Consider the following 144,179-nt stretch of genomic DNA (forward strand, 5'->3'; position numbering starts at 1 on the left):
GTAGCAACCCAGCTTCTGGGGTTCTTTGATTTGTATCAGTCACCAGAAACTTAGTGGGAGGGGCATTCCAGCTGCTTCTGGTAGTGTAAAGAAACTTAGATATGAGGACCTGAAAGTGAACCAATTTATTTGTAAAGCTCCAAAAAGTAAATGATTCTCTGCAAGGCCAGTTAACCATGCCCACTCCGCAGATCGTATTTCCAGCATCCAATATAACTCATGAGTTTCAGTGACAGTGAAATAAATTTTACTGGAAATAGAGTTCATGTTTTCAAGCTCATATGTTTCCAAAATATAAAATACGGTACTTGCACTCTCTTTTTGGATGTATGGGAACAGATCTATTTTATCTTGAATATTTGCCTTTAGTTTGTTAAAGTTTTTCTGTAGAGTTTTTCAGAATTAGCAGGCTAATTGACTTTATTTTTATTTCAATGCACATTGTTGTATCTTCACATTGAAGTATTTACATTATAAATTATTATAGAAAAACTTTTAAAAAACTGAGCATTGCTATCAAAACTTAGTAAAAACTGATATATACATTAAAAACAAAAATGTTTGAGTCTCCCTGATTTTAATAGAGAATTCACCAAAGTGTGAATTTTCCGACTTTTTCCTCTTTCTTCAGGTGCTAAATTATTGGTGGATTTTTGTGGGCAGGCTTTCATGTAGTTTTAGTTAAAATATGTGCAGTAGATGGAGTAATGACCCCAAAGATGTTCATGTTCTTATCCCCAGAGCCTGTGAATATGTTACTTTACATGACAAATGAGACTTTGCAGATGTGATTAAATTAAGGATACTGAGATGAAGTGATTATGCTGGATTATCTGGGTAGGACCAATGTAATCACAAGGTCCTTATAAGAGAGATACAAGAGAGTCAAAGAGAGACATGATGTGACAACCAAATCAGAGGTAGAGAGAGAACTGAAGATGCTGTAAGATGCTTTGAAGATGGAAGAAGGAAACATAAGCCAAGTGGCCTCTAGAAGATGGAAAAAACAGGGAAACCAAGTCTACCCTAAAGTCTTCAGAAAGACTGCAGCCCTGTTAAGCCCTTGATTTTAGACCAGTAAGATCCATTTTGGACTTTTGACCTCAGAACTATAAAATACTAAATTTGTGGTGTTCTGAGATACTAAGTTTGTGGTAATTTGTTACAGCAGCAATAGGAAACAAATATAGTATATTATTCGGAAAATAGGACTTTCCATAAGAGCTGTATGATAAAAGAATATTCCTGTAGCTACTGTCTTTATGAGATGGATGGTTTGCCGATCCTCGGTTCTTTAATGTCTCTCCCACAGGCATGCTACTTCTTGTAATTTTGGCTTTAAAAAGAAGAAAAAAAAACCCTATAATTTTCATGTTAACAATTTTCAACTGGGTGGGTGATGATACTACTTAATAAATGGGGAAGATAGAGATAAAAGTTACTGTGGTTTGGTAAATCATGAGTTCCTTTTTGGCTATATTAACTTTGAGGTATGAATTACATCAAAACTGGCCCATGAATTATTTATCAGTTAGTGACAGGATAAGTACAGAAATTAGGAGTAAGAATTTAGAAATGTTTATAGCAACTTGATAGAGCTGTGATATCCAAGCTTGTGGTAAATAAAGTTGTCACATTTAACTGTGTTGACCGGTTTTTCTGCTGTCAAATTCACATGGTGAGTTGCATGGATCACCAGCTACACACTAGTTATACACTGTAAGAACACATACAACACGTGATAATTTAGTTTGTTCATTGTAACCTAGAAATATACAAATTTGAAATCCATTTTTTTCCAGAAGAATTTAAATATTGTTATAACTTTATAGGATAAATTATTATAATTGTCTACTGACTGAAGATGAATTTTGAAACTATATCATCACTAGCATTATTTTTAATAAAAGTTAAAAGTAAATATCCTCTAAGAAGCAAGCTTATTTGTCAAGATAAAAACTTTAAATATTGATATACTTGTTGCTTGTTCAAAGCCTACTAGTAGAAAATTTAATATGGGGAATCACTATTTCACTCTTAATTTTTTATTATGATGATTTCAGAATAAAAAAAATTGTGTTGAAGCAGTTGTCTATTAATAATATATATGCACACATTTGCTAAATACCATATGCAGTTTTTGCAATTCTTTTTTCCTATGCTTTTCTTGTTCTAATTATACTTATTGAAATGTAACTTTAGGTCATTATATCAATGAAAAAAGGGGAGCTTATATATATATATATTTTTTTTTTTTTTTTTTTTTTTGCGGTACGCAGGCCTCTCACTGTTGTGGCCCCTCCCGTTGCGGAGCACAGGCTCCAGATGCGCAGGCTCAGCGGCCATGGCTCACGGGCCCAGCCACTCCACGGCATGTGGGATCTTCCCGGACCAGGGCACGAACCCGTGTCTCCTGCATCGGCAGGCGGACTCTCAACCACTGTGCCACCAGGGAAGCCCCGGAGCTTATATTTTTTAATGTGCTTTTTCTTTATTATTCTAATAATTATTTTTATTGACTTCTACAAAATTATTAGTCTATGATGAACTGGAAATTTTTTTAAATACCTTTTTAAATTTATTTATTTTTGCCACAGAAAGTTGGAGATGCACTGAGTTGGATGACAATTTCAAGATTTTAAGTAGGCAGCTGGATATTTTAATCTGGCATTCTCAGGAAAGATTAGTGTTAGAAATACTATATTGACATTATCAAGAATATAAATTGTATTTAAGGTCATAGGACTTGATAAGCTTTAGAAATAGATTGGCCAAAGAAGAGAAGGGTGTACATCATGGAACCTTGGCCACTTCACAAACCGAAGTCAGACAGAGGGGGTAGAAGCTCCAGCAAAGGACCCTGGGAAGAAGTGATTAGAGAGATTAGAGAAGGAAAAGCAGGAATAAGATGTCACTGAAGCCAGGTATTGAAAGATTCTAAAATAGAAAAAAGAGGGTCAAATCTATAAAATTTTGACAAGAGATTGGTTAAGATGAAGATAGAAATGTGACCATTAGACTTGGCAACATGGAAGTCTTTGGGGATTTTCTCAAGTGTTGGAAGTAGAAACGTTAATGTAGTGAGTTGGGGATATGGTGAGATATAAAACTGGGAGGTGAAGTAAGTTTTGCGGTAACAGTGTATAGAAAAATGGAACAACAATTGGATGAAGCCAAGGGCGTGTGAGTGTCTGTGTGTGTGCGTGCGTGTGTGCGTGCACGTGTGCATGTTTTAATAGAAGAGTAACCAGGAAATATGTGTATGCTCATGGGAACAATCCCCACAGTGAGAGATAAATTGATAACTGAAAAAGATAGAGTTGTTAGAGAAGGGAAAAGAGAATAAAGTCTAGCACACATTTGGTTGTCTTGCCCTTTGATAGGAGACATGGTACTGTAATCCTAGCAATAGAAATGAAGTAGAGAGTATGGCATAGGTACAAATAACTAACGATTACAGATACATATAAACAGTTTGACAGGGAATTTTTTCAGGTGAAAAAATAAGAAAACAAAATAATTCAAGTAGTATTGTAGATAATTCTACCAGAAACAAAAAGTAAAATGCTTTCCATTTCCCTGATGTTAAGCAGGATAATATCCTGTCTCTACCACCCATTCCCAAATATGATATTGTCAACAAAGCATTTTCCATAATAATTCTTTCTGTTTCCATAGTTAATCTATGGGAAAAAATCAATATTCACATGAAATGGAAGAATAGTACTGTTAATATTGTTTTTGCCTGAATCAATTCATTTGAGAGTTTCTACCAGGTCACATTTCCAAGAAAACTAAATTCAAATATGAAAAGAGACTTTGTTCATGTTACCGTTCATGGTATAACTGCTCTAATGTTTCCTTTGACTCGTTTTCCACCCCCAAAAATATAAGATAATGTGCCTCTGTCTCTACCTGTAGCTTCCAATGAGAGGTTTTCTCCTTTCTGAATACAATTTCATAAACCTTTTCCTGACTCTTCCTTCACAAATGAAAAGAGAACACTCTAAAATAAAGTGAAAGAATACTTTTTAGAGGTTTTCTTAGCTTTATTGTTTTATTGTGTTTATTTTACTGCTAGGAAAAAATGCAAAACATACAAACAGTAAAAAGGCCTCCTGTGTGACTCTTAACTCTTCTCTATTTTTCACGTAGATCTCATACCTACAGTACACAAAGAAACAAAGTAAAATTATTCTTCTCAGAGAAAAAAGGTATTTAGACCCTTGGAACGTTTTCATAAAGAAAAGCAAGTCAGAGTGAAGGTGATAAGGAAATGGGATGAAGAAAATGGGTGAGCTTCAAGTGCTGCCTAGAAGTCCTGTGTCTGTGGAGCAAAGTGGTGGAGGGGTGAAGAGATGGAAAGCGGAGGGATACTGGGACATTGACCTCCCTTCCCCTTTCCTTTCCCACTTGCCATCAGATCTCCCTGGGGACACAGCCCAGGGTGATAATAAGATGTGGGCTTCAGGTAAGAGTAGTGCAATTGCAGCCAGTTGTGGAGGAGGTTGGGAGACATCTTGTCCAGGATTTTGGTAGTGGCCGCATTAAAGGAATGCCCTTAGCCAAAAAGCAGTTAAGGCACCCTCAAAAAGTACATTATATTTGGGAAATAAGGAGAGTATAATAAAAGCTGAATACTCTTGAACACTAATTTTTTTTTGGTTTCTTCAAAATTAGGTAAATCAGTTCTTTTGTTGTTGTTCATATATTTGGATTTAAACACTTTCAAGTGAATTTCTCATATTCCCAAATAGTCTCCAGGTTATTGGAAGATACAGGCAAGTATAGGGACAGGCCCCAAACCAATAATATAAATATTTGTTAATAGTTCAGGCATTTGGAATGAAATGAAGCATGCTTTAGTCATAATGTGTAATAAAAAGGGGTATACAGAGATCTGTCACCTTCCATTTTCCATGTGTCATTTATTCTTACATTCCACCATAGGAAAATAATTATTTTGAAAAATGAAATGGTTACATTGGTGTATTCCTTTAGTTTAACAATAATTTTTGAAATATGATAGGGCAAGCTCCCCTCTTTATTTTTTCAGAATTATATTAGCTATTTTTGGACATTTATTCATCAATATGAATTGCAATGGAGTTTGTCATGTTTCATGAAAAATCTAGTTGTGATACTAGTTGTAAGCATATTGACCTTGTAGATTAATTTTGAGAGAATTTCATGTTTTCCCCTTATGAGCTTTTCCATTCACTTGCTCCATTTATTAAGGTCTTTTTTTGACCTTTGGTAATTTACCCCTTTTTCAAAAAATGAGTGCTTTGTGTTTATATCACTAAATAAAATGTTCAGGTACAGCCAGATGATTTTGACTAATACAAACTGATGACAGGTATGTATTGTAATACATTTTCAGTTGTTTTTCATTGTATTTATATTAAAAGTTTTCCTAAAATGTATGCACATTTTCTTTTGTGCTAGAATATCTTTGTTAAATGAGTTCTTTGGGATTAAAATACTTTAATGAGGGAAATATTAATTATCTGACCTAGTCAATTCCTAGATATTTCAGTTAAACACTTATATAAATTGTATTTAAAGAAAAGGTAGAAACAATTACACTGTACATATTCTTTCTGAAACTTACAATTTTCCCTTAGCAATACATTATGAACTTTTTTCATTGCCATTAAATCTTCTATAACATTATTTTAAAGATTGCGTAATATTGCATTATGAGTCTTTTGATACTTGAAAGATTATTGGTCTTTAAAGTTCTACATTCAAATACAAACATCAGTAAGAGTAGAAACATCTTAAATCATTATCAATACACATCTTAGCTAAAATTAAGTTATCCAGTTCTTTCCAACCATGACAGCTAATTCCTGGGGAACGCTCCTCAAGGCTGGTGTCTGGGGGAAGGTAGAGCAGGAATAGAGCACAGACAGAGGAGGTGAGGGGAGGATGTCAAACAACAAAAGGATCCAGTTCAGGATTTCTACAAGGACCATACTTGGATGGAGATCATAGGTGTGAAGCTAATTAGAAGTTAACTAATGGAGCTGAATGATATCTAGGGTAGAGAGAACATGACCATTTCTGTTTCTGAATCTCTATCCTAGGACTTGTGAAAACTTAGACATTATTGAGAATCTGAAGTGTTCTGAAACTCTACCCTGGCTTCTCAGCTAAACAGTATAGACTGGTTTCCGGAGACAGATACACTCCTCTAATTCATTGCCCTCTTCCTTACACTCCTGTCTGTGTGCCCTATATTTCTGGGAGGAAGAAGGGGGTGGGGGTGGAGAGAGTCATAGAAGGCATTGAAAAGGTCATGACTGATGGCTGTTAATGAGCACTAATATGTGCACTTATATGTATTAACTCAATTCTTGTGATGCTCACAACAATGCAATGAGGTAGGTACCGTTATTAGCTCCAGTGTGCAGAAGTGAAGCACAAAGAGGTCAAATAACTTACCTAAAGTCACATGTTGTTAAGTGGCAGAGCCAGACTGAAATTTATGTAGATTGATTAATTTATTCAACAAATATTTGTGGGTCACCTATTACTATGTCCCAGGCAGTATTCTAGACATTGAGCTTAGATTAATGAACAAATTAAATCTTCTGCCTTCATGGATTAAAAATTCTGGTGGGAGAGGTAAACAATAAACAAATAAAACTACACATGTGTCCTAGAATATCACATAGTGGTAAATACCAAGAGGAAAATAAAGTGTGGTGTCCCAAAAGGCAAGAGAAGAAGAGACCAAATGTGTCAAATGCTATGGAGTCTTAAAGAGAGAGTACAGTTTAGCCTCCAAAGGGAGCAATGTGTGAAAGAGCACAGAAGTGTAGGAGAATGCTATGTCTTTCTCTATAAGTTACTATAAGTGTGACAGGAGTATTCCTGAGGGAGGGCCTGGTGAAGGATGAGACTGGATCATAGTCATGGGGCACATCAAGATGGGCTGTAGATGTTGGCTACAAATGTAGGGCTTACCTTGAAGGCCCTTCAAGAAATACTGAGCATTTTTAAGAAAATGAGTGACATGAGAAGATTGCACTTTGGAAACAGCCCTTTAGTGTCTGAGAGGAGACTTGATTGGAGAGTCCTGGGGATGAGACCAGTGATGACAAGTAATGGTAACCAGGGCCAGAAATGATGAAGGTCCAGATCAATTCAGGGGCAGTGCAAACAGAGAGGAGAAGATGAATCTGGGTGCTATTTAAGGGTAAGAATCAATAGGACTTGGTGATTGGGGTGATCCAGGTGATAAGGCAGAGGAACCAGAGATATCTTTCTGGGTCTGTAGCTTGGTAAACTACATAGATAGGAATGCCTTTCACGGAGAGAGAGACCACGGGATCAAGAGGAGATAACATTCAACTTCAAGGCTTTTTAATTTGTAGTCATGTATGGAATATTTATATGAATGTGTTTAGTGTGAGTATGAATTATAGGGATTTTGAACTCAAGAGAGAGCTACAGATATTGGAAATTTCAATGATATAGGAGTAGTTAAAACCCATGGAAGTGAGAGAGATCATCTTACAAAATTGTTTTCAGGCAAAAAGAGATTAGGGCCTAGGAAAGCACATTTAGTAACAATGACAGAAAATGCTGAAGGGTTGCCCATGAAAATAACCAAGTAAGAATGGCCTGACCAGAGGCACAATAATAAAGATTCAGAGACAGGGTCCTGGGTCCCTATTACCCAATCATAATGTGCCTTGCATGATATCATGTTCTCTACATTGTAGCATCATCACAATTAAACATCCAGAAGACGTAGAAAAAATGAAAGTCTGAAATTTGATCAAATGGGAAACATATAGGAAATTAGCTTTGTTAACTGCAAAAAATGGTGTTTAATTTTATCTTTGATACTATAAACATTCCAAGTTTTATATCAGCATAAACTAAAAAAAGAGGTACGTTATAAGTATATTCACTAGGAGACATCTCTAACCTGTCAGATTGTATCCTTAACCCTCATTATTTGTTTTGTTGGATGCCTCTCCAGAGTGGAAAGAAGAAAGTCAGTAGCAAGCTCTATCCTAGAAACTATAGAAAAGAGCATTTCAGAAAGCAAGGAATAATCAGTATTTTCAAGTGCCATAGAGAAGTCTTACATGAATGTATTGAAGGGCAGCCATTAGCTGTGGTACTAAAAGGGCATTAACAGCTTTATAAAGAACTGTTTCACTGTGTGAAAGGTCCTGGGTGCAGGTAAAATGATCCAGGCAACAGTGAAATTATAGTAGAATAAGCAATAAAGGGACTTCCTGGTGGCGCAGTGGCTAAGAATCCACCTGCCAATGCAGGGGACACGGGTTTGATCCCTGGTCCGGGAAGATCCCACATGCCGTGGAGCAACTAAGCCCGTGCGCCACAACTACTGAGCCTGCACGCCTAGAGCCCGTGCTCCACAGCAAGAGAAACCACCGCAACGAGAAGCCCGTGCACCTCAACAAATAGTAGCCTCCGCTCGTCGCAACTAGAGAAAGCCCAGGTGCAGCAACAAAGACCCAACACAGCCAAAAAATAATTAATTAATTAATGTTAAAAGAGAGTAAGCAATAATTTATTTGGGCAGTAATGTAGACATTGAAATGGAGAATGTAGACAAAGGAGGGAGAGAAAACGAACAATAGCTGGAGAGGGGTGAAGAAATAAAGAGGATATGTTTTGTTTTATATTTGTCTTTATATATATGAGAGAAACTTGCATATGTTTATACATAGAAAGGAAATAAAGGAAAAAACTCATAAAGAAGAGGTGGTATATGCTGAAAGATACAACATTTAATTGAGAGATAGCTTAGAGGTAGAGTGTTAGAACTCAGTGAGAAAATGAAGGGATAAAACTTTGGTTGGTTGAGGGCCAGGATATTTTGAATCCTGAAAGAATAATTTATGTATTTTTCTAGGACCAAGTACTGGGCCAGAATTTTGATGGGAGTCTTTTCAGTTATTGCATTCTAATTTCTCTGTACAGAAAAAGGAGAGGTGAAGGGTTAGTTCTGAGAGTAAGGAAGAGCAGTGGTAGAATAGGGGTCTTGAGAAGGTTGGAAGAGCTGTCTGGGAGCGTAGCAGATCGAGCTAACTGGAGCCATGGTGGTAGGCTGAATTCCAAATATGGTCCCTCAAGGCATAGTAAGCGTGCCCTGGTCACTCAGTCCAGCACTAATTTAGGTACTGCTGTCAAGGAATGTTGCAGATGTAATTAAAAGCCTAAGTCAGTTGATTTTAAGATACAGAGATTATCTGGATGGGCCTTAAAAGGTGAGCCTTTTTAAACTGGAGTATTTACTAGTCTGGTGCAGAAGAATCACAAAGATTTGAAATATGAGAAGAATTCAACAAGCCATGGCTGGCTTTGCAGATAGAGGGAGCCATATAATGAGAAATGCAGGTGGCTTCTAATAGCTGCAAGCAACCCTGAGCTAACAGCCCGCAAGTAAATGGGGACCTCAGTCCTACAACTGTGAGGAGTGGGGTTCATCCAACAATCTGAATGAACTTGGAAGAAAATTCTTCCTCCAGAGCCTCCAGATCAGAGCCCATCCTAGTCATCACCTTAATTTCACCTTTATGAGACTTTATGTAGAGAGCTCAACCAAGCCTGCCTGAACTTTTCTTTTTTTTTTTTTTGCGTTACGCGGGCCTCTTACTGTTGTGGCCTCTCCCGTTGCGGAGCGCAGGCTCCGGATGCGCAGGCTCAGCGGCCATGGCTCACGGGCCCAGCTGCTCCGCGGCATGTGGGATCCTCCCGGACCGGGGCACGAATCTGTGTCCCCTGCATCGGCAGGTGGACTCTCAACCACTGCGCCACCAGGGAAGCCCTGAACTTTTCTTACCTTCAGAACTTTGAGATAATAAATGGATATTGTTTTTAGCTGTAGTACCTTATAGTACTTTGTTACACAGCAAGAGAAAACTGAAACAGTGTTAAAGTGTTCCTAGGCTGAAGTTGAGGTCCCGGGATCTTTGCTTATCTCAAACAAATGGATTTTCTCCAGGATCACTAAGGCACAAACCGGAAACAGTGGACAAATGGATTGGTTCGGAGTTTAGGAAGTATGGAGTTTGGGGTAGTTAGAGAAAGAATAGGAGTTAAAAGTGGGATTATAGAGAGGCAAGAAAAAAATGATATTTTGAAGTACTGAAGAATTTCTGAAGTCAGTACATGGGCAGAGTGAGATACGGAAGTGAGGATACTGGGAAAAAGGAAGAGTGCTCTTTAAGGTTTAGAGATGAAACAATTTCAAATGTGACTATAGATATGAAAACCTGGTGCAGGGTAGGGGGAAAGGGGCCTTAGGTTTATGAAGGTAAAGACATCCAGGCTCATAAACTCTGTGACAGGGACCCTAAAGTCTCCTGACTAGTTGAGAGGAAGAAAGTAGTAAAAATGCTGAAGTGGCTAAGGATGTTGTCAACTTCAGGAAAGAAGGTGATGTGACATAGCCTGATGATGTGACTTTAAAACAAAAAATTTTATTGGAAATTGGCGGAGCAGTGGTTTAGATGTGGCAAAGCTCTGTGCTCTACATATGAATCAAAATTATACATATATCCCCAATAACATGATACAGGTAGTAATTAAGCCTTATTAAAATTTATCAATGGAAATGCTTATTTTTATTTGGCAAATATAACTCAATTTCGCCCTAAAAAACCCAAATTGTTTTTCCACTGCTATTAACATTTATATAAATGCCTATGCCTGCATTATAGTATGTTGTGAATGTCTGATACTGCAGAGCACACATTTTAATGGTGATTTTCCTATTCTGTTAACTGTCTATGTTAAGTGAAAAGCAGAAAATGATTTGACATTTAAAAATATTAATTGTTAGTTTGAAGCAATGTTCTGAAGTCAAAATGTTTAGACTATATCTTATATGCTTTCATTTTTGAAAGCTGAAAATCCATTTGAAATTGGCCCTTTTATTCTGTCAGCTTAGTGGTGAAGAGGGCAGGGTCTACAAGTTAAATTTGTCCTTGACACTAGGAAGAAAGTAAAGTAGTGGTGTTTGAGATGCGGCACATGCCTGTTCTATGCTAGCACACAGCTGTCATGAGTCTTTCCCTGCGAAAAAAAAGACCAAGATTATGATCATAACCTTGAATTATCATCACCTGTGGTGTTGGTGTCTTATCTACCTGTAAGAACACTTATGAATTTTAGGTGGAAATAATTCTTGCATTTATCTAGAGTCAGGAGAAAGCATAGTTTTACTTTCTTCTATCAAAGAAGGCTAACATATTCTTTTTTTTTTAACATAATCTTCAAGCATGGGGTACATTTAATCTTCATATCATGATGATATTTCCATTTCACAGGTTTAGCTACAACAGTGTAATTTAATAATCTATGAGTTTATTATTTTATTTTATATAAATTATAGGCTATATGATTAATGTAAAAGAATTTTGTACAATGATTCTGGTTTTAACTGCTATATTTTTTCTTTGTACTCAATTCTTCTTCCTTGTTATTTTTTTTAACCTGTCCTTTTATAGTCTTGAGCCTCATTTTTGTGTTCTAATATTCTTCAAAGTGTTCTACAAATTCTATAATTGTAAAACCACTGTGTGTGTGTTTTTGTATACACATACATATATGTCTCTGTGTGTATAGCACTTTTCATCGCTATGATTTTATTTCTCCTGATATATCCTTTCATTTCACAAATATTTAATGAGTGTCCTCTATTTGCCTATCAATGTACTGGGTGATTGGTTATCCAAAGGTGAGCAATACTTGATTTCATAGAGCTCACCTGATATCATAGAGCTTACCATCTAGAGAGGGAAACAGTCATTAAAAGCTAGTTATGCGAATGTATGTAAATGAGTTGTACAGTGTTCTGATTGCATCTCTAGGAAGGATTTGATTTGATTTAACCAGAGAGATCAGAGAAGAGCTTTCCTAAGGACTATGTGAGCTAAGATATCTGAAGAAAGGGGAAGGGCATTTCAGAAAGCTGGAACAATATGTGCAAAGGCCCTGTGGCAGCACCCAGCAAGGTACTCTGGAGCTGCTGAAAGAAGGACACTCTGACTGGAGTACAGAGAATGGAAATGAGAATCTCAATGTGGGTTAACACTAGAGAGGTCAGCTGGGGCCAGACCAGGCAGGAGACTAGACCATATTAAGAAACTCAGTCTTTATCTTAAGAGCAATAGTGAACTATTTAATAGTTTTAAGAAAGAGAGTGGTATGATCAGGATTCCATTAGAAATAAACTGTTTCTGAGGAGGTCTAGAGAAGGGAACAGATGGAAAGGTGCCATCTCCCTGCTCCAAATCACTGCTCATCTTCTGAAGTAGGCTGTAATCACCTCACAGATGGAAATAAAAATCTTTACTGGGCTCTGTCCTATGTTATCTTCCAGGCATCTCGTAAATGAAAACCTAACTTGTTATCAGGCGCCCAGCTGCTATCTGAGTAATAGGGAACCATCTGGAGTCCACAGGGAGCAGCACATCCCAATGAACTGGAGAATGGTGAGTTTCCCCGCGAGAGTTGTGGATCGCTGACTGGAAGTTAATGTTAAGCTGCCCTCGTGCTTAGGAGCAGCTGCATTAGCAGGACCTCTTTCCTTTCTTTGGCTGTTTCAGACTCTGCTGAACTGATGGAAATGAAGTCCATAATTTCAGCTCCGGTCATTAACCCCCTGCTTTGTGTTTTTACTAATCATTAACTTGTCATTTGTGTTAAAGATAGGCTTTGAGCTCAGGGGGCTGGGACTTCAGTGCAGTGGGGACCAAGTACTGAAAGCAGAAAATGCATGACGAATTGCAGTGACAAAGCTATCCTAGTCACCTTGTACAAAGGAAAATCTCTTTCTAAATAATGCAGATGGTGCTGGGATTTGAAACCCTTTGTGCTGTGGAGAAGAAAAGCAAGAACATGCACTGTTACTAGAAGGAAACTTGGTTGTGATAGCTGAGAATTGTTATATCCTGTAGCCATTGAATAATTTAGCCCCACTAAGAAGGAAAAACATGAAAAATGTTTAGATCTCTAGATCCATTTTCTATTTGTGTACAAAATGCAGGTTTAGGGTGAAATAATCATCAGTTGAGTTCATCAAGCCTTTAGTGATCAGGCATTTAACTAACCCAATCTCATTCCTGCCCAAATGATCTTTTAAACCATATCTCCCTCATTGTTCTCTAATTACTGTCACCAAATGGCTAGAATCAAAGTTCCTTCATATTCCACTAACCAGCTTGTTCCCTTTGAGCTCTCCTACCCTTTCTTTCTACTCCAGGCTTTCCTATCCTGAAGTCTCTGGTTAAGTCTACCATGTCTCCAGACTCCCCAGATGATGAGCTGCCCAAGAGAGTATACTCTCCTATGAACTCAGTAACCTGTATTTAGTACTTGTTGCAACATTTTTATTAGTAGTATTAACTCCTGTATATTATTTAGTAGTAAATTTCAACTACCCAACTCAATGTAATCTCCTTGGTGTCAGAGAGCTAATGGAATATTATATTCAGTGTGGTTTAATGAACAAAATTTAAGCTGTCTGGTTCAAATAGGAATCAAAATAACCTTTGCTTTCATTGGTTTCAGGAGTGAGAAAGTCTTGGAATGTTCATTTTTACCTTTTTTTTCTTGAGTTGTATATTTGGGCACTAAATCTAATTCTCTTTAATTAAGGTCGCTAGTAGCCTAAATCCACCATGCCTGTGTTCTGGCATTTGTGCAATTAAGTATGCTCCTAGTTATATATACCTTCATGTATTATTTCAATTTTATAAGATTTGTTTTATTATAGTAATTACATAGGAAGAATGTGGAAGAATAATCTTTGGTTAATAAAGGATCTCACATATTTATCCTGTTAATTAGGCTTTACTGGGTATAAAATAATATGATTTTTTGAAAATTATATGGGTATTAATTGTATATTATATAAGCCGTCTGAAATGAATAGACATAAATACATATCTACAAGAGGATGAGGAATGAAGTAAAAGAATAAAAAAGAAAGATTATGATGATGCCTCAATATTGTTAATACTAAGAGCTATTTTTATGTTGACCATGTATGTCTTTTTTTCTCATAACACATAAAACAAGCTCTACTATCTCAAAGCCTTTCATGTGAAGAATTTATTATGAATATTATTTAATTTGACTTAAAAAATGTAACAGTGCAACAAATCAAACATCATTCACTGCTGATTTGGCAAAATGAGTTTTCTTTAGGCATAAAGTAAAATCCAGACCATAATGCTTATCCTTCACTACCAAAAAGTTCTTGTGTAAACTTTCATGTCAGAAAATATGCTTGATGGTTGATCACTTTCATTTTTGAAATATATTTCTTTTTCTGCAGTGTGCTAAAAATAGCTTTAAATCTAAACAGCATGACAAATCACATCTATTTCTTATTTGGAAAAAGGCTCTTGTATTATTGCATTTTTACACAATTATCATCATTCAGAACTCCTTTTCCTCCTAGTGAACACTTGTCTTTATCCATGTATTGGCTGCTGGCAGAGCTGACATTTTACTTGTTGGCTGATTTCCCATATGCAGTACCTTTGTGTATTGTTCCTTCTTTGAGTGTTTAATAATCCACTGTATATTTTATTTGTGACCTTACTAAGAGCAGGTCTTTATAGCATGCATCATGATACAGAAAATTCCACTGAAAGTAATATAAAATAATACCCTGGGAAACCTATTTTCATCCATGGAATTTAAGTCACTTGATATAATAACCTTGTTATTTTGAAACAGAAGATGGTAAAATCTGAATTTTGTTTTTATTTTTTGATATTAAGAAATGGGTTGGGCTTTCCTGGTGGCGCAGTGGTTGAGAGTCCGCCTGCCGATGCAGGGGACATGGGTTCGTGCCCCTGTCTGGGAAGATCCCACATGCCGCGGAGCGGCTGAGCCTGTGAGCCATGGCCGCTGAGCCTGTGCGTCCGGAGCCTGTGCTCCACAGTGGGAGAGGCCACAACAGTGAGAGGCCCACGTACCGAAAAAAAAAAAAAAAAAAAAAGAAAAAAAGAAATGGATTGTATACATAAAATAGAAACCTAAATTAGCATAATCCTGAGGATGTGGATTTAAAAACAGTTTGACTAGTTTTCTGAGAAATAGGGTTAAGGTTGAGGAATAAGTGTAATTAAAATGAAAGACTCTGCCTCAGAACATTCACACATCAGATTGTGCTCCATGCCTTCAGATGTTTTATCAGTCCAATAATGCACACTAGAGGAGGGAATATTTAGCAGCCTGTTAACTACTCTTTCTGCAAAGCTGGCATTGGATGTGAGATTGTACTTTGCAGGGAAGCTTGTTTTTTTTTTAATTAGCAACCTGTGATGTAAAAACTGATTTGCATTATATGTTAGTAAATCAGGGTGGTATTCTACCATAATCTCAAACTTCTTTGGTGCAAAATAATATTTCTTGGCCTCAGTTTGTGTTTCTGTAAAATGGAAAACATAGTTTATATTATTCTAAGGTCTTCTTAGGTCTTAGGTCTTTCCTTTCATTATGTGGTTGATTATATTTAGAAACAGTCATGCTTACTATCTGTGATTACAGATTATCAACCAAAATATTCTATCAGTGTTGAGCAGATTTCTTGACTTGTATACGGCTATTTTTGTTGAAGCCTAAGGTGTTTATAGAAAGTACAAAGATCAGGGATATCTCAAACAAATGTAAACTGGGACTTTGGAATTAAGCTGTAAAAATCCATCCAGATAGCAGACACTCCTCTTGCTATAGGAGCAATCACACCAACGTGGAACTTTGACTCAGGCCTTCTAATAACCGTTTTTTGACATGTTTGTTCACAAGTGGGAAAGAAAGAGCAAACAAAGTTTAGAACCGACATACTCATGAATGCATATCTATATGTGATAAACTTTTAAAATAAAAATTATTATCCTTAACGTTCTAATATGAAAAAGGCTTGATAAAGTAACTTCAAATCTCTAGGCCTCAGCATTTTCACATATAAAATATTGAATTAGACAAGTTAAAAATAATACACTAAAATCCCCTCCAGCTTTGATACTTTCATTGACTGGATCACAGACTCTTCTCTTACAAAGATTAGTGGCTACTGGGCCTGGGTTCCCACAGGGTATGGCACCACACAGAATAGAAGAAGGAAGGCAGAGCTTGAGGGAAGAATCAAGATATCATGGTAATAAAGACCACAGCTACAGCAATGTGTATTGTTTCAGACTTATAAGTTTGAAAGTGCTTTCATATCTGATCTTTCATTTGGTCATCCTCTAAACTTTTTGATGTAGTTGCTACAGATAATACTTTCCTTGCAAAACAGGAGATTGAAATTCAGAAAAGTGACTTACTCAGAAAATAATGGCACGTTAGAATCAATCCTCTCACCTGATTTCTGCAGTGGTCCTCACATTGAGCATTCATGAAAAACATCTAAATAGCATGTTAAGTTTGCAGATTTGTGGTCTCCACCTCCAAATAATCTCACTTAATAAGACTGGATAAGGCTCAATATTCGCTACCTTTCCCTAACCTCTCATGATTCTGATGCATGCTATGAGGAATTCTGCCCTACACCTAATCGTGTGTCCCAAATACTATTTTCTTTTTCTTCTCTGTCAGTCTTGAAAATAGGCTACATTTGTTTTGTTTTGTTTTGGTTTTTTTTGTTTTTGCGGTACGCAGCCCTCTCACTGCTGTGGCCTCTCCCATTGCGGAGCACAGGTTCCGGACGCGCAGGCTCAGCGGCCATGGCTCACGGGCGCAGCCACTCCGCGGCATGTGGGATCCTCCCGGACCAGGGCACGAACCCGTGTCCCCTGCATTGGCAGGCGGACTCTCAACCACTGCGCCACCAGGGAAGCCCGAAAATAGGCTACATTTTATGTGTTGGCATTTTATATATGTAAATACTGTTTCTGAAAGACAACTTATCAAAGGTAGGGTAGTTTCACCTCTTATTATAATTCTTTTTCAGTTTTCGTTATTAGAATACCAAATAGTTTTCCCTCTGGTAAGTAATCTCATAGAAATATATTACAACATCTTACTGCATGGCAAAAAATAAATGTCTTGGCTTGGCATTCAAAGCAATTCATCAGTGCTTTTTCTGACTGTTTCTGTATTAGACCCCTGGCATATGGTCATGTCTATTTCAGTGGTCCTCCACTGCATGCTAATGATGGCATGATACCACACTTGCTCAGACTGTGATAACGCACGATAGGATTTTAAGAAAGGGTTAATCAAGTGGATCACAGAGTCAGGTAGGCCTCATTGGGTTGTCCAAAACCATTTAAATTCTCCAGACTGAATCAGAAGACAGTCCATTTCACCTTAACAATAAGTCTCAATTTTTCATGGGAAAGGCTTGGACATTGTAAATGAGCAGTTGGCTCTGTTGTTCATCAGTATCAAAAAAAAGACTGGTTGCAACTCTGGAAGGATTGAAATACCCAAAGAATGAACTGGCCTCCCTTCTGAGCATAGGTTGTAGGGTGGATGATATTCACATGTGACCTAATACAAATCGAACTCTCATGCTCTAGAGGGTAAATGAAAGAAAGAACAACTGAACAAAAACAAAAGGTATTTGTTCGGAGGATACATATGTATGATAACTTAAAATTCTCTACACAAATACTCTTATTTTTACATTACTAATGTTTGCATCATTTACACATAAACATTTTAGTATAGGGTTGAGCATACTGTACTTTATTGGAAATTAAATGGATTTTTCAAGGGTAGTTTTAACCATATTTAATTTCTAATATGTGCATTGTCAGAAATTAACCCAAGCTAAAATATGGAATATAATTGTATGCTGAGTCTCCCTGCTTTACACTCTTTTCCCCATCAGTTTGTGCTAGTGTGTTTACTGAAGACGCAAGAAATGGAGTTTTCACTCCTAAAAAGAATCTGCCCTGTCATTGCCTCAAAAAAGGTTTGTAAAGGAAAGCCGAAACCATTTCAAGGCAACATGTTTCATGGTTTTTCTTCTCTGTGACCCTGAGAGCCTGACCATGTTGTGACATCAGAGGGAAAGGCAAGACCACACCCTAGTGCATGGCACTGGAGTAAAGTTGCTTGATGCCATGGAGGAGTATGTCCATTGTGCACATACGGAGGCTGGAGTCCAGGCCCTGGGGCTTCAAAACACTTCAGAGTGTCTGTACCCCCAGCATAGCAGAGAAGCAAAGCTAGTAGATATTAACAGACTAATTAGGAGACTCAGAACATAAGCTCCTCAGAAGAACCAGGGAAAAGAGAAGGCTAGAGAAATCTCCTCAGCTGAGCTGTGTGTAAAACCTGGGACATAGGTTTTATATCCCATGAGCAGGGAATCCCAGTCATGACCAAGGTAAAATTCCCCCCTGACCCAGCAGGACTGAGTCATCGAATCCATTTAAACTAAGTACACAAACAAAGATGGCGAATATGATGTTTCTTGCATATCGGAGTTCACTTGTCAATTAAGAGTCACTTGTTTTTCAACATAACGTTTCTTGTGCTTTCTCTTTGATTCATGATCCATTTTAAATTTATATTATATGTTTATGACAAAAGCAGTTTTAGGCTTTGTAACAGTCAAAATCATCAGAGTGGCCAGTGTTCAGCTGAAGGATAAGCCATTAAGTGAATGAACTGTAATCATGCTTAGCTGATCTCTAATAATCACTGTACATGCTCATTCAGTATGAACTGGAAGGCTTGTAAATAGATTAATTTTAAAATGAAAACTATATTAATGTTATTTATTTTTCAGATAAATTTTTCAGATAAATTTCAGATAAATTCAGATAAATTTAATTTCAGAGTAGAAATTAAAATTGCAGCCATTTCTGAGAGCTCCTGAACTTTCCACAGTCTCTGCTGAATTCTTAATTTTAGAATTCACGTCATTTAATGTAGCATTGGACCTTGTACTTTAGTTATTGTTTTACACTGTGCCATCATAGGTGTTTCTTTTCTCTACAACAAATGTGCTAGTGCCTTGAGGACAAATATGATATCTTCTACCACTGAATCCTTCACAACACCCCATCCAATAACATTTATTAAATATTTTATAGCTTCATCTTTGAACTATACTTACGTTTGCAATTAAAACCACCAAAATTTAATTAACAGATAATTAACATGTCACTTTATCTCATTGGAAAGTCCATTTTAGGAATGCAGAATGATTTCTCAAATTAAGATAAGGTAATATAAAGGAGAATTTGTTTCTCTGAACCAAAATGTCTTATTTATGTTCCATCTTTCTCAGATATAAGCAGTGTTGAAGTTCCAGGCTACTAAAAATGTGTTGTATCTGTTCATTCTCTGAAAGTTTACCATCCCTTAAAGAAAAAGTGACCTTCATCTTTAAAAACTATGTTGTGTAAATGTCCTAACAACTATGTATTCTCCTTCATTTTCCTTGTGTACTTACCTAAATGTTCATTCTCTTTCTCTTTTTTCTAACTCTCTAGGAAATTTGTTTTCAAATGATAACTCAGAATAAAAAATATGCCTTCCCACGGTATTAAGTGGTAAAAATTGCCAGTGGTGTAGAGGATTAGCCAGATCCTTTTGATGTTTTGACTTCCTTGTGAGGCTATCCACGCTGGTACAGCTTTAAGTGGTAGCAAGTTTTATTTTGTGTTCCTTTCTTATTACCACTAATGGACACCTTGGATGTTTGACCTGACTTCAGTACTTATAGAGAGCTCTGATAGAAAGCTTATTATATGGTGCTACTTTCTTGGCTTTGATGTTCTTTAAACCATGTGTATGATTGCTTTTAGGGGAAAAATTCAAACTCTCTGTACTTTAGACATAAGTGAATTCTCTCTGAGACTCAGACTTGGGTCCTGAATTATGAAGTGCATAAGGGATATATAACAACTAAAGATTATTTCTAGATGCTGAAAATGGAGGCAATGTTTATAACTCATATTTAGCAGTACATTTTGAGAATTGATGCTGTTAGAATTTCTATGAGAGTGTCTCATTCCTCTGTCCTAGGGTTTTTTCCCTTATTCTTTGAATCCCTTTCAATACTTGAAGAGAAAAAGTTTCATTGGTAAATAGCATGATGATATCATCCATTTCAATATCTTCTGTCTTCAGATTATGGCAGAATTTCATTGGGTCATTGAAAGTACAAGTTAACTCTCTTAAAAAGGAATTTTAAGAAATAAAATCATGTCCTTAATAATGCATTTTTAAGTGAGTAGTTTGGAGTGAAGAATGTATTTTTCTTTAAAAATACAACAGACTCCCTTCTTTCTGTTGAAAGAAAGATCCTTGGATATAGAAGAAGCAGGCTGGGTTCCAAACACCCCACTTGTCTCCATTCCTGGGGTACACAGGTCCATGCTATTTTTATTGATTTTTTAATCTAGTTTATAAAAGTTAGCTTCAATAATTATAGTGTATCAAAAAGAAGCTTATGCAACACATTTATCATAAGAAATAGATCTTCCTTTCTGGGGATGGTGAAGAAGAGAAATAATAGGATGTGTACCTTTTTATTGGGTACCAGGCCAACTTTAGGACACATTTTTTTAGGAGACAAATTTTGATTTTTCCTCAGCCATCTCTCACCTAGATGGCAGTACCTAGCATACACGTCACTACTGCCGTCTTGTACAAATGGCAGCCACTGTTAATCAATCCCAGAGCTTTTTCATGATGAACTCATATTTGCCTCCAGAATCCTCAATACAGTGACCCAAGATTTGATAATGCATTCAGTTGGCAGACTATTAAATTGAATCTCACAAAGGGGTAGTATGGCCTAGTAGTAATATTTGTGTTGAAAATACAACACAAGGAATAAGAAGGTGAGAACCTAGTGAAGAATCAATGAAAATCAATGACCGTAGCAGCTAGATAGCTCCAAGGGGGTTAACCCTCTGGGAATGGATCAGTAGTCTCATACTTATATATGAGGGATGATGCTATGCAGTTCACTAATTCTCTTTAAGGCAGATAAATCCATCAGTAACAACATCACTTAGTTATTTTTAAATATCTCTAGAGTGGTGGGCTATATCCAAGAGAAATAGTCTATTTGAATTTCTATGACTAAAAATGTAATGGAACAATAGAATGTCCCTGCCTAAATAGTGGGTTTTTTCTTGCTACAGAGCACATGAGATGCCTAGCATAGTGTCTGACACAGAATAGGTAGGTGATCGATGTATGTTTGTTGCTTTTTGCTTGCCTTTCATTCAAAGAATCTAATTCAAGTTCACTGTGATTTTTTTTCTTAAAAGATTGATTAAGAATATTATGTAGGATGTTTCTGTTCATAAAATTAAAATGCATGGCAGATAAAAGTAATAGTAAAATTATGTGTATTTTTTAAGTATGCACTTATAAAGGAGATGGGTTTCCTGCCCATCTGGCGTCCAGAGCAACAGCCAAACCAATACTGTCTTTATTTAAGAGGGTCATAGAGAGTTCAGGTATTCAGAGAACCAAAGTCCAAGCCATAAGAACAGAGTGGGTTATTCTCAGCAAAGCCTTTCCTAGAAGATCTTAGCTTATAGCCACAGATAAGAAGGAGTTTTATTTTAAGAGGATTAAGCCTAGAATTATTTGTTCGTGATGATTGCCAGGATAGCAAAAACTTTCTTCCGGAGCCTGGTAGATGAATCAGGAAACAGATCAAAAGAGCTGACTGCTAGGGCAACGACCTCAGAGAGATGCTATCACAGACTCAATGCTTGTTGGAAAAAAACAGTTCAAAATATTGGGAGGAGTCATTTAAAAAGGCGGTCAGTGCAGCATTGGTTACTGATAAGCAACTATTAATAAGTGGATCTATTCTGTAAGTAGTTGCACATTTCATTACTATGTTGTGATGAGCCCAAGGTTACATAGGCAATCACCTGGAAATCCTTTTAGGACCCAGGAGTGACCCCCAAACGTCTGGATCAAGAAAACAGAAGGCTCTGGAGACCTGTGTACCCCAGGAATGGAGACAAGTGGGGTGTTTGGAACCCAGCCTGCTTCTTCTATATCCAAGGATCTTTCTTTCAACAGAAAGAAGGGAGTCTGTTTCAACCATTCATTTGTTGATTTATCCATTTTATATGAATGTTTTCAGGGTACTTGCTACATGCCAGGCATGATGGTATGTGCCGTGGATGAATGATAAATAAAATAGACATGCTCTTTGCCCTTATGACTGTTACGAAACAGTGAAATAGAAAGACGTTAATTAAATAATTACAAAATTTGTAATTGCTAACTGTGAAAACTGATGTAAAGGGAAAACAAAATGAATTTTATTTCATCACTGTTAAGAAAGTTTTCAGTTGGAGGAAATTTAAAATATTAAGGGTTCGTGTTATTTACTTTGGAACATAAAATATGGAATATTAGAGCTGAAGAAGGTCTTAGGGCTCATATAACCAAACCTCATTATTTTTTCTTAAATCTGAGGCTAAAGAAAGTAAAATGAGTGGTCAGGGCTTCAGTTTTATTTTATTTTATTTTTTTAATTTTTATTTTATATCAGAATAGAGTTAATGTGGTGTTAGTTTCAGGTGTACAGCAAAGTGATTCAGTTACACATACCTGTATCTATTCTTTTTCAAATTCTTTTTGCATTTAGGTTATTATAGAGTATGGGGCAGAGTTCCCTGTGGTACACAGGATGTCTTTGTTGTTTACCTATTTTAAATATAGCAGTGTGTACATGTCAATCCCAAACTCCCAATCTGTCCCTCCTCCCACCCTTCCCCCTTGGTAACCATAAATTTGTTCTCTAAGCCTGTGAGTCTGTTTCTGTTTTGTAAATAAGTTCGTTTGTATTTTTTTTCTTAGATTTCACATGTAAGAGATATCATATGCTATTTGTCTTTCTCTGTCTGACTTACTTCACTTAGTATGCTAATCCCCAAGTCGAACCATGTTGCTGCAAAAGGCATTATTTCATTCTTTTTAATGACTGAGTAATATTCCATTGTATATATGTGCCACATCTTCTTTATCCATTCCTCTGTCAGTGGACATTTAGGTTGCTTCCATGTCTTGGCTATTGTAAACAGTGCTGCAATGAACATTGAGGTGCATGTTTCAAACCATGTTTTCTCTGGGTATACGCCCAGCAGTGAGATTGCTGGATCATATGGTAGCTCTGTTTTTAGTTTCTTAAGGAACCTCCATACTGTTCTCCATAGTGGCTGCACCAATTTACATCCCACCAACGGTGTAGGAGTGTTCCCTTTTCTCCACACTCTCTCCAGCATTTATTGTTTGTATACTTTTTTTTTTTGTGGTACACGAGCCTCTCACTGCTGTGGCCCCTCCCACCACAGAGCACAGGCTCTGGACGTGCAGGCTCAGCGGCCGTGGCTCACGGGCCCAGCCGCTCCACGGCATGTGGGATCCTCCCGGACCGAGGCACGAACCCGCGTCCCCTGCATCAGCAAGCGGACTCTCAACCACTGAGACCAGGGAAGCCCCTGTTTGTATACTTTTTGATGATGGCCATTCTGACTGGTGTGAGGTGATATCTCATTGTAGTTTTCTCTAATAATTAACAACGTTGAGCATCTTTTCATGTGCCTCTTGGCCAACTGTATGTCTTCTTTGGAGAAATGTCTATTTAGATCATCTGCCCATTTTTTGATTGCGTGGTTTGATTTTTTTTATATTGACCTGCATGAGCTGTTTGTAAATTTTGAAGATTAAGCTCATGTCGGTCACATTGTTTGCAAATATTTTCTCCCATCCTGTGGGTTGTCTTTTCTTTTTGTTTATGGTTTCCTTTGCTGTGCAAAAGCCTTTGAGTTTGAGTAGGTCCCATTTGTTTATTTTTATTTCCCTTACTCTAGGAGACGGATCAAAAAAAGATATTGCTGTGACTTATGTCAAAGAATGTTCTACCTATCTTTTTCTCTAAGAGTTTTATAGTATCTTGTCTTACAGTTAGTTCTCTAATCCATTTTGAGTTTATTTTTCTGTGTGGTGTTAGAGAATGTTCTAATTTCATTTTTTTTACGTGTAGCTGTCCAGTTTTCCCAGCACCATTTATTGAAGAGACTGTCTTTTCTCCATTGTATTTTCTTGCTTCCTTTGTTGTAGATTAATTGACCATAGGTGCATGGGTTTATTTCTGGGCTTTCTATCCTGTTCCATTGATCTATATTTCTGTTTTTGTGCCAGTACCGTACTGTTTTGATGACTGTAGCTTTGTAGTATAATCTGAAGTCAGGGAGCCTGATTCCTCCACCTCCATTTTTCTTTCTCAGGATTGCTTTGGCTATTTGGGGTCTTCTGTGTCTCCATACAGAGTTTAAGATTTTTTTGTTCTAGTTATGTGGAAAGTGCCATAGATAATTTGATGAGGATTGCATTGAATCTGCAGATTGCCTTGGGCAGTATAGTCATTTTGACAATATTGATTGTTCCAATCCAAGAACATGGTATATCTTTCCATCTGTTTGTGTCATTTTCGATTTCTTTCATCGGCGTCTTATAGTTTTTGGAGTACAGGTCTTTTGCCTCCTTAGGTAGGTTTATTCCTATGTATTTTACTCTTTTTGATGCAATGGTAAATGGCATTGTTTCTTTAATTTCTCTTTCTGATCTCTTGTTGTTAGTGTATAGAAATGCAACAGATTTCTGTTTATTAATTTTGTATCCTGCAACTTTAACAACTTCATTGAGCAGCTCTAGTAATTTTCTGGTAGCATCTTTAGAATTTTCTATGTATAGTATCATGTCATCTGCCAACAGTGACAATTTTACTTCTTTCCAATTTGGATTCCCTTTATTTCTTTTTCGTCTCTGATTGCCGTGGCTAGGACTACCGAAACTATGTTGAATAAGAGTGGTGAGAGTGGACATTGTTGTTTTTTCCTGATCTTAAAGGAAATGCTTTCACCTTTTTACCATTGAGTATGATGCTAGCTGTAGGTTTGTCATATATGGCCTTTATTATGTTGAGGTATGTTCCTCTATTCCCACTTTCTGGAGAGTTTTTATCATCAATGTGTGTTGAATTTTGTCAAAAGCTTTTTCTGCATCTTTTGAGATGATCATATGGTTTTTAATTATTCAGTTTGCTGATGTGGTGTATCATACTGATTGATTTGCAGATACTGAAAGATCCTTGCATCCCTGGGATAATTCCCACTTGCTCAGTTTTATAATCCTTTTAATGTATTGTTGGATTCAGTTTGCTAGTATTTTGTTGAGGATGTTTGCATCTATGTTCATCAATGATATCGGCCTGTGATTTTTCTGTGTGTGTGGTATCTTTCTCTGCTTTTGGTATCAGGGTGATGGTAGCCTCATAGAATAAGTTTAGGAGTGTTCCTTCCTCTGATATTTTTTTGGGAATAGTTTCAGAAGTGTAGGTGTTAACTCTTCTCTAAACGTTTGACAGAATTTGCCTGTGAAGCCTTCTGGTGCTGGACTTCTGTTTGTTGGAAGTTTTTTTAATCACATGGAAAAATGTATTTCATGCAAATAGATCAAAAGAAAGCTGAAATAGCAATATTCATATCAGACAAAAGAGAATTTAAAGTAGACTGTTACAGGAGACAGAGAAGGACACTACATAATGATCAATGGATCAATCCAAGAAGAAGATATTGTAAATATATATGCACCCAACATAGGAGTACCTCAATTTATAAGGCAAATACTATCAAGCATAAAAGGAGAAATCAACAGTAACACACTAATAGTGGGGGGACTTTAACACCTCACTTTCATCAATGGACAGATCATCCAGACAGAAAATCAATAAGAAACACAGGCCTTAAATGACACCTTAGATCAGATGGACTTAATTTATATTTATACAGCATTCCATTGAAAAGCAGCAGAATACACATTCTTCTCAAGTGCACGTGGTGCATTCTCCAGGATTGATCACATGCTGGGCCACAACGTGAGCCTCGGTAAATTTAAGAAAACGGAAATCATTTCAAGCATCTTTTCCGACCGTAATGCTATGAGATTAGAAATCAACTACAAGAAAAAAAACTAAAAAACACAAACACATGGAGGCTAAACAATATGCTAGTAAACAACAAATGGATCACTGAAGAAATCAAAGAGGAAATCAAAAAATACATAGAGATAATTGAAAATGAAAGCTTGACGATCTAAAACCTATGGAACACAGCAAAAGCAGTTCTAAGTGGGAAGTTTATAGACTACAATCTTACCTCAGGAAAAATCTCAAATAAACAACCTAATCTTACACATAAAGCAACTAGAGAAAGAAGAATGAACAAAACCCAAAGTTAGTAGAAGGAAGAAATTATAAAGATCAGAGCAGAAATAAATGAAATAGAAATGAAGGAAACAATAGAAAAGATCAATGCAACTAAAAGCTGGTTCTTTGAGAAGATAAACAAAATTGGTAAACCTTTAGCCAGAGTCATCAAGAAAAAGAGGGAGAGTGCTCAAATCAATAAAATTAGAAACAAAAAAGGAGAAGTATAACAGACAACACAGAAATACAAAGGAGTATAGGAGACTACTACAGGCAACTATATGCCAATAAAATGGACAACCTGGAAGAAATGGACAAATTCTTAGAAAGTACAATCTCCCAAGACTGAACCAGGAAGAAATAGAAAATATAAACAGACAAGTCCCAAGTATTGAAATTGAAACTGTGATTTAAAAACTTCCAACAAAAGTCCAGGCTTCATTTTAAATTTTAGTTGGTATTTAATTTTCAATGATGGAATAAGTTTGGCAATTATAATACACAGCTCTGGGAAGCAGATACTTCCAAATGTTGGTGATCAGCTTCTGTACACTGTTTAAACCACATACCGTAGATTTATATAAGTATATGAATAGTTTGTATGTGATATCCAAGTATATTACTACATAGAAAATTTCATCTCACAATCTCTGTAATGTATTGAATATATGAATTAAACTGAACCAACAGAATTGTATGATTATGTATGAATTTTTGTATTTATGGAAACATTTTGAAAAATGTTAAAATCTACTTATATTGCTTAAATATCATACATATCCAGTAGCTCTTATATGAAATATCCTACTAGGATAACTCCTGAATAAAGATGTGTTAGAATAAGTTTGTTCAAGTAGGGCCGGGCTTCCCTGGTGGCGCAGTGGTTGAGAGTCCGCCTGCCGATGCAGGGGACGCGGGTTCGTCTGGGAGGATCCCACATGCCACGGAGCGGCTGCACCCGTGAGCCATGGCCGCTGAGCCTGTGCACCCAGAGCCTGTTGCTCTGCAATGGGAGAGGCCACAGCAGTGAGAGGCCCGTGTACCCAAAAAAACAAACAAAAAAACAACTAGGGCCAAAGAAAAAGAGATAGAGATCAAAGTGTGAGAACATGTTGAAAACATTTTGTCATGCTGTTTATTAATGCATCTATTAGCATTAGCATTAAACTATTGTTGGCAAATATTTTCAAATTAAATGAAACCAATAAATGTGTTTAGAAAATTCTTTTTGGATACTGTACTTTATCCCTAATCTGATAATATTTTAATCTTTGCTTAATGATTCAAAATCTCCAAATTTAAAGAAGATAGATTTTGTCCAAATATTCAGAGTTGGTTTGTCTGAGGGAGAGGGTATATACATATGCAAATGCCTCTGGGTACTGTAGATTGATTGGTGAAAACAAGACAACCTAATAAGCCCAGCATCAGGGGACAGTTCACCTTCTGCCCCAAGCTGCTTAAGGCTCATCTGTTCACTTTCCAAGCAAGGGATATATTCTGTAAATACTAGATGCTTTAAAAAAAAAAAAAAATCCAGACAAAGAATTACCCTAAAGGGCAAAAAACTTGGTCTTTCTCTTAAAGTTTTGGTAGCCTTAGGTTCTATATTTTTGTTTGTATATTTGTTTGTTTTTAGAAATAATTATAAAGAAGATATTAACTCCTTATTGATCATATCATTTGCAAATATTTTCTCCCATTCAGTAGGTTGTCTTTTTCTTTTGTATATGGTCTCCTTTGCTGTGAAAAGCTTTTAAATTTAATTAAGTCCCATTTGTTTCTTTTTGCTTTTGTTTCTTTTGCCTTAGGAGACAGATCCAAAACAATGTTGCTATAATTTATGTCAGAGTGTTCTGTTTATGTTTTCTTCTAGGAGTTTTATGGTTTCTGGTCTTACATTTAGGTCTTTAATGCATTTTGAGTTTATCTCTGTGAATGGTGTGAAATGTGAACTGAAATGTTCTAATTTCATTCTTTTACGTGTAGCTGTCCAGTTTTCCCAACACCACTCATTGAAGAGATTGTCTTTTCTCCATTGTATAGTCTTGCCTCCTTTGCATAGATTAATTGACCATAAGTGTGTGGGATTATTTCTGTGTTCTCTTTTCTGTTCCATTGATCTATGTATCTGTTTTTGTGCCAGTTTTTGACACAAAACTGTTTTTGTGCTTGTTTTGGCACAAAAATCATACTGTTTTGATTACTGTAGCTTTATAGTATAGGCTGAAGTCAGGGCACATGATACTCCTGCTCTGTTCTTTCTCAAGATTGTTTTGACTATTTAGGGTCTTTTGTGTTTCCATACAAATTTAATTTTTTTTTTCTAGTTGTGTGAAAAATGTTCTTGGTATTTTGTAGATACCAGGAATCTGTAGATTGCATTGAATCTGTAGATTGTCTTGGGTAGTATGGTCATTTTAACAATATTAATTCTTCCAATCCAAGAATATAGTATATCTTTTCATCTGTTAGAGTCATCTCCAGTGTCTTTCATCATGTAATAGATTTCTGAGTACAAGTCTTCTACCTCCTTAGTTAGATTTATTCCTAGGTATTTTATTCTTTGTGATGCAATGGTAAATGGGATTATTTCCTTAATTTCTCTTTCCACTATTTTGTTGTTAGTGTATGTAAATGCAACAAATTTCTGTATATTAATTTTGTATCCTGCAACTTTACCAAATTCATTGATGAGCCCTAATAGTTTCTTTGGTGGCATTTTTAGGATATGTAGGATATCATGCCATCTGCAAACAGAGAGTTTTACCTCTTCCTTTCCAGTTTGGTTTCCTTTTATTTACTTTTCTCTGATTGCTGTGGCTAGGACTTCCAATACTATCTTGAGTAAAAGTGGGTAGAGTGGGCATTCTTATCTTGTACCTGGTCTTAGAGGAAATGCTTTCAACTTTTCACTGTTGAATATGATGTTATCTGTGGGCTTATCATATATGGCCTATATTATGTTGAGGTATGTTCCCTCCATACCCACACTCTGGAGAGTTTTTATCATAAATTGGTGTCGAATTTTGTCAAAAGTTTTTTCTGCATCTATTGAGATGAACATATGGCTTTTATTCTTCGCATGTTTCATAGAATTAACCTCTGAAACCAACTGGGCCTGGAATTTTGTTTGTTGGGATTTTTTTTCATTACTGATTTAATTTCATTACTAGTAATTATTCTATTTGTATTTTCTATTCCTTCCTGCTTTTGTCTTGAGAGATTCTACATTTCTAGGAATTTGTCCATTTCTTCTAGGTTGTCCATTTTATTGGTGTATAGCTTTTTGTAGTAATCTCTTATGATCCTTTGTATTTCTGTGGTGTCAGTTATAACTTCTTTTTAATTTCTGATTTTATTGATTTGGGTCTTATTTTTTCTTGATGACTCTGGCTAGAGGTCTATCAATTTTATCTTTTCAATGAACCAGCCCTTAGTTTCATTGATTATTCCTGTTGATTTTTAGTCTCTATTTCATTTATTTCTGCTCTGAACTTTATTATTTCTTTCCTTATACTAAGGGGTTTTGTTTGATCCTTTAGGTGTAAGCTTAGGTTGTTTATTTGAGATTTTTTTTTGTTTTCTATGAACTTCCCTCTTAGAACTGCTTTTGCTGCATCCCATAGATTTTGGATAGGTGTGTTTTTGTTTTCATTTGTCTCCAGGTACTTAAAAAAATTTTTTTTTATTGAAGTATAGTTGATTTACAATTTTGTGTTTGTTTCTGGTATACAGTAAAGTAATTCAGTTGTATTTTCCATATTCTTTTCTATTATGGATTATTATAGGATATTGATATAGTTCCCTGTGCTATATATAGGACCTTGTGGTTTACCTATTTTATATATAGTACCCTGTATCTGCTAATTTCATACTCCTAATTTGTCCCTCACCTAACCCCTTTCCCCTTTTGTAACAATAAATTTGTTTTCTATATGTGTGAGTCTTTTTCTAATTTATAAATAAGTTCATTTGTATCATATTTTATATTCCACATATAAGTGATATCATGTGATATTTATCTTTCTCTTTCCAACTTACTTCACTTAGTATGATAGTATCTAGGTCCATCCATGTTGCTGCAAATGGCATTATTTCATTCTTTTCTATGGGTGAGTAGTACTCCATTGTATATATGTACCACATTTTCTTTATCCATTCATCTGTTGATGGACATGTAGGTTGCTTCCATGTCTTGGCTATTGTTAATAATGTTGCTATGAACATTGGGGTGCATGTATTTTCTCAAATTACATTTTTCTCCAGATATATGCCCAGGAGTGGATTTGCTGGATAATATGGCAAGTCTATTTTTCGTTTTTTAAAAACCTCCATACTGCTTTCCATAGTGGCTGCACCAATTTATATTCTCACCAACAGTGTAGGAGGGTTCCCTTTTTTCCACACCCTCTCCAGCATTTGTTATTTGTAGACTCTTTAATGGTGGCCTTTCCAGGTACTTTTTAAATTCTTCTTTGATTTCTTCAGTGATCCATTGGTTGTTCAGTGACATATTGTTCAGCATCCATGTGTTTGTGTTTTTTGCAGTTTTTTCCTTGTAGTTGATTTCTAGTCTCATAGTGTTGTGGTTGGAAAAAATACTTGATATGATTTCAGTTTTCCTAAATTTACCAAGGCTTCCTTTGTGACATATCATGTAATCTATCCTGGGGAATGTTTCAGGAGCACTTGAAAACAATGTGAATTATGCTTTTAGGTGGAATGTTCTCTATATATCTGTTAAGTCCATCTGCTCTAACATGTCATTTAAAGCCAGTGTTTTTGTATTGATTTTCCGTCTGGATGATCTGTCTGTTGATGTAAGTGGGGTGTTAAAGTCCACCACTAGCATTGTGTTACTGTCAATTTCTCCCTTTATGTCTGCTAATATTTGCTTTATGTATTTAGGTGCTCCTATGTTGGATACATACATATTTACAATTGTTGTATCTTCTTCTTGGAATGATCACTTGATCATTATGTAATGCTCTTGTTTGTCTGTTACAGTCCTTGTTTTCAATTCTATTTTGTCTGATATAAGTATTGCTATCCCAGCTTTCTTTTGATTTTCATTTACATGGAATACATTTTCCCATCCCCTCAATTACATTCTGTGTGTATCTTTAGATTTGAAGTGAGTCTCTTATAGGCAGCATATATATGGGTCTTGCTTTTGTGTCCATTAAGCCACTCTGTGTCTTTTGGTTGGAGCATTTAGTCCATTTACATTTAAAGTAATTATTGATAGGTACATATTCCATTTTGTTAATTATTTGGGGATTGTTTTTGTAGTTCTTTTTTGTTCCTTATTCTTTTATAATCGTCCTTTGTGATTTGATGATTATCTTTAATGTTATGTTTGGATTCGTTTCTCTTTTTTTGTGTGCATATTTATCCAAAATGTATAAACAGCTCATACAATTCACGATCAAAAAACAAACAACCCCATTAAAAATGTGCAGAAGACCTGAATAGACATTCTTCCAAAGAATAGAAGCAGATGGCCAACAAGTACATGGAGACACTCAAAATTGGTAATCATCAGAGAAATGCAAATCAAAACCACAGTGAGATATCATCTCACACCTATCAGAATGCCTATCATCAAAAAGACCACAAATAATAAATATGGGCAAGAATGTGGAGAAAAGGAAACACTTGTACACTGTTGTGGGAATGTAAATTGGTGCAGCCACTGTGAAAAACAGTATGAAAATTCCTCATAAAACTAAAAATAGAACCATCATATCATTGAGCAATTTCACTCCTAAGTATATATCCAAAGAAAACAAAAACACTAATTCGAAAAGATACATGCACCCTAATGTTCATAGCAGCGCTATTTACAATTGCCAAGATATGGAATCAACCTAAGTGTCCATCAACAGATGAATGGATAAAGAAGATTTTGGAGGGGTGTGTGTGTGTGTGTGTGTGTGTGTGTGTGTATTTGAAGTATATATGGAAAACTACTCGGCCATAAAAGAAGAATGAAATTTTGTTATTTGCAACAACATGGATGGACCTGGATGGTATTATGCTTAGTGAAATAAGTCAGACACATGAATACAAATACTGTATGTTATCACTTGTATGTGTAATCTCCAAAATAAAACAAATGAATATAATAAAACAGAAACAGACTCACAGATATTGAGAAAAAACTTGTGGTTACCAGTGAGGAGAGGGAGGAAGGAGGTGCATGATAGGAGTAGGAGATTAAGAGTTACAGACTACTCGTATAAAATTAATAAGCTACAATGATATTGTATAAACCAGGAAATATAGCCAATATTTTATAATAATTATAAATGGAGTATAACCTTTAAAATTGTGAATCACTATGTAGTTCACCTGTAATTTATATAATATTGTAAATCAACTATACCTAAAAAGAAAAGTTAGGAATTGCATAAAAAATACCAAAGCTATTTGAGAGTTTGCCACAGTAGATGGTGAATGTTCCACTATAAGAAACTTTTAAACAAGCTGAATATGCAGTGTTCAAGGACATAGAAAATATTACTTCCTGAGGTGGTGAGCTGGATTACATGCCTTCCAAAGACCTTTGTCTGCAAGGCCTTTACATCCTTCTATCCTTCCTCTGGACATCCCAATGCCAAGAATCAAGAGCATGATGAGAGACACACTGCTAATTTGTTTATTAGGGAGGGAGGGAGAATTACAGAGAAGAGAGGAACTTGCGTTGAGAAACCTGAGAAATACAAATTGAAATTAAGATAACTACACTTTCTTTTTACTAGAATAGTGCACATACACATGAATATATTAGAAATATTAAAAATAGCCCTGGGTCTACTCTAAACTCCTATACAGACTTCCCCAAAACCAATTTTATCAGGTTATCTTGTGGGTGATCCTGCCCTCTAAAATGGTTACCCTACTTCTACCCTCCTCCCAGAGAACATAAACAGTGAGCTTGACATGTTCCTTCCCACTTAGGATGACTTGCAGAGGTGAAGGTTATTGGCCTCCACACCAAGAAATCACCCTTAGTCAGTTGAAGGATTCTTCGAGTGATACCCCAATGTTGGTTCAACAAAGCTCTTCTTGATCTCCCGACCACCCTATGTTAATAGCATTTATGGGAAAATTTTTTCATTCTCTGTTACATACAACAGACTGTGACACACACACTCCCAATTTCTGACTAGGTCTGAACTACTAGACTCTCATATCCTTTGCAATTGCTCCAGTTTTGTCTAAATTTCGTGCCACTGCCTTTAGTGTTGTTTGTATGGTTATGCCCTCACTTTACTCCTCAAGTCTACCTTTATTCTCTTTTCCTCAGGAACTAATTTGGCTAGTTTCTTTTTCTTATTTTTTTCTTTTTGGCTAGTTTCTTGAATGAAGATTTGTGTCTTTCTCTTGGCAACAAGACCGTAGATGGCTTTGAGTAGTGACAGGGTTGACTTCCATATTCTCTACCAGTGTGTTTCTGTTTTTCTACCCCCTCCCTGTCTCCATCCATTTCTACCCCTCTCTGCCTTACTGGTGCCCTTAGCATCTTCCAAGCTCCCTTGATCTCTGGATTCTGATTAGTTGACCAGTAGGATGCACTAGTAAGATATTGGAGTGTTCAAAAGTGAGAGGTAGAGGAATCAAAGGAATCAGCTCTGTGGTTTGAGCAGAGGCTACATCTTTTTAACACAACTCCTTTAGGATGCTGTCCTCCCATGGCTGTGATTCCCACTAGGTCCTGGTAATTTCTTTTCCTCCCTTTCCCCCTGGAGGTGGTTAGTTTCCTTTTGTTTTGCTAGTTCCTGGGTACCTCACATTCCTTTTCTGATTACCTTAATTGTGCCCACATCTCTGTAAGCAGTTGCTTCATTAAATTGTCTTCAAGAGTACCTTCTACTTCTTGTTGGCATCCTAACTGAAACTACTCTTCAGAGCCCCTATTGCCATTATCCTTTTGCTTGTTTCAGAAGAAGAAGCGCCTTAGTTTCTAGTAGTTAGCATATAGGTCAAATACTAAGGTACTGATATATCTTTCTCCTCAAAAATGAAAGAAAAAGATCATCATGTATATCATAGTGATAGGAAAACTCTGATGGAGTTTACGTGAAAGTGGCTGTAAAAGCAGACAGGTATAAAAATGGAAGAGTATAAAGGAAGTGAGCCCAGAACAATCCTTTCTCTATCCTGTAGCTTGCTGAAGGATATCACTTATCTTCCATTTATAGAGATGACAAGTGGTGTTGAAATTTGCCAGCTTTTATTGCCATCCCCACCACTAGACAGTGAATTCCTTCGTGGTGGGAACCATGTCTCATTCATCATTTTATACCTGGGGTCTAACAGAGATTCTAGCACATAATTAGAATCTTAAAAGTATATGATGAGTGAGTAAATGAATGAAAAATGATGATTAAATCTAAGAAATACATGCACATGCCTGTTCACAGCAGCATAGTTCACAATAGTCAAAAGGTGAAAACAGCCCAAATGTCCATCAAAAGATGAAGGGATAAACAAATTGTGGTACTGTATGTACATACAACAAAATAGTATTCAGCCATAAAGAGGAATGAAATACGGCTACAACATTGTTGGATCTAGAAAACATATGCTAAGTGAAAGAAGCCAGACACAAAAGGTCACATATTTCATGATACCATTTATAAGAAATATCCAGAATAGGAAAATCCATAGAGAAATTGGTGGTTGCCAGGTGCTGGGGAAAGGGAGAAGTGGGGAACTGCCTAATGATGTGGGGTTTCTTTTAAGGGTGATAAAAATGTTTTGGAACTAGATAAAGTTGTGGAACCTTATGAATGTACTAAATGCCACTGAATTGTTCACTGTAAAATGGTTAATTTTATGTTATGTGAGTTTTACTTTAATTAAGAGAAAAAAGGAACCTAAGAGAGATAGAACTCTCATTGTGGGAATGTGGAAACTCTTCCTGCCCATTAAAAAAAAAAAAAAGTGGAAGGGAATGCTTGCTTCAATCCTAACTCTCTGAGCACCCATGGACCTTCCCCCATGAATGCAGAGGCCATATCCATCCCATCCTTTAATGCTAACACTGCTGTTAGGCATTTGTCTTCACCCTCCTTTATCCTGTTTACTGTCCTATTTACACTCACCTTTACACTATTTACTTTTGACCTGCACATTCTGAAACAGCTCTACTTAAGTTTATTTTCTAATATATCTTGGTTCTAACTTTGTATTCAATGACTATTCCAGGAGGAAATTAATATGTTCATTTTTTTCTTTGAAAATCCATTGTAATCTAATCCTTCCCCAGCAGTTATTATTGGGTTGGTAAGAGTAGATCCACAACTGCTTGTGGGAAATTTATTACGCAGGTTAGCCTGCCAAAACTAGACCTCTCATCAAAAGCATGCAAATGTATTTAAAAACAAGCCACATCCTTTAGGTTTCTTATTATTTCAGAATAAGAATATTTTGACTTTACAGAAAATGAAGTTGAAAACCTTATAGGCATTATTCCCTGGAGGCATTCTATAATTTGATTCAAACATTAGTAAAAAGTTAATGTCTACAGTTTCCTATTTTTCAGAACTGTTTATTCTTTTTGTTAGATTTTTCTTTCTTTTTTTTTTTTTATTAAGATTTACCAATAGGCATTGTGCTCTTTTTCTCATGTTGGACACTGAACTTTCTTGAATTAAAACCATTGTCTTCTTTGGCATAATCATACAATGGAAGAGATAATTTATTTGACATACTTTTTAAGCACATTCTAAGTGCCAGGCATAGCCCTTCATATTTTTGGTACCAAAATAAATGTCTTGATCTTGCTTTCAGAAAACTCATAGCCTAGTAAAGGAAACAGATGAGTAAAGAAATGTACATTATAGAGGGCTTTATAGAGAGGCTCTAATAGAGGCAAGGACAGGGTGCAATAGAAACGCCTAACTCTATGAAACGAGCAAAGAGGGAGAGAGGAGGTTATGAAATTAATGGATAAAAGAGAGAGAGTACAAAAATGCTTCAAAAAGGTAATAATGTTTAATTGAGCCTTGAATTCTGAATAGTTTTCCAGAAATGTAAGAAGGAGAAAGGCACTCCAAACTTAAGGAACTTCATGCACAGAAATTCAATGGCATGACATAATATGTCATGTTTCAGAGCTGGACATAGTTCACTACTCAAGCATAAAGTAAGTGGAAGAAGCATAAATAATGAAGCAGAAAAATTCTTAATGGTTTGGTTATTAGGAGTTTAGAAGCCATAACAAAGGGTTTGGACCATGTCATTAGGTAAAGGAAAGCCATCAAAAGATCTTGAACCCAAGAGTAAACAGTTTAAATTTGTAAAATATGGACAATAGATGGAAGGAAACAAATGCACGCCATTAAACAAACAAGGAGGCTCTTACAATGGTGCAGGTGAGTAATGATGAAGGCTGGATCTGAGGCACTGGTTGTGGGGACAGATAAGAGAAAGCTAAGTAATGAATGCAAAGGTCATTGACCTTTGCAAGGAATGGTGAGTGATGGGAAATGAGAGACAAGCTCGTAGAAGGAATCATAGAAACTCCCAGATTTCTTACTTGGTTAATGGCATCACTGTCCATGAGGTTGCTCAAGATAATGATGTCAAAGATGAAGCATATTTGTGTCAAAAGCAATGACAAGTTCATTTTTAGAGCTAGAGAGTTTGGTGCAGGGGAATATTTAGGTAAAACAATCCAATAGTTTATTATATATACAGGGCTTTAGTTCAGGACAGAGTTTGGAGTTTGTTTTAGTCGTCTTCTCCACCCCCATTCCAAACATGAGTATGTCTGAGCTCTCAATCCTGGCTGGGGTCTTAGGGATTCAGGATATGTGTGGGGTGAGAGAAACTGGACCACTGATTTGGAGTATGAAGCTCAGGGCTATTAAAAGAATTGTGCCTAGGAATGAAAAAGAGGAATAAAAATATCAAAATATAATGCAGTCCAACCAAGACATTAATCCAAAGGGGTTCAACAGAGAAGCTGAATCTAAGTACAAGTACAGTATGCCAAAGCAGCAGGATTCATATTGGAGGAACAAGTCAGAGAGCTGCCCTGAGCCACTGAAGTATTTCCCCAGGTTATTTTAAAACCAAGTTAGCAGATGGAAACAGAGACAGAGACAGAATTAGCTACCAAGGATCTTAAGCAGTAGGTTTGGGATTCCTTAATATAAAATAATGGTAAAGTACTGAAAGAATAGAGTGAAAAATGTAGAGAACCCATGACAAAATGCTAGAGAATATGAATATATGTGACTATTATTTTGGATCCTCTGAGAAGCAGACACGGATATGGAATTAGACATGCAATAAACGTATTAAGGCAAATGCCTTTGAAGGGTAATGGGTGAAAGCAGGATAGGGTAGGCAGAGTTTCAGACTAGAAACTGAGAAAGTTGGTCCAGATGATGGGAAGTCCCTGAGACAAAGCATCCTGCTAGAATAATGGGTCATGTTTAATAAGGGGGTGGGGGAGGGAATCAGTCAGGGCAGAGATGGAGGTGGGGTGGGTAGAGAGTGTGCAGAGGGAGCAGCTGGGGCCGTCAGCCAAAAGCCTACCCCCCAGCAGGGAATCTGATAAGTGCATTTTTGTGGCTGCCACAATGACAGGCCAGGGAATCAAAGACTGAGAAGAAAAAGTCACAGTTAAAAAGAGACTTGAGAGAAAGTGATGCAGCTGAAAATTTGGGGAGAAAAAGATTTAGGGAGGAAGATGTAGTCATGTAATGCAGGATTTGAAATTCTGAAATGCGTTTGATAAATCTTTTCACCCTTTCACCACATATTATGTCAGAAGGGCTTCCTAATCTGTAATATATATTTTTATTTTGGTGATAAAATCTATTTTTATATAGTTCTGTTATCTGTAAAAATCTGTAAAAATAGTAAAAATCTGACTAGTGACTCTTCTTATATGTTATTCTAAATAGAAATAACACAATTTACTCTTCTCTACACCAGATGCTCAAGTCGCAGAACACTGGTTTTATAAGGGCTATGCTGCCAAACAAAAATTTGGAAAGAGCTTTCTATAAACCTCTTTTAAATTCATAACTTATTCACATATTATTAGCATATGTGGTGGTCACGGAAATGTGGCCACTCAGATCTCCTTTCAAAAGAACCTGCAATAGCAAAGACGATGGACTGACAACCCACAGCTACCACACCTTCAGATCCATTGCAGCATTCACTTGAAGTCAAACCTGGCCCAGGGCTGGGCCCCGCCAATGGTTGGACATGGCAAGAGTACTGGAGATGGGCCGTTGTGACCCAATGTAGGATTCTGTTGATGGACAGTCTTGTTCTAGGACCTCTTTATTGTCTGGCCAAGACTTTCTCTGAACTGTACTACAGTCTGACGCTCTTCCTACCCAATCCTGCTTCCTTCCTTCCCACCTTTCATAGGTGACATGAAGGCTCCTCCCACTTTTATCCTGCTCCATCACTTTTAGCCTTTATAGCTTTTTATTTAATTTTATAACCAAAATTATCTCTTTTGTACATTTGATCCCTTTTTGGTATATACTTCTCAAAAACCTCAGACTAACACAGTGCATTAAAATCTTTCAGTCTGAGAAATCTTTACAGTCAAGAAAATCACTTTAATTTTATTTTAATCAGTTTATTTTAAATTTTCCTAGCCATAGGACTCTTTTCTTACAGGACAAACAATTGTCATATCACAGAACTAGTAAAACATGTTAAGTTTATCATTCTAATTTACTTAACCTTCTCAATTTTCTGGGCTGTAATCAACTTTCTCTTCCTAGCTTTTGTCTTCTTAATCTTGTGATAGGCTCTTCAATTATATTTCAGGTCTATACTCCACACCCTGCTGTTTGTTGAACTTAGTGCTAATAGAATTATTAAGTAGTTTCTACATATCATTAAAAACTCAAATTCAATTTTAGCTGATTGTTGTTGCCATAAAATTGACACTAATTCTACAGTTCAAGCTTTTAGTTAGTGTGTAATCTCCTTAAGCCTCAGGAATTTTTTTCAGATTTTTCTTTGGCCAAATTGAACACTGATCATGTTTCTATACTGAGATACTATTCTCAAGCTATGCACTAATTGCAAGTTATCATTTATGTAGAGGATGTACTGATCTATCTGGGACCAGCACGCTGACTGGGTATAGCCAAAAATTGAATTCCTAAAGCATATATATCAGTTATCCACATATTCAACAGCAAGTCATTGAGAAAATGCAATATACCAGCCATACCATGCAGTACTGTTTGGACTCTACTAATTCTTAGGGAAACTGAAATAGAAGGTATTACAGATCCCTGTTCAAGATCAAAGAATTCATTCCTCCAGTTGCTTAGAATGCAGTCAGCAGAAAGCTCTCAAACATAAGTCTTCTCCGTTGCCTTAGTTAGAGTCACCCAAGGTCGTGTTCTCCTCCGGGAGAAGTCCAGTGATTGGCTAACATAGGGGCATAAGGCCTGGCTTCCTTATGCTAGCTTGTGATACTCACAGTGCTGTTCTAGATTCAAAACTCCTTGTGGGGTTAACTAAGGCCTCTGCGACTGCATGAAGCCTAACTTCTCCCTCAGTCCAAGCCTGCTTCTTTCTCTTTCCTTTTACAGGTGGTGATTCCAAAAGCACTCCCTGATAATGCTCTTGCATGCTCATTTTCAACTCCGCCTGCTTCCAAGGGACCCCCTCCCATAACCTCCACCCCCCCTAACAGTTGGCATTAGACATGGTCTGAGAAAACAGAAATGATGGTGGGATTTTGGAACCAAATCATCTACCACCTTACTGGTAATGAGGATCCCATCCTGCTAAGTGGAGCTCAGATAGCCCTTGACACGGGTGACAACATGATTATTGAATTTTTTATTAAGAGTAAAATGAGATTGTAGACCAGTGGACATTAATTCACTAGCTACATAATATGTCAGGTATTTGAAAATATGGAGAAAATAGAAAATAAGGGATGTCAAATTTAGTGGCTGTTGCTAAGCTCAACCTTTGGGAAAGATAACAAAAGACTGGGAGTTAAGTGTGAAAGCTACAATGCCTCCTATGTGGCATATAAAAAGGTTCACATCTGCTATAACTGATGGGTAGAGGTAGCTAGGATGAGCCCAAGAGCTTAAACATAAAAATACCAGAACTCCAAGGCAAGTCAAACTTGTGACAAGTTTGCAGGCAAGTCTACAATAATGGTTGAAAAAGATGGGAACTTGACACATGGAATGGATACACCTGGGTTGGTGCATCTGAAAATATGGAGACCTCAATTTTCCTTGTAGGACAACAAACACCCTCTCTCCCTTAGAATGTGCCCTCAACCTGTTCCATATAGGCCAACATAACCTGACTAGAGAAGTGTTGGTCTATGTGATGGTTAATCTTACATGTCAGCTTGTCTGGATCACAGGCAAGACATTTGCCCAGATATTTGGCTAAACATTATTTCTGGATAAGATTCACTTCTGAATCAGTAGACTGAGTAAAGCAGACTGCTCTTTCCAATATTAGTGGGCACCAGACAACTGGTTGGGGGCCTGAACAGAACAAAAAGGCAAAGAAAAGGAGAATTCACTCTCTCTTTCTACCTGATTGATTGAGCTATCAGTCTTCTTCTGTCCTCAGACTAGAGCTTACACCATCATTTCTCCTGGTTCTCAGGCCTTCAGACTTGGGTCGCAATACAACACCAGCTTTCCTCGGTCTCCAGCTTGCACATGGCAAATAGTAGGACTTCTCAGATTCCATAATCACATGATCCAATCCCCTATAATAAATCTGTTTATAACATTATATATCTATATCTATCTATATGTGTATTTATCTATAGGAATAATATATATCTATCTATAGATATGATATATATCTGTCTATAGGTGTAATATCTATCTAAAGGTGTTATATAATATATATAATAGTATATAATGCACATATAGAACCAATGCATATTGGTTCTATTTCTCGGGAAAACTCTGACTAATGCAGTCCAATATGAGAGGAAAGGAAGTATAACTCCAAATGATCTACAAGAGCTAGCCCACATGTACCAGCAGGGCCAGAAGAGTATGCAAGGCATTGGATTTTGGCCTCATAGAACTTACATTCCAATGAAGGGTGGCAGATAGGAGAAAATTAAAATGACAATTAGGTAAATTATATAGTTAGATGGTAACAAGTTTTAAGGAGCAGAAAATAAAGGAGGGTAGGTAGATTGAGAATTCATTTGGTACAAGGGATCACAGTTTTTAAAAAGGTAGTTTACCTTCACTGAGATAAGATCTAGACTAAGAGTCCATGGAGTTGAGGGCTTCAGTGCTGTGTGAATATCTGAGGCAAGAGCAATCTGATTAGGTGGGAAGACACTGAAAAAGTCCTAATGTGAGACAGTGCCTGGCATGTTAAAGAAAAGCAAAGAGGACTGAGAAAGAATGTCCAAGGAGGAAGAAAGAGAGACTGAGAAGGTGGTATACTGGAAGCCAAGAGAAAAAAGCATCTGAAAGAAGTGATAAGCTGTGTCAAATCCTACTGCCTGGTCAAGTGAAATAAAGACTGAGAATTGACTAATAAATTTAGCATTACATAAATTCTTGGTGATCTTGCAAGAGCAAAGAGTTATGGAGGCAAAAATTAAATAGGAGTGGATTTAAGAGAGAATGGGAGAAAAGTAATTAAAAACGGCAGAGACAACAAATTCAAGGAATTTTGCTGCAAGTAGGAACTGAGAATTAAATTAACACAGCACTTGGGGGAGGATGGGGGGATGTAAGCACAAGAGAATTTTTAATTTTGTTTTGTTTGTTTGTTTGGTTGGTTTTTTAAGCTGGTTTCTTAACTCAAAGAATAATCCAATGGAGAAGGGAGAAAATTAATAACGTAAGAGAGAAAGGGAGAATTGTTGGAGTAATGTTTTTTAGGTTAGAGGAGAATAGACTTCACCCACAAGTGGAGGGATTGGCTTTAGATAAGAACATGGGATATGATTCAGCTGAATAGGAATAACCTTGTTTATGACAGAATTTTGTAAAGATAATTATTTAACAGTAGTAATTGTAATTAGAATTACTAAATCCACACCACAAGGTAGAAATGTAATAGTGTTTATTAATTTATTAGTTAATAGTATTAATTTCTATGTGGTAAAGTGTGAAACCTTTTCCAAGTAGACCTCCCTAAGAAACCAATGAAGAATTCCTTAAAGAGACATGGTAAGAGAAATTATTTCGTGTGATAGAATTCTTTAGTGTGATAGATCACAGTGTGATATGATCTATAACATCATTGTTCTTGAAATCTCAGATTCATCTGATCCTCTTCTATGTGTTTCATGTTATTATTAATCTTAAACTTTTAGTACAGTGATAGACTTTTTTTTTTCTGAAAGAATCCTTAGTATGGTCACAGAAATTCCTCATTCTGTGCTTATTAATCTCACCTGATTAAAAATTTTACTTTATGTATGAACAGGATCTGTAGAAATGATATTTTAAAAGTTGGCTTTTACCCAGTATTTGTTGGAATCTCTTCATGCATGGCTGTACTCTATCTTGCTGTCCTCTGCAGGTTGTGATCTGCCCCACTGCAGCTAGTTTAATAACTTAAGATTAATGATTAAATGATTTAATCATTTTAATTAATGATTAAACTCAGTCATGTAAGAAATGAAAAAAAATTATTCTTCATTTACATTAAATCTAAAATCTAACTCCAAGCTTCCATCTCAGTGAACTAGGAGGGCATTCAATTTCAATCCTAAAAGGGATCTTTTCCTTCCTGGAGACTTATATGATATGCTTTCCCTTTGCTCCTCCTGCCTTATCCCTTCCCCATCAAAAGAGGAAAAAAGAAACAATATGGACTCCAATTTTTCATCTACTAATACTGACATTGTTATGCTCATTGGCCAGTTACACAGGGATCTGTTCTAGCCCAATTTGTCTTTGCACAAGGGTATTTGCCGGTATGGGAATGCCTCATGCATGAGGTACACCTATGCATACCACACAGCAGTATTCTCTGAGGTCTTGTTTCCTCCTCAGGGCATTGCCACAGAGTACCATCAACCAAAGGCTGATGAATTTGGCTGTTTTCCAGGGCCCGGGAATCTCCTGTCCTCCAGTGCCCATTTCCCCAGGCCTCTGATTTATTCTTCCTTCTTTTCTCCTCAGGCTTTCACTTTTACAAAATATGGCAACAAGCCTGGCTTTTTCGTCAAGTATTTTCTGCTTATGCCTGTAAACGATCCTTGAGTAAAGAGGCAAAATAGGTTCTAGTCCGCTTCTTTAGAGGAGATATGGAAGAAAAATAAAGAGAACATAACATAAAACAGTATTTCAAAAAACTATCCTGCCACAAATTATGGTTTTCTCCATGTAAGTATTAACTTTTATAATGAATTTGAACTGAAAATAAATTCACTGTCTTTAGACAGAAATATGGACAGTATTATACTTCCTAACTAACATTATGACATTTCCCCATTCCTAGGATTTTTACTGCGCAAGCCTTTTCATATCTACTTCCCTCCCTGGTGAAAGAGATGGGGTTTGCTGTTATTATCCTTTATTTAGTGATTTCACTACTTTATTATAATTCACCCTCCAAAATAGACCCATCTACTCTTCTTAAGAGTTTTTCATAAACATGCTTTCCCTCAACTAATAAAATATAAGCGATATTATTTATTTATTTATATCTATGTATATATTTTTAAATTTGTCTAATTATTAAATAATCTATGACAACATCCCCACAGACAAAACCTTTAAGGATCTAAACATCCTGCTCAACACAATTTTATCATTAATTCAATAAGAATATTCTTTTGATCTCCTCATCCATATTGACAGCTTTATTATTGACTGCAAAAAATATAACACATTGAGGTACTGATGATTATTATTTTATCATAGCCTTCCATCCAATCAAAAATTTATGAATTTAGTCTTAATCATATCTATGTGCCAAAAATTTTACTGTTATACTTTTGCCTCTTATTTTTCTAGTCAGTTCTTAACTTCAGTTGGGAAAGGACATATACTTGTCTAAATAGATTTGGCTCAATAAAATTACACTCATGTTCAGAATAATGTGGAATTTAAGAAATAAAAATGTTAAAATATTAAAATTAAATAAGCATTAAAATAATCTTCCTTATTACTGGTGAAACCGAGGGTAATCACAAGTTAGAGTCATTAAACTATAACTTTCTTAATAAATAATAAACTGTAGCCTACCTAAATTACTCAAGCTCACTTTAACTGTTTTTTTTACAAAAACTTGCATGTCCTCCAAGCATCATGTAGCCTAAGCAGTAAGATGTTTGCCCAGGTTGTTTTTCATGAAGTTGGAGTCAGCTGTATCCAGTTTAAGCTTAAACTAGTTAAGACTGGTTAGGACCACCGCCCCTCTAACTGGGTACATGCAAGTGTCCAACTGATGACCTTTTCATGTCAAAGGGGCAAAAACTCCACCCTTAGAACATGCTAATGACACCATTTCCAACCATGCCCCCCAGGAAGAAGTTTAGTTGTTCCTGAGCAGAACAAAGATTACTTCATCTTTTTCTTATCTATTACCACCTGTCCCCAAGTTCCCCACACCTCAGCCTTATCTCATAGATACCTGGAGCCTCTTGGGGAGGTGGATTTGAGATTTGTTCTCCCATGTCCTCGACTGACTGCCTTGTGAATAAACCTCTTCTCTGTCACAAACCTTGGCATCTCAGCATTTGGTTTGCTGGGTGTCAGGGAAATGAACCTGGTTCAGTAACACTGGGAAAGAGCAGAACTACCTCTCTAGTACTCAGTTTCTCCAGCTTAGTTGTAGTAGTAGTACTGATTGTTGTGGTTGTAGCAGCAGTAGCAGTAGTAGCAGCAGCAGTATATTTCAGGTCTGGGAGGGGAAGAGCGGGAAGACGAGTCAGACCACCCACAGAACATTAGACTCCTAATGAAAGTTTTTGTTTAGGATGACAGTTATATCGAATATAAATAATGATTGATGATGTTCACAAAAGAGTTTTGTATGTGCATATGAGCCCTTACAAATTTAAGGGATTCCAAAATCTATAAAATCTGGCCTGGTGTTTATTATTAATGAATGGTGATGTGTAGTGAAATAGAAGCCCCCCTGCCATATGTACAACTTCATGCCTTTGACAAGTCTTTATTGTGCTTGTTTTGTTATGTATTATACTAAAGAAGATAGATGAGGGTGGGGGTAGAGGAGAGGAGGGGGTAGAGGTGGGGGTAGAAGATAGATGAGGGTGGGGGTAGAGGAGGGTGGGGGTAGAGGAGAGTGTATAGATAAGGTGATATAAGCGATTGGATAGATTAGAGCAAAGGAAATACTTTCCAAAGCAAGCAAGAGAAAATCATGGTGATTCTACACATATGTAAATATATAAAAGTCAAATCTCATGCAAATATTTTAAAGTGTACTGGATTGTTAATCATAGTGTGCCAATAAAATATAACACAACAGATGTGTTTCTGGTAGATGCTAAAAAAATCCGTTACTTTGTAGAACCACATCCTCCATAGTTATTGGTTAATTATATCCATGCCTATTGATGGAAATCACAGACTCCAGCTTCCCTAGAGCTTCAACTATGGTAATTAGTTCAATCTATAGACAAGCTGAGTTCACTGCATGTGTGTGTACCCTCAACACACATGGGTATACACATATTATTATATAATTTGAGACCTTTCCTTTATGCGTTGGATTACAAATTTATCAAATTTGTAGGAAATTATGAAAATATACAGTTACCTTCCCATTAATTTAAAAAACTTTTTCTTCTGTTTTTTGCCTTTCTGTTTCTTTATGTCCTTCCAGTATACTTTTAAATTATTCTTAGAATCTTTGTATTATAAAGCTTAGGGAGAAGGATAAGAATCAGGCATAGAGGGCTGAATAATATTACCACTCGGATTTATAAGGATTCCAACAAGATTCTAACAATAGTTTTGTACAGATCTATGAATATTTTTAAAATTTAAAAGAACTGTTGTCTTACCTTATTCTTTCTTTTTTCTTTGATGTGCCAATACAAGTGTGTATACTCTGAAATTTTTTTATATCCTTTTATGCTTCAGTTTTGCATATTGCTTTTTTTGGGTGTGAAGTTAAAAAATGACATTTTATAGCATGAGTGAACAAAATATCCTTGATCTGGAATTGAAGTAAATTGAGATGAAATGACTGGACAGGCAGCTATATTGGGGGAATATACTTGCAGCTTAAAGTGTTTCATAACTGTCTCTGGCATCTGCACCAAAAATGATGTCATTTAAAAGAGATTTATGGAAATACCACTTCCCTCCACATTCAGCTTCATGTCATTATATATTCATAACAGACTTGTTATTAAAAATGGTCTGAGGCCATATGAGTACCAATCATGATTAAGACAGTTTACCAAGTCATTTCTTTTTTGAATCCAAGTTTAACTAAAACCTAGTTTTAAACTTAGGATGACTGTATCTCTATCTGCAATAGAAGACATGTTTGACCCTTGTAAGAAGCAAATTTTATACTCATCATGATGTTTAGTAACAATAAATTATGTCAAGTCTGTGGATGACTTCATAGCCTTTATGTATATCTATTATACATTTAGATACATAAGAAGGGTCTGGAGAGATAGTAGGTTAAAAATATTATACCAGCATATTGATACCCTTCGGTCAGAATACCCATAGTCAGAATGTGAATAATTTAATATATTGATTAAATTTTTGCTGAGAAGTATTTAAATAATAGAGGATCTCACAGAACAGATAAAAGTGAGAGACCAGAAGATAACGTGGTCTCAATGACCTAGAATAACTATTATAAGCACTGATGACAACAGAATATGGTCCTAAAGGTAGGCAGAGTATATGCTGTTCAATGTATGTTGTTTTAAGAGACCCCAACATTCTCACCTCCAGAAAAGTAGCTATCCTATCCTACTGTCACTTTAAACTCCAGTATTTGATTTACTGCTTTTAGTTAGGGTCATGATATGGCATGAACTCTAATATATGAAACATATCAAATTGAGGAGAGTAGGCCCAGACCCATCCTTTCTTATGCTTATTTGCAGATCATCCACACCAACTCCTACTTCACCCCGACTGCCCAGTGGGTCCTTTTGTAAACCACAGGATTCTAAAGAACTGCATTAGGGCATTGTTTCCAAAAGACCATGCCATTGTATCTGTGTATTTGATGACAAGAGAATTGCTCCAAACCAAGCCTACCCTTTATTATACTGCTACAGATGTGATAGCCACACTGAAAGACCTCTAGGAAATGAAATGCAAGGAAATAGAAACCTTTGATCAATACTAGGAGAGAGATGAAGAGTGAAAAAAGTAGAACATTTTAAGATCTACAGACAATGAGAACATCTGCCTAAAATGAGGCTTTGGCTAAAGACTGCAATGTCTAGGGAGAAGCTTGTTATAGGCATTTACTGGATAACACACAAATCTCACCATTCTCTCCCACCCCCTCATGTATGTCCTTTTTTTTTTTTAAATAAAAGGCTCATTAAGTTATGCATTTTTATTTAAAAAAAGGTAAACAGCAACAATTAACATTTATCAAGTGCTTACTATGTCTCTGAAATTGTACCAACTGCTTTACTTGAATTATTTAGAGCTTATAACAGTCTATGTGGTATGGGTACTGTTCTTTTTTTTTTTTTTTTTTTTTTTTTTTTTTTGCGTTACGCGGGCCTCTCGCTGCTGTGACCTCTCCCGTTGTGGAGCACAGGCTCCAGACACGCAGGCTCAGCGGCCATGGCTCACGGGCCCAGCCGCTCCGTGGCATGTCGGATCCTCCCAGACCGGGGCACGAACCCACGTCCCCTGCATCGGCAGGCGGACTCTCAACGACTGCGCCACCAGGGAAGCCCATGGGTACTGTTCTTGTCTTCTTTTTGGTGAAGAGAAAATTGAGAAAAAACATAATAAAGGATTCTATTTAGACTTTCTTTAAAAATTTTAGACCCGTTCTTCATGACCCAAAGATCCAAGACAATTATTTTGCTTCTAGAATTTCTTCTCCTATTGAATACTCTCAACTAATATAGAGATATCTTTGTTGATATGTTTCTGATTCATTTTTATTTAACTATGAAACATTTTTAAAGTACTCATCAGTTACATTCTCTTAGAGATGTGAACTATCAATCTCGTTTTTAAAGAAGGGAATTTTTTCAGTTGTTTACTTATTTTTTGTTTCTTTTGTTCACTTGTTTTTGTTTCTGTTGTTCCTTACTCCATTTTAAGAGAAAATGGGATTTAAACAGTAATAGATTGATTTTAGGTTTAATTCTCATACTACATAGGTTTGAGTTATATTCAATTAGCAAAAACCTTCCCCAAAACCTAAAGTGTTAATGAAAGCTAGCCTAAAAGCTATCTAAATGTAAGAGCTGGAGGAGTTATCCAATATATTATTTAGAGATAAAAATAAATTAATAGAGATATAAGTATATTTAAGTATATACAAAATTAAACAAGGCACTGACTAAAACCAAATGGTGGGAGAAAGTGGGAGAAGAGAAGAAAAGGAAATATGCTAATTTTGTTTTTGTCTGTAGAGGAGAATTAATAGATAAATTCTCAAGAAAGAGGAGCTTAAAGTGTTTATAAAAAGATAACCACAGGGCTTCCCTGGTGGCGCAGTGGTTGAGAGTCCGCCTGCCGATGCAGGGGACACGGGTTCCTGCCCCGGTCCGGGAAGATCCCACATGCTGCGGAGCGGCTAGGCCCATAAGCCATGGCCGCTGAGCCAGCGCGTCCAGAGCCTGTGCTCCGCAACGAGAGAGGCCACAACAGTGAGAGGCCCGCATAATGCAAAAAAAAAAAAAAAAAAAAAAAAGATAACCACATAACAGAAAATGCAAATCTTTTTTATTAGAAATGCCCCTGAATGTCTGGCATGCATGCACACATGTTCTGGTACATGTACAAGAAGCAAAACAAATAGACCACAGGTGAAGGAGTTTTGTGGACTTAAAACAGGAAGGCACAAAAAATAATATGGTAGAACTGAGAGCAAACATTTCTATTATATCAATAACAGAAGATGAACTAAAATGCTATATTAAAATAAGTAATCTCAGATTTGATCTCAAAGCAAATTCCAACTCTAAATACTACACAGTTTATTTGGAGACTCCTCCAAATAAACTGACTCAGAGTGGCCAAAAATAAAAAAGTGTCACAATTTTATCAGACAAAAAACACAGAAGTTACAGTTTGCGTTTCTGACAAGGTTGAAGTTAAGCAAAGAAAACATTAAATGAAAAAATAATAATGATACTGTAAAGGGTGTTAAAGGATGCAATCATTGATGGCAACCTGAGAGCCTCCCATGTACTCTACCAGAGGGGAACAGAATTGCTCTCTTTTAAAATTCCTAAAAAATTCTCAAGAATAGTTCTCAATGGCCCAGCTTTACGCAGGTGCCCATTTCTGTGCCAACCTACCGTAGCCCACACCAGCATGGGTTTCCTATCTAAAATAATCACTATGAACAGAGAAGTGAGGAGTATCAAAAGATGGCTGTCTCCATTTGTCCAGCTGATTGTGGTAGTTAGAGCAGGAAGACGATTTCCTAAAGAAGGTGTGCACTATTTGGGACAAGCAACAGGTGTATTGTGACTCTTTAAAGGATTTATCTATGGTAGTATTTATCAGAGCTAAAGGCTGAAAGTGTCAGTGACTCAAATAATGCTTACAGAGAGCTTATAGGTAACAGGAGTAAGCACTATAACTTAAAATTAGTGAAAAAAATTATTATAACTAAAATTTACTGAATTTGAAAAATGGGAAAAAGACAACAAAAATGCATTAAAAAGTCATACTCTGTATGACTTTTTTACTTCTTTTATAACTCAATATTTTCCATACTAAATATATAATACTTTTATGACAGAATAAATTATAAGCTTTTTTATGAAAAAGAATCCTTACCTTTGCCAATTCTTCCTTCCCTCACAGGAAGAATTGGGAGGAGCCTTGGTGGGGTCATAATTAAAACTTAGACAAAGGTTTTCTCATAAGAGTAATCTAATTTAAGAGTCATGTTGTCACAGCAACTATGGAAGGTATGCAGATTAAGGGACATCCTGTTTCCCAATTCATATTTCTATGATATTCTTTGTTATGTATTATAACTGCAAACTACTTTGTTGAAGAATCTAAAAGGTCAGAGGAGTAGAGAAGGGCACACAAACCCTGAAAGTTGTGAGAAGGGTGGAGATTCCTTAAGTCCTAAAAGGAAAGGGTCCCGGTTAATCTGAATAGTTTAAATAAGGATATAAGACAGAAATCATGATAAATTTAGAAAACGGCAATTTAAGTACATAAATAGTGTGCAAGTGCCATGAATTTAAACACTTTTCCTAGTGTGAAATCTTCTTGTTAAGTGATCCCCTGCTGTGACTTGTTTCTTTTACCTTTCTTGCTGCTTATTTAATGAGGAGTCTTGGAAGAGTTGTGTGACACCTTTCTAGAATGAACGTCTAAATGCAAAAGCATTTTGTCTGGGTACTTAGTGTGCTTATTGTAGATTTATTGCTAATTCTTGTAATTTTCTGGCATCATTAGGCATGTAACTCTGCAGCTGGCAATCTGCAATTTACTTCTGCACTGTTTTTTTTAACCTAAGGTAGCCTTGACTTGACAGCAGATCGGGAGGCAGGGAGGTATCCATGAGATCTCAGGGGTTCCGAGGGCAATGATAACTTGGAGGAAGGAAACTCCCAAGACTGCTGGTTTATTGGGTAAAGAGTGAAGCAAGAATTTCTTAAACTATTCTAATTTATTCTAGCTAGAGCTCCAGCAACCTAAGTCAAAGGGAAAAAAACAGTAATAAAGGAGAACATAATAGAACAATATCTGACCCAGAAAGATTGCTAAAAAATATTTCAGTTATCCTTTTCTGTATTTTTCTATTAGTAGAATATATAATACTAACATAATAAACACAGTATCTATACACATACCCACGTATTTGCCCACACATAACCATATCTGTATGCACATTGTTCATTTGTGTGTGTATATATATATATATTCCTTAATAATGACAAAATGGCTTTTTAAGTGCAAGGATATATCATTTTATATACAAAGAAAAGTGGAAATATTTTTCTATTTTCTTATTCTCAAATACAAAGGCAAACACTAATATGGAAATAAGCCTTCCACTCCTACTTCTCTGTGTTTATATAACAATAAAAATTAGTCTTCTATATGGCTGTTTGATGAATGTCTTTGGCTGTTCAGTAAGCAAGGATCAATACCCATTTCTGGAGGTATTTACTTAAAGATTTGAGTAACAGCAATTAAAAAAGCCGTAGAGGGCAACTTTTCATCTACTTTATTCGTCCACTGCCCACATCCTCACTATAAAAATCTGTCTTCATTTTTCTCAAAAAATAACCTGCACAGTAAGTCTCTTGTGAACTCAAGCCCTTGCATTTCCATTTTATTTATTCTACTAAGATTTATGAGACCACTAAACTTAAACTAAATGTTCCACAGGCCTATGAACTAGACACACCTAATTACAGAATGGAGGAACTCAGAATCCAAAGAATTGTAGCTTAGCCTCAAGGTCATCTAAGTTCCTTATGGTATTTTATTTTGTGGTCCTCAGTACTATGTGGGAAACACACACACAAACCACTTAATTATTCAACAAACAAAATGCATTTGTTTTCTTTCAGGATAACGTGCAAAGGAGGAACGATTCTCCTTCTTAGATCCCTGCCACCGTGAAATATACACACTTACAGAAAATTTAAATATATGTATATAGATAATAGGTACTACGGCTTTATTGGTATAAGTCAATCTGAAGGAAATATTCTTATGGCCTCAGGATCTACAAGTCAGGATGAGTCTATCCTAGGAACACTGGGAACTCCAGAGGTGTGGATGGGGATAGAAAGCTGAGAGTTTCCACCTTATTTTTGAGCTTTTAATAAATTTCAATTTATTAATTATTATTACTAGGTGCTATATGACATTTAATGTTTCATTTAATATTTGCAATATCCATATAGACATTACTATCCCAATTTTTCATATACATCAAAAGATATAAAGAAACAGATCCAAAGTCACAGAGCCACAGAGCTATGGGCACTGCCAGTAAATTTCGTGACCTTTTATTTTTTGTGGTTCTAAATGTAGAGAAAAATGCAAACAGGTTAGTATCCTCATGTAGACTTTTCATGTGATCTCTTGCCTTCCATTTGAATATTACCTTTATACATTTTATGAATATATTTAAATCATCAATTAGTCAATTTATTAATCACAACCAATGATGCTGAAAGGAAATAGACATCCTTCTTGATCTAAAAATATTTAGAATTAAGATGTGGAAACAAAATAATTACTTGAAAAGTTAAATAATGTTATAGAAATAATTCAAAACATTTTAAAATGCCAGAAGACATTGTGCTTGTCATTAATTACCAAAGCAATTATATAGGCAACGAGTGTTGCAGGAGTTCAGTATCAAAAGCAAAAGACAGAGTTAACATTTAATTTTTCCCCTATTTTTATGGAAAACCAACTCATTCATTCAATAAATACTTTTGAGCGCCACTATGTGCCAGGCACATAATAGGTAATTTGGAAACAACTGTTAACACAGGACAGGCTGCCTACAAGGAATTTACAGTCTATTAATTTGTCTCTGTGATTTTTACAGCATAATATGAAAACTGCTATAACTGCAGCAAGTAACCAATCAAGTCATAGAGAATTAACAGAAAAATAGCTATCAATTTTGCACATGAATCCAGATTCCATTACCAGTTAAAGCCCTTTACATGCATCAGATAGCTTGCCTTTCACTGAATATTCCTGCATTGCCATATTTCAGTGTCTTTGTTCATGTTACTCATTAAGCATAAAGTGCTTTTTCTTCCATTTATAATGGTCTAAATCCTATCTGCCGTAAGACAAATTGTCAAACATGTCATGTAAATGTAAATTGTTATAATCTTTCTGGACACCTGTTGGCCAACATACACTATTTAAGATCCTAAAGAATATTTCAAAACTCTGACCCACTTTCAGGAATGGTAAAGGTATAAAGAGAAATGTGTACAAAATTGTAAGTAACAACATAATATATGACAGTGAAAAATTGACAATAACTTAAATACAACATGAAAATAAATCATCTTAGTTTCAAATACCATTGTATGCACATTTATTTAGACTTAAATCAGTTTTTATTTTAATACAGAAAGAGAAATTATTTAAGAAGTGATGTTCATGTAACTCAACACATAGCCCTCCCTCAGAAGTTTAGGTCCCAGAGAAAATATTATTTGGGAGAGAATTCTGCCCCCCTTCCCCCCACTTCACCACTTGGTGGGGTTATCTTGTATGGTGAATATGGCTTATGAACATTCTGAACTTAACCCAACTACCTTTGGTATTCATTCAAAGAAATAGTGATCAGGAGTAAATTTGACCCTTGGTAATTTTTGACTTACTTTCTAAGAATTGTTGATTTTATAAATTAAACCCCATGTGTGATGCAACTCCATAGTACATAAACATGACAAAATAGAATACAGCCATTAAAACAGTATCGTAGAAAAAATGAATAAAAATACTTCTAAGTGTTTATATATTATTGGGTAAGAAAAATATTTTCTATACATGGCATTAAAACAAAAGGAAATATTTATTTGACCACATAAAATTAAAAATAAAATTGTTACATCAAATAGAATAAAATGTAAAGGCATGCAACTAATTGTGAAAAAGTTAAATATATAGGATGAAATTGTTATTGCTCTTAAAATATAAGTTGTTTGAAAGTTAATAAGAAAAATCATACATACTGTTTTAAAAACATGGAAAGAACAGGAATAGGTCATTCACAAAATGACACTCATGTACAAAAATAGTCAGGAAACATGGAAAAATAATATTAATAAGACAAATATTTTTAAAATAAGGTTTTTTTAAAAAATGATAGTACTGGCAAGGATGTGGCATGAGGCTCATTACCAACCGTGCTATAGGGATATAATTTTTTAGATCAATTTCTCAAGGATTAGGAAAGCTTTTAAAGTTTTTTAGATTTTAAATGTACAAAAACCATTGACCTAATAATTGTATTATTATGAGGATTTGTTCTAAGGAAGTAACACAGATATGCACAAAGATTTGGCTATTTCCATTTCTGTGCCATTGTTGTAATACCCAGAATTTGAGGAGGAGGGGGAAACTCAAATGTCCAAAAGATTTATGCAAGAAATGAAGATTTATCCAAAAAATGAATAAAAGAATAAAAGATTTATCCAAAAAATGAATGACAGTATGAACTTTCAAATTAAATTGGAGAAGGTTAATTTTTTTATGGCTAATATTTTATTGTGTGTGTACATATATATATATATATATATATATATATACACACATACCCCACCTCCTTTATTCATTCTTCTGTCAATGGACATTCATGTTGCTTCCATGTCTTGGCTATTGTAAACAGTGCTGCAATGAACATTGGGGTGCATGTGTCTTTTTGAATTATGCTTTTTTCCAGATATATGCCCAGGAGTGGGATTGCAGGATCATATGGTAGCTCTATTTTTAGTTTTTTAAGGAACCTCCAAACTTCTCCATAGTAGCTGTACCAGTTTACATTCCCACCAACAGTTTAGGAGGGTTCCCTTTTCTCCACACCCTCTCTAGCATTTATTATTTGTAGACTTTTTAATGATGGACATTCTGACTGATGTGAGGTGATACCTCATTGTATGTAGTTTTGATTTGCATTTCTCTGATAATTAGTGATGTTGAGCATCTTTTCACGTGCCTTTTGGCCATCTGTATGTCTTCTTTGTGGAAATGTCTATTTAGATCTTCTGACCATTTTTTGATTAGGTTGTTTGCTTTTTTGGGGGGTGGGTATTGAGCTGTATGAGCTGTTTGTACATTTTGGAAATTAATCCCTTGTTGGTCGCATCATTTGCAAATATTTTGTCCCATTTTGTGGTTGTCTTTCTGTTTTGTTTCTGGTTTCCTTTGCTATGCAGAAGCTTTTCAGTTTAATTAGGTCCCATTTGTTTATTTTTCTTTTTATTTACATTACTAGGAGACAGATCCAAAAAGATATTACTACAATTTATGTCAAAGAGTGTTCTGCCTATGTTTTCCTCTAAGAGTTTTATAGTGTCCAGTCTTACATTTAGGTCTCTAATCCATTTTGAGTTTATTTTTGTGTATGGTGTTAGGGAGTGTTCTCATTTAATTCTTTTACATGTAGCTGTCCAGTTTTCCCAGCACCACTTACTGAAGAAACTGTCTTTTCTCCATTGTATATCCTTGCCACCTTTGTCATAGCTTAGTTGACCATAGGTGCGTAGGTATATCTCTGGCCTTTCTATCCTGTTCCATTCATCTGCATTTCTGTTTTTGTGCCAGTACCATACTGTCTTGATTACTGTAGCTTTGTATTACAGGCTGAAGTCAGGGAGTCTGATTCCTCCAGCTCTGTTTTTTTCCCTCAAGACTGCTTTGGCTATTCGGAGTCTTTTGTGTCTCCATACAAATTTTAAGACATTTTGTTCTAGTTCCATAAAAAATGCCATTGGTAATTTGATAGGGATTGCATTGAATCTGTAGCTTGCTTTGGGTAGTATAGTCATTTTCACAATATTGATTCTTCCAATCCAAGAACATGGTATATCTCTCCATCTGTTGGTATCATTTTTAATTTCTTTCAACAGTGTCTTATGCTTTTCTGCATTCAGGTCTTTTGTCTCCCTAGGTAGGTTTATTCCTAGGTATTTTATTCTTTTTGTTGCAATGGTAAATGGGAGTGTTTCCTTAATTTCTCTTTCAGATTTTTCATCATTAGTGTACAGGAATGCAAGAGATTTCTGTGCATTAATTTTGTATCCGGCAACTTTACCAAATTCATTGGCTAGCTCTAGTAGTTTTCTGCTGGCATCTTTAGGATCCTCTATGTATAGTATCATGTCATCTGCAAACAGTAACTGTTTAACTTCTTCTTTTCCAATTTGTATCCCTTTTATTTCTTTTTCTTCTCTGATTGCTGTGGCTAGGACTTCCAAAACTATGTTGAATAACAGTGTCAAGACTGGACATCCTTGTCTTGTTCCTGATCTTAGAGGAAATGCTTTCAGTTTTTCACCAGTGAGAATGATGTTTGCTGTGGGTTTGTTGAATATGGCCTTTATTATGTTGAGGTAGGTTCCCTCTATGCCCTCTTTCTGGAGGGTTTTTGTCATAAATGGGTGTTGAATTTTTTCCAAAGCTTTTTCTCCATGTATTGAGATGATCATATGGTTTTTCTTCTTCAATTTGTTAATATGGTATATCACATTGATTGATTTGCGTATATTGAAGAATCCCTGCATCCATGGGATGAATCTCACTTGATCATGGTGTATGATCCTTTCAATGTGTTGTTGGATTGTGCTTGTAATATTTTGTTGAGGATTTTTGCATCTATATTCATCAGTGATATTGGTCTGTAATTTTCTTTTTGGTGGATATCTTTGTCTGGTTTTGGTATCAGGTTGATGGTGGCCTCATAGAATGAGTTTGGGAGTGTTCCTTCCTCTGCAATTTTTTGGAAGAGTTTGAGAAGGATGGGTGTTAGTGCTTCACTAAATGTTTGATAGAATCCTCCTGTGAAGCCATCTGGTCCTGGACTTCTGTTTGTTGGAAGATTTTTAATCACAGTTTCAATTTCATTACTTGTGATTGGTCTGTTCATATTTTCTATTTCTTCCTGGTTCAGTTTTGGAAGGTTATACCTTTCTAAGAATTTGTCCATTTCTTCCAGGTTGTCCATTTTATTGGCATAGAGTTGCTTGTAGTAGTCTCTTAGGATGCGTTGTGTTTCTGTGGTGTCTGTTGTAACTTCTCCTTTTTCATTTCTAATTTTATTGGTTTGAGTCCTCTCCCTCTTTTTCTTGAGTCTGGTTAATGGCTTATCAATTTTGTTTGAGTCTGGTTAATGGCTTATCAATTTTGTTTATCTTCTCAAAGAACCAGCTTTTAGTTTTATTGATCTTTGCAATTGTTTTCTTTGTTTCTATTTCATTTATTTCTACTCTGATCTTTATGATTTCTTTCCTTCTGCTAACTTTGGGTTTTGTTGTTCTTCTATCTCTAGTTCCTTTAGGTGTAAGGTTATATTGTTTATTTGAGATTTTTCTTATTTCCTGAGGTAGGCTTGTATAGCTATAAACTTCCCTCTTAGAACTGCTTTTGCTGCATCCCATACGTTTTGGGTCATCGTGTTTTCATTGTCATTTGTTTATAAGTATTTTTTAATTTCCTCTTTGATTTCAATGTGTTTCTGTTTTTTATGTTTTTTTTCCTGTAAATGATTTCTAATCTCATAGCATTGTGGTCAGAAGAGATGCTTGATATGATTTCAATTGTCTTAACTTTTCCAAGGCTTGATTTGTGACCCAAGATATGATCTTTCCTGGAGAATGTTCCATGAGCACTTGAGAAGAAAGTGTATTCTGTTGTTTTTGGATGGAATGTCCTATTAATATCAATTAAGTCCATCTTGTTTAATGTGTCATTTAAAGCTTGTGTTCCCTTATTTATTTTCATTTTGGATGATCTGTCCATTGGTGAAAGTGGGGTGTTAAGGTCCCTTACTGTTATTGTGTTACTGTTGATTTCCCCTTTTATGGTTGTTAGCATTTACCTTACATACTGAGGTGCTCCTATGTTTGGTGCATAGTTACAATTGTTATATCTTCTTCTTGGACTGATCCCTTGATCATTATATAGTGTCCTTCTTTGTATCTTGTAATAGTCTTTATCTTAAAGTCTATTTTGTCTGATATCAGAATTGCTACTCCAGCGTTCTTTTGATTTCCATTTGCATGGAATATCATTTTCCATCCTCTCGCTTTCAGTCTGTATGTCTCCCTAGGTCTGAAGTGGGTCTCTTGTAGATAGCATATATATGGGTCTTTTTTTTTGTATCCATTCAGCCAGTCTTTGTCTTTTGGTTGGAGCATTTAATCCATTTACATTTATGGTAATTATAGATATGTATGTTCTTATTACCATTTTATTAATTGTTTTGGGTTTGTTATTTTGTGTCTTTTCCTACTCTTGTGTGTCCTGCCTAGAGAAGTTCCTTTAGCATTTGTTGTAAAGCTGGTTTTGTGGCACTGAATTCTCTTCACTTTTGCTTGTCTGTAAGGATTTTATTTTCTCCATCAAATCTAAATGAGATCCTTGCTGGGTAGAGTAATCTTGGTTGTAGGCTTTTCCCTTTCATCAGTTTAAATATGTCCTGCTGCTCCCTTCTGGCTTGCAGAGTTTCTGCTGAAAGATCAGCTGTTAACCTTATGGGGTTTCCCTTGTTATGTGTTGCTTTTCCCTTGCTGCTTTTAACATTCTTTCTCTGAATTTAATTTTGGATAACTTGATTAATATGTGTCTTGGCATGTTTCTCTTTGGATTTTCCCTGTATGGGTCTCTCTGCGCTTCCTGGAGTTGACTGACTATTTCCTTTCCCATGTTAGGGAAATTTTCAGCTATAATTTCTTCAAATATTTTCTCAGACCCTTTCTTTTTCTTTCTCCTTCTGGGACCCCTGTCATTCTAATGTTTGTGGGTTTAATGTTGTCCCAGATGTCTCTGAGACTGTCCTCAATTCTTTTCATTCTTTTTTCTTTATTCTGCTCTGCAGTAGTTATTTCCACTATTTTATCTTCCAGATCACTTATCTGTTCTTCTGCCTCAGTTATTATGCTACTGATTCCTTCTAGATATTTTTAATTTCATTTATTGTGTTGTTCATCCTTGTTTGTTTGCTGTTTAGTTCTTCTAGGTCCTTGTTAAAACGTTTCGTGTATTTTCTCCATTCTATTTCCGAGGTTTTCGATCTTCTTTCCTATCATTACTCTGAATTCTTTTTCAGGTAAACTGCATATTTCCTCTTCTTTTGTTTGGTCTGGTGGGTTTTTACCTTGCCCCTTCATCTGCTGTATATTTCTCTATCTTCTCATTTTGTTTAACTTACTGTGTTTCTGGTCTCCTTTTTTGCAGGCTGCAGGTTTGTGTTTCCCATTGTTTTTGGTGTCTGTCCCCAGTGGGTGAGGTTGGTTCAGTGGCTTGTGTAGGCTTCCTGGTGGGGAGGACTGGTCCCCGTGTTCTGGTAGGTGGGGCTGTAGCTTGTCCTTCTGGTGGGCAGGGCCGTGTCTGATGGTGTGTTTTGGAGTGTCTGTGAACTTAGTATGACTTTAGGCAGCATCTCTGCAAATGGGTTGGATTGTGTTCCTGTCTTATTAGTTGTTTGGCATGGGGCCTCCAGTTCTGGAGCTTGCTGGCTCTTGGGTGGAGCTGGGTCTTAGTGTTGAGATGAAGATTTCTGGAGAGCTCTCGCTGATTGACATTACGTTGTGCTGGGAGGTTTCCGATGGTCCAATGTCCTGGACTTGGCCCTCCCACCTTGAAGGCTCAGGCCTGACACCTGGTGAGAGCACCAAGAACCTGCCAGTCACACAGCTTAGAAGAAAAGGAAGAGAGAAAACAGAACAAGAAAATGAACAGACAGAACCCTAGGACAAATGGTAAAAGCAAACCTATACAGAGAATCACAGAAAGAAGCATACACACACACTGACAAAAAGAGAAAAAGGAAAAAAATATATATGTATATATATATGGAAGATAGCAACCAAACCAATAACCAAATCCACAAATGATAATAAGCACTAAATACTATACTAAGACAACATAAAACCAGAAACAAATTAGATACGGAAGGCAAAGCCGAAGTCTACAGTTGCTTACAGAGTCCACCACCTCAATTTTGGGAACATTCATTGTCTATTCAGGTATTCTTCAGATGTAGGGTTTATCAAGTTGATTGTGGGGATTTAATCTGCTGCTCCTGAGGCTGCTGGGAGAAATTTCCCTTTCTCTTCTTTGTTCTCACAGCTCCTGGGGTTCAGCTTTGGTTTTGGCCACACCTCTGCACGTTGGTCACCCTCAGGCATCTGTTCCCCGCCCAGAAAGGAGGGAGTTAAAGCAGGGGCTGATTTTGGCTCTCTTGATCACTCAGGCCCGGCGGATGAAGGGGTATGGTAGTCATAATGGGAATACAGGGCGAGCCTGAGGCACCAGAGGCCGGCATGACATTTCAACAGCCTGAGGTGCGCTGTGTCTTTTCCCAGGGAAGTTGTCCGTGGATCTCGGGACCCTGGCAGTCGCATGCTGCACAGTCTCCCAGGGGGTGTGGATAGTGACCTGCACTTGCACACAGGGATCTTGGTGGCAGCAGCAGCCTTAGCACTTCATGCCTGTTTCTGGGGTCTGAGCTGATAGCCAGGGCTCATGCCTATCTTTGGAGCTCACTTAGGCAGTGCTCTGCATTCTGTGGGTTCACTGGGAATGAATCCCCTCTTCTCATGCACCCCAAAACAAAGGTCTCTTTCCTTTCCGGCAGGTCCAGACTTTTGCCCAGACTCTATCCCGGCTAGCTGTGGCACACTAGCTCCCTTCAGGCTGTGTTCACCTAGCCAACCCCAGTTCGCTCCCTGGGGTCTGACCTCTGAAGCCTGAGCCTCAGCTCCCGGCTCCCACCCGCCCCAGTGGGTGAGCACATGAGCCTCTTAGGCTGGTGAGTGCCGGTTGACACCAGTCCTCTGTGTGGGAATCTCTCTGCTTTACCCTGTGCACCCCTGTTGCTGCCCTCTTCTTCGTGGCTCCAAAGCTTCCCCCCGCCCCATCTCCACCAGTGAAGGGGCTCCCTAGTGTGTGGAAACATTTCCTCCTTCACAGCTCCATCCAAGAGGTTTGGGTGCCATCCCTATTCTTTTGTCTCTGTTTTCTCTTTTACCCTGCCCAGGTACATGGGGATTTTCTTGTCTTTTGGGAAGTCTGAAGTGTTCTGCTAGTGTTCAGTAGGTGTTCTGTAGACAGGAGTTGTTCCACATGTAGATGTATTTTTGATGTATTTATGGGGAAGAAGGTGATCTCCACATCTTACTCCTCTGCCACCTCGAAGGTACAGCCTACTTTCTTCTTACATTCATTCCAAACAATTTATTTTATGGTTTTGCTACATTTTAATGGGATGCTTTTTGTTATAGTTTTGTAATTTATATTTGGCATATGTAAAGCTACTGTATTAAAAACTAATTTGGTAAATTAACTGTCTTCCTGAATTGTCTATTTCTCTTCTTTTCCACTAGAGATTTTAGGATTTCCACGTAGACTATCTAATGGAAAATAATAATTTTGTTAGCTTTTTTCTAATGTTTATGGTTCTTGCCTTCCTTATCTTGTCAATTGCCCTATCTCAAAGTTTTAGGAATATGATAAATGATAGTAGTGATATCATATGCTCTACTCATTTTTCTTACTTGGGTGAATTCTTCCAGCATTCAACACTGAAATGTGATACTGGTTATTTTAAAATGTATATTTGTGTTATTAAAGGATGCTCTTTTCCCCCATTTTATTAAGATTATAAAACCAGAAATACATATTGAATTTTATCCAGAGTTTTATGGCAGTTATTGCAAAATCTTTTCATTTTCTTCTTTTGCTGAATTACTATGTTATATTATTTTAATTGACTGTTTACTTATCTATGTCTACATTCCTGAATAAATGGCATAAAAACAGGAATATAGATCAATGGAACAGGATAGAAAGCCCAGAGATAAACCCACGCACATATGGTCACCCTATCTTTGATAAAGGAGGCAAAAATATACAATGGAGAAATGACAGCCTCTTCAATAAGTGGTGCTGGGAAAACTGGACAGGTACATGTAAAAGAATGAAATTAGAACACTCACTAACACCATACACAAAAATAAACTCAAAATGGATTAAACACCTAAATGTAAGGCAAGACACTATAAACTCTTAGAGGGAAACATAGGCAGAACACTCTATGACATATATCACAGCAAGATCCCTTTTGACCTACCTCCTAGAGAAATGGAAATAAAAACAAAAATAAACAAATGGGAGCTAATGAAACTTAAAAGCTTTTGCACAGCAAAAGGAAACCATAAACAAGATGAAAAGACCACCCTCAGAATGGGAGAAAATATTTGCAAGTGAAGCAACTGACAAAGGACTAATCTCCAAAATATACAAGCAGCTCATGTAGCTCAATATCAAAAATCAAACAACCCAATCCAAAAACAGGCAGAAGACCTAAATAGACATTACTCCAAAGAAGATATACAGATTGCCAACAAACACATGAAAGGATGCTCAACATCACTAATTATTAGAGAAGTGCAAATCAAAACTACAATGAGGTTATCACCTCACACCAGTCAGAATGGCTGTCATCAAAAAATCTACAAACAATAAATGCTGGAGAGGGTGTGGAGAAAAGGGAACCCTCTTGCACTGTTGGTGGAAATGTAAATTGATACAGTCACTATGGAGAACAGTATGGAGGTTCCTTAAAAAACTAAAAATAGAACTACCACATGACCCAGCAATCCCACTACTGGGCATATACCCTGGGAAAACCATAATTCAAAAACAGACATATACCACAATGTTCATTGCAGCACTATTTACAATAGCCAGGACATGGAAGCAACCTAAGTGTCCATCAGTAGATGAATGGATAAAGAAGATTTGGCACATATATACACTGGAATATTACTCAGCCATAAAAAGGAACGAAATTGAGTTATTTGTAGTGAGGTGGATGGACATAGAGTCTGTCATACAGAGTGAAGTAAGTCAGAAGAGAAAAACAAATATCGTATGCTAACACATATATATGAAATCTAAAAAAAAAAAGGTTCTGAAAAACCTAGGGGCAGGACAGGAATAAAGACGCAGATGTAGAAAATGGACTTGAGGACACGGGGAGGGGGAAGGGTAAGCTGGGTTGAAGTGAGAGAGTGGCATTGACATATACGCACTACCAAGTGTAAAATAGATAGCTATTGGGAAGCAGCTGCATAGCACAGGGAGATCAGCTCAGTGCTTTGTGACCACCTAGCGGGGTGGGATAAGGAGGGTGGGAGGGAAATGCAAGAGGGTGGGAATATGGGGATATATGTATACATATAGCTGATTCACTTTGTTATCCAGCAGAAACTAACACAACATTGTAAAGCAATTATACTCCAATAAAGATGTTAAAAAGAAAGGAACGAAGTGTGCTGAATTAACTGGGTAGTCCCCTTCCCTAGACCAGTTGAGAGAGGTTGAATGGTAGATCTTTTACATAATCTTTTTTGATTTATCTCTTTCCGTCCTATTCACATATCTTCCTCATTAACAGTTTTTTTTCAGTCATATGACTTCAAAGGACCCTTTCTCTCAAGCCAAGGGCACAACAGAACCTGGGTCATCACCACAAGGGTAGTCCATACACATGATCCTTGAAGAGAAACCAAAGATCTCTGGGTAGCAAATGCTTCACCGTCAAGGAGGATACAACCCCAAACCATGGGATTTAGCCATAGATGGCCAAGGAAAGAGCTTGCCTGGATTCCAAGGTTAAAGGTGTGTTGGAGCAGATGGAAGATAGGAAAATCAGAATAGATCTACAACACAGGTCCAACAGAAAAAAGAAAATGCAGAGACCAACAAAGTTCCGTTCAGGCCATATCTTACAAATATGAAGTTCTGTTAATTGAGTTTATATTTGCCTCATGATAGGTCAAATTCTGGGCCTTAGTACAGAATTCTGCACATAATACCAATGTAAAATAGTAGTTGCAAAATGCAAATTCTGGAAAGCATTCAAGGACATGTATTGCTAATCATGAACACACTTAGAATCCAAAGATTGGATTCAGAGAATCCAGAAAATGCCTTTTTTTACTTTTTCTTTGCATTGATTTTCTGTCCGTTCAGTATTGTCTTGAATGGAAAACCAGAAGCTCTTTCTTACTTGGGCTCCCTCCCTCCTTCCCATTCTACCTACTTTCTGTGCAGCTTCCAGTCTTCATCCTGGCTCAGCCCCTAATATCCCATGCTGTGGAATCTCCTAAACCTGTTTGATTGAGCCTTGGGACAATCAGACTCTCACTCTATTTTAGAAGGGTTCCAGTCTTCAATGCTGAGCACATACAAGATAAATCTCAATGTTTCTAAAACTGATTGCCTTCATTAAAAGATAAATTGAGGCATATGAAAAATTTTAAGAGTTTATTTGAGCATTTATCCATTAAAATCAGACAGCACCAAACCCAAAGTGGTGAGGGAAAAGACAGAAAGACAGTAGTCAGGGAAAAGACAGAAAAAGTGCAAAGCAAAGAAAGGAAGTTATTTGGCTATAGCTTAAAGCTTAGTTGGCTGTTCGTGATTGGTTTTCCTTTGTGTTTTTGATTTTGTAACCTTAAGATGTTTACAGGCTTGGATTTCAGTTTGCTTACATAGACAATCTTGGTATTAGAGTCCCCTTAGTCTAATGACCTCCTTGCTTCATTAATTTAACACCTTTCATAGCATAATCTTATTGTCTTCCTATCCAAAAAGACCTCCCCTTCACCAGGGATGAAGATGGACAAATAGGAAGACTGCCTTTTTCTGCAGCAATAGCATTTTAATTCCTCACCCTGCTTTAAACTCTTCCACCTTCCTTTTCTGAAGCCTTGCTACTTTGAATTCTTTCACACATAGTGACTATGATGCAAATTCATTAAATTGAATGACAAAGCAAAGGAGATTTTTTTAAAAAAGAATATGTTGGTGCATGCACATATATCTAGCTAGAGCTCACCTTAAGTTACTATGTCGCCAACAAGTTTAAGTGCAATGAAAAAAGTGCAATCACTATTTTCACTCATCCCCATGACAGTTGCTAAAAATAAGCATAAAACAAAAGAGCAGGCATATTAGCCATAGCAATGGCATGTTTCCTCAGCTTTTATTATGCAATAATTGGGAAATCTATAGACTAATCTTTTGCAGATTTTAGAAGAGCATTAATGAATAGCACTGCTGATCTGAGTATGTATTAAATTTAAAACCATTTTTATCTTCTCATTAACCCTCCTTAACACCTTCCCCAACTAAATTCCGATTTTGTTTAGAGTTTAATAAATATTATTTTGTTATTTGCTCTGTGAAGTTCCTCCCTTAAATGGATAAGAAGTAAATCAGAAACTAAATATATTGTACATAGAAATAGTTTGAGAGCAATACCACATACTACTAAGAAACTCTCTTTATTAGGATCATTACTTTGGTAATGTGAGAGAAACATAAACTATTGCTATAATTTCTGTTTGAGTCCCAAGCATTACATGCGTCTTACACAGAGACACTTCCCCATCTGTCCAATCATTGATTAAAAAGATAAAATCCAGTAAAAACAAGTAAAATTTAAGGTTAAAAACTGGTCAAGAAATATGATAGCCTCTCACTTGTAAATTATTTTTCTGAGTGCCTCAGGCTTAATACTGTGTATTAACATGAAGGTAGAGAAGAATCAAATTCAAATTCATTTTATGGCAGGACTACTAGTACAATAAAATTGAATGGATACCCTTAAAGGTTTTGGTATGAGTCATTCTTGAAAAAACATTTCAATTTATTTGTCAAACTTCTGTCTAAAAGACAGAAGGAAAACCCACTCTGTCCTCAAAAATCAAAGAAAATAGTTTAATAGGCAGAGTACTTGTTATTTGACCAAAAAACCCCTCAGATTTCTACCAGAGTCAAGATAGAAAAGATCAATTCATCCTTTTAAAGAAGTAATGACTCAGAAAACCAATCACATCAGAACAGGGCCTGCTGTTTAACCTGCTTAGATTTTACAAGGTGCTATTAGGTATACTTAAAGTTGATTGGCCTATAAATTGAAAATAAAATCCCTTTGGTATCTCAACAAAGGGAGATATTTCTGTGAGTTCTAGAAGGCTCTCTCCTGGACCGGGTAACAAGGAAATTGTAATTCAGTTCTATTTCTTCATCTCCTTTTCTACCCCTGGGCTTGGTTCTTTCTTCAGTTTTCTTCTTCACCTGGGAAAAGATAATTGGATTTATCACTACCACTTCTAATTCTTAAAAGACATATAAAGCAGTGTTTAATAGATCTTTTCTATATTTGGGCAGTTCCATTTTGCTGAAGAGAATATGAAATATTTCTTCTACCTGAGTTTAATGTTCTACCCTCCAGAATAAATGCAGGGATGAAAGACAGAAATCAGGCATTAACCTTGAGTGTTTGAGGTATAAATAAAGTGAGAATGTATATGTATCCCAAATACCAACTCAAAACAAAGAGAATTTTAATTAGAGAAACAGTACAATTGACCCTTGAACAATGCAGGGGCTAGGGGCGACAACCCCACTCGGTCAAAAATCCACATACAACTTTATAGACCATATCCACCTACCCTCCAGTCTCAATTTTGATAGGCAAAGATATGCAATATTGTTTATTTTCTTTCCTCCACACAGCTTTAAAATATATATTGAAATGATACTACTCAGAATGTCATATATCATGTAGAAAATTGTAAATTTGTCATTATAAATAGCACACTAAACTCAAAGCAAAACAATTACGTCTATGTTGTTTTTCCTTTGTGAAAGTAGTTTATTTTTCAAAATATTCGATATACAAGAATCAAATATTTACCTTCAACAACTAGATATTGTAACACGAGTCATTCTTGGAGATTGAATAAGGTATTTGGATTGTGATTTGTATTTGTGTTTGCTTGCTTGTTTGTTTATTTTAAAAGTAAAACTAATTTTTAGCTTTTATTTCTAGAATCAAAGTTAGAAATATCCTTAAAAGTTCAACTAAAACAGCTGTTGTGTTCCAAAGTGGTGACAAGATGGTCTTCAAAATGGAAGATCTGTACCAGTAGCAGTCGCCTCTTTTCCCCAAAAATCTTTCAGTAAAAGACTACAAAGAATGTTAGTAGAAAGGAAAATACCTAATTTCCACCCTCTGATATAATCTTAATCTTCATTCAGCACAAAGATGACTCTGTATCACCACAAGGGAGTTCTCATCGTATCTTTCATGGGAAGGTAAATGTCAGTTGTACTCACCCCTGAATTATATATTTTAGCTCCCTTCATTAATCAACACTGAAATTCTTACTGATGTGGTGCTGTAGAAGAAAATGATTAAACTAGGGAAAATATTAGCAGATTGGAAAGTCCCAACATATTGCAATATGTTTAAATTTCTCGCCAGAGACTTATCTGAAATCCATGTTACTATAATTTGCTTTTATGTTTTTGTTTCTATTCATCCCCTATTGACCAGTTGACATTTCTAAGTCACTGAAAGGCCTTGCTCCTGCTCACGCTCAAAGCATGAGAAGAAAACAAAGAGCAATTCTTCTTGCCTTCCTACCCAACAGAAGGTACTCACTTTTTTTTTAGAGATCTGGTTCCTACTTGCTGACTTTCTAACTAAATGCCATGCAGTCTTCGGTCACTGTATAACAAGACTTACATAAGGGTTAATACTCAGGGGGATAAAGAATTGAACACTCACAATTGTATTCTAAGGACATGAACTCAGGAATATTATTAGTGTTGTTAAATTTGCCATATCCCCAGTTTCTTTGTTCCATGTACAAATCTTTGACTATCTTCAATGATCTCTTAAATCTGTCCTAATACAGCACATTCATTATATAATATGTTTATTTCAATACATTTGGTTTGCTTTATGGCTATTGAAATATTGCATGTTTTCAAATCCAAGAAAATTCAAAGGTGTGATTTTTCTTATCTAAAACTAGTAAAACAACTACCTTTACAATTCTAATTGCTTATTGTTATAAATTACGTGTTCTACATTCTACTTAGGCAGCTAACCCTTGACAGGAGATATTAGGGTCTCCATAATAATAAATTCTTAACTTTTAATATATATGAGTAGTAATAAACTAGTGGAAACACATACAAGGACAACTCTTGGCTATTTTTCTGCACTGTTCACATCTTCCTATAGCACCTAAGAAAGTAAGGTAACCTATCTGAACTTAGTCCCTCTTAAATAATGCATGAAGAAAAATTCTATATCAATCTCAAAAGAATGAAACCAAGGTTTAGTGAATATATATAAATGTGTCTTCAATACCTAGAAATAACTGAGTAAAATTTTCTTACTTTTTTTCTCCTTTAGTTCAGATTTATTTGAAAGAAAATGAGTTGACCAAACTAAGAATTATATAGTTAAAAACAATTATGTAAAATATATTCTTCTTTATGATGTTAGCTACTGTTAATTCATCATGTATTACCTCTCATATGTATGTATAATTATTGCACTGACATTCCCACCAGATGGCAATGTTAAGATTTAAGTTGTCATTTGATCGATTATAGATATGCATATATATTGGAAAAATGATTTCTGAATAAATTTGAATATTTCTTACTAAAACTCATTTCAATCTCCCTTACTCTTTGTTGAATTCACACATGTTTATATCATTTTAAAAATTAAGTTTAACATTAACTTCAAAGAAAGTGATGGTTGTCATGCTAAGGAAATCACTGTTACTGGTAGTCAGAAAAGCCTGTTGAACTAACTCTTGAAAGCATTATGAAGTGCTGAATATAAAATAGGATTTACCTACTTTCTTATAACACTTAAAAGAATTGAAACAGGTGCTATTTAGAGATTGCTTATGAAGAATATCAGAAATAGGGAAATAAGAAAAAATTCTCTGTGATATTTATATTCAGAAGTCTTGAATATCATTGAGAAAGTGGAATGTAAGGAAAAAAGAGGATTACTTATATTGCACAAAATGAAAACGAAGAAAAAAACCAAAAGGAAGAGCAGAGAGAATCAGCTGTTCAAGTCTTTGCACTGGCATGCTACCCAAGGTCTATTTCTCTGGCCAGTAGGAAAGTTCCCCAACTAAAAATAATGTAGTTCTTGTTTCTTTGTTGTTTTGGGATTTTTTAAATTGCTTGTATTTAGTAAGCAACTTGATCTTTAGATAGGATTAAAATTTATACCAGTCCTTCTCCAGGTGTGGGTCTGCAGACTGTGGCTGGTTCACAAACTATGTATGATTAATCACTGACAGTCATTTAGGCATTTAAAGTAAACATTTATGGCAATTTGGCATGGTAATTTTTGTTTGCTGAATCTGAGAGTAAAAAAATGGGACATATTTTGTATTTCTCTTTTTTAGTAATTCATTTTTTTGCTAATTCATTTTTTATGTATTTTACAAAATTATTAATCTAGAATAGATTGGCAGGGTGATGGGGTGAGACTAGCTTTTCACTACAAATGGTTTGAGAGACACTGGTTTATACCTTACATTGGTATCTTTAGAGTGATTGTAGATCTTTCTTCTTTACAGTTATGACTATGACACAGAATTTCTTTCTTTTCTGTACCACGACCTTTCCTTTTCATTGGTCTAATAACATTGGACAGGTAAGCAGAGAGATTATATTTTACACTGAAGTCATATAGCCAACAATGAGGTTTTATATTTATATTAGCCTGTATGCCTGTTTTATTTCCTGTTCACTGAAAATCAAACTTCCTTGATCTTAAGATTAGACCGAAGTCACATTGCATTAGGTGATAAACCTAAGATGTAACCATCTAGAAGCATTTATTAAGCATCTACTCAATATTCTACAATGTCTCTGTCTTCAAAAGACTTGAAAACCCTGTTTGGGGTTAAGATAAATCTATTGGAAACAATGATTAAACAATGCAGATGCCACAGGTAAGTGCCAACTTTTTTGCTGCCAACTCTAAGTGGTGGAGGAATTCAGGGGACAAGAAAATAGTTTCTTCATCTGCATAACCAGGTAATGCCTCTACTTCACATGAATGTGAGTTCATGTGTATGACCTCCAGTCCAATGGTTAGCACATGGTAGATGCTCACCTCTTTTTTTGTTTTATTGTTTTTAAAAAGGAACCTGATCAGGGCACTTTTTAAAGGGATAAATAGAGTTAAATTCATACAGGCAAAAAAAAAAGGAAAATTCTGTATGAAAGATTTTGCATTTGTAAAGATATTCTTCATTGATACTGTTAAAATTCATTCAGGAGAACAGAGATGAATAAAACCTGGCATGAAGATAGAGTTCCAGGGATGATATTTTGTTTACTGTGGTCTGTAACCTCTGATCTCTAGTGCTAAATTTACAACCACCTCTGTGATCGAACTACGGTATACACCAATGCAGATTTCAGTATTTCCCTATCTTTGTAACAAAAACGTTTCGCTTGAGACATGAGAATAAGATTGGGCAATTACTCTCATTCTCCTTGAATAAGAAAGGTTAATGTCTTTTTCAAAACTAAAACTACTTCACCACCACACACATAGCTATTTCAGTAAACCCCTTTATCTGAGAAATATGGTTAAGTGGTTACGGTCTTAAGATAATAGTAATGAATATCTGCTATTTTTTTCTAACCAGAATCTACCCTATTCAACTTGCAACAGTATCTGAAATTTTCTTGGGGGAAATTAATCCTTTATAAATCGGCAGTGTGGTTACTGTGGGACGTGACCCTGCCCAGGTTTGATGTATCACACTTTCCCTGCCCAGAGAGACTGGTACTGAGGTTGGTACATGAACCGGATCAGGCCAATTAGTCAATGTACTGGAACCCTTTAGAAAGAGAAGCTATTTGTCTCAGAGTACTGCTGATAAGATTTAAACTTAGAGCTGCTGAATGCCACTTTTATTACCACATGTTTGGAGAGTCTGCGTGAAAGTGAATCCCAGTGAGAAGGGAGCCAGACCGAGGGGTGGAGGGAGGCAGAATCCTGTTAACATCATCTGAGTCTTGGATTCTAGCCATGCTTGGGCTTTTCAGTTATGTGTATCAGTCAGTAATAATCCTTTTTCTCAATACCTTATTAGTTCTTGATTATTATTTTCATTATTATATATTATATCATTATTAATTCTTAATAAAAGCTGTTCTTTGGCCCATTTTTTTAGGGATATTTTGAGTTTTTTAATTGAAGTGTAGTTGATTTACAATGTTGTGTTGGTTTCAGGTGTACAGCAAAGTGATACATATATATGTATATATATATAGGTTATTACAAAATATTGAGTATAGTTCTCTGTGCTACACTGTAGGTCCTTGTTAGTTATCTATTTTATGTATAGTAGTGTGTATATGTTCCAGCCTATTTGAATTGAGTTGTAATTAATGACTGAAGAAGTCTGACTAGAACTTGTTTGCAGAGCAGAGGTAGAGCCACAGATGTGGAGGGCAAACTTGTGGTTGTGCGGTGGGGGGAGTGGGAGATTGGGATTAACATATACATACTACTATATGTAAGGGTAGATAGCTAGTAGGGACCTGCCGTGTAGCTCAGGGAGCTCTTCTCAATACTCTAGAATGACCCGTATGGGAGGGGAATGTAAAGAAGAGTGGATATATGTGTACGTGTGGCCAATTCACTTTGCTGTACAGTAGAAACTAACACAACATTGTAGATGAGCTATACTCCAATAAAAATTATGAAAAAAGAAAAAAAAAAGAAGCCTCACTAATACAATGGCATATAAAATCATCAATTGTAGAACTTGGAATTTCAGATCGTTCTGATCTTAACCTGGTGTCTTTCCAAACTGAATATTGGCTAAGACTGGGCCATACTAATGAATAACACTTCCTCCTTATGTAGAAGTGAGTTGTAAGAAACAGTGCAATTGTTCTGTTCCATCCACATGCATGCTTATCCCACAGTTCCTGCACAATATTTTTTTTTCCAAAGACATGGAGAATGTTGTAGTGTAATAGAGGAAATAAACAGAGCATTCTCAAGTGACCAGTTTATTCATTTTAGGAGAGAGTATGTGTAACGAATTGCATTTTTGCTCAGAAATGAAAAGGGTCCTCTCTGCTATTGTCAAACTTGTTTTAATAAACTCCTACTCTATATTTTATTTTGGTATATCAATCTTGAGTACTTCATTGTCAGGTTTTCATTGGTAAACCCCTTCCCTATGACAGTACAGTGTGTACTCAATTTTGGAGCATGGAAAATACATGTACTTGTTTTGTACCTGTAGTTTGGATATATAATTGACATCTTTGTGCTTTGGTGTTTCAAAAATTTTAAGGCTGTAATGAGGAGTCACATTTACAATCGTTAGTATATTCACTACAATGAATATGCTCCCTTAATTAAATCTTGATGCTGGAAAAACAAAAAAACAAAAACAAAAAATAACAAAAAAATAAACCTACTGATGTAAGTGATGACACAAGTAACCTAATCACTTGTTTCCTTCCAGTTAGTTTAACCAAAGTGGAAACTATGAAATAGAGCATAAATAGTAATCATTATTTCCTGTCTTTCAGCCTTTCCCCGGCCTTCTGCCTGTTAAGTCAGCAAAGTTCTAAGGCTTTCTAAACTTTCATCTTTTTCCTCGCTTGTAACTTGAGCTTGACTGCTCCCTCTCTGCTGGGGAAGAAAACCGTATTCTGTAATCTTTAAAAACAGAAGTTATAAAAGAAGTTTAAAATAAAATCTTATTTTATTTTAAAATGATTTGAATAATGAAAAAAATTGCAAGGTCTAATTTGTTTCCATTTCTCCTTTTCATTTTTTCTCTGATAGAGAGCCTATCTTTGTGCCTGAGTTTATTTCCCATAGGTAATGGGGCCAGGCCTTGGCCCCATAGATGACTTTCCTTTAAAACCTGACAGGAGTTTCCCCTACAAATAGATGCTTGTAATTGGATCTCTTTGCTTTACTAATAGTGATTCCAGATGGCTGCTTCTAGAGGAAGCGAGAATTTCTGACTCCAAAATTGTGTGGTAGCAGAGACCTCCCCCCAACTGCTCTTAAGTGGGAGAACGATATGCTTTGAACTTCCTGATCAGGAATTGTGAGAAGACATCTGGTGTTAGGTAGGTTTCTTTGTGGGAGAACTGTAGCTGGGCTCTTGCTGCAGCAAAGACCTCCATGAGGAAAATACTGTATTTTTTCCCTCAGCACCATAAATGACTGTTAACAGTCAGTCTTTGTGCATCCATAGCTGAATAAATAACATGAAGTTCAAGTCCTGAAGTCAACACATAGAACTCTGAAGAAAGTTAGGCAAAGTTACCAAGTACATAAACGCACAACAGCAAAGGAAGTGTGAGGTGGAGATCAAAGCTAAATTTGTTACCAGTTCCTGTTATCTCCTAAACTATTGCACAGAAAACACTCTGCCACAACTCATTTAAGGCTTGTAAAAAGCCTGTGAGGTTGGAAAAGCAGGTATTTTACCCCTATTTTATAGATGAAGAAATTGTGGCTCCGAGAGGTTAGATTACTGACTAGTGGTGGAGCCAAGGCATGAGTATATTTCTGCCTGTGTCTCCTCTCAGGCTCTTTCCCGAACACCAGGCTGCCTCACTACAACAGAACCAGAGGAGGGATGAGCAGTGAAAAAAAGTCCTGGTGAAAAACACAGCTGTGATGAAACAATAATAAAGCTACATATAGTTTTCTTTTTGCATTAAATTTGGTGGTATAAAACTTCCAATTCTCTCTGAAGGCCTATTTTGAAAACCCACTGTCTGTCTTCTGTTGTTTATGACCATAATAATTTGGTTTCTGCAAAAAACAGACTCCAAGACATGATTTTGAATTCAAGTGGTTTATTTGAGAGGGAAGTACAGTGAGGAGGTACAGAGTGAGCAGACGAGGGAGGAGGAGCAATAAAGAGAGCATTAAGGAATGGGATTACTCACTGTGCCACAGTGGATAGGGAAGCTCCAGAGAAATGAGGAAATATGGACAGGGTATCAACAGCATCTGCTAAAATGACCTGGGAGGAAATTGACACTAAAGAGTGATTAGATGACTGCACAACAGACTGAGCACAGTAGTGAGGCAAAGAAGGTGATTTTTCCCCTTGCCTCAATATTGGTCATTGGAATACACACGCATATTTTGTGTGTGCACGTGTGTGTGTATATATATACACACACATACATGCACGTGCGCACACACACACACACACACACATGTCTGGAAGTGATTGCCCCTGAAAGTCGGCTGTTTTAATTTTTCTTTCTTCTCTATTCATTTCCCATATTTTCTGCATTGCTTACAATGATAATGTGCTATTTTTATACTTAGGGAAAAAATTCTTCAATCAAAATTAGTAATACATTTCATATGTATAAACATCATATAACATTTAGATCATCTAACAACGTCTCTGAACACTTTACTTTCCAGGAAATTACTAAAACCTTTCTTGAACTTACATATATTTGTATCCTGCATCTCTTATTTGAGTAACGTCATTCGAGCAAGTTCTACAGCTGTAATTTGTCAAATAAGTCCATATTCATTATGTTTGCCCTGCCTTATTCTTATGAACTTAACCTTTACTTTTCCAGGCCAAAAAAAAATGTATTATTCAGTATTTCTCCTGTAGAAGCTTGTTTTCTTTGTTCTTGGACTTTTTTAGAAACCATTAAATCATTTTTGCAGATTTGTAACCATAGGTAAGTATAGAGTTACAAGTATGGGCTCACTAAACCTTCATAAAATAATTGTGTTTTGTTTAAGTGTTCACTTGTTTACCATTTTCCCTCAATATGTAAATGAACTACCACAATATAATTATTATCTCTTCCACCAACCACAAATTGTCTTAACTTATTAATTCCATATTTAAATAAAATGGTCAAAGGCAGTGTAGTATGATGTCAAGTGCAATGAACTCAATCAGGAACTCAGTTTCCAGTGAAAGCTGCATTAACTCATATAAATAGGATCAGTAGATATGTAATAGCTTACCTCTTAGGGTAATGCTGTACAATGTACTCAACCTAGTGTTTTCCTAAGTGCTTTTAACTTCAAGGACATGTAGGAGACAAAGCAGGATTTTTCATAAATTACGTAGTTTACATACCATGGTCACATGAACTTGTAAAATGTTTAGAACTCATGAAGTATAAAAAGTGCTACCATATTAAACAGGCCATAGCATAGGCGCTAACCATACCTTCAGATTCATTCATTAAAATAACTGCAGACCATTCTTCACACAAAGGTCTCTGTGTCTTAGACCATGTAATACAGTCACCATGGTCTCAACTAAATGGAGTTGAGAACAGTGCCTGACTACAGGCAGCTATTTTTAGGTGCCAGTGCAAGTCCTATGAAGATAATGATTAATTGATAAAACCATTTCTTCTCTTACAGTTTTGTAAATTACACACACACTTGCACACATACATGCACACACACACGGAAGCTTACAGGTATCGTAGAAACTGAAAAATACTCAAGACAGAGAGGGTACGCAGATGCCACAAGGCAATAAAAGCCATGATTAAACAGAAGCCCCAAGATGGAAAATAGATACAAATGCAGAGAGAAGCAGAGACAGAGAAAAGTTAAGTGTCCAGAATCGCAAGACTCTACAGAGACTGTTGGACTACTACAGCTGTTATCGTGTCCAGAATAAGACTCCACTTTTCTCTGGAACCGGATGACTTAAGTGCTGAGATAAGAAGTGTCCCTGAGTAATTGATAAACCAGCTCATCACCTTAGGAAGCAGCTGTTCCTTGAAATCCAAGAGCATTTAATTAATTTAACCATAGTGTTATACAACTAATGAGGATAATAGAGAGTCAGAAAATAAGCCACATAAGTTCCCTAATATGGATAAAGAAACACATGAGTATATCTGATTTCATTTTATTTAAAATAAATACATCCCTATGCTAAAATTCAACAAAAGTCCATATTTAATACTGATGCTTAAATGTAAGACTGTACTTACTTGTAGACTTGAGTTGGAAATGTGGGGACTTACAAGGTGGATTTGACCCTGAGTAAACTTTTTTTTTTTTGCGGTACGCGGGCCTCTCACTGTCGTGGCCTCTCCCGTTGCGGAGCACAGGCTACAGACGCACAGGCTCAGTGGCCATGGCTCACAAGCCCAGCCGCTCCGTGGCATGTGGGATCTTCCCGGACCGGGGCACGAACCTGTGTCCCCTGCATCGGCAGGCAGACTCTCAACCACTGCGCCACCAGGGAAGCCCCTGAGTAAATTCTTTTGACATCAGAACAAATATGTACAACAGAAGGTGTGCTATCTGTAGAATTGCAATTTAAAAATATGAATTTTGTTCTAAAAGTTCACAAGATCAAATTGTCCCTAGTTAGATACAAAGGTATGTTCCTAAACTTTTGTTTCGTTTTTTAATAAAAGTTCTTTTCTCAGTATACATATGAAGTCTGTGCTACGTTTTTTTGTGCATGTGTTTTGATTTCTGTTTGCATGCCTCTTGAGATTTTGTCTCTTTCTATCTTTGCAATTCTTTTCATTCTCATTATTGCCAAATCACATTCTAACCATGTATCTCAATCTCTGGTTTAACATATTTTTAAAAATTTTTCTCTTCTTTCTTTTTCTTATCTTTATCTTTTTGACAACCTTTTTTTTTTTTTTACAGGTAAAACACAGAATCAGAGAAAGATGCTAAACGGAATGTTACGTTTCATTCTTAACTTTGAAATTCACATAGTAAAAAGTAATAGCACTGATATTGACTTATATTGAGAGAGAAGTTTAGAACTCACTTTCACATGTACAGAATGATGCACATGCATATTCAACTTGAGGACTTAAAGCAAAGGGTAACAGAGGACTTCATATAACAATGATTGCTTTTGAAATATAATAAGCAGGAGAATGTAATGATGGTCTTTTTTATTTTCAGAACATCTTTAATACTGTAGAAATATTTATGTTTCCTTTTTCACCTCACAAATGTTATGAAATACAGGATATCACTGTCAATATTAGGAAATAAGGTCACTGAGAAAAGGAGTGGATGAGCAAGGAATAAAATCGCATAACACCTCATATCTCTTTCCTTCCTTCCTTCCTTCCTTTATGCCTACTGATACAATTTTTTTTCTTAATCTCCAGGAGAACCACTGGTTTTGCTTCAAGAAAAATGAATCCAGACTGAGAGATGATTTCTCTAATTTAGTTCTTTATTATGCTTTAACAAAAAGTAGCATTTTTCTTTGTGTAACAGGAATTAATTGATACAATGATAACAATACTTTGTATATATTTATTTGGGAAATGTCACTTGGTTGATTTCTATTAAGTGTTGCTTTTAATTCTGACTCATAATCATTCATGAAAGAAGCTGTTATCCTCATTCTAACAGTCATCTCTGAGACTAATACTAAAAAAGAAAGAAACGAATTTTTATTGAATTCCTAATGCATGCCAGATATTTTCTCAAAGTGATTTTATTTAATCTGCTCATGCATGCTATGATACATGTATTCTTTTTCTCACTTTTCCAGTTCACAAGTTAGAGATTAAATTCTCACCAATCAGGGGGATCTGCCTCGCCAGTGTCCAAAGGAGTGTGAACTACAATACAATGTCTTCTCAAAAGGAGAAGGTTTGTTTTTGTTTTTAGTAAATTAAGACCGTTTTGTTTTAGTAAATTAAGGCAAATTAAAGTGCTATTAATTTTTTCCACTTCAACTACAATTTATACATTTTCTTAAATCACTGGCTGGATATTCTAAGCTAATATGAACATCTTTGCATTAGATTATTAAACTTAGGCCAATCCACTTGACATGGCCTCCTTTACCATTCACTCAAGTCAGAGCTCATGAATTGATAACATTTGTAGGATTTGACAGCAAATGTAAAAAAAAGGCAGACTGGTCATAAACTTTATTTTAAATCAAAGTAGATATTTTCATGTCCTTGGACAAAAATAAGCCACACATGCTTTTACAAGAACTTTGTAGAGCTGAGTCAAATTCTTGTAAATTTTTTTCTTTAACCAACTTAGTCTGGATAAGCAAGCACTATGTTTCCAAAGATTTATTTTTTATTTTTATTTATGTATTGTTTGCTTGTTATGATTTTACACAACTATTTATAGAACAATTTGGAGCCATCAAATCAAAACAAGTGGAGGTGAAGTTTCAGATGACTTTAATTTCCCTCTGATTCCCAACTGAAACATGATGTTTTGAGGAAGCAGCCAAGAAAGGCACATGTTCTTTTGAGTAGCTGACTTGGAAACTGATCTTAAGAATAGACTAAGAATTTGGTAAAAGAGAAAAGAAAGTAGGACATGTATAATCCTAAGAGATGAGATTCTCATTTTCCTGCCTTCTCTATGGCCATTTTTTTTTTTTTTTTTTTTTTTTTTTGCGGTACGTGGGCCTCTCACTGTTGTGGCCTCTCCCGTTGCGGAGCACAGGCTCTGGATGCACAGGCTCAGCGACCATGGCTCACGGGCCCAGCCGCTCCACGGCTTGTGGGATCCTCCCGGACCGGGGCACAAACCCGTGTCCCCTGCATTGGCAGGCAGATTCTCAACCACTGCGCCACCAGGGAAGCCCCCATTGTTTTTTTAAGTATCTCTTGGACATGGACAATCCTTGTGAATAATTCATCCATGTCACCTGAATCTATAGTCAGGTGTACACATTAATTTAATCTGTCATCTTGAAATACTCAAGGAACAAACTGTTTAAGCAGCATAGCATTGTCAAAGGTTGATTCTTTCAACAACATTTAAATTGTTATTTAGCACATACTTTGTGCTACTTACTGTCAAAAGACACTGGGAGGTAATGGTGTCTTAGTAGTCTATTTAAGCTGCTTATGACAAAACGCCATAGACTTGGTGGCTTATAAACAACAGAAATTTATTTCTCACAGTCTTGAAAGCTGGAAAGTCCAAGATTATGGTGCTGGAGGATTCAGTGTCTGGTGAAGACCCTCTTCTGAGCTGTAGACTGCTGACTTCTCTCTGTGCCCTCTCTGTGAAAGGGTGAGCTAGCTCTCTGGAGCCTTTGTAAAAGGGCATTCATTTCATTCATGAAGATTCTACCCTCATGACCTAATCACCTCCCAAAGGCTTCAGTTCCTAACACTATCACATTGGGCAACAGAATTTCAACATATAAATTTTCAACATATATACACATTCAGACTACATCAAATGGCGAGTAAAAACAGAGAGTGTTCCTCTGTTATAGATTTTACAGTATAGAGGGGATGACAAACATGTAAAATAATAATACAAATAAATGTAAAAATTCAAATAGGACAAGTGAAACAAAGGAGGGGTATATGGTATTACACATTTCTATAAAAGAGGAATTTGGCCTTTTTAGAAAGATCAAGGAACACTTCCATGAAGAAAAGGTTATTGTGCTGAAGAAACTGAAAAAGGAAAAGAGTCAACTAGATAAAGAAAGAAGATAGATTCTTGCCACACTGAAGGAAAAGAATATGCTGTGGTGACAGAGAGCAAGATAAAGAAAAGGTACAGAAAGTCCCACATGCCTGGAGAACAAAGATAGAGGAAGAGTGTGATATGAGTTAAGACTAGAGAAGTAGACAGATCAACACTATGCAGGGCCTGGTAAGCTGTGAGGACAAGTTTTGTCTTTATCCTAAGAGCAATAGAAAGCTCTGCTTCTTCAGAGATGTGACATGATTAAATGTGCTTTAAAAAAATAAAAAAATCACTCTGGTAAAATCTTCAAGAGTTAATTAAAGAGTATCTAGAGTACTAAAAGGTATACTAGTTTAAAGGTGATTGTAATTGAGCAAGGAATTTATTATGGTAGATTAAATGACTGGTGATGGTGGAGATGGAGAGAATATGTTAAGGAGGTGATATTTCATGTAACTTGGTGGTAGGTTGAATGAGAAATCTAAGGAAGAGGGACCTGTCAGGACTGTCAGACTGACTCCCGGTCTCCAGGCTTCTGTAACAGGGTGGATGACGAAGCCAGTCACTGAGGTAAGGAACACTAGAAGAGGGATGAAGAGATGATAAGTTCGGTTTGGGACATATTGAGTTTGAGATGTCTTAAAGAGACTCAAGCGGTCTCAATAGGCATTAGATATATGAATCTAGAGTTTAGAGGAGCAGTTTTTTATAGAAATATAAATGTGTAAGTTATCTGGATAAAGATGTTCACTGAGTTTATAGTTGCAAGAGAAACTTACTCAGGGAGTGAGAAGAGGAACAAGGATAGGCATAGAAGGTAAGCATAACTTCAAAACTTACCATAGATTTTTTTTTTTTTTTTTTTTGCGGTACGTGGGCCTCTCGGTGTTGTGGCCTCTCCTGTTGTGGAGCACAGGCTCTGGACGCACAGGCTCAGTGGCCATGGCTCACAGGCCCAGCCACTCCGCGGCATGTGGGATCTTCCCGGACCGGGGCACGAACCTGCATCCCTTACATCGGCAGGCGGACTCTCAACCACTGCGCCACCAGGGAAGCCCACTTTCATAGGTCCTTTGTCCTCTGTTTCTGCAGTGAGTTTTGAAAGATCTAGACAGGATAAAGCCTTGGAGATTCTTAAGAAAGAAACTTTCATAAAACGTAGCCTCTGGAGTTGAACCCTGCAGTCCTGCTACACATTCCATCTTGCTGTTAAGAATACCTTCTTTCAAAATATAAACAGACCAATCACAAACAGTGAAATTGAAACTGTGATTAAAAATCTTCCAACAAACAAAAGCCAGGACCTGATGGCTTCACAGGCGAATTCTATCAAACATTTAGAGAAGAGCTAACACCTATCCTTCTCAAACTCTTCCAAACTATAGCAAAGGGAGGAATCCTCCCAAACTCATTCTATGAGGCCACCATCACCCTGATACCAAAAACAGACAAAGATGTCACAAAAAAAGAAAACCACAGGCCAGTATCACTGATGAACATAGATGCAAAAATCCTCAGCCAAATACTAGCAAACAGAATCCAACAGCACATTAAAAGGATCATACACTGTGATCAAGTGGGGTTTATTCCAGGAATGCAAGGATTCTTCAATATATGCAAATCAATCAATGTGATACACCATATTAACAAATTGAAGGATAAAAACCATATGATAATCTCAATAGATGCAGAAAAAGCTTTTGACAAAATCAACAGCCATTTATGATAAAAACTCTCCAGAGAGTAGGCATAGTGGGAACTTACCTCAACATGATAAAGACCATATATGACAAACCCCCAGCCAACATCATTCTCAATGGTGAAAACCTGAAACCATTTCTTCTACGATCAGGAACAAGACAAGGTTGCCCACTGTCACCACTATTATTCAACATAGTTTTGGAATTTTTAGCCACAGCAATCAGAGAAGAAAAGGAAATAAAAGGAATCCAAATCAGAAAAGAAGTAAAACTGTCACTGTTTGCAGATGACACGATGCTATACATAGGAAATCCTAAAGATGCTACCAGAAAACTACTAGAGGTAATCAATGAATTTGGTAGAGTAGCCAGATACAAAATTAATGCACAGAAATCTCTTACATTCCTATACACTAATGATTAAGCATCTGAAAGAGAAATTAAGGAAACACTCCCATTGACCATTGCAACAAAGAAATAAAATACCTAGGAATAAACCTACCTAAGGAGACAAAAGACCTGTATGCAGAAAACTATAAGACACTGGTGAAAGAAATTAAAGATGATACAAAGAGATAGAGAGATATACCATGTTCTTAGATTGGAAGAATCAATATTGTGAAAATGACTATACTACCCAAAGCAATCTATAGATTCAATGCAATCCCTATCAAACTACCAATGGCATTTTTCACAGAACTAGAACAAAAAAATTCACAATTTGTATGGAAACGCAAAATACCCTGAATAGCTAAAGTAATCTTGAGAAAGAAAAACGGAGCTGGAGGAACTCCCGGACTTCAGATTATACTACAAAGCTACAGTAATCAGGATAGTGTGGTACTGGCACGGAAACTGAAATATAGATCAATGGAACAGGATAGAAAGCCCAGAGATAAACCCACACACATATGGTCAACTTTTCTTTTATAAAGGAGGCAAGAGTGTACAATGGAGAAACTACAGCCTCTTCAATAAGTGGTGCTGGGAAAACTGGGCAGCTACATGTAAAAGAATGAAATTAGAGCACTTCCTAACACCATACACAAAAATACACTCAAAAAGGATTAAAGACCTAAATGTAAGGCCAGACACTATCAAACTCTTAGAGGAAAACATAGGCAGAACACTCTGACATAAATCACAGGAAGATCCTTTTTGACCTACCTCCTTGAGAAATGGACATAAAAACAAAAATAAACAATTTGGACCTAATGAAACTTAAAGGTTTTTCATAGCAAAGGAAACCATAAGCAAGATGAAAACACAACCCTCAGAATGGGAGGAAATATTTGCAAATGAAGCAACTGATAAAGAATTAATCTCCATAATACATAAGCAGCTCATGGAGCTCAGTAACATAAAAACAACCCAATCCAAAAATGGGCAGAAGACCTAAATAGACATTTCTCCAAACAAGATATACAAATTGCCAGCAAACACATGAAAAGATGCTCAACATCACTAATCATTAGAGAAATGCAAATCAAAACTACAATGAGGTATCACCTCACACCGGTCAGAATGGCCATCATCAAAAAATCTACAAACAATAAATGCTGGAGAGGGTGTGGAGAAAAGGGAACCCTCCTACACTGTTGGTGGAAATGTAAATTGGTACAGCCACTATTGAGAACAATGTGGAGGTTCCTTAAAAAACTATAAATAAAACTACCATATGACCCAGCAATCCCACTACTGGGCATATGCCCTGAGAAAACCATAGTTCAAAAAGACACATGCACCCCACTGTTCACTTCAGCACTAATTACAGTGGCCAGGACATGGAAGCAACCTAAAGGTCCATCAACAGAGGAATGGTTAAAGAAGATATGGTATATATATACAATGGAATGTTAGTCGTAAAAAGGAACGAAATTGGGTCATTTGTAGAGACATGGATGGGCCTAGAGACTGTCATACAGAGTGAAGTAAGTCAGAAAGAGAAAAACATATATCGTATATTAGCACATATATGTAGAATCTAGAAAAATGGTATATGTGATCTTATAAAACAGAAATAGAGACACAGAAGTAGAGAACTAACATATGGATACCAAGGGGGAAAGGAGAGGAGGTGGGCTTAATTGGGAGATTGGGATTGACATATATACAGTATTGATACCATTTATAAAATAGATAACTAATGAGAACCTACAGTATATCTCAGGGAACTCTACTCAGTGCTCTGTGGTAACCTAAATGGGACAGAAATCCAAACAGAAGGGGGATATATATATATATATGTATAGCTGATTCACTTTGCTGTACAGTAGAAACTAACACAACATTATAAAGCAACTATACTCCAATAAGAATTAATTTAAAAAGTAAAAAATTAAAAAAAATAAATACTATTGTAAATCACATCCGTTCTCTTTTATGCTTTGTCTATAGGCTGATGCAAATACAGAAATCAATGAAAAATGCTGAAGTTGTTATAGCTATGTATTAGTTATCTGTTGCTTCATAACAAATTATCACAAACTTAGTGGCTTAAAATAATACACATTGTTATCTCACAGTTTCTGTGGGTCAGGCATTTGTGCACAGATTAATTGGGTTCTCTGCTTCATCATCTTACATGGATGCCATCAAGTTATTGGCCAAGACTGTGGAAGAATCTGCCTCAAGCTCACATGGTTGTTGGTAGAATTCTGTTCCTTGCATGTTTTAGCCCTGAGAGTCTCAGTTTCTTGCTAGGATTTGGCCAATTACTACCCTTAGTTGCTCACAGTAGGGGCCTCTCCAGAGAGCAGCTCACATCATGGCAGTATACATCATCAAAGCCAGGATGGGAGAGAGTACGTTAGCAAGACATACATTGCAGTGTTCTATAATGTAATCGTGGAACTGATATCCTATTACTTTTGCCATTTGTTTATTAATTAGTAGTAAGTCACAGTTCTTTATTCAAGGGGGTAGGTTTACACAAGACCATGAGTACCAGGAGGCAAGAATAATTGCGGAGCCTCTTCAAGTTTTCCCACCACAAGCTATATAAATTTTTTCTTTGCTGCACCTACTGATTTGATTATGTCCCTTTCTTTTATAATTTTTTCCAAAGTTTATAATTCTTCTTTTACGTGTACTATCTTTATTCTTCTCCCCGAAATGTGATATCCAGTCAAATTTTGTGTTGAGTTTTGTTTTCCAGAGATCTTCTTCTTGGGGATCTCTACCTCCTACTTCTATTTGGACTAGGCAATCACTAGGTTTGTTACAACAAACTAGGGCTTGTATTCACTATTTTTCTGTCAGTTCCATCTTTTACTTTTGCTGCAGCACCTCTTCAATCTAGACATGTTCAGCCTATAGGTATTTATTGGGTGGCTACCATGTGGCAGGTACTGTCCTAGGCTCTTGATATCCAGTAGTGAAAAAGAAAAGTAAAGATTCCTGTACTTGTGGAACTTATATTCTATTAGAGAGAGACAGGCAATATACAAAGTAAATGAGAAGACTGTATAGTTTGTCTGATGTCGATAGATATTTAGAAGGAAAATAAAGAAGTGGAAGAAGGATAAGAAGGATAAGGTTTGCCTATGCATGGGAAAGTGTTAGAAAGGTAACCAGTTAAATTTTAAACAGGGTGGGCAGGGAAGATCTCTCTGAGAAGAGGATATTTGAGCATAGACCTGAAGGAGGTGAGGGAATGAGCTATGTATGGGTATCTAGGAGAGCTCTCTAAGCAAAGTGAATCATGATACAAAGTGTCCTTACATTGAGGTAATGGTGCTGTATACCACGTCACACTGCCATCTCAATCAAACTGATGGGATCAGGAATCATTGCCTGAACCAAAGTATCCAATAAATGTCTTTGCAGAAAAACTCTGCAGAATGGAAATGTTCTATGCTCGGATGGGACTGACTCACCCAATCAGATCTTCTAAGGGAGAATCTGACCATGGCACACACAGAGAAGGATTGAAGAGAGTACGGTGTTGGAGAGGGAATCATCAGAGGCTAAGAGGCAACAGCACTAATGATAAAGCAGGAGCGGAGCAGTGGAGAAGCAAAAAGTTGAAAAATAAGCAGAACAGGAGGCAAGCAGAGACAATAGAAGTCTGAAACTAGAAAATGCTTAACTCCCGAGTCGCTGATAGTAGAGTAGTGTGAACAGCGTCCATGTCTCCCCAACTTCTGACAGATTTGTTTCCTCTATTTCTTCTGTTTTTTACCATAAAACTCTGTTTTCTGAGGTAACTGAAGCTGTCTATGTCTTGCAACAAAAAGAACCACTAACAACAAAGCAATTCTTTCTGCTTTCCTTAATTAGCTGAATTCTTTATTTAATTATTACTTTAATTCAACTTAAAAACAAAAAATTCAAGACAGGTTTGGTGTATGTACATTTTCAGCAGCACGAAAAGCTGCTAACTTGTAAGCATCCACTTGCTTTTTCTCTCTTGGGGACGTCTAAGAGGTGTCTTACCCCCACCCCACCAAAGGTGTCCCTATATCAAAGTGAATTTTAGTGGGGTTTTTTGTTTGTTTGTTTTTTTGCAGTACGCGGGCCTCTCACTGTTGTGGCCTCTCCCGTTGCAGAGCACAAGCTCTGGACGCGCAGGGTCAGCAGCCATGGCTCACGGGCCCAGCCACTCCACAGCATGTGGGATCCTCCCGGACCGGGGCATGAACCCGTGTCCCCTGCATCGGCAGGCGGACTCTCAACCACTGCGCCGCCAGGGAAGCCCAATTTTAGTGTTTTTCAGACTGATTTTTCAGGTTCTTGTCTATTCCTGTGCCTATGCTTGTGGTTGAGATTGTAGATGTATGGCCCCTGTATATTTCTACTAGACTATTAGCAAACATGTTTCCCACACTCTTTCACATCATTGCTGCCTTGAATCTGAATCCATTAGAGCAACTGTGGGAGATGAGTGTGCACTCCCACCTTGGGCAGTTGTCACTCTAACCTCTCTCTCTCTCTTTCTCCATTAGAACCTCAAGGCATACTGATCGTGAATTTTCTACTCTAAGAGATTAATGTATTTATAATATCTTGCAGCACAAATTAGACCAGTGAGTGCATGACTGTTGCACTTTAAATAGTCCGTTACTTAAAGACAGGAGCAATTGCCGATCGCTAGCTGTGAAGCAGTGCTTTACATTTGTACATTTAAATTGCTCCGTGTTCCAGCGGGATAAGTAAAATAAAACATCATTCCTTTTCCTGTTTTCTTTCTGGTAAATTTTTACCTTTCATGTTACAACAGTTGTGGAATAACTGCCCCTAATAAAATGTGCTTAAGTGTGGTAATTTAGCAGAAACATGCATGTTAGTCACAGGAGTCGACTTTTAGCAGTCCACATTTTTCCTCATGAAAAGAACTAAGTAAAATTATGATAACAGAATGTAACACATGCCGCAATTATTTTGCTAAGCTCAGCCTCTGAAGTGCCAAAAAAGTCTATGAAATTTTAAAAATCATACTTAAGCAGTTTTTTACTCATTTTGGAGGATTCTCTCATCCACGGTTTCTTGTTTTTTAAATCTGGCTGATTATAAAGCAGTTTTTGCACTCATAAATTCCTTGATCTGTTAGTATTATATTGTTAAACTCTTGCTGTTGCAACTTTATGCACTGAATTTTAGGTAATGGTGAAATGACTTTCCTATTTATTAATCCAAAATCTTGAATTCTCCAGAGCATTGACTTAAATCATCATTTCCATAGTTGCAGAATTTCTATCGTAGACAATGTCCTTGAAATTATATCAACTCACTAGGAGAGAATTACTGGTTCACAAGGGAGAAATTCTGTCAGGACCAAAGCCAAGATCCCGAGGGGTATAAACCCTATTTTTATGTGAACATATTTGAAGAGGCAAATAGGCAGAGGAATAAGAGAATAGGAGGTAGATGGTCTAAATGAAGCTGAGGGCTTTAGAGTGATAGATTAATATGTAAAACTATCTGTGCTAGTTAAATCAGTTGATTAGATCCCCCTGGTAATGCACCGAAGGTTTCTGGTTAGATATTTGCATGGGTCACTGAGTTTTGCACAGTGGATAAAAACCGTTTCACAGACACTCCTCTAACTTCAACACACCATCTTGTAAGTATGAGGTGATGGGGCAAAAATATCTGATGGTCCCACACAATCTCAGTCACATCCATGGATGACAACCCCAAGTGCTGGTCCCACTGAGAGTGGCCAGTAGCCTTTTGTTCCTATGGAAACACGTAGTTAATATTGTCAGAATATCCAAGTTCCACTGTATACTCACCTAGCGGGCACTTAACAACTATTTGTTGAATAAAGAATGATTCTACGAGCTCTCATAAAGCAGTCAATTACATGGGTACCTGCTGAAATAGAGAAGGTAGTCAAAAAGGAAGGACAGGAACAGAGGTAAGGGATGGGGGTAGAAGAAGAAGCCTGAGAAAGCCTTCCAGAATTTTGCCTGAATAGCCTTTTGCTTGCTCTATATAAGCAATGTTGAGGGAGAGGTGAGATGAAGTGTTCGGGATGGTGGCGACCACATAAGCAAAGGCCCAGGGTAAAAAGAGCTCTCATATTTTAGGACTGGATAATCTTGTCATTAAAGATAATAACGTCCCTAGCTGTTGTACCTTTCATACTATCTTAAGTTAACTTCAAGTTATTTTCAGGGAATCAGGAAACATACAGAGAAAAATACATCCATTTGAAGCTAAAATTACAGATGATTCTGCCTTTAAAAAATCCTTTGACATATACACTACAATATATAAATATATACTACAATATATAAAATAGATAACTAATAAGGACCTACTGTATAGCACAGGGAACTCTTCTCAATACTCTGTAATGGCCTATATAGGAAAATAAAAAGAATGGATATATGTATATATAGCTGATTCACTTTGCTATACATCTGAAAGTAACACAATATTGTAAATCAACTATACTCCAATAAAAATTTTTAAAAATATATGCACGTACAGGGAACTATATTCAGTATCCTGTGATAAACCATAATGGAAAAGAATATGAAAAGGAATGTATATATATGTATTACTGAATCACTTTGCTGTACAGTAGAAATTAATACAACATTGTAAATCAACTATAATTCAATAAAATAAATTTTTTTTTAATGTGAAAAAAAAATCCTTTGGTCTATATCTATATAGATTTACCTTGGATTTACCATGAATTTTCTTATATTTGTCATGGAAATACCATGGAAATTTACCAAATTACCATGCAAATTACCATGGAAGTTACCAAATTTACCATGGATTTTCTTATATTTGCTTTGTTCCCACCCTTCCCCACCTTTTAAACTAGCACCAATATAACAAATTAGAATAATAGTATGATAAGAATAATCACCTGATTGACTGTTCTTCCTTCTTTACTAATTATATTGTGTTTTATTAAGATATAATTGAGGGCTTCCCTGGTGGCGCAGTGGTTGGGAGTCCGCCTGCCGATGCAGGGGACAGGGGTTCGTGCCGCGGTCCGGGAGGATCCCACATGCCGCGGAGCAGCTGGGCCCGTGAGCCATGGCCGCTGCGCCTGAGCGTCCGGAGCCTGAGCGTCCGGAGCCTGTGCTCCGCAACGGAAGAGGCCACAACAGTGAGAGGCCCGCGTACTGCAAAAAAAAAAAAAAAAAAAAAAGATATAATTGATATATAATATTGTGTTATTTTAAGGTGTACAACATAATGATTTGATATATGCAAATATTGGGAAATGACTATCACAATAACTTTGGATAATATCCATCACTGGATACAGTTACAAATTTTTGTGTGTGATGAGAACTTTTAAGATCTACTTTCTTAGCAACTTTCGAATATACATTACGGTATTGTTAACTAGAGTGACCATGCTGTACATTATTACATCCCCAGAACTTACTCATCTTATAAGTGGAAGTTTGTACCTTTTGACCACTTTACGCTCATCCACACACACACACACACAGCCCCCACCTAGCAACCAACAATCTCTTCTCTGTTTCTATGAGTTTGGATTTTTAAGATTCTGCATATGTGTCATCTAGTAATTGTCTTTCTCTGTCTGACTTATTTCACTCAGCATAATGCCCTTGAGGTCCATTCATGTTGACACAAATGGCAAGATTTCCATCTTTGTATGGCTGAATAATATTCCATTGTAAGTGTATATATATATACACACACACACCACATTTTCTTTATTCATTCATCAGTCAGTGGACACTTAACATTGTATATTTCTGTACCTTGGCTATTGTACATAATGCCGTGATAAACATGGGAGTGCAGATATCTGTTCAAGATAGTGATTTGGTTTCCTTGGGACATATATAGTCAGAAGTAGAATTGCTGAATCATATGGTAGTTCTATTTTTAAGATTTTGAGGAATTTCCATACTGTTTTCCATACTGGCTGCAGCAATTTACATTCCCACCAACAGTGCACAAGCGTTCTGTTTTTTCTACATCCTTGCCAACACTTGTTATTTCTTATCTTTTTGATGACAGCCATTTAACAGATATGAGGTGATATCTCATAGTTTTGATTAGCACTTCCCTGATGATAAGTGACGTTGAGCACTTTTTCTAGTGCCTGTGGGCCATTTGTATGAGTTCCTCTGCCCATTTTTAGATCAGATTGTTTTTTTGCTATTGAGTTGTATGGGGTCCATATAAATATTTTGGATATTAACCCCTTATCAGATATATAATTTGCAAATGTGTTCTCTCTTTCTGTAAGTTGCCTTTTCCTTTTGTTAATAGTTTCCTTTGCTGTGCAAAAGCTTTTTATATCAATGTAGTCCCACTTGTTTAGTTTGCTTTTGTTGCCTTTGCTTTTGGAGTCAAATGTAAAACAAACAAACAAAAAAAACCCAAAAAACAAAAAAATATCATTGCCAAGGAGTTTACCCTCTATGTTTTATTCTAGGATTTTTATGGTTTTAGATCTTACATTCAAGTCTTCAGTTCATTTTGAGTTGATTTTTGTGTATGGTGTAAGATAGTGGTCCAGTATCATTCTTTTGCCTGTAACTTTCCAGTTTTCCAACCACAATTTACTGAAGGGACTATCCTTTCCCCATTGTATATTCTTGGCAACTTTATCATAAATTAGTTGACCATATATGCATGGGTATATTTCTGAGATCTCTATTCTGTTTCCTTGATCTCTTTGTCTATTTTTATGCCAAATAATTACTGTTTTGATTACTCTAGCTTTGTAATATAGTTTGAAATCAGGGAGCATGGTGCCTCCAGCTTTGTTCTCTTTCTCATAGTTATATCATTGCATTGTGTAATTAATTAAATAGTAGAATTAATGAGAATAAATTTTACTTTATGACTTTTCCCTTTAACATAAATAATAGTCAGGCCACCTGAGATTGTCAATTTTCTCTTTAGGAAGTAACAGACTGGTGGAAGGAGAGGCTCTTGGTTTTGTCAGCATTTCCTATGTGGCAGATTCAATGGAAAAATAAATTAACACCTAGGATATTCTTGAGCAAATGACTGCTGTAGTCCTGTATCGTGACTCCAATTTTTAATATTTAATTTTTGGATGTGTTTATTTTAAGACATTACAATTTATTTAAAATCATAATGAATTCTAGAAATGAAAAGTTATATTCTTCCTATATTAATTGCCTTACAAATTTGATTTTATCACATATTGTACACATTAATCTTATTTAATTACAATAACCCTAGGATTTAAGACCTTATATTAGGTTTTTTTTTTCTTTTTAAATCAAGAAGAAATTGAAAAAGTTGTTAAAGAACATTCAACAGGTTAGTGATGAATCGAAGATTCACAACCAGCTTTACTTGGAAAAAGATCTAAGTCTTGTTCATTACATTACCACATGTTTTAAAAATGAAAAGTATGATGTATGTATGTTTGGGAATCATTTATCTTGATGTGACTTTGGTTGGAAAGAATTTGTGTAAAATTAGTGTTTGGAGACACAAAAGGTTTTTAGTTCCTCAGATTAACAAAAAAACAGTAGATGGAAAATAAAGCTATGGAAGGAACATGCAGACAACCAAGACACTAGAAGTTTCAATATGTGGCAAAATCAAGGTGTTTGATGGTAGTCTCCTAGAGATTTGTCCTTTGTCCTGTAGCGATTGCTCCTTGCCCTCAGTCCTCACATTCCAATAGTGAAAGAGGTTTTTCATAGGTATTGTCTTTGATTCTGCTATATTTGTGTATTATTTACAAGTATATATATTGGAGGAAAAACTTTTCCTCTACTCTCTTAAGTTCTGAACCAAATTAAACTGACAAATGATAGTTTAACAGGAGAAAAGAAACACCCATTTTATTTTTAATGTTATGTGTCAAGGAACTGCACAGGAAAAAAAAATGAAAGCCCCAAAACACAGTTAGATTTAGAGGCTCACATACCATTTTATTTAACAAAGGGCAGTAAATTGTGGAAAAGTGACCAGACAAAGGAAAAAAGGCTTGGGGCTTCTAGGAGTGGTAAATTGTAGGAAAGTAAATCTAGTGGGGAAGCTAATGGTAGATAAGGGTTATTCAGTAAAGTTTATTTATTCAAACTCATCTTGGTTCCATCTCCATCTCTGGTGATGTGTTGTTTTCCTCTTTTTGTACAGTTTTTTTTTGGGGGGGTGGCGGAGGGGCGACACCTTCACAAGGGCAATTTATTCTCTGCTTCTAGGTAGGTAGGGGGAGGAGAGAGAGCTCTTCCTGTGTCTGTTCTCAATTGCCTTTAGCTCAAAATAATCCTTATGACAAAATTGCATATTTTAGAATAGCATATTCTGATCCCCTTCATACACAAGCTTCCACATGAAGTTCAGAAACAGTAATATTTTCTTACAGATCTACTCTGTCCCCAAATATTAAACTCAGGTGACATTCCTTTTCCAGCTTGACTTTGCAACATTCACTTCAAGAAACTTTATTATGTTGTTAGTTGAGAAGTCCATTTTACTCCTGGATTGAAGGGAACAGTTTGGATGATAATGAATATGTATTCTAAAAGTAAAAGGATTATAATAGAAGGCCTCGGTTCACAAAGCCTTAAATATTTATATCTGTTCCTTTGTAGAAGAGGTTTGCCAGCCCCTTGTCTAGAGGTTGGATTCACTCAAAAGAGATTTTCTGTTTGGACTTAAGAAAATACTTCAGAATGTTTAAAAACAATAACAACCAGAAAAACTTATATTAATCTTTCTCTTTCCTGAACTTAAGTAGCAACTTACAATTTGGCATGCTTTTTAGGCATTGGGATATTCGTGTGTTATAGTGTGTGTATGCGTGTGTGCATGTGTCTATAGAATTTAACCTCATCTTAGCTCTTCAACAGATTTCAGGCTTAGAGAAGGCAGAGAATTATTTCATAAACTTATTTCATTTACCAGGAATGATAATGTTTTGATATTAATCAAAATGTTGATTAATGAGCACTATATAAATAAATGATTAAAGGAAATGAAAAATTTAAATCAATCTTAAGTCTTATGCAAAATACGTATGTTTAATGATCATGCATATTTACATCAAAATGAAAATTCTTATCTTCAGCTCCCTGAAGACTCAAGAATTCTCAGTGAGACGAAAACAACTATAAGTGGACAGAACTAGAACTTCAGTAAAAAGCCCCTATTGAGACCTGACTCAGTCCTCACCTCCTATGTGACCAAGGCAAATTACTACATCCTTCTGAGTCTTTTTTCCCAGGTAGCTTGAAGTGGATGATCTCTAAGTTTCCATCAAATTCTGAAAATCTGTGACTAGTAATGGTAAGCTGTCCTACCAGCAAGTTGTGTTTCTGGTCATAGGCATTATTATTTAAAGGGATACTACTTAGATACCTTTTCTGCAAAATATCAGTTAACTGATGAAACTGAAATCATTCTGTTTTAATTCCCAATGAAGTGATATGAACAAGTGTTTTTAGTGTGTAGGGAGAGGGTAGCAAGGGGGTGGGAGGGAGGCCAGACCCAATGTGATGTACTTTTAGTAAGGAAACAAAGCGTCTTGCAGTGAGGCCTCTGTACCACAGAAATGCATACATGGATTTATTTTTATGCAAATGTAGCTATCAGCTTACACACTATAATACACTTGGTAAAGAATAAGTCAATGAAAAAATATTCCCTCCTAAAATTTGTTAGATCATCACACAAACCAAGAAAAACTTTTTTTGTTGTTTTTTGGTTCTGTTTTTGGGTTTTTTGTAGAGCCTTTGGGTTAATGAAACGTAGCCAGTTACAGTGATCTTGCTGTTTTTCTTCTCTCCGCTGAGCACAGTTTACTTGCTGTCTTATCCAAGGCAGAGTTTGCCAAGACCACTGAGCAAGTCTGATGTAGAGAACTTTAATATGGCTAGAAAATACTCCGCATTGAACAAGGGTCTGTGTCAGGCTCTAAGACTAGCCATATTTCCTTTCTCAGATGTTTTTTCTTTCTTCCTGGAGTCACCGAGTCTTTGCTTCCTTGAGTCTTCAGGTTATCAGGAATTTTCGGAGAAGATAAGTGGTTCCTCTGGTTAGGTAGTATGCCTCAGTGCTGATCCTCAGCCAGTCTTGGATTCAGTGTGTCCTATGGAAAGACTTTTCACTTGCCTGACTGTTTCCTCCTGTGAAACCTGTGGGTTTTCTAATTCTGTGCCAGCTGACAAGTTGACTGATGATTGGTGAGATCAGTTATCCTTGTGTGTAAGGAACTCTGCAGATGCCAAATTGCATGCACTAAAGCGTTGAATAATATAAAGCTGCCAAATCAAGAGTTAAAGGAAGCAAAGCTGCCTAATGCATTTGTTGCATATTTTCAGAGCCTGAATCAACGCATGGAACCAGAAGTCAGATAAATTAAATAATAATAAGTCCTTACTATTTTCCATTCACTGTGCTAAAGTGAGTTATACGTATTAGTTTATCTAGACCTCACACCAACATCTGAGGTAGGTATGCTATTATCCTCAGTTAACAAATGAGGTAGTTAACTGGCCCAAGGACACTAATTGATGAATGGTGGCAGGAGAAATGGAACCCAGGACTTCCTGGTTTTAAAACAATTAAATCATACCGCTTGTAATGTAATCATTCCATTGGACTTCCAATAATAACAGAATTTCATGCCAGGATCATTTAGAAGTTCAGAATGAGCTCTGAAGTAACAGTACCAGTTGCTAGCTTTGCACACCTGGACAAGTTATATTATCTCACCTGTAAAATGGGGTCAATACCTGTTCCTTCCCAAAGGGTTACTGTGAGATAATCTACATGGAACATGTAACTGGTGCTCAGTACTTAGCGAGAATTCAAAACATTTTAGATTCTTTTATCACTTACTTAATGGCACTATCATTTCTAATAATCACAACATTACCACTTTCAGCTAGAAAGCATGTGTACAAATACACATTAATTCACAGGTCTTCCGTGACCTGTTGTTTCAACTGGCTGATACAATCAAAATAAGACAAGTAATAAGGCAGTATAGCCTCTTATACAGACAGTTTTCTGGCTTGGTTGTGAGATTTAAACATCGGTTGCTATTTCTATCCCAAGCTGTTTTGAATGAGCTAATAGCTTATTTGTGTGCATTTTAGGAGAAATTGTAAAGTAGAGTGAAGTAATGGCTCCATTATGCACATTAAGTATTTGGATTCTGCATGGTCGGTGAGAAGGAAAAACCTGGAATTATTTCAAACCCTCCTTGTAACTGTATCTCTCTGCCTTCTGTGTAAGCAGATAAGAACTACCAAAATCTCTAATTAACAAAAGAATAGACATAAGAAACCATGTGTATTCACATTTGTTTCCAAATAGCCTATGGAAGCTACAGGCAGTTATGTGACCTTAGCAAAAATATTGCAGATTTATGTGACCTTAGAGAAAATATTGCAAATTTCCTGGGCTGGCGTGTTCAGTGCTAACTCCCCTAAATTCAGGGCCGCTGGAGCTCCAGATTCAGATAGCTGTGAGTTTGAATTCCAGCCCTGCCATTTAACTAGATACGTGACCCTGGACATGTCTCTTTAAGCTTCCATTTCCTCCTTGGATATGTGTAAATGATAGTTGTACCTACCTCATGAATCATCAGGGCCTTTAAGAAAATCCATGTATAGATGGATTACATACTATGGCATTTTATGTTCTCAGTAAGTTTTAGCAATTGTGATGCTGTGAATATTGTTTCTTATTGCACTTGGAATTGAATATGACTGTAATTTTAGCCTGTCTTTAGATTCTGCATAGCTTTAAAATGGAAACAAACCATTTTCTGTGAAATTTAAAACACTTAAGGAGAGTAAGAAGATATGCCTTTTATTTGCAAAATCTAATATTTCCCCTAAATTCCAGGCAATAAAAGTCAATTTTTGTGCTAAGGTTTTTAATCATATAAAATCATCAAAACTTCTACTAACATTTATGAAGTACCTGTGTGGGCATGGCATCATGCTAGGTGCTGTGATACAACAATCAATGATATAATGCATAAGCAGCATTTTTCAAGGTTTTAAATGTGATTATGAACTAATTAGTCTCAATCTTTGAATCTTATAATGTAATAGGACAGACTTGAGGCTTAGTTTTAATGGACAGGTTCACAAGTCAGAAGGTAACTGAATTCTTCTGATACCCAACTCCAAGTCCAGACTTTAGTCCATATGTGAGAATATCACATATTTTATGTGCCTCCTATTTAAGTTGATAAGTTTATGTGTTGAATAAATGAAACCACATGGAAGAAGCCTTCAGATACAGCTCTTCTTGAAGTTTCTCATAAATGTTCTTTTCTTATATGAAGACTATCCTTTGACTTTATAGAAGAAAATTGCAGTTGCCCTCTCTCCCTTGGCATTCACAAAGAAAAATTGCTTTGAAAATGTAAAACACTGTACAAATATGTCAGTATCTGAATCCTCCCAATCTATTTTTCTCTTGATTTTTATTTCTTTTTTCTCTAGAAGAGTGCTGTTGTTATTTTGAGACAAGAGCAGACAACATAACCTTTTAGGAAAGCTTGCAGGTCTGGCCTTCAGCAACAGGGAGATTGGGTTTAGTCCCAAACCTACCACTTTCGAGGTATGTGACTCTGGAAATTAGACAGGCTCTTTTGCCTTATCTCTATTCTTTATCCTTTGCCTGTTATCTCCAGAATAGGTATAATACTAATACCAATGTCATAGGTTTATTTTTAAGGTTATTATAATAGTTGCAATTAAAAACAAAAACACTTTCTTGTCAAATCCATTTTCAAATATGCTATTTTCATCAAAACAAAGAATCTATATAGCCCACTATGTCCAGGAAGCTTTAGTAATAGACTGATGACCATACAGAGATGTTTGATTCATTTTACACAGTTTATAACTAGTGTAACTATCTCTCACATAGGTGATTCTCCAGCTAGACTACATATCACAGTTGTCTGAGAGCATTAAAAATACTGATTGCCAGGCCCCATCCTTAAATAACCAAACCGTGATCTCTGGGAATGGGGCCCTTGGCAGTCATTGGCACTTTTTTAAAGGGGAAAGAAAATCCTGCTTCCATGTTATCATCTCAACTTTATAGACTTTTTAAATCTTATCAACCATACCATTTTAAGGCTGAAAGTGTTGCTTTTATTTATTGCATTATTAATGATGCATCTTTTAAAAGCTGGATACATTTGAATATATTATAAAGAAATGTAGATGTGACTACATTTGTAGATTTCAAGGAAATGAAACATGAAATCTAACAAGTCTTCACAAAATCTCAAATTTTATCTATACCATGCTTCAAACTTTCCTCCTGAACATGAAAGTCTATTTTTTTCTTTTCTTTCAACCTTTGGATAAACAGTAATTTTACTCATCCTTCCATTTGCAGCCTAAATATTCCTCATGCCTAAACTTTTATTTTCCTTCTGCAAAGTAGAATAACTTGTAATACCTTCAGGATTGCCTAAATGCAGTTAGATACCCCTGGATTCATCTAAACAAATATACATCAATTTTGTTTTGTAGAGTAGTTTGTGATTACTTGAGATTTCCCACAGGTGTGGTTTTAGCTATTATTTATTCTTATTTCTGTAATTTTCTACCATGGTTCATAGGTAGGAGGACCAGGCTAATTCACTGAGACACCTCCAGACACATGGGGAAGAAACACCAACTATGAGCCTTAAAATCAGGGGAGGAAGATGCATACAGGCACTAAGGCTCAGAAAAGATGAAGCTTCTTTTAACTATTCAAGATAAAAGGAGAGATGGTTAAGCCTCTCTGCCTCTGCTACACCCAGTGGCAAGTGACTGCTCATTGAATAGAGTTCACAATGACAACATTCATTTCGCTTTGAGTCATTGCCTTTACTTAATGAAAAGGAAGCAAAACCTACAGGAGTAAGAATGCTAGGGAGTTGTGTTACAGTTTCGTTGTTTCCCATAAAAGGTACGTAGAGGAGAAATCCTTAAGGGAAACAGATACATGAATTTGAAGTGACTTCCCCTCATCACAATACAGACACGTCCTAATTCAAGGGAATCTGTGATTTGTTTTCTAATTAACATTCCAAAGTTTCATAGCTTTGAGAACTCAGAAGAGGTTGCATTATCTCTGTCACCTCCAATCTGTATTTCTTAATAATTCAGTTTACTGATTTTCTTATGTTAAATAGTTTTTCGGGAAGCATTTAAGAAATAGTGCTTTCAGCTGGGAAGTATAAGGTTTAAGCCACCCAAACTAAAGACATAGCTATTTTGCTAAGTTAATTAGGAATATAATTACATAGTATACATAATATAAAGTATTTGATAAAATACAAATTCAGTTGCAAAAAGAAACAGCTTACACCAACCTGTAAGGTACCTCCATCTCAGTATGTACAAAACTGGGTTCAGCATCTTTCTTTACTCTCATCCTAGTTTGGTCCATTTTGAATGAATGGGGAGCATAGAGACTGAGAAACCCAAGTCCTTTTAAACAAGTCCTCTTCTTCGCCACCTATCATACTATACCTAACTCATCACCAGCATCTGTTCATAGATAATCTAGACACATCTGTTCTCTGTCTGTATCTCCATCGTCACTACTACACCCCCAGACTGGACTGCTGCGGACACCTCTTAAGTGGTCTACTAACATCCATTCTTATCCCCTTTCATACATTTCCCCATTGCATCTAAAGAGACCTCTGCAATCATTTCAACACAAATCTCATTGTGTTACTCCTTCCTGAATCCCCTCTCCTCTCAGCCTTGAAACCCCCTCATCTGCCCCTCAGCCTATCATGATTGCCCTCACCCTCCCTCCCTATCTCCCTGCCTTGCTTACCCTTGCTTAATGAGCCCCAGCCCCTTGGTTTGTTCCCTCAACACCACCCCACCCCCAATCAGGATTCAAAGGATAGAACTCTTCTTCCTCCTCTCAGTCCTAATTTACTTCTATGTGTCCTTCAGATTTCAGATTAATCGTCACTCCTCTAGGGAAATTTTCCCAGTCTCTCTGCATAGGTTAATTTCCCTACTATTCCATCTCAGAGCACCATATGTCTTAGCACATATCACAATTGCAATTTTACAATTGCTGCTGATTATTTGATTAATATCTCCTCCACTAGACTGTGTTTATTCACCATTATATCTTTGGTGCCTTGGACAAAACTAGATGTCTATAAAGTACTCAATAAAGTAAATATTACCTGAATGAATTAATGAATCAAAAGGCTCAGTTCCCACATATAAGAAGCATTAAAAAGAAATCCCATAATTAGGGCACACCTAAGCCTTCTGTATTGTAGTAAATGCTACTGAAAAAAATGTCATGCTGACAGGCAGTTACTACATGGATTACAGTAACCTATCACTTCTTGCTTAATAGGAAACTGTGGTTCTTATGAAGGAAAAAAACCCACAATTATGAAAGATGGCATAATGCCACAGGGGTTACAATCCAGAAGGCTTTGGAGTTAATATAATGCCTAAGTTCCAGGGTCAACCAAACTAATTTCTAAACATACATCTTATATTTGAAACAAAATACTTAACACTTGACCCTAAGTATGTGTGAAATTTTTCAGGAATCTCATGGATCAAAGGTCAGTTATGTATTTTCCCAATTAAATTTGTCTTTTATGGATGCCAAGCTACTATTGGAACATTAACTTTGAAAATATTTTTAGAAATTAATTTTTTATTTCAATTTTCTAGAGGTTTTGGGGAATTTCTACTTCTTTAGCCACTTTCAGAGTGTTTAGCACCCAACACTAGGCCTAAATCCCTAAGAGTGAAATCATCACAGATCCTGAGTTCTTATTTTAATTTTGAATCCTGGTTACTGTACTTATATTACATACATAATTTGGGAAAAGTTATTTTTATATCTCCACATATCACATGCCTCAGTAAAATGGAGTAAGACTAAATTTAATGCTGTGTGAAAAATACCTACCATGGTATGAGGGGTACACTGAGTTCCCAAATAATGATAACTCTTGTCCTCTTATTTTTCTTTCTCATTTTTCTCATCATCTTGACCATTTAAGACCTTTGAAAAGTGTGGAAATCTGTATGCCAAGTTGTGTATGTTCAGTTTCAAATCAAATTTCATCTCCCCTCTCTGGGAGATGGATATAAACGATCTCTCAGCTGAGGATTGGAATGACTTTTTCATTCTAAGTACATTTATTTATAGAAAGATACCAATCAAGAGCACACATGAAAACTGAAAGACATAAAAACCTTTTAAAAAAGTAAAGGAAGAAGCACATGTAACGTGTCATTTTCAGATTGAAGTTCTTGCCTGAGGGAAATAATAAGTGATACCAGAGAATTTAACATTACCTCTTCTACATCTAAAGTCTTCTCTCAGGGACCACCTTGGTGTGGAAATCTGAGTCACACACCCTACTTCTCTGGAAAGAGTGATTTTTGAAACCAACAGCTAACTTCCTCCAGTCAGTTAAGGGAGTTGCCCCTTTGGCCATGTAATATACAATAGAAAGAGCAATTCTTTTCTTTCTTTTCAATAGCATAGTATTTTTTAAAACACGGTTAAAAAATCACCTAAAATTTCTTATTCAATAACTTCTCTTTTGCAATTAAAGTGAGAATCTGAGGGTTTAAATCTACAAATACAGAAAGCTTTTTGAGGATGTTTTATCTCAGCCTTCCAAATCAAGTTTCCGTGTTTAGTCTTAAATAAGATTTTAACACTGAAGTATCTACTATGTTGTAACAACAGCAAAAAAAAAAAGAAATTTAGGTAGCTTGCAAGTAGAAAACAAATCCAAAATAATGTCTGAATAAAACCTCAGTTTGGAATGTAATTGAATCGCTGACATTTGGCAAAGGTATCCAGCTAACTCTTAGCCCGAGGTGATGAATAGTGTCTCTCAAAATGAAATTCTCTGGCTTAGATCCCATTACAAATAAAGATACAACTCTGTCTAAAATGACTTCATTGCATGGAAGTGATACTTGCACCAGGAAATGGTTTCATTACTACCATGTATTACTCTAACGTTACCCAGCAGCATTACTTAGGAGTTAAGAATATGGACTCTAAGTTCAGTTTGCCTGAGTTAAAATGCTGGCTCCATCAATTACTAACTGTGTGATCTTGGTGAGGTTATATAACCTCTCTGCTTCTATTTTCTCATCTGTAAAATGGAGGTAATAGTGATATCTTACGGGATTGTCATAAGTTTAATAACAAAGCATATATTATGTATATTAGTAATAAATGCCAGCTACAGTTTGGTCATAAAGTTGGGAAACATAAATAAATGTTGACCATACAAAACCAACCCATTTAGTGATCAATTAATGAATTAATGCTACGCTTTACAAGCTAAGGGAAGGGCACTTAGAAGAGTTCCCATAGGATTGTGTACCACCCCATTATGCCAGAGGGGTTAGGGACTAATTGGATGATAATTTCCAAATCTGCATTGGCCCATGTGGCCATGTGGAATGGGTTACCCACTCAGCAGATTTCAACTCCCTTGAGTACTTTTTCTGGGGTATGCTAAACGTACAGATGTGTTCAGAATAAATCTGAACTACAGTGTATTGCAGAGTGCCTGACTATCAACTTAAGGTTGGAACTGCTGTGTAAAAGCTCTAGCTTTGTTGCAGTTTCACACAGCGTGTAGATCTATGCATTGCTAATAAGGGACAACCTATGGAATGTGCTGTGCAAAGTCATTGACCAAGTCATAAATAAATGTTATTATGTAAATTTCCTCCGTGCTCAGATTTCTGCCACCCCGCCCAGCATAGTGTACATGGTAGGCATGTTAGTATTAATGGTAGTTTATCAAGTTCTTGCCCATCACTATCTGTGCTCCAGGGGATTTTCCCTTGCCCACACATTAGAAAAAGGCAGGTGTTGTGGAGATGAGCCTTCTCCTAGGTGTCTTTATCTAGGGCAACAGGTATAGTAGGTAATCTATCTACTATACCTGTAATCTATAATAATAATAAATAAATCTATAAGCTATCAAAAAAAGGTGAGAATTAAAAGGCCTTCCTTTCTAAGAGTTTAAATACAGGAATCTTAGGGTCTCCTGTTATAACATAAATGTGCTCATTTCCAAAGGAAGACCAGTTGAGAGCAGAGTAATATTGACGGTGATGAGAAAGTAGGGATTCAGAGCACATGACACTGCCTTGGGAAGGTCAGAATAAGATCTTATGAAAATCTTTTCCAAAATAAAATCCTGGTAGAAGCAGAATTTGAATCCAGATTTATCTGCAAAAGTCTTTGCTCTTTCTGCCACAACTTTCTGCTTCTGGAGATATTTTACAGCTCCTTTGATATGCCACAAATCATGCTAGGAGGGGAGTTGCCAGATTTAGCAAACCAAAGTACAGAATGCCCAGTTAAATTTGAATTTCAGGTAAATAATGAATAATTGTTTAGGGTAGGTATGTCCCATGCAATAATTAGGACATATTTGTACAAAATAAATGTGTGTACCGTATTTCATCTGACAACTCTGTTAGAATATATGTTTATGTGTTGAGGAAAATCTAAGATGGTCATTCAGCCCATAACTCCAATTCCTTTATGAGCACACAATACAGTGTGTTCCTTCATTTGGTTGTATGGTGCTGCAGTCATCCCCCCATATCCACGGTGTCACATCCATAGCTATTTGTTGTACTGTGCCATTTTATGTATGGAAATTGAGCCCCTGTGGGTACCAAAATCCACGGATGCTGAGGGGACTGTACTTTCCTTATACTAATACCACTCACTGGTATTATCTATTTATGTTTAGTGTTTTGCATCTTCTACCCATCAGGATCCCTAGATTAGATCAAAAGTGTCTCTAGGGCTTCCCTGGTGGCGCAGTGGTTGAGAGTCCGCCTGCCGATGCAGGGGACACGGGTTCGTGCCCCGGTCCGGGAGGATCCCACATGCCGCGGAGCGGCTGGGCCCGTGAGCCATGGCCGCTGAGCCTGCGCATCCGGAGCCTGTGCTCCGCAATGGGAGAGGCCACAACAGTGAGAGGCCCGCGTACCGCAAAAAAAAAGAAAAGTGTCTCTAAAGAGAACTTTACAAAATATCTGAGAATCCTTGATAATAATAAAGCACCTTCAGTTTTAAATCATTTCAAATACATTTTTATTAGTTACTACAAAATAAATCAGAAAAGTTTTCATAAAGCACTGGAGTTTAAGGGAACTCTAAACTAGAGGCTCATATGTTGGCTTTTCTTTTTGTGTGATAAACCAAACCAGAATACATACACTTCGAGGTTTTGGGGTGTTTGTCTGTTTGTATTTCGCAAGTGGAGGTAATCTTTTATGCATAACCATCACTCTCTCACCTGATACCTTTCATAACGAATGACCTACCTTGGTGAGATGTTGAGTCTGGGTTGCTGCAGGAAATATGATCATACTAATTGATACAATCCAACCTCAGTAAGAAACGTATATCTAGTTATATGACTTGAATAAAATAGATACCAAAGTACTATCTAAAATGGATCCTGATTCATAAATGTCTGTTTATTAAAAAATTTAAAAATAAAACAGAAGTTCATTTCTGATACCATTGCATTTAGTGTTGACATATAAAAGTAACTACTACTAAAGAGGTTGGGGTTTTTGTTGTTTTTGTTTAAAAGTACAGATCATGAGTCATTAGCACCTTGAGAAAGCCATTTAGAATAGAAAATATCAGCATGTATTGCACATAAAATGGCTAGGTATTATTGTATGTCCTTTAAATACATGAGTCAGAGTCAAAAACATTTGAAAGCCATAGTACTAGGGTGCTTGGCAAAAAAGTATTCTCTGGCAAAGATGTCCACTTACAATCTTATCTAAAGGGAAAATTTATCCTTACTGACTAGAAAATCAGAGTTAGGATATTTTAAAGAGTTAAATGTCACTTTTATTCCTGTTTTTGCTTATCATTTTTGTGGAAGATAGTTTTGTTTTTTTCGGTACGCGGGCCTCTCACTGTTGTGGCCTCTCCCGTTGCAGAGCACAGGCTCCAGACGCGCAGGCTCAGCGGCCACGGCTCATAGGCCCAGCCGCTCCGCGGCATGTGGGATCCTCCCGGACCGGGGCACGAACCCGTGTCCCCTGCATCGGCAGGCGGACTCTCAACCACTGCGCCACCAGGGAAGCCCTGTGGAAGATAGTTTTGGACAAGACACGTATATCCCAGCTGTGGCTATCTCAGTCTCAAAGACTGTGATATCCTTTCACATGTGAAATTCATCCCCCTAATGCTACTATCTCATCTATTTCTGAAGCTGCAGAATTGGCAATTTTTTTCTCTATTCAGTATTTGCTATTAAGCTATCTTCCAGCTCAGGCCTCTCTGTAGTCTTTCAATATAACCTCCCAATAAGAGGCATCTCTTTCTCAGTCTCAATCTCTGTCCCTCCCTCATCTCTCTCTCCCTCTCATTTATTGCATATGAATGCCTAAAGTACTACATAGCAGCTTATGTCATTCGATTGTTCCAAAAGACCCCTAAGGTAGAAGAGAATGTTGGAAAGAACTCCCGCTGATTCCACTGAATGCCTACCATATGCTAAGCACATATACAGATGCTATGGAGTATAATCCTCGAAACAGGTTTGGGAAGAAAGATACAATTGCCTGCCTATCATAAATTATCACACTGAAGCCCAGGGTAGCAAACTGGGCTGGAGAGATACTGTCCTCACCTCTTACACAGAGACCAGCTGAGATGCATAGAATGAAGGTCACTTGCACAAGTCACAAGAGAAAAGCAGTAAAAGAAGACCTGAATTCTAGTTTAGTGCTTGCTCCCTTCGCCTGGACTAGAGGGTTGTAGTACTTTTTTGAAGAAATGGCATGAGAGTCAGGCAAAGTGACTATATTATGAGTATTTCCTTCTAATGCGGTGGCTTTACTGCATATTTGAAGTTTTAGCAGCTTAAGAATACGAGAGTGATATGTATTGTTTTCTTAATCCAACAACAACAATAATAATAGATTTTCCAGGATTTTTTGGTTTTGTTTTTTACTTTTGTTTTTTCATTTTGACAAACACAGAAGGCTGGATGATAGAGCTCTGGGCATTTAAGCTGCTTCTGTAACAACAAAAATTGATTTGTCCTATCATTAGCCCAGAAGTACTAAGTTTTGAGATTATGTATTATTCCATTCTTGACAGTCTTCAACCTCTAATCAACTTTGAAATGGATGAGACTGTCAGATGCTAAGATTTGAATCACATGCTGCTGTGGTGAGGTGAGTACAGAGCACATACAATAAATGATCTGCCTAAGGGATTTGCATTTACGTTTGCTTATGGATCTCTTGAAAGGCTTTCTACAGTAGAAAAGATTCTGCAACCTTAATCTAGAACACGATCTAAACATCTTTACATACAACCTTAACATTGTAACATTACTTTAAAGACTTGTTTAGGAAGAAGACCCTAATACCTGGTGCCTCTTCCTCATTTTAGGTGACCTGCCTGCTGCACTTGACATTGTTGACAACCTGTTCTTCAAATTCTGTCTTTTCCAGGTTTCTATTTTTCTGGTACATCTACTTGCCTTTTTGACACGTTCTTCTTAATTGGGTCTTCTTCCTTCTAACTCTGGATACATCAAAGACCTAGTCTTTGTTCCTCTCTTCATTTTACTTTATTTTCACACTCTCAGAAAATTAACTTCCTTCTATAGCAGCTTTCTCACAATTTTTTCTCTAAATTACCCCTGGAAGGAACAGTGAATTAATGCAGATTCTTTCTGTCCTATGTTTTACCTTTAAAATGTTATATTGTTTTCTGTTTCAAAACTTTTCATTGCAAGTATGCATTACAATTTTTTTGGAATTACAATTTTTTTAAAACATTTTCCCTATATTTTTGGAATATGCTCCCCAAAGCTATCTTATTATATCCTGTGGCTTATGTAATAACTCCCTGGCCTCTTGCCATGTAATCTTAGAACTAAAAAGCTTTGTCTTAAACTATCTTTATCTCCATTCCTGACCTGCAACCCAAATCCAGGCAAAACTCTGTCTAGTCAGGACTTTACTTAGCAATTCTGGCAAATACCTGACATGCAACATGTTTAAAGGCAAACATATCACCTTTCCTTCTAAACTCACTCGCTTCTCTCTGGAAATGGTATCATGTGACACGAGACTAAGATTCCAGTGTTATCTTCAATTCTTCCTTTAATTTGCATATACAGTAATTAAATCTTATTTATTATGTTCCACTTCTCTTCTGTAGTCCTTCATAGTCTAGCATCTTCTATAACACATGCAAGGATCTTTAACCTTTTGGGGAATCATGGACTGTTTTGATAATCAGAAGCCCCTGTATCCTTTCTCCAGAGGATCTATATTATATATACATTTTTAAGTAGGTTCAAGCTCCCACCCCAATAAAATGGCTTAACAGCTAGCATCCTTTCCTCCAAGACTTCTGGCAAATTGCTGTCAGATTTACCTTCCTTAAATACTGTCTTTATCAAGTCATTAGCCAACTTAGAATCTTTTATAGCACTCAACTACACAGACTATAAAATGGAAGAGCTGGATGATGTCTTAGTGTATATTAAGGGTTTATATGACTCAGCCACTTTGTACATATTATTAAGTTAAAACTCCTAATAAATTTATACAGTAATATTATTATCTGCTTTTTATAAGGAGGAAAAAGAGACACATATTTAGGAGAGCAAGGATTCAAATCCAAGCCTCTCTTACTTCACAGCTTATGATTTTTCTCTTGCTCCCAGTTGTCTTCATCATGCCATTTTGTCTAAAATCCAAACATCTTCCTTTGCCTTGCATAAATGGTTTTTTCTCAAAACTTTTTCCAGCTTTGTCTTCCATGACTCTCTTTTTATAGTCACTGCTCCAGATGGAGTTATCTTTTTATTCTCCCCCCAAACTTACCTCCTTACCTAAGAAAAAGAAAGAACAATTAATGGCCGTTGTTCTTCTTACCCAGCCCCTTGCCATCTTCCAAGGCTCACTTTAATTTGTGATTTCCTTCTCCATAAACTTCACCTGTTAATATCCGGTTGGTACTTTTAAATATACACTTTGTCATTCCCTCTTAGTATTTTTTCTACACACATTTGTACTGTTGCTAGCTTAGTGCTGTGTGTATCCTCCCACCCCATTAAACTATAAGCCGTTGGGGGAGCCATGCAAACAGCAGGGCTTCCCTATAATTGTAGAAGGAATGATTGTGCATGTGTGCATAAGTGACCCATTTTCCTGGCATACAACCCAGCCACAATTATTTAATCTTTATTTTCTCTAAGTTGATCCCTTTGTATATTCTTTATGAAGTAGAATAAGAGTGTTGATTTTTCCTTTTAAATGTTATGAAAATATTTACTTTAACCACACTGGAAACATGTTTTGAACCCTAAAGGGAGTCCTTCATTTAAAATAGGGGAAAGGGAAATTTCACTCAACTCTGTGGTTCTCAAATAGACCATTAGACTTTCCTTCTGTCAGTAATTATGTTCCTCAGTCAAAATAAGAGACTGTTCTGCCTTGCCTTAAGAAACAATAGAAATAGAACCTGTTCACTCTTAAAAATCTAAATCATGCGTTTCGTGTTGACTGGTTAGGACATTGACTTGGACTGTTGAGAATAATACACAACATGCTCACAGGTTCACCGTCTGCATGATCCTAAATAGAATATTCCCATTAGCTGAGCTCTGTGTAGCTATAGGACAGGAAATATATCTAGTGCTCTTTTCAGAGAAGCAGGGGAAACATTTTCCCTTAAAAACACAGAGTAAATCAAAGACAGGGCCTAATATGGAAAGATTATTTCTTTTCCTCTAGTTTAAATACAGTATAATGTTTCTATCCCTGTATGTAAAACAAAGGGGCACCCTAAAGAGATCTGAAAAATAAATGTTTATGTTCCTTTATTCATCCTGTTTTCGTACCTTCTTTTTCAGTAGGAGGAATAAATAGGCAGTTCACTTGTTCTTTTAATAAATATTTATTGAGTTACTACTCTAGACTATAATCTCTGCCTTTTCTACCAATTCTGCATTTATCCTTGAGCAAAACATTGAGCCTCCCTCCTTGAATCATTCACACATAAAGATCACTGACAGCTATAGGTTTTACTCCTTCGGTCAACACTAGGGTATGCTTTTGTTTCAGACCCTCACCAATCTGTATATTTTTTAAAAATTCTAATTGAGGTATAACACATATACAGAAAATATACCACTCTATTAATTTCCATAGAGGAAACACATCCATGGAATCATCAACCAGTTCAGTAAACTGAACAATACCGATACCTCTGAAACTCTCCTTATAATCCCACCTAGACTCCATCTTCCTTCTGAAAAGGTACAATCACTACCCTGATTTTCCCATTTTTAAGAATTTCTTCAAGTCTGGCTCTTGTATTTACCCAAAACTCTCCATCTTGTCATTTGTATCTTTAAGCCTATTAAGCGCAGTTATTTTAGGATCTCTGTTTGATAACCACAATATCTAGTTCTCCTATGGGTCTGTTTCTGTTGTCTGCTTGCTTTCCTTTATTTGGGTCATTTGATGCTAAGTCCTGGTATAGTTGATAATCTTTTGAGTGTCAAATATTATGTATGGAAAATTGAAGTGATGTTTTGAAGCTTTGGAAGGTGTTAGCTTCTTCCAGATTCAATTTTCATTTGCTTCTGGAATTTAATTTGAGATTGAGTTTTTATTTTCCTGAGGGCTAGTTTAATTCTTTAATTCTGATTTACTGAAATACACACTTCTTCTTGTGGGTAAGAAAAAAGATTGTTTCTTTATAAACTGCCAGGTATGCTTTCTTCATTGGGTAATGAAAGTTGTATGGACTCAGTTTTGTTTCATGACGTATACCAGCAATCATAGCTTTAAGTATTATGTTCTATTGTAACCATTCCACCTTTCCTATGCTCCATTATTTTTTAACTCTTGCTTTTTTATGCCAGTCTGTGGTTTTATTATATTGTGATTTCTTATGTAATTTTCCTCAAATTATTTGTAGAAGTGGATGGGGTGAAAATATAAATAAGCATACTATATGGGTTTTGAAAAGTGCTTTGTGAGTATTTCAAGGTGGTACCACCAGGTAATTTTTTTTTTTTTTTTTTATCAATACGCGGGCCCTCTCACTGTTGTGACCTCTCCCGTTGCAGAGCACAGGCTCCGGGCACGCAGGCTTAGCGGCCACGGCTCACGGGCCCAGCTGCTCCGTGGCATGTGGGATCTTCCCGGACCGGGGCACGAACCCGTGTCCCCTGCATCGGCAGGTGGACTCTCAACCACTGCGCCACCAGGGAAGCCCCACCAGGTACTTTTAATTTTATTGTTGTTGTTGTTCATTTGTTTGTTTTGGTTTGTTTTACTCAATATTTCTTCTTAGTAATTTTGTATAGCATTTGCATTATTTCAAGAACTGCCCTTCTCCCACTCATGTGGTTTTGGTAGGTGTATTAATTCCCTAGGGCTGCCATAACAAAGTACCACAGACGGGCTAAAAAAATTTTTTTTTTCCTTTCACAGTTCAGGAGGCCAGAAATCAAGAATTAAGGGGTCACGGTGTTGGTTCGTTCCTGGGGGCTCAGAGAAAGAACCTATTCCATGCCTTTCTCCTAAAGCCCAGTAGTTGCTGACAGTCCTTGGCTTGTGGATACATCACAGTCTCTGCCTCCATCATCACATGGTGTCCTCCCTGTGTGTCTTCACATTGTCTTTCCTTTACACATGTCTGTCTCTTTGTCTCTTCTCATAAAGACACCGATCACATTGTATTAAGGGCCTACCCTACTTCAGAATGGCCTTATCTTAATTAATTACATCTGGAATGATCCTATTTCCAAATAAGGTCACATTCTGAGGCTCCAGGAAGACATGAATTCTTGGGAGCCACCATTCAATCCAGTACGGTGGGATGATCAACCACATTATTCAACCTTTTGATTACAGAATTAGCCAATCAGACTCCTTGGGGATTTTATATATGAAAACTGGTAGAGAGGATTTCTCTCGTTCCTCTTGGATCACCACAGAGAGACGATGTAAGCCTGAAACCTTTTTCAACAGTGTTTTTAAGAGGCTAATATAAAGAGAAAAACAGAACTGAAAGATGTGAGGAAGGGAGAGTACGGGGATGGGGAGGGGAAAGAAAGATCTGGAATTCCAGATCCTCAGAGCAGAAAAAATAAATCCTTTTATTTGCTTATCTATGAGGATGTTTCTGCTACTGAAAATTGTTGTTTGTCTATTTTAATGGAGAGGATTTTCCATAGAGCCAAGCACACTCTATTATATGGCAATTTTGAATCTTAGAGAGAAGGCAAGTGAGAGAGGGAGAAATGTGTGTGAGTTGAAAAATATATTCAATGTACCTATTGTTTATATAATACAAACTTTATAAAGTTAAGATTGACAGTTTTAATCATGGTGGCTATTTCCAGTTTTTTATTCTTCAAACAGCCTAAATGTGTACCAATGATGGAATAATTAAATAAATTAATGTGATTTATATTCTGAATATTATGCTGCAATCAAAATTGTGGGGCAGGGCTTCCCTCGTGGCGCAGTGGTTGAGAGTCCGCCTGCAGATGCAGGGGACACGGGTTCGTGCCCCGGTCCGGGAAGGTCCCACATGCCATGGAGCGGCTGGGCCCGTGAGCCATGGCCGCTGAGCCTGCGCGCCCCGGAGCCTGTGCTCTGCAACGGGAAAGGCCACAACAGTGAGAGGCCCGCGTACCGCAAAAAAAAAAAAAAAAAAAAAATTGTTGGGCAGATCTCTATGTACTTATATAGAAAGGGCTCTATCATTATGTTAAAAAATAAGTCATGGAACAAGATGTATATTTTGCTCTCATTTATGAGAATTGTGCATGCATGCACTTGCACACCTACACATGCACACTTGAAAATGTATACTGGAAAGATAGTTATAAAACTGTTAATACTTACAGCTGGGAAATGTGGGGATGGAGAATTGGGGGCAAAGATAAAAGAGGATTTCTAATTTTATCATTCTATGTATTTATTCTCTCTTCATATTTCTACATATATTCATTTAATACTTCCTTTATTAAAATCAAACAGGTCAATGACACAAAAGGAAATACTCTTCTATTATATAGGTTGTGTTTTCCTTCACTTCCATATGCTCCTATAGTTGTAGAGACGTTGCCCTTTGAAAAGCATATATGGGTGTCACACGCATAAGTACCTTTAAGGAACAAGAAGGTATCAGCAGTGAATAAAGAGTGCTGAGCTGAGACTCTTTGAAGTGGACAGGACTCCTGAAGTGGACAGGAGAGCGTGTTCTCTATCTAAAGTGGGTAAGTGTTCCTTAGCTGCAGGCTGTTGCTGACATGGCGCCACTGTGACCGAGCATTGTGAATCTTTATACATATTTCTTGATGCACATTTGCCAGTCTGTAGGATAAATTCCTAGAAGTTGTACTGCTGGGTCAAAATAAATGCACATTTTGGAATCTGATTGATAACAGCTAAACAGAAGTCAATCGTTATTACTGTTTTAACATTACTAAATGCTAAAGGCTTTCCTCTGATATCTGGGTAAAGTGTAGATCTGGTTAGATCTTGGTGAGGGCTCCCTAAATATAATGTGGCATTTTTATGTAATAAGACAATTGGCTTTGGTTATGTTCTCCCTAAGTGCAAATATAAACTGTTTAGTGTCAAAAAATAAAGAAGAATGGCACCCGCTGCTCCCTTCATGTCCCCCGCACACATCAAAAGGAGTAGAGCTGTCTGTGAAAAGTAGATCAGACATCTTTCACTTATGATGAAGACAACAGTAGAGAAGACAAAGCGGATCTTCATAGCAACAAATCAGATGCCTCGAGGAGAGCCAAGTGGGACAGAAACGAGGCCCTGTGCCAAAAATCTGAAGAGGCAGGAAGTGCCTTGGGATGTGCTCCAGCTCCAGCGGAAATGTGAGGAGCCTCAAATGGTTAAAAGCAAATAGTCTGCCAAGAAGAGACTTGTGTATCGCAGGATGTGTCGCTACAAAGAATTTCTCCAGCTCTTTGTTGTTAAGTTATTTAATACTGTGCATATCAATTTTCTTTTTACTGAATTTTACTGCATGAGATGGGGGAAAGGCTGTGGTAGACAGATACTGATTTCACCTATTCTGCTGATGCTGCATCATCTCATCTTGCCTGTAACATCCCCATGAAAACACCATTGAAGGGTCAATGAGCTGTAAAATGATTACTTTTATCCTCCAAAATAATATTTCACTAATGTCTATAGTTAGAAATTCATACAGTATTCCAAGGGCATAGATTTATTATGAGACATAATCTTTGCACTTAGGCAAGGCCTATACTTTTATTAAAGACAAATTTCATCCAAAGGGCAAATATAAACAGAGATTAATGGATTCGTCAGTTTAAAATTTATACACTGAGGAAAGGGGCAAATAACATTACTCCCACTGAAGAGTCTATATTCGATAAAGTGAGCATCGGTATATTGTGACCTTAACTGAAAATGATCAGTGGTGAAATCTAGAATAGTCATAAAAATAGCTTTTATTTGTGAAGTATCTGCAATTCAAAAAGCACTTTCACAAACCCTTACTTGCAATTTATGCCGATTAGCAACCTTGTGAGTTTTCCAAAATAGGTGTTAAATTTGATTCATCAATGTTACCTCAAGTCCCTTTGTAAAAAGGTCAGAGTATAAAATTCAATAAGCAATTCTGAGATTAGAAAACTGAGAGGTTAAGTATATTACCCAAGGTCATACGAGTTCGTAATAGAGCAAGGCTTAAACTTCTGCAGAGCTCAAGGGCAGAACTACTGACGTCCTACTTGCTTTTATCTTCTGTCTTCAGAGAGTGTGTTCTTTATTGTGAGCGTTTTCTCCTGCTCACTCTGTCAATAATGGGTATCATGAGTTCAGAGCCACTTTTTACAATAAGAAATGTTTCCTCATACAGAACTACTTACTATACTCAGTGTCATTTGCCATTAGCTGTGCTGTTTGGCTCCATTGAAGGAAAATTATTTTCAAGTTGAAAAGGTAAAATATATATGAAAAGGTACAATAGAGCCCAAATACAGGTGAAGAGAGAAAATAAAAGAATAGCTATTGGCTTTTAATGAGCTGAGACCTGTTAAGGCCAGGGAACTTTGGTAAGGTGAAAAGAGCATAGGTTGTTTATCCAGCTTGGGTTTGAAATCTGGCTTTTCCATTTCTTGCTGTGTGAAATATGATCAAGATAGTTCTTAGCTACTTTGAGCCTCAGTATCTTCAATGATAAAGTGGGAGTGGTAATAGCTATGTCATGGGATATTTCTTAAGACCTAAAATAATGCATGTAAAGTGATTGTACTTCATGGGTACTTCATAAATTGTAGCTATATAACTAATATAGTATGATATCAACTTGCTGAATTGACTTAGATACCATGTGATTTGCAGAATACATTCTAATTAATAAATGATTTATCAGAACTTTGGGGGAAATAAGTGAGTATTAAGGCTTAGTATTCACTAAAATCAAATCTTAATGTATTAATCTCACTTCCTTTATAAAGGGTGATACTAGATCAGGGATCAGCCATGTAAAGCCTACAGGCCAAACCTGGCCTGCAGCCCGTTGTTGTATGCCCTGAGAACCAAGGTTTTTACATTTTTAAATGGTTGAAAGAAAATCGAAAAAGTATATTTCATACCCTGTGAAAATTATATGAAATTCAAATTTCAATGTCCATAAATAAAAGTTAATTAAAATAGGGTTACATTTATTTATTTGCATTATGTCTAAGGTAGCTTTCCCATCCAGTGACAGGGTTGACTAGTTGCAATAGAGATCACATGACCTGCAAAGCCTAAAATATTTACTATCAGGCTCTTCACAGAAAATGTCTATACCCCTGCACCAGAATATTAGGTCAGAGAAATATCCCAGACACAGTATAACTGTACTTCAGAAAATGTTTAACAAAGCTACCTGAGAAAGGCAGCTAACACTTAATAAATAAACATAAGTACTTTCCCTCTAGATTCTGGACATATCCCTGGGAGGTAGCTGCCTGTTATGATTATATTTCCCATGTTCCTTTCTTCTTGGTGTGGCCATGTGACAAGTTTTTGCCAATGAAATGTGACTGAAAATAATATGTACCCTTTCCAGGAGAGAGTTTTTAGGAAGCAGGAGTTCTTTCTCTTATGCATTTTACCCAGCTGACCCTAGGGGATGGCAGAGCCACAAAATGTAAGGAGCCTGGGTCCCTTGATTGGATGTGGAATGGAGTCACCCGCCTACCAGAAATACCGGTTTTAGATTTTTTTGAGTAAGAAAAAAGAAGTTCTCTTGTATTATCACTGAAATTTGGGGAGTTTGTTTTATTAGTGTTTCTCTAACTCACTCTTAAGGTGTCCTTTTGAAAAAGATAAAGCAGTGTTGTATGAATAACATACTTAAATGGATTTAGAGATGAACAACTGGGCTCAAACAGGATTAATCAATTGAGGCCATCATGGGTGGAAGAGGCATAGTACCACAGAGGTCTTTTGTCCTTGATCTCATCCTAGTAATTAGTTTTATGAGACAAAACTAGCAATTTTAAATGTTTTAAGGCTGCCTTTAGAAGAGTTATTTTGGATTTTTTTTTTTTTTCTGAAAAGTTCCAGTGGATAGGGTGATTGGGACAAATAATAGTGAGACAGATTTTAGCTCAGCATAAAGAAGAATTAAAAATAAAATAGAGATAGCTGCCCAAACAGTTACCTTGCAATGTACTGTGCTCGCTACAAAGTGTTGAAGTAACTGATAGTCATCACTAAATCTGGCAAAGAAAATTCTGTAATAATACAGGAATTTAATTACTCTATAAGATTAATAATTACTCTAATTCCTCCTAACTTTCAATTCTTTAATTTCATCATTAAATGTTTTCTTGTTTTAATCATGCACTTACCATTTAGTTTCAAGAAATTTAAAGTCAAGGAGATGAAAATGCAATTCGGCCACTTCGGTTTTCCATAAATTGACTATATGCACAGGTTTTAAATATACAATTTAAGGACTCTTGATTGTTATTCATTTTGTCGTTCAGTAGATAAAGTACCCTTAGGAATAGGAAGATAAGTAGGAAGATTGATGTATTTGTTAGGATGTATCCATCTGCAAGTAAGATAATATCAGCTAACAGGGGCTTCAATAATATAAGTATTTAATCATTTCACATAAAGGAAGTTTATACCTATGGGAGACCATGTGAACTAAGAGATCAAAGTCACCATAATATGCATTAAGATATATTAGTAATTAGGTAATAAAACATATTAACATCATGTACCTTCTGATACACTGAGAAGGGCTCATCACTTCTTTGTTTTTCTGGCCCAAAATGTATAGTCTAATCATATGAAAACATCAGATAAACCCAAATTGTGGGACATTCTACAAGTTAACTAGTAGTCTTCCAAAGTGTGAAGGTTATAAAAAACAAGGCAAGACTGAGAAGTTGCCACAGACTGAAAGAAGCTAAGAGACATAATAACTAAATTCAGTGTGATAACTTGCAATGGATCCTGAAACAGAAAAAATGAACAATTGCAGAAAAACTGGAAAAACCCAGGTAAAAGCTACAGTATAGTTAATAGTATTATACCAATATTAATTCTTAGTTTGGGTAACTTTATTATGGGTATTCAAGATGTTTACATGGGGGGAGCTGGGTGAAAGATATATGGGAACTCTTTGCTATTTTTGTAACTTTTCTCTAAGTCTAAAATTATTTCAAAAGAAAAAATTGCTGGAGTTGGTAGTTCCAGATGCAGTGTGGTAACTCAAGAACACCATCGGGTACTTAAGATTTGTTTCTACTTTTCTATCTGTGATCTTCTGTGTTCCCTTCTTTTCTCTAGGCTTATCTGAATACTAGATATTCTCCCCTGCTCCTCAGGTCAACATAGTTCCTTCCTGTTCTGTTCCTGGGCAAGATGCCTTCTGTGGATGATACCAGCTGGACTTCCCTGCCCTCTGGCTTCTGGTTGACTAATGCCAGCAGCTGATCTAAGTACAAGAAGAGTGGGAGGTCAGAGTTTTTATTCCCCTGGGTCTTTCCATTTTAGGCTAAGGTTTGTAAGACCTGAGTTCCTCCACCTGTGTTCCTGATGACAGCTCCTGTAGGGCACCTCTCCCCTAAGGCTATAGTTACAACCTTCTACATGTTCTGATAAACACTCCCTCCCCTTGCATCTTCAAGCCCACTGATGATAATGGCTACCCTCCCCTTCTCTTTCACATACATATATAGTGTGACCTCCATAATAGCCAGAGAGATCTTTGCAAATGTAACAGATCATGAACTCTCCCACTAAGAACTCTCCCAGTTCAGTCAGAGGAAAAACCCTGGTGTCCACAATGGCCTATACTGTCCTATGAGATCTTCCTTCCACTTCTCTCCTCTCCTAACTTCTCTCTTCCTTAGGCACTGTCAGCCACACTGGGTTCCCTGCTGCTGCTGAAACATACCAAGTGTGCTCTCCTCTCTCTCAGGGTCTTTGTTTTTCTTTTTCTTCCACCAGATACCTTCCTGACATGTTTCCTCACTTCCTTCAGCTCAAATGCCAGCCTTCCTTAATCACCCTAAATAAAACAAAATAAAATTCCTTCCTTATCATACCATCAGCACTCCTTATTCCATTTTTTTCTTTATTCTTTTTCCATAGAACTTACTACTTAGGAATATATGTGTTTTTCTCTACATATACTGCATATGCCTATATACATGTGTGTATATACACACATACATCCTGTTTCTCTCATTAGAATATGTCCTCTTTAATGCCATAGATTTTATTCAGTATTATATCCCCAGTGCCTAGAATGGTGCCTGGTACATAGGAGGTATTCCATAAGTGTTTCTGAAATAAATGAATATATGAATATGAATTGAATATAAATCTGGACAAATGCTTTTTAAAGGTTATTTTCAGGCTTCCCTGGTGGTTCAGTGGTTAAGAATCCGCCTACCAATTCAGGGGACATGGGCTAGAGCCCTGCTCCCAGAAGATCCCACATGCCGCCGAGCAAGTGAGCTCGTGTGCCACAACTACTGAGCCTGCACTCTAGTCTGTGACCCACAACTGCTGAGCCCGTGTGCCACAACTACTGAGGCCCGTGCACCCTGGAACCCGTGCTCCGCAACAAAAGCCACCACAACGAGAGGGCTCTGTACTGCAACAAAGAGTAGCCACAACTAGAGAAAGCCCACGCGCAGCAACGGAGACCCAACACGGCCAAAAGTAAGTAAATAAAATAAATAAATTTATTTTTAAAATAAATAAAAAATAAAGGTTATTTTCCTCCTGGGATTTGGGGAGGTGTCTTCATGTGAAGGAAGCAGAGAGAATTTGAACAAAATGACTTCACTGCCCACTGAAGAAGCTCTCCAGAAAAAGTAAAGGCACTGCTTACCGAGTATTTTCTCAGCATTCCTCTCACAGAGCCAACCTGAATGGAGACTTCCATAGGCAGTCAGAGACAGTTTTATGGATACAGTAAATAAATTTGTATTGCTAAGTAAGCCAAACTGTAATCAGGAATGCTTCATGATACTCTTCTAGATACACCAGGAGTGAAATTTCCCCATACTTCATGTCAACCACAGGACTTCACACTTGACTGAGGACCTATTAAAACAATTATCAGGTCATTAACAAGGGCCTTTAAGACTAGTTTTGAAACCATATTAGTGAGAAAAATTTGCTTTGATGGGTGTATTAGCCCAGAGGGTGGCCTGGATTGGGACAATTTCCAGCTTTAAGGCCCTGTTCTCTGGCTTCTTATCTCTATTCCTCTGATTCCTGAGGACACTCACACAGGTAAGTAGAAGGACTGTTTCAAATTTCATTAAAACCCCATACAGTTTTGCCTGAACAAGTGGAAGACTGTGCTAGAATGCCTTGGGTTCTGAGTATCCACATTCTGACCATTCAGGGAGGTCACGGGAATAGGAGGAACTGAAAGAAGTACAGTCCCTTTCTTGTACTCTAGAAGATCCAAGGACAAGATTCAATTGGAATTCCTGCCCCATCCTTTAAAAACTTTTTATGGCAATTACCACCACCTGAATCTTGGGCACAGTTTTCAGGTTGGTGCAATTTACCTTTCCTTAACTAACTTCGTTCTGCTTACTTCTCTCACAGCTTGGGGCTTTCTCTTCTCTCACCTCCAATACCCCAATGTTCATTCTCCGTGTGGTCTGTGGCTGTCCTAAAGCTCCACAGAGACAGCGCACACTCCCCTGTCCTCCCACGATGCCACACAGTGCTTCTAAATCTCCCCTGGAGGCAAAACTTCTATCCCTTGTCTTCTAACTTGGTATAGAGGACATACATTCATATTCTGGTCATAATCATTTATACAGACTGTAAGTTATTAATAAACCTAACCAATGAAATAAGTATTTGTGCTTTTAAGAGAAGCCTAGGGACTTCCCTAGCAGTCCAGTGGTTAAGACCCCATGCTTCCACTGCAGGGGATGCAGGTTGGATTCCTGGTGGAGAACTAAGATCCTGCCTGCTGCCCTGCTGGAATGGCAAAATAACACAAATGAGTTAAATGTTGTGTAACTTGTTAGCTCTGAGGAAAAGAGTACTGTTTTTTATTTCACTGAGGAAGAAATTAACACAGTAATACAGAGACTGGTTAGGAAGGTCTTGATTCTCTCTAAATTTATGACTAAATGAAAAACTTAGCAAAACCATTATTACCAGATGTGCTTCTCCCTGCCTCCCCTCCCCACAAGGTGGGATTTTTTATAAATAGGCCTAACATGTAGAGATACAGAGATGAATGTGCATGCCAAAGGGGTTGACTATGATGTAGCTGAGATCTGACAGCTAGACCAGGTGGCCATTCTAAGTGGGTGTTCTAACCCTTTACCACTTTCCACAGGACATTCTGTGACAACTTTATTACTCATCTGAGACACTGAGGCGGAGTATCTTCTTACTCATTTATGGAAACATTAAACACTTAGCCAATGTGATTTCTCAACAAAGAGATTTTTAAGCAGAGGGTGCATAGATATTACATATTTTCTCTTATTGCAGACACCAAGCCTATCTCAGAAAGGAGAAAGCAATTACGTAGAACTTCACTTGATAAGCAATAGTCAAAGTCTGTTGCTGATATGGAGACTCAGGCCCCATTTGGGGATTCTTCATCGTCTCTTACAAAATAAGTAACAAGTATATGTTTGATTAGGAAAGGCTCCCTCTTTTTTTCACATCAGTTTTACTGCTAACCCATCCCCTCCCACAGAAAATAATTGAGTAGAAAGCAGATCTTGATATTCTACTCATAGAGTCTGGCTGTAATCAATTGCAGCTCTTATGGGAAGTAATATTGCTGTCTGTTTTGTTCCATTTCTTTTTTAGACTACCTAAGAGATGTATTTCAATACTTTGAAAAATACTGTTTATTTAAGGCTGTTTAAAGTCTTAATACCGTTCAAAGCAAATTATTAATGATAGCAAAACAACCATTGAACTCTTAACTTTGATAATTGTTTACAGTAACTAAACAATGAAATTCTATTATTTTCTGTTAAGAATGTTGCAAAGTTTGAGAATCTAATTTTTTTCCCCAGATATAGACACAAGGTGATGTGCTAAGTTCCTTCTAGTACATATTTTTCTTTGTTGTCTTTCAAAAAACATAATTATTTAACAGATTAATTTTTTTCTCATGTGATAAAATAGGCTGTGTTAATTATCTGGTGCTGTGTAAAAACTTACCTCATAATTTAATGGCTTAAAACAAGAATAAACATTTCTTCTCTCATAGTTTTTGTGGGTCAGGAATTTGGGAGCAGCTTAGATAGGTGATTCTGTTTGGGGGTCTCTCTTACTAAAGCTGCAATCAAAGTGTTGGCTTGGACTGTAGTCATCTGAATGCTTAACTGGGCAATGGGCAAGGAAGACTTCAATCCAAGATACCTGACTCTCATAGCTGGCAAGTCAGTGCTGGGTGTTTACAGGAAGACTTAATTCTTCCTGCATGGACCTGTCCATTGGATGCCTTGAGAAACCTCCTTATTGCCCTTACTCAGAACAAATGGCCCAAGAGAGAATAAGGCAGAAGTGACCCTGTATTTCATGACTTAAACTTGGAAGTCACACCCTTGCTCTGCCATAGTCTCTTGGTCACAAACTCTGACACAATGTGGGAAGGACTACACTAGGGAATGAATACTAGGAAGCAAAGAGCATTGGGGACTAACCTGGAGGCTGGTTGCCACATAGCAATAAACTGAAACAATGGCTAGCACAGAGTAGACACCCAAAAAATATTATTTGATGATTTTTTTTAATAAAGTGAGAAAATGAGAGGCAGAAATTGGAATGTCCAAAAGGACTGACAGTGCTTGAATAAGCACTAGCTTGTCTACCATGTTCTGTAAACAAAAAAGAAAATTTTATTCTAAATTACTCATATAGGACATTATTTTTTCTTTGTAATAAATATTCTTAAAATGAACAGTTGTGAATGGAATAATAATTCAAATAAGTCTCTTAGGATGTTCAAATATTATAATTTTGTAGTTTCCTCATCTAAAAATGTTTGACAATATTTAAGCAGAGGATGGCTGAAATTAAAATAGTTTTTAAATGGTTATCATAAATTCTTTTGAAAATTATCTACAAATTAGGTTCTATGTTGTTTTAATACCTTTCTATAAGGAGTACAGGGAAAATAATGTGCATAAAATTAACAATCCTGATTATTCCACTGTAGTATATATACATCTCCCTAATTTCATCTTTTTAAAATAAAAATGAATAATATTTTTAAAATCTTAAATGTGACTAAACGTTTTAAATCAAAGATATATGTCTTTCTTCACTTAATCACTCCCTTCTCAAAAGATCAATGGACTTCTCTACTAGAAAAGGGGAAATGATTTTTGAAACCAACTCTCTTCATTGTTTCCCCTTCAAGTCCTTTTATCCTTGGAATTAAGAAAGGTAAAAGTTCTTGTTAGAATTCATTGATTCAAATAAGACATTGGCTTGAAATTTTTGAAAATTTTCTGAGAAGTAAACAGTTCTCAAGACACTAAGAACTTGGGACTTCCCTGGTGGCACAGTGGTTAAGAATCTGCCTGCCAATGCAGGGCACACGGGTCCGAGCCCTGGTCCGGGACGATCCCACATGCCGCAGAGCAACTAAGCCAGTGCGCCACAACTACTGAGCCTGCACTCTAGAGCCTGTGAGCCACAACTACTGAAGCCCGTGCACCTATAGCCCGTGCTCCACAACAAGAGAGGCCACCACAATGAGAAGCCCACGCACCGCAACGAAGAGTAGACCTCACTTGCCACAAATAAAGACCGCACGCAGCAACAAAGACCCAACACAGCCAAAAATAAAAATAAATTAATTAATTTTTTAAAAAAAGACAATAAGAACCAACTTTCTTCTTTTGAAAATTAAGCATAATTACTTCACTTAGAGGATTATTTCACAATTCAGTAGATTCACTTCCAGGAAAATTGTCTTGGTGTTAAGCCTAGTTTGGTTTTCTTTTTCTTCTTTACATTAGACTTACTTACAGTAGCTCTCTTTTACTATGTGAGGCACCCTACAGGGAATGGGGATGCTTTGCAAATTAAACACTATTTGAAAATTCAACATGGAAATAAAGGCCTTTATACTGGAAATTATGTTTAGCCTCTGTTACTTTCTGTCAATGGTGGTGGTCAATTTCAGCATATTCATATTGGCTATGAATTTGGCGCTAAGAAGCCTCTAATATTGCAAGGGTTTTGTGAGAGTGTTTATATATATGGATTAGTAGTGTTGTACTGTTCTATTTCATGTTACACTGGGTAATTTTTTTCTGTTCTTCTCTGTGTTTTGTCAGCATTCTGAGATAGTCATCTAGTAACTAGACTCTTCTCTGCTCTTCTGATTCTTTTGATCTCTCTTCATAAATCATTCTCTCCAGCCCCGTAAGGCTCTTATTTCTCACCTGAACTCATTCCAGATTTGTTTGTTTCTTTTAAAATTGTTTTGTTTTAACTAAGTGGTGGCCAGCCTTGAATGTACTCTTTCAGAGCTTCATTGGAAAGGAAATGTGTATATTTTTGGCTGCTTGCCTGGTCAATAGAGACACAAATACATAAACATAGATATTGATCTACATATAGATAGATATAGATATCCAAAGGAGAAGCAGTATATAATATAGTAGAATGAGCAGAGGACTACAAACTAGGAAGCCTGGTTCTAGGTCTAGCTGTTATACTGGCTTGTTATGTATAATTGAGGAAACCAGCTCATCACTCTCGTCACCCTGTCTTCAGTTATTCATCCCAAAAGCACACATTATGTATACACATCATGTATACACATCATGTATAAGATAAGCTAGGTCTCTGCCTTCTTGGAACTTAAATTCTAGTGAGGACTGACAATTATAAACAAGTCAGCAAAAATTTTAGAATCTTTAGATTTGAAAATTGATTTTAATGAATAAATATAGTAATTTGTTGGAAAATGACAGGGTTAAGAAAGGGGACTATATTTAAATAGATAGGCAGGAAAACCCTCTCTGAGAAGGAATTATTTGGGCAAGAAGGACCCAGGTATGGGAAGAATCAGGGAAGAGCAGGAAAAACAGATAAAAATTTGTAATTTTAGGTGTTTTTATTGTTTCAGATTATAATTTTATTTATATAACTACATCGCTGGCAAGGTCATAGTTTACAAAAAATTTTGTAGGCAAATTTTCTAATTTTCTTATCCCTACATCTCTGTGGGAAAGATATAGATGTTATCCACATCCTTAGACCTAAAAATATGACCTAAAAAATTAAGAAAATATTCTGGAATTAAAAAATTGCTGCCCTTAACTCAAAATAATGATTTTGATAATGACATTTGTTAAGAAGTATTCAAATGTGTATAGAGTGTGATTTGGATAATAAAGCCTCAAGATTATTCTGGGTCCCAGTTCAGTCTGGAGGCTTAACCCCTTACCCCTAAACAAAGCCAAAACCTCAGAAGAACCACAGGATAAATCTTCCTTCATGTCTTTCTGTAGAGAGACACCTGGTCTAATCAGATTTCTCAGACTTACCCTCCATGTTAAAGACCTCAACATAATTCTAAACACAATCCTAGGGAAACAAACTTGGGCAGTTTCTGCAAGAAAGTGAGCATAGACACTCTTAGCCATACTCCACTTATCCTAGGGAACTGGTTCTGGTTCATCTGACTGCATGGTGTTTTAAAGGTGCCCAGTTTAGCAACACACCTTCTGGAAACTTGGTAAGATTGTTTCTTAGTTATATCTTCAAAATGAGGATATTGAACTAAATAAATTCTAAAATCTACTTGAGCTCAAAATTCTAAATTCTTAAATCCTTCCAGAACAGCACCTATAATAATAAAATATTAGAGGTGCAAAGGGTCTTGGAGACTATATGGCCAAGTATTTTTCAAATTATAATCCAAAGAAATCCCTCAGAAGTCACAGTAATTAGGGAAGTGAAAGATTAAAAAAAAAAGAAAACCTGCATTTCATACCTCCCAACTCATGGAATCCTCCCAATGATGAAACTCCTGATTTGGTCAGTTGTATACTGTATACTCTGCTTCCTTCCCTGAAGATATAAAGTTTTAATCAACATTGTGAAAATGACTCTACTACAAAGAGCAATCTACAGATTCAATGCAATCCCTATCAAACTACCAATGGCATTTTTCACAGAACTAGAACAAAAAATTTCACAATGTATATGGAAACACAAAAGACCCTGAATAGTCAAAGCAATCTTGAGAAAGAAAAATGGAGCTGGAGGAATCAGGCTCCTGGACTTCAGACTATAGTACAAAGCTACAGTAATCAAGAGAGTATGGTACTGGCACAAAGACAGAAATATAGATCAATGGAACAGGATAGAAAGACCAGAGGTAAACACACACATGGTCACCTTATTTTTGATAAAGGAGGCAAGAATATACAATGGAGAAAAGACAGCCTCTGCGATAAGTGGTGCTGGGAAAACTGGACAGCTACATGTAAAAGAATGAAATTAGAACAATCCCTAGCACCATACACAAAAATAAATTCAAAATGGATTAAAGACCTAAATGTAAGGCCAGGCACTATCTAACTCTTAGAGGAAAACATAGGCAGAACACTCTATGACATAAATCAGAGTAAGATCCTTTTTGACCCACCTCCTAGAGAAATAGAAATAAAAATAAACAAATGGGACCTAATGAAACTGAAAAGCTTTTGCACAGCAAAGGAAACCATAAGCAAATGAAAAGACAACCCTCAGAATGGGAGAAAATATTTGCAAATGAAGCAACTGACAAAGGATTAATCTCTAAAATTTACAAGCAGCTCATGTAGCTCAATATCAAAAAAACAAATAACCAAATCCAAAAATGGGCAGAAAATCTAAATAAACATTTCTCCAAAGAAGATATACAGATTGCCAACAAAGACATGAAAGGATGCTCAACATCACTAATCATTAGAGAAATGCAAATCAAAACTACAATGAGATATCATCTCACACCGGTCAGAATGGCTATCATCAAAAAATCTACAAACAATAAATGCTGGAGAGGTTGTGGAGAAAAGAAAGCCCCCTTGCACTGCTGGTGGTAATGTGAATTGATACAGCCACTATGGAGAACTGTATGGAGGTTCCTTAAAAAGCTAAAAATAGAACTGCCTTACAACCCAGCAATCCCACTACTGGGCATATACCCTGAGAAAACCATAATTCAAAAAGAGTCATGCACCCCAATGTTCATTGCAGCTTTATTTACAATAGCCAGGACATGGAAGCAACCTAAGTGTCCGTTGACAGATGAATGGATAAAGAAGATGTGGCACATATATACAATGGAATATTACTCAGCCATAAAAAAACGAAATTGCGTTATTTGTAGTGAGGTGGATGAACCTAGAGTCTGTCATACAGAGAGAAGTAAGAAAGAAAAACAAATACCATATGCTAACACATATTGGAATCTAAAAAAAAAAAAAAAAAAGGTCCTGAAGAACCTAGGGGCAGGACAGGAATAAAGATGCAGATGTAGAGAATGGACTTGAGGACACGGGGAGGGAGAAGGGTAAGCTGGGGCGAAGTGAGAAAGTGGCATGGACATATATACACTACCAAATGTAAAATAGCTAGTGGGAAGCAGCCACATAGCACAGGGAGATCAGCTCGGTGCTTTGTGACCACCTAGAGGGGTGGGATAGGGAGGGTGGGACAGAGACACAAGAAGAAGGAGATATGGGGATATATGTATACATATAGCTGATTCACTTTGTTATAGAGCAGAAACTAACACAACAATGTAAAAAATTATACTCCAATAAAGATGTTAAAATAAATAAATCAAACAAGTAATTTAGTCCAACACCTTACTCACAGATGAAGAAACTAAGTCCCAGAAATCTAAGTAGCTTGCCCAAGATGACACAGCTACTGGCTGGCAGAATATGAACAGTAGTTCAAAACTGATAACTTTATTTTTCTCAGAATTGCGTTTAAAGCAATTTTAACCTCACTGGGTTTAGTTTGCTAAACGTACAAGCTGTTTTTCCTTCCCAGTATGTTATTTTCTAGTGCTGGAAAATCCTGAGAAGAAAAGGATGAGAAAGAGATCTGTATGTTTAAGAGTGTACTCTAGCTATTAAGAGATGAAGTAAAGGATTTATTATTCTAAATTCTAAGAATTAATTTTAAAACTGCTTCTCAACTGTTCATTTCATTTTACTGTATAATTAACAAGTGGTTAACATATACTACCAGAGTGGTTCAGAGTTCAGATCTACTGCAAATCTGTACTCTAAAGAACAAATTGGGAAAACAAAATAAAACATAATATACAAAACACTACGCTAAAGCCATAAAATACACACTACATTGATTATTCTTTTCCTTCCAGTTTAGGAGGCCTTGTGAAGATTGTACCTGACTTTCAGGATGAGAAATATTATACCCCCAAAATTTTACCACTTGGTTAAGGGTCAAGGGAAAAAGCAAAACTTAACTTTGATATTTTGTTTGTGAGTGGAAAAAATATATACTAGTTTTCTTCACAGAAAACTGTAACTTAACATTCAAAAAAGACAAACATTATTTCTACTTAGGAAGATTCTTAAACTTTGTTTCAAAATATTCACATACAAGCACACAGAGCAGGCTTTGAAATCGTCTGAAGCCTTGGGCAGATGAAACTAATATTTTATACAAATACCAGTTGCCTTCATTGTTCTTTTCTTCTTTGTAATTTTTTCCCCATTTTTAAGCAAATATTGGGACATCTGGAACACTAGTGTTTTTATTAGAATTCTGACAGTATACCAGAAAAAGCCTGAAAATTCATAAAATGTCTCTAGAAAATACATAAAATATGTCACTGGTTTAAGAACAGATTCTTTTGCCAGGCTGAAAACTTATTTTTTATGTTGAAAAAGTAATTATAAAATCATTTGAATTCACAAATTCACAGAAAATATTTTTAAACTATTTTTTTTTTTTTTGGTAAAGAATTTAGGTTTATGATACCCAATGCTGCCAAATAAGCTTTTGTTCTTGGGCTTAGCTTTGGCAGATTCCCTTGGTACTACTCATGTTCCCTAGACAACTAGATAATGAAAAAATGTATATTGAAGTTCATATGACACAGAAGAGGCTAGCCTGGGAAATGAACTTTTTCTCACTTGTTCAGCAGTTATTCCTCTGAGATGGGAGCATCTGGCCTAACTGATTAAAGCTGCCTCACCTGCCTGGAGGCCATTTATAATCCACTTTCTAATCTAAATCCAGGAATTTCCCTGCTGTGGATAATCATAGACTCTCTCGTGTGAAGACTCAGTGTGCCTCTGCTTGAGAAGAGAGTGAACTCTGAGTTTTACAAAATCCCACTGTTTGCCTTAGAAATCTCAATAAGGGCCCTCCATGCTCCAGGCACTGTGACCGAGGATGGAACTGGGGCTATGCCTTGAGGCCTGACACTCTACAGAGTGTGCCGAACAAGCCATGTAAGAAAATATATTGCCATAAATCCAAATGAAGGTGTTCCTTAAAAGTCTCACGTATGTCAGGCTGCTGTTCCTCTTACTTACAGTAAGTACATAAAAAGTTACGCTCCTCAGCTTGGTATCAGGTACTGGGCTGAAAGTGGATAAACTTGTCTTAAACAAACTATTGAGAATGTGAGACCACAGGAGAAAATGGGCCTGCATTAGGGTCAGTCTGGCTACAGCAGGCACTTCCCAAGAATTCTTGGCAGTATCTGAGAATGAAGGGGGGAAAAAACCACACTTTCCAAGAAGCTATGAGTAATTTTCTTAACATTCTAAGCTGATGAATATTTAAAGAATAAAAAAATCTACCCTGGGGCAGACTAACAAATGAGAAGGACAAGGGCCTGACATTTCCTGGAAATCTTGTAAATTAAAAAGAAAACCATGAAAAACAAAACCAAAAAAGTTATCAGTCTCTCACTTATATGAAAATTGCCATCAGAATTTAATAGAAAATTTTAAGCACGAAGTTTTAGTTCAAATATTTGTTGAAAAGTATGCGTAAAGAGAGAAATTGCCCTGTTGTATCTGAATGCTAAACGTGACCTTTAAATTTTTTTTTTAATACAAAATTCTGCCTGAGTCATCAAAGTGTAGGAAGCAAATAAAAGACATTCTTCTTTCTTGAATTTTGAAATGCTTTTTTCTAGTTCCTGTGTAACTATAAGTGTTTGGATTAAAATCTCAGAATTGGCTTCAATTCTCTGTTAAAGGAGAACAGGAGGATTTTGGAGGGAAAAAAAAAATCCCAACTTAAAGGAAAACGAACAAGTTCTGGGCAATTCTGTCTCACGTGTCCTTATTATGTCAGTCCTAATCCGTCTCATTGTATGAACTCATCAAATTCTCAACTTTTTCAGAAAATACCCTGAAAAGTGTTGATTTTAAGAAAAAAGAAAAAGTAAAATGAAAATACTCAAAATTCCTTAGAAGATCTTCTACCATCTTAGCCAAGATCCTTACTGCTTTTAAAAATGTTTCCTATCTGACTTAATTTTTTATCACTCTCATTATGTAGGGGGTAAAGAAACATTCCTTTTTAGTGCTTCGCTACATGCTTTCATGAGAGTATTTACTACACATTAGGGCAATGCCTGCTGCGGTATCAGTGAATTGTGGTAGATAATGTATGTTAGAATAGAGACAAATAAACTCCCTTTTCTGCCTTGTGACTTATGAAGTTGAAAGAAATTAAAGCTGAAGACAGATAATAGTGAACTACCAAGTGAAAAGGTAAACAGATTAAAAAAGAAACCCAGCTGTAGAAATAAATAATATTGCAGTTCAGCGAACAGAGTGAAATAATCTCCCGTAAACTCTTCACCATCTTAGTAATAAGTTTTTGTGTAAATATATTTGTGCACTTTGCACTTTTTACATGCATATTTTCTAAAGTTGTAATCACAGTACGTGTGTATGTATGTGTGTGTGTATTTAAAGTATTTATTTTTCGTTTTATGCCACCAAATAAATGTGCCACAATGTACTTAACCAGTTCCCTATTTTTGGATATTTGGTTTGCAAATTTTAATTTTGTGAAATAAAATTCTGCTGTGAACTTCTTGCTTATAAGGATGCTTATAAGTAGGATTATTGAGCCTGTGAATGTGATTATTTGAACATTTCTTAATACCTACTGCCAAAGTACTTTCCAAGAGTTGTGCTGCTTTGCTGATGATGATGTAAGAGAGTACTAATTTAGAGGTACTCAAAGCCTTTTTTTTTTTTTTAAACCTTACAGGTAATCAAGCAATACAATGGACATGATTCTGTTACACTAGTTATTCACACTCAGGAATAAGTAAAAGACTGTGTTTTGAAACTCTCAGCCTGTCATTTTTCAGGCATCATGAGGAAAATTTTACTCATTCAGGCATTCATTTATACGTTCATCTACCAATTCAAAAGTCATTTAATGAGACCTTCTGTAATAAGCTATGATGCTAGATATGAAAATAGAGTATTGAATATACAGTAGAGATATAGAGAGGTATAGAATTTGAGATATAGGAGATCAAATTCTTAGGGCAGGTTCCAGTGTGGGAGACAGAAATTAAGTTACTATGCTATTAATTATTTCAATATAATTGTTATATAAGCAATTACACTAACTACTAAGACATACTGAAAAAATAAAACAAGATACCCTTAAATTGGTGTGGGTGGACGGTGCAGTTTCCCTGAGGAAGTTATCTTTAAAATTAACTCTAAAGAGTGAGGAGGAATTTGTCATGTTACAGGCAAATAGGTGGAAGCAGAGGGTTAAACATGAGCCATTGCCTTAATGCAAGAAGAACCCAGAGATTCAAACAATCAAAAATTGATCCCCAAGGATGAAGCAGTAGTGAGAAAGCAGGAGATTTTTCAGGATATGAGGGCTGCAAGGTAAACTAGGAAGAGGCCACTCAGGGCTTTAGAACTACAATAAGGATTGTTAGTTTTATACCAAATCCAATAGAACTGTCATCTAAGAGCCAGGAGGAGACATAGACTTTTAAGTGGCAGACTAATAAGATTAGATTTATCTTTTTAAGAAAGCTTTCTAATGACCATCTGGAGAAGAGACTGGAAGCAGAAAAAAAAAAAAGAAAAGGTGACGTTATACCATTTAAGAGATTCTTAAAGAAAATCAGCATAAGAATTGTTAACTTGGGTTAGGGAGGCAGCATCAGCTATAGAGAAAAAATTGACAGATTCAAGGTCTATATTGGAAGATTCTTAACAGGCCTTGGTGATTGGGTAAATATGGAGAAGAGGTCACAAAGCCAACACCCAGGTGTCTGGCATGAGTAAGCAGTTAAATGCTGATGCCATTTCCTAGGTGGGAATCAAAGTAAAAATCCTGAGAATGTTGTTAGACCATTTAATTAGAGTAGATATGTTGATAGTTGAATACATGTATTAGAGACTCAGAAGAGGGGTCTGGATGGACGATGTAAATTTGTAATCATAAATGAAGCCACGGCAGTGGCTGGAGATCATCTGGGAGGAATCCTAGAGAGAGATGAGAAAGATGGTAATACAAAGTCCTGAAGAATTCAAATACTTATCCATCACGTTTAAAAGGAAGATCCCCCAAAAGATACTGAGAAGAAGCCAAGAAACAATTTATTCACAAATTGGTCAAGACAGAACAAGTCTCAAATCTGCCTACCAGAAGGCAATGGGGTTGGGCTATTTATGGGATAAGTAGGGTGGTCTTAGGAACTGGGAAAGGTGATTGGAGGCAAGGAAAACGGTGAGGTAATTGGTGTTCTGCACAGGTGCATCTCGGTTAGTGTTCCGCACATTCAAAATGGAGGCGAGTAGCGTGATCCGAGGTGGGAGTCTTCCGTTCCAACTCCGGTCCTCTGACAGAGACAGGCCATCCTGGGACACCTGAACAGGACCAGTTTTAGGGTCAGTGGTCCCAACCAGCCTTAGCCGCTCGCACTGGGCAGGAGCTGACTCCACGTTCTTGTAAAACAACTGAGCTTCGTGAAGCTGGAAGGTATGCCATTAAAGAGAGGAAAAAAGAATAACTAAAGCAAACTTAATCAATGACGTCAGTTTACATGCAAAGGGGTTTTAACAAGCTGTTCCTTTATCTGTTCCTAAGACAAGCTTAAGAATTTTAATTGGTTATAAGCTTCTGTTAACTCTATGGGGCACAGTTTCATAAATAGTATTTTTAAGTATCTTCTTTATCATTTGCAAGATCAAGGAAATGTGACACCCATAAATTTCGGTTGGTGAAGAAGGTAGAAGGGTTGGAATATTAGGCAATGCCAAGAGCTATTTATAAGATTTTCTCAGGTATCCTGCTACAAGACGAAGGCTTTGTATTCTCAGGCATGTTGAATACTAGTTACTTATTTGTAAAAATCTCAGGTTCGAAGTACATTCAAGTATTCATTTGTTTAAAATGTGAATCAGTTATTTAGATTAATTCCAGTTTAACATTTCAGGTACATCTTTGATCCAAATAGAATAGTCTGTTTTATTTCCAGAGCTCACCAAGAGACGAGACACTGCTGTTTTTCCCGTGAGTGTCCTTTTAGGATATGGATTGTAATGAGCAAGCCTGTGTTCTCACCTACAGAAATGCTCTTTAACCCAACTTTCCCTTTCCTGGGCTCCTTTTTGCCTGAACAAATTCCTTTCAGTAGCTTGTTTTCAAGGATTTTCTGGCTCAACTACTTCTGAGCAACCAAGGTTTGTCTTTCAAGATACCCCAGCAGCCCTTCCATATTTATCAACTCCATCTGTTTTCTATTCCAGTTCCTCTAAGCTCCTTTTTACTTGTCAACCTTAATCACTCCCCAGCCACTGTCCCCGCCCTAATCTTAGTTTATCTGGGCTTCCCAAGAGACAACTGCCATGTTAAGTCATTTGGCAGGATTGTTCCCTTCTCTGTGAAATGGTCACAGCAGTATTTGTAAGCCTGTTTTACAATGGATAATTTTTTATTTTTTATGTGAAGTGAAAAATCCAAAATACATATCTAAATATAGCACTTTTCACCATAGTGGGCAACTGAATTTCCTAAGATCACAGCCAACACAAATTACAGATACCTTACTTGTACTTTGGCTTTTTGCTTTCTAATTACAGATTATGAAAGTAAAGAAATCATTTTTATATCTCATCAATCTCTTCTTAGAGAAAATGACAGATGCAGAGTATATTCAGCATTGAAATGTAAATGTTAAGACATTATGTCACAGTTAAAACTATTTACCAGATGAGTAAAAATAACACATTTTTATGTGGTGAACCACTTAACTAGAACTGTATAATTCTACATTATTTGCTCTTTTTTCTTTTTTGAAAGAAGCCAAACATCTCTAGAACAAACATTTTCCTGTGTCGATTGGATTTAGAGTGCCAACGAAGTTTTGTTTCTTTTCTTTAAAGCATGTTTATTTTTAAACCTTTCAATCCACTATTGCAAACAGATGTGCTCTTTTTTCTTCACATGGAAGAAAATAAATAACCAAAGTTGCAATTCCCTTTCAATACTTAAAAAAAAAAAAAGAAAGAAAAAGAAAGAAAGAAGGAAAAACAATAGGAGTTTTATTTCAGAATCCTGCTCTGTGCCAAACATCCAATCTGTAAAACATTTTACTCTGTTGGTTTGGGGATGGGAAAGACATCTGTGTGAGGCATCAATCTGTTCTTGTGAAACACAATTTCAGTTCACAGAGCTTTGATCTGCTGAGTGATAAAAACAATTTTCTGAGCCTTTTTTTTAAAAGGCAGAAATGTTGACAGCCTAAATTCTAACACCTTAAAAACTTTTACCCAAATAAAAACAATAATAATAGCTACTATTTATGTAACCTTACAATGTCCCAGATTCTGTGCAAACTAATACATGTATATTACCTCAGTTATTATTTACTTTTGAAGATTGATGCCAATATTATCTGCATTTTACAGATGAGAAAGTAGAGAAGCAAATGGTTCTACCTTTTGCACAAATCACTTGGTTTATTAGAGTTACAACCAAGTGTAAGATCCACTTCTGTCTCTTAGTCCAGGCATCTTTCTTCTAAAATGAGCTACTTCCCTCAGTTAAAGTACACACTGGAATAAAAGGATGAACCTAATGTGAATCAGATTCGATTGCAGCAATAAACTTTCTTTTAGGGTCAGCTGGGGAATCAGAGAAAGAGAAAGATTGGGTTCTGTCTACTGTATCTGCAGGGGTCCAGGCAGTACCTTATATACTTACCTAGAAAAGCTTTTTTATTGAACAGAAATGATGATAATGCAGACATCTCCTTGGCTTCCATTCAGTACTCATTATATATAAAGAGAGGTCTTATCATCTGATTTCAAAAGCATTAAATGGTCTATAGTTCCAACAGTCCCCTTCTTCAGGTTTGGCTTAAAGCTGTGAAAGGTGGTTCTTTAATACTCAAGCAGTAAGTATTTTCTCACATTGAAACCAGTCCTCTCTCTTTAAGAGCTCTAAGCACTTTTACAGGCATTATCTCACTTATCTTCGCAACAACTTCATGTAGAGGAAATGAACTTCACCTTTTCTGGCCTCACTCAGTGTGAGTCAGTAGGTTTGCATATTCACATTCCTACTTAATTGTCCACGCACCTTCCTAGAAACTAAAATAAGAATTCCAGAATCCCAGTTCTGGCTTCCCCATCAACCTTGGTCACCATGGGCAGCCTCTTAGCTGCCCTTGGCTGGAGTTCCCTCTGGTATACAATGAGGGTATCAGGCTACGTAAGCAGGAAGTTCCCTTCCAGCCCTACCGTTCTACAACTCTAAGCTATTGGAATGTTTGTGGTATTTGGTGGAAGAATTATCTTCAAATCTAAAGAAACTTTGGGCTCAATTTGCTTCTTCAGCTACTACAATTGCCTTTGTATTTCTCCAGTAGCCGGGCTATCACAGAGCAAGGTTCGCCAAGGGCATTGGCAGGACTGCAGCTTAGGTAGTAAAAAATGGAAAAGAGGAGAGGAAAAATAGGTGGAACGAAGCAAAGAGAGGAAAAGTTGTTACAGAGAGAAAGAAAAGAAAGAGTGTGAGGGGCTTCCCCGGTGGCGCAGTGGTTGGGAGTCCACCTGCCGATGCAGGGGACACAGGTTCGTGCCCCGGTCCGGGAGGATCCCACATGCCGCGGAGCGGCTGGGCCCGTGAGCCATGGCCGCTGAGCCTGCGCGTCCGGAGCCTGTGCTCCGCAACGGGAGAGGCCGCAACAGTGAGAGTTACGGCCTGCGTACCGCAAAAAAAAAAAAAAAAAAAAAAAGAGTGTGAGGAAGGGGGTGACAACAGGGAAAGGGAGGGAGGAAGAGATGAGAGATGGAGGAAGGCAGGAAAGACAGGAAGTTAGTAAGGCCACTAAAACTCTTTTTTTTCCCCTACATTATCATAATAATGCCATTGTTACATTATAGAGGAGGTGGCATTGGTTTGCTAGAAAGAGATGGGTTTTGAAGTTAGACTACACTTGGGTTCAAGTTCTGACTCTTCCACTGACAAGCATTATGATGTCCCTGGGCAACTCTCTCAAACTTAGTTTATTTTTAATTATAAAACAAAGATAACAGCTCCCCTCCAAAGTTTCTGTAATTTATAGTATAAATTACCTAGCACAGAGTAAGTACACAACATATGTTAGTTATAAGAGATATATGGCAATCATCCTTCATCTACCAGCATCAGTATTAGTTGCACCTAATAAAGAACACGCAAAGCATGCTTTACATGTCTTAGAATACCACTAGTTCCTGTATCCCTGTCAGTCTCATATACCAGACATTCATCTCTGTTGCAACATGTATGAGTGTTAATGGCCATGGACCTTACATTTTGGGGACATCTCTCCCTGTTCACTGTATCACTCCCTACAAGCAGATAAAGTAATAAATGGAAGCAGCACAAAGACATCATGAAGATTCTGCTGGTTTTATCCTCTCTATTAGGACTTTCTTTGTCTCTGTACACACAAAACATTGAATGCTTTTTTAAGGCCATGATCTTCAGATAATTTGAAAACTCCATGGCCTGTGTGTATCTACTAACTTACTCACCTGTGCCCAAGTGATTCCCACTTTAATTAACCCCCATGACTGCTCTGTGTGTTCTAAAAGAAGATATGTGTTAGAAAAATAAGCATTTCCAGCCTAGATCTCTAGAGGCAGTGAGACCTATTGGAAGATAAATTGCACTGTAAGACTGCATTCTTAAACGAAGAATATAAATGACTGCTAAGAAGAATGATACACAGGCGTCCTGTTCAGAATTAATATGTACGATCTCTTCATGTACTGAATTGTTCCACTTGCAGTATTTCTTTTTCCTAGATTTCCTTATAACTCATTCAACTGGTAAAAAATAATTGAGCTAAATGGGGGACTGATCTTGTCGCTAGGGAAAAGAAAAGGATGTGACAATACATGACCTTTGCTTTCAAGAAACCTGTGGTCCATTTACAGGCCTTCCACTGGTTTAATTCTTTCATCTAGTGTGTGACAGTTGACACCATTTGGTTTATAGCTACTGGGTCAGCCCTAAGATTCCTTATAGGCCCACTCCATTCATGTCATTAAGGTAGATGACAAGGAATAGTCTAGCACAGCCCTGTCAGATGGAAATAGTATACACAAAAATCACAGAGGTAATCTTTAAATTTTCTAGTAGCCATGAAAACAAGGTTAAACAAGTAAAATTATTTTTAAAAACTGTATTGTATTTAATACAAGTTATCCAAAATATTATCATTTCAACATGTATTCAATATAAAATGTATTGATGAGTATTTACATTTTGCTTTGCACTCAGTTTTCAAAATCCAGTGTGTATTTTTCATATGTAGAGCATGTCACAGCTTGGAGTAGCCACACTTCAAGTACTTCACAGCCATATGTGTGGCTCCATATTGACAGCACAGCTCAGGCATTTCCTCTGAGTTGCCAAGTAGTTTATTCATTTCCATTATCTGTCTATACTCAACTGTTCCCCCTCTGCATTTACCCTTACACTTAAACCTCCATTATTTTAAGGAACAGAAAAGTGTGTCCACATCTGATGATGCCAGGGACAACAAGGTAGGGCTCAGTTTTCTTGAATTTAAGTTTAGTGTTTTAATGGTAAGCCACCATGCTTTGATATGTCTTACTAGCTGTATTTAGAAAAGTTTAACATTCAGGGTAGAAGAACCATAATGGCAACATAAAATTATAGTCCTGGTCAGGAGATGTCAATGAGTGCTGTAAGCCACTGAAAGAACACCCAGAGTTTGGGAAAGAAGAGGATATAATTGTTGTGCTCATGGCAGCACTTAGCTGGGTAATGCCCCTCTCATTACCTTCCAAGACCACCAACAGTGGCGCTCTCACATTTATACACTGCTTTGATGAGAACACGAGACAGTGTCTTCAGTTAAAATATATTACCATAATTGACTAGGAAGTAGACCATTCGCATAATTTTTAATCCCATTTCTCTGGCTAGTCATGGTCTTCCTTAGGATTCCTTACAGAGCCACTCAGTTTGAATCACTAACATAGACGTCATAGCTAAGAATGGCGGAAATGTAGTATATGAACGTTGACAACGTCACCTTTTGTCAAGAACAGTGATTGAGTCTGAGATTTTACTTTGCTTCCAAGCTATTAAGTTAGTTTGCCATAGTTACTAGCAGATGACATGAGACTCCTGGGTCAGAGACAAAGGACTTTATTACATTGATTGAACGTTCTCTTCAGTTCCCCTTGCCCCCCAAGTTCCATGGAGAGATGCCCAAGGGGATGCTGTGCTCACTGTGAGTACACATTACATCTTAAGAATATCAGGTTATGGAACTCTCAGTTTTCCAAAAAGTCTGTTGGTAAATCTACCCAACCTTAGCCCTGGAGGGAAACTGTCTTTGTTATCCTGGACAGCAAACAAATCTTTCCTCTGCCCGGAAAGGAGATACTTTCTCCATATTCCAAGGCTGTTTAACATACAAACGCCCTTGAAAAGGTACTTGGGGGACAAAAGCTATCAATGGCTTTGCTCAGAAAATGTACAGAAGCGAGAGCAACCCATGGAGAAATGTCTCACAACACCTTGTATTAAAACCCCTCACTGGCTCTTTATTATCTATTGGATAAACTCCTTTTCTCACATTAATCAATATTAATTTGTTGCTTTTTTATTAGACTTGAATGATTATCAGATATTTTCAAAATCTAAGCTCTAATAGATATAAAAGATTTTAAAATAATCAAGGTAAAAATTAAGAGGATAATTTTGGTCATTCCCATAAATAAGGATTTTGAGGAATTAATGGATCTTGTTATGAGATCTTAGTTTCCTCAAGTCTCTGACATTTCTAAAATCTGTATCTTTGAGAGTTCAGGTTTTACTTATTACATTTCTTTACTATGTGCCCTGATTTAAGGTTCAGAAAATATAATTACTAGAATAATATTTAATCTCTTGCATTCCCATGACATTATTTCACATTCCTATTTTTTTCTAACAGAAAATAACAAACAATAATCTAAAGTGTCTTTTAATATCAAATATATTTCATAAAATATATCTAGGTTATACAAACTCATATTGAAACCTTCATATGTATAAGTTATATTTAAATGCATAAGCAGCTATTGTGTGAACTACTAGTACTCATTACCCCGTATAGAATCTACAGCTTTTTAAACAGCTGTTCAGAGAGCTATGCAGTTTAGGATAGCAAAGGAAGTTGGAAACCACATCCATTTTAAGCTTTCAGGAGAATATAGGTCAGCTAGAGGTCATTCTTTAAAATGGAATCAGAAAGCAATCCTAGAACTTTTGCCCAACTAGGACCTACTTTGGAAGACAAGTCAACTTATGCTATACTCTGTGATTTGTGGAGACCTCAGAGAGGCCTAGGTTTGGCTCACTGTTCAGCTGACAATACAGAAGACTTGGGAGTAGACCATCACAAGGAACAGTGCTACCCACTGAATGAATCACTGCCTATTTCTTGCAGCTCCTTGGTGTTTTTGAATGATTTAGTCATCAAAATCCTGACTCTTAAGGGAATCAGTTCTCAAAGTTCACATAGATTGTACTTCTATGGTAGATTGATAATTTTCTGCTCTAATGCAAAATAATCAACCAGCATTTTAAAAGTCATTATTGGTGACCATATGGTGTGTGTAAAAGAATACTGGATGAAAGTCAGCTGTCAAAGCATGTCTTAGTTTTGCCACTAGTTAGCTTGGGCCACTATTACTTATAGAATGGCCGGAGGGGGAAGGGGGCTGTGATTCAGTGACCTCTCAAGTCTTTTTAGTCTTACCTTTGTAGAATTCTATCTCATTTAAGATCTAGCCTTGTAAATTGTGTACTGGAAAGAGCATATCTAGGCACATTTCAATTTCTGCTGCTGTTGCTACATTATGAAATAAGATGCTTGTTGTCCCATTCAGAAAGCATCATGTGCAGAGCTGGAGAAATGTGTGCGGCCATTGGTCAGCATCAGTATCTCCTCTGTGACACTTGGATCACACAACTAGTTTTTCTTTTTTGGGGTGAATCAAGCTCTCAGGGTCATCCTCCTGGGTGACATGTCATATGGTAATATGAAGCAGATATTGTCAGTTTAACCAGAAGGTAAAGGAAAAATACAATCACCTTCCAATCCACTCATTTTGAATCTTCTCACAGCATCAAAGGGAAGCTCAGAGATAGATTCTTGCAATTTTCCCCCTTGACAGTGTGGGATACCTCAGTCAGATGAATAATACATGCACTTGCAAGCAACGCAATTTTAAAAGAATCTGGCATTTACAAAGCAGCTTTACTGGTGGAAAGAGTAAAGGCTTTGAATATTCTGTCAGTTTGAAAAGAGGTTCTGTGTCACCCTATCAGGTCACACAAACCATCTGATCAACTGCCAATTGATGAAAGCATTTATTAAAGTCAGAATAGGGAAATATCAGTTTGAGGAATGGAAAAAGGCTAAAGGATTTATTGTTAAACCTCTGGGAATAGAAAGAAGTGAGAATTCTGTTTCTAGAGTGAAATACAATATGAAATTTGGCTTTGATTGAATAGGGGAAACGTAAGTCCTGAAACTGAGTTTTTTTTAAGTCTTAAGAATTGTGCTTCCAGGAAAATGGAATGTACTTTTCCCTATTCCTCCAACTAAAAACAACTAAAAACTCTAGGCATTATGTATGAAACAAATATAAAAAGACTCTGAAAAGTAGAGAAAAGAAAGCTAACCAACTGACTTCACGACCCAAGGAATGACATGGTGGTGAGTTCCTTGAGTTTCCTTTTTTCGCCCTTATATTCAAGACTTGAAGCTGAAGAAGCTGGCAACCCAGAAACACCAGTAGGTGTTGACCCCAAAAGACCCCCAAAACCTACTCTCTCAAGCCAAAGGACCATAAGGCAGATAAGCAAAATGGAAAACTATTTGACAATAACTGCTCTACAATAGCCAAAGAACACAGAAAAAACTGTGGCGCCACCTCTACCTATTCCCACAAAGGCTGAGTGGGGAACCTAGACTCCATTCTGTCTTGGCTATAATGAGGTATTCCCCATGCCCACACCAGGGTCATGTCAGAGAAGGTCAAGTTGGGACCTGGGACTTCCATGATCCTCACAAGTGATAGTGAGGCCAGCCCCCATCCCAGTGTCATGGAGACCACGTAGTGAGCCTGGACTTCACCTAAGCCAGCAGTAGTGAGATGTTCCTCATTCCTCACCGGGGTGAATCAGAGGAAGCCTAGTGGAGATTCAACACTTTGACTGTCACCAGCAATAATGAAGCCACAAACACACTGTGGTGTTAGTGGGAAGAAATGGGGGGCTGGAACTCCTATACCTATCTATCAGTAACGAAGTTCCCCCTATATCAGGTGGCAATGAAGATTGACTAGGAAGCCTGTACTTCTGCCTTTGCCTGGCAGTAAAGAGGCAGACACTGGATCAGTGTCAGAGAAATCCACCTAAAACAGAAGGTTAAAATAAGATCCAGAGTCTTATAACAGGAAATTAATATGATCCACAGTCTTATAACTTATAAGACCAGAGTCTGATAATTTAAAAGTTTCAATGAAATTTCCACATTTCAGTAAAAAAATCATATCAAAAACCAGAAAGTTCTGAAACTGACTGAAAAAAGATAATCAATGCATGCCAACACAAAGATAACATGTGAGAATTATCTGACAAAGATTTCAATATCAGCCACAATAAAAGTGCTTTAATCAGCAATTATGAGCATGCTTGAAACAAATCAAAAGATGGCAAATAGCAGAGTAATAGAAAGTTTTAATGAAGACATAAGAAATCAAAATAACAAAATGGAAATTTTAGGACTGAAAAGACAAACAAAATACACAGTAGAAGGGCTCAATGGCAGGTTGGAGGGGCAGAGGAAAGAATCAGTGAATTAGAATATGAGCAATAGAAATTACACAGTCTGAAATCTGAACAGCAGAAAGAAAATAAAGTGGGCAGGGGGAAGCTTCTAAGTGAACTGTGGGATCATAATAAATGATTGAACATTTGTGTTATTAGAGTCCTGAAAACAGGAGAAAAAAGGTAGAGCTGAAAAAGTACTCGAAGATATAATGGCTGAAAACTTGACAAGAGATATAAACATACAGATTTAACATGCTGAGTAAACACCAAATAGGAAAATCTCAAGGAAATTCATACTAAGACATGTTATATTTTTTTTTTATTTTCAGCAAATAGTGTTTTTATTTCCCCAAAGGTTTTCTTTTTCTTTTTTTTAACATCTTTATTGGAGTATAACTGCTTTACATTGTTGTGTTAGTTTCTGCTCTATAACAAAGTGAATCAGCTATATGTATACATATATCCCCATATCTCCTCCTTCTTGTGTCCCTGTCCCACCCTCCCTATCCCACCCCTCTAGGTGGTCATAAAGCACCAAGCTGATCTCCCTGTGCTATGTGGCTGCTTCTCACTAGCTAGCTATTTTACATTTGGTAGTGTATATATGTCCATGCCACTTTCTCACTTCGCCTCAGCTTACCCTTCCCCCTCCCTGTGTCCTCAAGTCCATTCTCTACATCTGCATCTTTATTCCTGTCCTGCCCCTAGGTTCTTCAGGACCATTTTTTCCCCCTAGATTCCATATATATGTGTTAGCATACGGTATTTGTTTTTCTCTTTCTGACTTACTTCACTCTGTATGACAGACTCTAGATTCATCCACCTCACTACAAATAACTTAGTTTCGGTTTTTTTTATGGCTGAGTAATATTCCATTGTATATATGTGCCACATCTTCTTTATCCATTCATCTGTCAATGGACACTTAGGTTGCTTCCATGTCCTGGCTATTGTAAATAGAGCTGCAGTGAACATTGGGGTGCATGACTCTTTTTGAATTATGGTTTTCTCAGGGTATATGTCCAGTAGTGGGATTGCTGTGTCATATGGTAGTTCTATTTTTAGTTTTTTAAGGAACCTCCATACAGTTCTCCATAGTGGCTGTATCAATTTACATTCCCACCAACAGTGCTAGGAGGGTCCCCTTTTCTCCACACCTTCTCCAGCATTTGTTGTTTGTAGATTTTCTGATGATGCCCATTCTAACGGGTGTGAGGTGATACCTCATTGTAGTTTTGATTTGCATTTCTCTAATAATTAGTGATGTTGAACAGCTTTTCATATGCTTCTGGGCTATCTGTATGTCTTCTTTGGAGAAATGTCTATTTAGGTTTCTCCCCATTTTTGGATTGGGTTGTTTCCTTCCTTAATATTGAGCTGCATGTGCTGTTTATATATTTTGGAGATTAATCCTTTGTCCATTGATTCGTTTGCAAATATTTTCTCCCATTCTGAGGGTTGTCTTTTCGTCTTGTTTATGGTTTCCTTTGCTGTGCAAAAGCTTTGAAGTTTCATTAGGTCCCATTTGTTTATTTATTTTTTTATTTCCATTACTCTAGGAGGTGTATCAAAAAAGATCTTGCTGTGATTTATGTCAAAGAGTGTTCTTCCTATGTCTTACTCTAAGAGTTTTATAGTGTCCGCTCTTACACTTAGGTCTCTAATCCATTTTGAGTTTATTTTTGTGTATGGTGTTAGGGAGTGTTCTAATTTCATTCTTTTACAAGTAGCTGTCCAGTTTTCCCAGCACCACTTATTGAAGAGACTGTCTTTACTCCATTGTATATCTTTGCCTCCTTTGTCATAGATTACTTGACCATAGGTGTGTGGATTTATCTCTGGGCTTTCTATCTTGTTCCATTGATTTACATTTCTGTTTCTGTGACAGTACCATACTGTCTTGATTACTGTAGATTTGTAGTATGGTCTGAAGTCAGGGAGTATGATTCCTCCAGCTCCGTTTTTTTACCTCAAGCCTGCTTTGGCTATTCGGGGTCTTTTGTGTCTCCATACAAATTTTAAGATTTTTTGGTTCTAATTCTGTAAAAAATGCTGTTGGTAGTTTGACAGGGATTTCATTGAATCTGTAGATTGCTTTGGGTAGTATAGTCACTTTCACAATATTGATTCTTCCAATCCAAGAAAATGGTATATCTCTCCATCTGTTGGTATCATCTTTAATTTCTTTCAACAGTGTCTTATACTTTTCTGCATACAGGTCTTTTTTCTCCCTAGGTAGGATTATTGCTAGGTATTTTATTCTTTTTGTTACAGTGGTAAATGGGAGTGTTTCCTTAATTTCTCTTTCAGATTTTTCATCATTAGTGTATAGGAATGCAAGAGATTTCTGTGCATTAATTTTGTATCCTACAACTTTACCAAGTTCATCGATTAGCTCTAGTACTTTTCTGGTGGCATTTTTAGGATTCTCTGTGTATATTTTCATGTCATCTGCAAATAGTGACAGTTTTACTTCTTCTTTTCCAATTTGCATTCCTTTTATTTCTTTTTTTTCTCTGATTGCCATGGCTAGGCCTTCCAAAATTATGTTGAATAATAGTAGTGAGAGTGGACATCCTTGTCTTGTTCCTGATCTTAGAGGAATCGCTTTCATTTTTTCACCATGGCGAATGATGTTTGCTGTTGCTTTGTCATATATGGCCTTTATTATATTGCGGTAGGTTCCCTCTGTGCCCACTTACTGGAGAGTTTTTATCATAAATGGATGTTGAATTTTCTCTAAAGCTTTTTCTGCATCTATTGAGATGATCATATGGTTTTTTTGTTTGTTTGTTTGTTTGTTTGTTTGCTTTTGTGTGTTATGCGGGCCTCTCACTGTTGTGGCCTCTCCCGTTGTGGAGCATAGGCTCCGGACACGCAGGCTCAGCGGCCATGGCTCACGGGCCCAGCCGCTCCGCGGCATGTGGGATCCTCCCAGACCGGGGCACGAACCCGTGTCCCCTGCATCAGCAGGCGGACTCTCAACCACTGTGCCACCAGGGAAGCCCTGATCCTATGGTTTTTATCCTTCAATTTGTTAATATGGTGTATTACATTGATTGATTTGCATATACTGAGAATCCTTGCATCCCTGGGATACATCCCACTTGATCATGGTGTATGATCCTTTTAATGTGTTGCTGGATTCTGCTAGTATTTTGTTGAGGATTTTTGCATCTATATTCATCAGTGATATTGGTGTGTAATTTTCTTTTTTTGTAGTATCCTTGTCTGGTTTTGGTATCAGGGTGATGGTGGCCTCATAGAATGAGTTTGGGAGTGTTCCTTCCTCTACAATTTTTTGGAAGAGTTTGAGAAGGATGGGTGTTAGCTTTTCTCTAAATGTTTGATAGAATTTACCTGTGAAGCCATCTGGTCCTGGACTTTTGTTTGTTGGAAGATTTTTTTTTTTTTCTGTACGCGGGCCTCTCACTGTTGTGTCCTCTCCCATTGTGGAGCACAGGAAGATGTGGGATCTTCCTGGACTGGGGCAGGAACCCATGTCCCCTGCATCAGCAGGCAGACTCTCAACCACTGCGCCACCAGGGAAGCCCTGTTGGAAAATTTTTAATCACAGTTTTAATTTCATTACTTCTGATTGGCCTGTTCATATTTTCTACTTCTTCCTAGTTCAGTCTTGGAATGTTATACCTTTCTAGAATTTGTCCATTTCTTCCAGGTAGTCCATTTTATTGGCATAGAGTTGCTTGTAGTAGTCTCTTATGATGTTTTGTATTTCTGCGGTGTCTGTTGTAACTTCTCCTTTTTCATTTCTAATTTTATTGATATGAGTCCTCTCCCTCTTTTTCCTGATGAGTCTGGCTAATGGTTATCAATTTTGTTTATCTTCTCAAAGAACCAGCTTTTAGTTTTATTGATCTTTGCAATTGTTTTCTTTGTTTCTATTTCATTTATTTCTGCTCTGATCTTTATGATTTCTTTCCTTCTGCTAATTTTGGGGTTTGTTTGTTCTTCTTTCTCTAGTTCCTTTAGGTGTAAGGTTAGATTGTTTATTTGAGATTTTTTCTTGTTTCTTGACGTATGCTTGTATAGCTATAAACTTGCCTCTTAGAACTGCTTTTGCTGCATCCCATAGGTTTTGGATCACCGTGTTTTCATTGTCATTTGTCTCTAGGTATTTTTTGATTTCCTCTTTGATCTTTTCAGTGATCTCTTGGTTATTTAGTAATGTATTGTTTAGCCTCTGTGTGTTTGTGTTCTTTACATTTTTTTTCCCTGTAGTTCATTTCTAATCTCATAGCGTTGTGGTCAGAAAAGATGCTTGATATGATTTCAATTTTCTTGAATTTACTGAGGCTTGATTTGTGACCCTAGATGTAATCTATCCTGGAGAATGTTCTGTGCGCACTTGAGAAGAAAGTGTAATCTGCTGTTTTTGGATGGAATGTCCTATAAATGTCAATTAAATCTATCTGGTATATTGTGTCATTTAAACCTTCTCTTTCTTTATTTATTTTCATGTTGGATGATCTGTCCATTGATGTAAGTGAGGTGTTAAAGTCCCCCACTATTATTGTGTTACTGTCGATTTGCTCTTTTAGAGCTGTTAGCAGTTGCCTTATGTATTGAGGTGCTCCTATGTTGGGTGCATACATATTTATA

The 144,179-nt window shown here is 36.7% G+C and overlaps 1 long non-coding RNA gene across 1 annotated transcript; it reads left to right on the forward strand.

Moving 5' to 3' along the window:
• Positions 1-12,276: 12,276 nt before the first annotated feature.
• Positions 12,277-104,820, forward strand: LOC132520626 (uncharacterized). Its single transcript, XR_009540587.1, has 5 exons — positions 12,277-12,491; positions 77,535-77,635; positions 78,922-79,033; positions 96,057-96,171; positions 104,743-104,820. It is a non-coding gene; the product is annotated as an uncharacterized LOC132520626 (long non-coding RNA).
• The last annotated feature ends 39,359 nt before the right edge of the window (positions 104,821-144,179 follow it).

This window comes from Lagenorhynchus albirostris, chromosome 5, assembly GCF_949774975.1.
Source record: "Lagenorhynchus albirostris chromosome 5, mLagAlb1.1, whole genome shotgun sequence".
Taxonomy (NCBI): Eukaryota; Metazoa; Chordata; class Mammalia; order Artiodactyla; family Delphinidae; genus Lagenorhynchus; species Lagenorhynchus albirostris.